We start from the raw sequence: 144179 nt of genomic DNA on the forward strand, positions 1-144179 counted from the left end.
TGATATTTCTGTACAAGAGAATACTTATCAAAAATAAAAAAAAGAAATAAATAGCAGTACACACAACAACATGAAGGAGTTTCAAAATAGTTATGCTGACTGAAAGAAGCTTGGTGTGGGCAGGAAATTTACTTACTCTTTGAATCCAGTTACTTCAAATTCCAGAAAATGCAAACCAATCTTTAGTGATACTGAAGAAGATTAGTAGTTGCCTGAGTGGTGAGGTGGTGGTAGAAAATTTGAGAAGGGATTAAAAAGAACATAAAGAGAAAGAGAAGAAATACTGAGGTGGGTAAGGAAAAACCAGATTTTTATATTTCTGTACAATATCACAGAAATCACAAGAGAATCTAAAGAAAGAAGTTGTGGCCAGCAGCATCAAATGCAATAGATAATTTAGTTAAAATAAAAACCAGAAAAGTTATTCACTGAATTTGACAATGATATGACTTGAAAGTGGAATTACAACATTCACAGTGTGGTGAGTCCAGGAACTGAGGAGTAAATGTGAGATGAGAAGTGGAGGAAAGCGGGTGGTTGCCACTTTAAATTACTGTATTCCCTTTTTTCAATGATTCAGAAAGATTATTGCTATCACTAGCCACATCACTATTAATCATTTTATAACATTTTATAGAATACAGATTTTTTCACATATTTTATTCATTGGTTCTCAAAGAAACTCTTCGAAATAGTGTTCTTATAATTGGCTTCCTTATGCCAAAATAAAATAAAGCCTGTATTCTTTTCTTCATCATCCAAAGTCGATCAAGAATCAACAGAAAAAAAAGCCTAGAATTTATACAGATTTCAGATATCAATGAAATCAAATCACATAGCCAAAATATCTGTAACTAAACGAGAAACTATTTTTTTGCCGAATTAAGGGATTTCTATTTCACTTGAATAAGAATTTTCAAACATAGGAGTACAGTGTTCCTCAGCTTAAAGATGGGATCCCAGTAAACCTCCCATAAAGTCAAAAATATTGTACAGTATTTGATCTCTATAACGGCCAGCAAAAAAAAAAAAAGTAAATCAAAAATGCATTTAACACCTCAGTTAAACCATCTTAAAGTAAAAAATGGTAATTCTAACCATTGTAACTGCAGCTGCTTTTTGACTTACAAGGGGGTAACAACCAATAAACCCATAGTAAAATGGTAAATCTAACCACGTTATTTTAAAATAACCATATCATTTTAAGATGTTAACTTAGAAATATCTTTTTAGCATCTTAAAGTGACACAATTCTCTTTTCTTTTTCCCTTCCTCTGCCATGCCCAAGCCTAAATAAGCAGCCCAAGCCTAGCAAGCTGAATGGTGTGTTAGACTGCTCAGATCACATCCAGAATGCATTAGCACAAATCAAATAGTTATGTGATAAATTAAAGTTCAGATGTATGTACTTTTCAGAATGAACTCACTGATATTAGTATTGAGAGGCCCAGATTAACATTAATATTGCTTGATACATTTAGGGGCTAGCCGGTTAGCTCAGTTGTTTAGAGTGCAGCCTTGTAACACCAAGGTCATGGGTTCAGATCCCCACACTGGCCAGCTTCAAGAAAATATATATTTATAAAGTCTGATATATTTAAAGGTGTCAGTTTTGACTGTCAATTTCTTTTGCAGTTTGGAGCTTGAGTGTAGGTAGGTACCACTGTTTTGGATTTGCAACTTAAAGAAACTTTATCCTGCTTCTTTAAATATTCCCACTGCATCAAGGAAATGACATTTAGGCAAATTGGAAAACAAAGGATAAATTATTTTAAAGTTGCCAAGTTAATTTTTTATTGATAGTAAATAAATGAAGCCTGAAATATTTGAATGTATGAACAATTTATACGAAGTTAAGAAACAGGCAAAGAAAAGTTCAAGCCATAGCACATAATCAAAATATCCCATATAGGTGCCACAGATATCAAGAACGTCACCAATGACAAAGCGTTCTAAAATTGTAATGAACCAAACACAGATTACCAGGACTTATATTCAGGCAGTAGCCTCCTAACTAGTTTCCCTATGTCCACATTTGCCCTACTAAAGCATTTCATGCATGGAATCAGAGTAATATTTTTAAAATATTAACCTGACCATATTACTTCCTGAGGGAGGGCACTATGAAATGGAATGTGAATTACAGAGTTAAAAAGAAAGGTTACCGAAGCAAAAGTAGATTGGTGGTTGCCAGGGGCTAGCTGGTGAGGGGAAAATGAGAGATGTTAGTGAAAGGGTACAAAGTTTCAGTTATTCTGGATAAATAAGTTCTGGAGATCTAAGGTACAGCATGGATACTATAGCTAATAATACTATATTGTATACTTGAAACTTGCTGAGAGAGTAGATCTTAAATGTTCTTACCACACTCCTAAGAAAAGTAACCACGTGAAGTGATGAATATGTTAATTAGCTTGATTATGGTAATCATTTCACAATGTATATGTATATCAAAGCATCACGTCGTAGATGGCAAATATACACAATTTTAATTTGTAAATTATACCTCAGTAAAGCTGTAAAAAATAAAATGAAACTAAAATAGTCAATTGAAACAATAAAAAGTTTACCTAGGAGAGTATAAGGGATACAATGGGTTATACAGGGATAGAAGCTGGAACTGAATATACTTCACTCTGCAAATGTAGCTTTAAGACCATGTTGATATTTTACATATTAATAAACAATTTTACATTTAAAAATCCCTCAAAATCAAATGAAAAAACAAGTTGTTGACTCCAATAACTCTTTGAGATTAATGGATTCTCTGCACAAGGGAGACTTATTCTAGTTGAATAATTGTTTAAGATACAGTTATTTGACTTTCTATTACTAGTGGGCTCTACACTATGAACAAAAGAACTCAGTAAAAATCTTGGACTATTTCAGTACTCATATTAGTGGTAGTGTTAATATGATTATTCTAAAATAATTGAATGTACATTCTAGAATCAGTAAAGTGAGGAACTGTGTTAGTGTTATTAAATGAGAGTCAATAATAGCTGTGTAGTGCTGAATTTGACTTGAAAGTATAAATATAAACTCAAGACATATTTTACATTAAAAATATTTCCTAGAGAAAGCAACAGAGCCAGTGCCCCACCCCCAGCCCTGCAACATCTTAATGTACTTATGGCTGTGTGTGTTTCTTTGTGGTGTGTGACTTATATGTTCATGTCTTTCACCAAATTTCTGCTTGGATTTTTCTAATTCATTTTTAAGAGTTCTTTTTGCATTAAGGATGTCAATCTTTGAGTGTTAAATTTATTCCTTATCAATTGACTTCAAGTTTAATTTGTGGTGTTTTCTTTCACTTCTATGTTGAGAAAATAATTTTCTATCTAAATATTAAATAAAAAAATATGTCAAAAAAATTTCCTAGAACCACCCAGTGGGAAGGCTTTGAAACAATGACTAATGCAATTGAAATGAGTAACTCATAGTGCTCAGAGTATGGTTTTTAAGTACCACTCCCTCTCAAAGTATCCAGTTCTCTCTGGAGAAATAGTTAATTTCAGATGTGAGTATGAAATATACAAGATGACTCTGAAAAATGGGATCATACCAGAAAGTTATAAAGATAAGAAAGACTATTAAATGATGGCAAAAAGGCTCAGAAGCCAACTCACTGACAAAGGGTGGGACCACTTAAACTTTCATGAAGATTATAATTACAATATATTATAAGATACATATAAATACATCAGTTCATAATGATATTCAGAACCACACTGGTTACTACTGGAATATGTTAGGAACCATACTAACTGACTGTTTTGGAAATTGTTAAGAGAAGGGAAGGAATAAAACATTCATCTTACTATTTCTGTACAAACTGTATCTTAGAATAAGAAAATACTTGAAGAGGTCATTTTATCTTTATAGAAATATTCCACCTCACATGTGAAGAAAGAATGATAAGATTAGAATATTACATTTTGCAGCCCTATTAAATTTATTAAATTAATGGATGCAGATAATATCATCAGTGGTTGATAACATCAAAAAAGAAGGGATCACCAGACATTATGTGATCCCTGGATCAATACGAGTACACAAGCTACGAAAAAGAAGACTAGAAGAAGAAACCTCAGCTGATCAAATCTCTAGATCTAAAACAATTTACAGATAATGAAAAGTTATCATTTAATGCATCCCATAAAAATATAATTAGCAAATTCTAGACTGTCACAATTTCCATAGAATTATGGTTTATTCATAAACAAAAAAAATTGAAGTCATGGTTAAGTCAATAACTTAAAAGCTCAAATCATTAAGCAATAGTAGCTCCTTAGTGCTAGTGCAGCCACAGCAAGGCTCAGGTAATTGATAATTAGGGCAAACAAAAATTATTTTCCTTGCAAGTCTTTACTTATATGAACCTAATAGTACCTTCATCAAGCTGTGCTCTTCCCATCTTTATTGCATTATCTATGGTATATTCAAAATACATTTCCAAGCAATACCTATGTTTTATTATTCATCCAATCAGAGTCAGATCAGAGAAGATGATGTATGGTATAGTGGAAAGCAAATAAAAGTTTTCTAATGGGAGAATCTGAAAAGTTGCTGGCAATGCAGCCAGGCAGTGTGTGAGCAAAAATGTTCAAGGAAATATTTTATTTTTATTTATGTTGGCTATGAAATAAATATTGCATAGTTGAATCAGTGGATTTTATGTGTCAGGCACTATTTCCTGCTGCACCCAATCACTGCAGAGCTGTCAAAAGCAAAGTGTGCATTTGAAGAGGCTACCCTCTCTGAACGGAAGGAGAAAAAAACCCAGGAGCATTGATAAAATGCATTTTGATGAGTGTCTCCCTCTCTTTTTAAAAGCTATTTGAGTTTATTCCTATTTTAGAAAATGTGAACTCTGAATGAAAAGTAGCTGAAGGCAATAGCTTCAAAAGTATGTAGAGAAGGAAGAGGGAAAATTTTTCTAAGCCGATGACATTACACAGATGTAATGTATGTCCAAAGAATATAAGATAGAATGGTTTCATTGTAGTTTGGACAGCCTCCTCCATTGACTCAACAGCAAAACAGAATGTGATGAGATAAGCATTTTATATTGTGTGTCGGGTCACCGACGTGCATGTTACACCCAAATCAGCGTAGATGAGCATCAGAAACAGGCAAACGAGAATGCCCAGGCAGCAGCAAATGTCAGGAGAGTACAGGCAGGGAAGCTACAATAATTCAGAACATGCCTCTGCATGGAATTTGATTGGAATTACATAGCAGAAGGACGGCTTATGAGAAGGCCAGGGAAGGCAAAGTACACACTCGTCAAATTTTGGCTCGGCTCTTAAAACTGCTGTCTTGGGCAGGTCTCTTTGTATTCTCAGTCTCCTCTGCCTCATTCCTGAGAGCCACAGCATTGGCTTTTGGCTGTTTATTAACTGCCATGTATGCTTGCTGCTATGTGTCTCAAGACCCATAAGGAATGAATAATTAAAATTTTGGCTCTCTATGGGCATAAACTATGATATAATAACAGTCCCTTCGGAGTAACCCTAAACACTGTATGGATACTGAAATTACACCCACCTTTCTCAGGCATGTACATGCACATACAAACATTCTAACTAATTTACTCGACTCATTCATTTCTGAATCATCTCAGCTGTTACTGAATGCTTTTAAAGAAATTATCACTTTGAGCTGGCTGGGCCTCAGGGCTGACACCCGCCCTCGGGAAAGGGACTACCTGGTGCTTAGGGGCCAGGCCACCAGCCCCAGGCCTGCCCTGCTGCATACCCCAGTGGCCCCGCCTGCTTCCACGTTGGGATGGTGAACCTATGACCATGGTGTGGCGCCTGCTTCTGCGGAAGAGGAGGAGAGGGCAGTGAGAGACCAAAATCTCCTCCAGGGTCAAGACCATAATCAGTCTATTCCGTGGAAAATGCAGTTTAATTTTGGCGATAGCAGTTGGCCAATCAGTGCCGTAATTCCGTTCAAGGGAAGCACCTCGTGAATGAAGTGGGATACCTTTGTGAAAGGATTTGGCTGCTGTAACGTCAGTGACCCCAGCAGAAAGCAGTACCGCTGCGATGGCTGCTTGTCCAACAGCTGCTGCAGCGGCTGCGAACGAATACCGTCTCCTGCGCCTGCAGCCCAACGAGCAACTTCTGGAGCGTTTCCTCGACATCGACCGGGCAGTCGTGGCGTTCCAGAACCTCTTCATGGCAGCTGAAGATCACTTTGAATTGTGCTTGGCTAAATGCGGGACCTCGTCGCAGGGCGTGCAGCACGAGAACACCTTACAGGGATCTCACAGCAAAGTATTGCTATGGAGAGAGCCCGCCCGCCCGAGCTTTTCGCCTGACGGCTGCGGCAGACCTGCTCAAGCACGGGTGGGGGCCCCTGCTGAAGAACTTGCCTTCTAGAGCCAGACCTCAGCGCTCAGGCTAGTCCATTCGAAGAAGACAAAGGCAATGCTAAGAAACCTTGGCTTTGACCACTTCACTCACCACTCAGGCTTACCAGATGGAACTCTTCTGTAAAGCAGCTTGGAACCTCCATCCAGAAAAAAACACAACCACAGGCCGGAGCCAGTGTGGTGCTGACATTCCCGGATGACTCACACTTGATCTTTGCATAGGAACCTGTGACTTGTGCTCCTCGGGGGCCAGGTGTTCGCTTCCAGCTTTGATCCGGGGACTTTCACTGTAGAATTATTTATTGGATTTCTTTGGAGTAGTGGGACAATTATGTTTTATGTAGGAAAATGCTTTGCCATTTTAGTTGAATATATTCAACGAAATCATTTTTGTTGTTCTTATGTTCTAGAGTTTCACGAGTTAAATCATCCCTTCTCGCTGATAAAATGTTTTGTCTTAAAATTTTTTCCCCTAATTTCTGTGTTCTAAAGAATCCCCTTTTGCACAGTAATGAAAGAGAAATATACTAAGTGATTAAATTTGCATTACTTTAGTGCCTTTGATAATGTCACAATAATGGATACGCTTTTTTGACCAGGTAAATGCTTTACTCTAAATGGGCTAAATAAACAATTTGGAGAGCTGAAACTTTTCACAAAGGGATTATGGTGTTTCCTTTTGTCCAGTGTTCAGCTGCATCAGAGACTCACAGGTCCCATGAAGTGTCTGTGTATTTGCTCTCTCCTGTGCCTCTGCTCACTCACGACTTCAGCTGGGCGAAAGGAGTAAATTTCTAATGGTGAAATTATAGGCATTTTGACAGGCCAATGCAGAGATATTTTGAGGGTAGGGAGCTTCCCAGCATCTCTCAAATGTAAATGACAACAAACAGTAGGGTTTAATTTCTTCAGTCCAGGTTTTAGCAGGATTCTTGTCAGTCAAAGACATTCACAGAACACCTGCCCTATATAAAATATTTCTCTTCACATACTAATTCCCTGTCTGACACTGACAGTTTTTATAAAGAAAGATGGGAAGCTGAGTATTTGCTCTGTAGGATGGAAATTTGATTCACAGGAATTTATTTAAAATGAAATTCCACAGTGACAAAACTGTTTATTTCTATGGCTTTCATTTTAAAGGAATTTTTCTTATAACTCAATTTGTGCCTATTTCTTAATTTTTCATAAAGGAGGAAGCTTGTTATTCAGTCTTTTAAGTGTATTTAAGGAGGCTTTTAATAGGAGTCTAAGAGTATATAGACTTTTGTTGAAACCAGCTGTAACTGATTCTAACCTTCTTTGTGCAGAAGAATGTGGAAGACGGGAAGCTAAACCTCCGTGATCACACCATTGACATTACTTTCAATCTGATTCTAGCAAAAATGTAAAGCTCATATCTCTCTTGTATCTCTTGAGGCCACTTTGAGGTGGGAATATTTTTTTTCCCAGTTAACTTCAGGTATTTTTTTTTTTTTTCTCTCTCATAGAATGGTTCTTACTACTTGGAAATCTGTGTACTGACTACATTCTCCTGAAGTAGATTTGAATCCCCAAGCTGCCACATCAGACATAGTACAACACAAAAAATTAGAGTAAGAACCCTTAGAATCATATGCTGCAACACTTTCACTGATTTAGGTCAGCATCTTATTGTATAAAATGAAGAAAGTAAATCTGACCCTAAATTTTAGATACTATAAAAATAATAAAAGTGAAACAATACTTTTAATTCTTGGAATAAAACATGGTAAAAAAAAAAAAAAGATCCTATATAATCCTATAAGCATCGATTTTTAACTGAGCTTCTATGCTTCAATTTTTATTGCTTGCAAAGATAAGATACTCGTTTGAGAGAGAAGACTACTTTCCATGTAACATAACCCTTTAAAAGAAAAGCAATGTTATTAAGGTATGATTGACATACAGTATTTAATGTGTATAATTTCATAGGTTGTGTCCATTACCATATTTCTTCTCCCCCACACCCCAGACATCAACTGATTTACTTTATGTCACTGTATTTTTGTGTACCTTTTCTAGATTCCACACTAGATGGAATCATTCAGTATGTATTTTTTTGAGGGAAGGGAAAAAGTTTTACTTCTTTGTACAGTAATTATTTAAATAATTTATTCGTGTTGTTCTAAGTATCAATAGTCACTTCCTTTTTTATTCCCGAAGTATTCCACTGTATAGATATACCATAATTTGTTCATCCACTCACTTGTTGATGGACATTGGAGTTGTTTCCAATTTTAGGCTGTCACAAATAAAGCTCCTATGGACATTTGTATGCAAGTATTTTACATGAACACGAGTTCTCCTTTTTCTTCAGTAAATACCTAATAGTAAAATAGGAATATCTATGATGTTTAAAAAAAACTAACTGCTATGAACTGAATGTTTGTGTCCCTCCAAATTCCATGTGTTGAAGCCTGAATCCCCAATGTGATGGTATTTGGAGGTGGGGCCTTTTGGAGGTAATTAGCACATTACAGTGGAATCTTCATGAATGGGATTAACGCCCTTATGAGGGATGAAGAGACCAGAGAGCTTTCCTTCCACGTGCGGATACAGTGAGAAGGTGGCTGTCTGCTACCCAGAAGAGGAGTTCCACCAGAACTCAGCCATGCTAGCAGGCTACTCTGATCTCAGACTTCCAACCTCTAGAAATATAATAAATAAATTTCTCTTGTTCATCAGCCACCCAGTCTGTGGTACTTCATTGTAGCAGCTGGAACTAAGACATTAACACACTGTTTTCCAAGGTGGTGGTACCATTTTACATTCCCATCAGAAAATTCAACAAATTCTAGTGGCTCCATATCCTCACCAACATTTTGTATGATCAGTCTTTTTCAAATTTTAGGTGCCCAGTTGCTGTGCAGCAGCATCTCATTGTGGTTTCAGTCTGTTGTTTTAATTCTGCTATGCTAACTTGTCTGGAAGCTGGACCTTGGGGTGATGAGTAACAAGAAAAAGAAAAATGTCTAGTTTTCAGGGCTTTCAATCACCATAGGGAACTCAGAGAAACTGGAAGAATTATTTATATTCTGTTTATTCTCTTGACAACTTACTTGAATTTATTTATACATTATTCACTATTATAATAATTTTATGCAGTATTTGAAAAACCTACATAAAAAGAATAAATATTTATAATTATTTCACCTTGTCATTTTTACTGTTCACATTTTTGTTTATTTCATTCAATTTTCTTAGTCATAATAAAATTGCTAACATTTATTAAAGTCCCGCAATGGCCCAGGCTTAAGGCATAAAGCCTTATCTCATACAAATTTTTTTAACAAAATATTATTTTTCCCATTATGTAAATTTTAGAAAACAGAGACTTAGAGAAGGCCCATACATAGACCTAACAACTAGCAGAGCCCAGACTTGATTCAATGTATTTCTGACCCCAAAGAGTGTGTTTTCAACTTCTTCGTTATAGCCTCTTAAGTTCTCAGATTTCTAAAATAGCCCAATCTAAAAATATATATATATATAACTGAGTTTTAATGGAATTGAAAGAAATTCTTTGCTACAAGTCAGGAAACCATCTTAAAAAGTATAATTATAAAGATGGGATAAACAGACTTGGGATGACCAGCATGGCATAGTGAACCAAGATTTCAGAGGCGCAGGTATTATGCCATGCTGTACAGTAGCTGTGAGATGTTGCTCCAAGTATTTAATTTCTCTGACTTCATTTACCATTTCTCACATCTCTCAGATGAGGCTGCGTTAGAAAAACTCTAAGACAAACTACACCTCTGAAATGTTTTACTCTGCTTAGGATGGAAAAGCAGTAAAATAGGTTGAATGACCTCCAAATTCTCAGGCTTTATATAGTGTCATTAGAAGCTGAGAAAGAAAAATGACAGGAAGACTTGAAGAAGAAGATTGTCTTTCTGGTCAAAATATGGCAGAAGTGCATTGGATCTGCAAGTGTCAGTTAACTAACACATAGAGAAAAGAAATAGTTCTGATGAACACAACCAAGATTCACCACACTGAAAAATCTTTGGTTTCTTTTTGTTCAGTGCAGCTATAGATGTTCTAGAAATAGCCAACCAAGAGGTTAGAGACTCTCTGTGAATTTCTATGAATGAAAATATTTAAAAATGTTATTTGATCTCAAAAAATAAAAGCTGATAGTTGCTGTATTTGAAGATTAAAATGAATTAAAAGTATAGATGAGGGAAAGAAAACTTGTTCATTAAACACTTAGATTCTAGAACAAAATGTTGATTATAGGACAAACAAAAACAATTTAATTTCTCTTCTATTATATATAACAATTTATGAGGTTTACTATCACCTTAGGTGGTATAGAGTAGATAGAACATATTAAATATGCTCAAGATGATTCTGGAGGAATAGTTGGACATTTTAGACTGTAATTGCATATTGGATGAATATAAGGATTTCTTAGCCAACATTTCCTCAGTGTTATGGTTGACCTTGAATAGCTTGGGTTTTCCTCAGAGTCATTGATGTCAGCAGTAAAAAAGCCTTTATAGTATTTTTAGTTTAATTTTCTCATTTTATACTTCTGAAGAAATCCAACTTCTGAAATGTGCATAAAGTTGATGAGATTGTGAAAGACAGCCAGCATTTCAACAAACTAGTCCTTAGGCCTACTATCGTGAACATAATAAGTTGTGTGATCTTTGACATGGTACCTAGATTCTCTGAGACTCAATTTTTTTATATGTAAACTGAAAATATTAATATGTATAACTATAATTTTACAGAATAATTTTAATAACATCATATTCCATCAAATCTAATACATTATTTATTCTAATAGCCAACTTTATTTTTATATCACTAAGAAAAAAAAAACTATAATTCTTCCTTTCACTTAGAATTTTTTGTTTTTTATGTGTGAAGAGACTTTTAAGACTTAGTGACATATTAAAATAACTATTTTAGATAAATGCATTGGTTTATGAGTTTCAAAAATTTACCATATTCAGAGCTTGACTATACCTTTGCCTTTTCTCTTTTGCTGAATACTTTTTAAATATTTATTTAAAATCAAATACCTGCATTTCTCTTCTTTGACTTTTATTTATTTTCTTTTTTTAATTAGATATTTATTGAAATATATTGATTTGTATGCATTTATGGGGTACAAAATTATATTTCAATACATGTGTGCAATGTGTGATGATCTAATCAGGGTAATTAGCATATTCATTATTATTTAAAGACATTTTAAAATTCAAATTGGTCAGTGTCCATATTGCTGCTCTTCTGTTTTTTGTTTTTCTAATTGTGGGATCACTCTGTGCAGCTCTAAGCATTGGTGTTGCAGTATTCCTTAGAGTGCTTTACTATTATCTCTGGGACTTTTTCCCACGTTGTTAACACTTACTCTATAAAGCAATTTACACTCATCTAAACACAAAATTTCATTTTTTTTTTCTCTCATTGTACCACAACTTCTGGAAATGTAAGTAACTCTTGTTGTTTTGCATAGTAAGATGGTAAGAGGTTATCTGTTTAAAAAAGAGTCTATTCCAACAGGTATTAAAATACAAAAACTGACTATCATAAAATTAATAAAATATGGTATATTAAACAAAACCTGTTTTATCAAAGTTCAATACATGGTAGCCTTTGTTTCTATTATTATTCTATTGTTAATATCATTGTCTAATGGGACATTTTGGCAGTCTTTGTTATTTTTCCAACAATGTAACAGCTTACTCCCAGAAAAAAGACATTACATACTTAATGGACATAGCTTCCTTGGGAAATTTAGGCATCCTGTCTCTTTTCTGCCTTAGATCTTAATTATTCCCATAATTGAACTTTCTCTTTATTTCTTATTACACACAATAATTTACTGCTCTCTTAGAGTATTTATAAAATCCAGAGCTTATATTATCCATTAACAGAATCATTTATAAACACATTTTTAAGATGAACAATATACTCATTTTTACCTGGTGATTGAAGAATTTTTTTATTTATTTGTGAGTTTTGAAATATTAATGAGAGTAAAGCTTCTTATTGTTTAATCAGTTTTAGGTCCTATGACTTTAAATGGTCTTCCGTGTTTTCAAATAGTTGAATAGTCAAACACGGTTTTAACACCCATATCTGATACAGTTACTTAACATGAATCCATTTTCCCTTCCTATTTCTTCTCTGGTAATTTCCATTTATTTCAGTAGGCCACCTATTATTGTAGAGTGCTGTATGTTAGATATGAGAAGCGCATAAATAACTGTGAAGTAGTTATTTATTTTATTGCCTTTGTAGACCAAAAGGGGAGAAAATGTGACTCAATTATTAGAGAGCATAGGCATTAACACTTTTTAATAATAAACCTACAAAGAAATAAGACTCTGCATAGAAAGACAAGGAAGTGGAATTTCTGTAAAAATAAGTAAATAAATATATAGATAAATGATTTTTAAATATTTGGATCATTAATACACTAAATTTACAGGTCATAGGTTTTCATTTTCTCAGTTGAAATAACTATGCTTGCTATCGTAATTCTTGTTTTGTCCATGTTGTACCATTGTTCTTCAATACTTTGTTCAAGATTTTCTTTTTCCAAATGAGCTTCACGTATTTTTGTTCACTTGCTGGCAATCTGTAAGTGGAAAAAGCATAGACTTTAGACTCAGCAATTTAAGAGGACTGATTTCTTTGTAAAAAGTTATTTAACCTTGAGGAAGTCACTAAACTTCCCAGAGCCTCTATTTGTTCACCTATAAATAGTATCTACCTTAAGGGGTTGTTGGAATGATTAGATGACGAATGTACATGAAAGAATCTGGAACACAATAAGTATTCCATAGTGTTTTATTTTATTTTATGTTTCAATTAATTTCAGTTTTTTAAATATTTGTATTCTTTACATTAAATTCCATTTTTGCTCAGTAGGCTATATAGTTGATCATATTATTAGCTTGAAGCCTTTACTCCTCTCTGAACCCATGCCCGTAACCATGTGACTTTTAAATTTCTCAGTTATGGTGATAGGATATATTTCCCTGCCCTTAAGTATGAGTTCAGCCATGTGAGTCTCTCAGAAATGAGCAAAAAATAAAAGTATGTCTTAAGAGGTCTTAAATATTTTCACTTGCTCTATTATTAGGATTGTCACATTTAGTTTACAAAATGCACGGAGGTGGAGGCCTGCCAAGTATTGGACGTATTTATACTACCTTGTTCATTACTTATCTGAAATTTATATTGAACTGGTGTTCTGTATTTTATTTAGTAATTTTATCTATTATGCCTCTGTCGTTTTCATAAGAATGCAAAAGATAGCACTCCGGTCCTAGGCAGAAGATGAGAAACAGGTGGAACACAGGTGCTCCAGCTGAAGTTCAGCATGAAATAGAGATGCCAAAACAAACAAACAAAAACACCTGTCATTTTCAATTATTCATGCACCGATAACATGACCATATACTAAGAAAATCAAAGAGAATCTACAAGCTCTTAGAATAAATAAGCCATTTTAGTCAAGTTGCTAGGTAAGATTAAATACATAAAGCAAATATATTTCCATAGACCAACCATAAACAAAAGAAATAAAAATGTAAAATATGATATCATTTACAATAAAAACAAAAAACACTAAATGCTTTGAAAAAATGTCAAAAATTTGTGTAACTCTATATAGAACACCACAAAACATTATTTAGAAAATGTAAAGAAGACTTAAATAAATTGAGAGATATACAATGTTTATGGATTAGAAGATTTTCTATGTTTAAGATGTCAGGCTATCCCAAATATTTAGATTCAACTTAATCCTGAAAAAAAATTACTGCAATTTCTTTTTTGTGTGGAAGTGGCAAATTTGTTCTAAAATTTATTTGAAAAACATAAAGACCCAAGAACTGCCAAGGCAATCTTGAAGAAAAAGAAAAAGTTAGAGTGCCTACAATACTAGATGAAAAGACTTGTTATAAAGGTATGGTAATTAAAGATATAAAAACTGATCAATGGACAGAACAGAGAGTCCAAAAAGAGCCCAAATTAATTGTCATCTTGTGTGCATAAAAGGCACCATTGCAATGTGATGGGGAAAAGCTGGTCATGTTAATAAATAAAGTTAGGTTGATTAGATTTTGGGGGGGGAAATATATCTTCACCCCTATATCACATCATAGCACAAAAACATAATTATCATGAATTGCAAATGTAAGTGTGAAAAGTAAAACAATAAAGATTTAAGAAAAAAATAGAAATGATCTCATGATCTGGGAGTAGAGAACGTTTCTTAAACAAGACATAAAAATGGTGAACTTAAAAGAAAACACAAGAAATTGGACTATAGTAAAATGTACAACTTCTGTTTATAAAAAGACATTGAAAAGTGAAAAGGCAACCCACAAGTTGGGAAAAGACATCTGTTATACATTCATCACACAAAGGTCTTATATTCATAGTATGTAAAGAAATCTTATAAACTACTTAAAGACAGACAACTTAATAGAAAATGGGCAAAATTCTAAATAAGACGCGTTGTAGAAGAAAATATCCAAATGATTTTCAAATGCATGAAGAGGTCTCAAACTCATCAGGGAAATACCAATTAAAACTACTACTATGGCACAACATAAGGAAAAGAATCACCAAGTAGTTTGAGGATATGGGGTAACCAGACTCTCGTGTATTACGTGCAGGTATGTAAATGTGTATGTCTACATTGTGAAACTGTTTGTGTTTACTAAATCTTAATATATACACACTCTATGAATCAGAAATTTTACTCCTAGTTCTTTACCCAACAGAAATTTGCAGATATGTTCACAAAATCACACTTACTATATATGTGTAGGCAAAACCAAGAAAGTGTCTGAATTCTTATCAACGGTAAAATAAATAAATTGTGGCAAATTCACAGAATAGAAAATAATGTGAAAATATGAATAAACAATCTATCACTACATGCAACTGTAGATAAACTCCAAAAATTAAATGTTGAGCAAAAGAATCTGACGAGAAAAGAAGGCATACTCTAAATTCACTTAAACTACAAAGACTGGCAAAACTAGTAGAAGGTGTGGAATTCTAGTAAAGGTTTGTTTATTGATCTGGATGCTGGTGTCTAAAATTTTTTGTTTATCAAAATTTATCAAGTTTTACGTGTGTGTGTGTGTGTGTGTGTGTGTTTTGTCTATTCACATTTAACACTTTAACAACAAATTTAAAAAGGAAGAGAGAGTAGTGTTATAGGTGCCAGAAAAGAGCACACACTGTTCCAGGGGAGCAGTAATGATTGCCCAAACCAAGTCATAAATTTAATTAAGTAAAGGTGATCTGAAAAAGTTCACTTGCTCTTTTGAAATGGGAAGAACCATTTGATATTCAAAAAAGGGTACACTGACTATTGTTACTCAAAATAAATTACATGAGATTTTTAAAAGTAAAAATTCATCACTTGATTTGCTTCCATTAATGGCCAGCTAGATAATTAAACCAACTTTCTTATCAAGGACAATTAAAAATACTGGAAGAAACTTTTAAATGTCTTTTCTTAAAAGAAATTTCTTAAAATAAATTACAATAAATACCAACATCAAAAAAGCAGGACCTCATATAAACTATGTAATGTTGCACTTCAAGGGACTAGAAAAAGAACAAACTGAGCCCAACTGTGTGTGAGTATAAAGAAGAAAAGAGTAATGATCAGAACCTGGAGGACATTACGTTAAATGAAATAAGCCAGACACAGAAAGATGAATATTGCATAATCTCACGTATATGTGGAATCTAAAAAAGTTTTACTCATAGAAGTAGAGAATACAAAAGTGGATACCAGGGGATGGGGGGAAGAGGGAGAGGTTGGGCAAATGTTAATCAAAGGAGACAAAATTTCAGTTAAATATAGAAATAAGTACAAGAGATCTATTGTAAAATATGGCGACTATAATTAAGAACAACGTATGTATTCTTGAAAATTTCTAGGAAAGCAGATTTTTAGGGTTTTTATCACAAAAAAATGATAAGTATGCGAGGTAATGAATATGTTACATAACTTGATTTAGCCATCCCACAATGTATGCATATTTCAGAACATCATGTTGTACATCATAAATACGTATATAATTTTGTCAATTAAAAATTAATTAATTGGGGCCGAGCCCGTGGCGCACTGGGGAGAGTGCGGCGCTGGGAGCGTGGCGACGCTCCCGTCGTGCGTTCGGATCCTATATAGGAATGGCTGGTGCACTCACTGGCTGAGTGCTGGTCACGAAAAAGACAAAAAAAAAAAAATTAATTAATTAATTGAAAAATGGTTAGAAATTGCATAGCTAGCATAATAGTGAACAGTTATCAGACCAAGATGCAGGAGGGAGTGTTAAATTAAGTGTGGTGAGCACTTATGCTCTTTTAATAACTTCTATGACTAAGGTAAAAATTCAGTCTGGAGGTCCATGAAGTGTGAAGGTCCTGGTGAACACACCCTACTTTGTGCTAGAAGCCTGAAGCAACTTTAGGTAGCAACTCTTGATTCTGCTGCCCCACTAACTGGGGCTTGTTATTTGTTATTTGCTTATTTATTCTTTAGTGACTGGCTCTATTGATTTAGTGAAGTCTATGCCCCCTTTCCAGTGTTAAACCTCTGATACTGTTCCTCAGATAGGTATAACCTTTGGTGTGCCTACAGTCTCCTTGGGATAACAGTGGTTTGGGCAGGACTCTCTTTGACTGTTTCTTTGACAGACCCATCTCTTAATCTCCACTAATTTCTGGCTGGTTGCTCTATAATTTTCAACAAAGTGCTGGGGCATAAATTGATCTACAGACTAATCCAATCATATCTGGCCATCTTTGAAGGAATAATTACCAGTCAGTGTTTGAGGTTTATTATGACCCCAAGCTGTCTTATTCTCTAGTTCTTTTTGGCAGTCCAGCCATACCAAGATACAGTCTAGGCTGTATCTTGATTAAATTTATGTGTCCTTCCAATTGTCTTTCACCACAACCTTTTCTATTCCTGAGAGTGGCCTTGGATTTGACTTCTCCATATACTCTTGCAAATGAAGTCAGGTGCTATGGAAAAAGATTAGGAGTTTTTCACTTTACAGCCTATTTCTCTCCCCAGGAAAAATCCTTTAGCAAGGACTCTGGAGCTGAGGGTGGGAACCATATCAAGGTGTACAGGAAGGGGAAGAGAAAGGAAAAGGCATTGAAAGCCCTTAATGAAAGCTTATAATGAAATAATAGCTGAAAACTTCCCAAATATTGGGAGAGAGAGGGTCTTACACATCCAAGAAGCTCAAAGATCCCCAAACAGAACCAACCCAAAAGGCACTCCCTGAGACACATTGTAGTCAAATTATCAAAAGTAAAAGACAAAGAAAGAATTCTTAAAACAGCAAGAGAAAAGCACCAAATGATCTATAAGGCTAACAGCAGACATCTCAACAGAAATCCTACAGGCCAGGAGAGAGTGGAATGATATATTCAAAGTACTAAAAGGAAAAAATTGCCAGTCAAGAGCACTGTGTGTAGCAAAGTTTTCCTTCAGAAATGAATGGGAAATAGTACCTTTCCTAGACAAATAAAAACATTCAGGAATTCATGACCACAAGACTGGCCCTTCAACAAATCCTCAACAGGGTCCTACACATATCTGGAATCAGAAGAAAGATATAGGTTACCATAAATACATGAGAAAGAATAAAAACCAGTAGTAGAAAATATATGCAAATAAAAAAGAGAAAGAAAATGTCTTTTCTTACTACAAAACAAAACAACAACAACAAGCAAGGATAAACAATAAAAGGGAAAGAAAGGAACATAAAAAATATAAAATAACCATAGAGAAATTAATAAAATGGCAGGAATAAGGCAATAACTTTCAATAACAACCCTGAATGTAAATGAACGAAATGCCCCACTTAAAAGATGGGCTGAATGGATTATGGATTAAAAACTGGACCCAACTATATGTTGCCTGCAAGAAACCACTTCACTGATAGACTAATAGTGAAGGGATGGAAAAAGACATTCTATATAAATGGAAACCAAAAATGAGCAGGAGTTGCCATACTTATATCAGATAAAATAGACTTCAAACCAAGAACTATAAAAAAAGACAGAGAAGGACATTATATAATGATAAAAGGATCAATGTAGCAAGAAAATATAATAATCATGAATATATATGCACTCAATAGCAGAGCATCCAGATACATGAAGCAACTGTTACTGGATCTAAGGGGAGAAATAGACCCCAACAAAGTAATAGCTAGAAACTTTAACATCCTTTTCTCAGCATTGGACAGATCATGTGGACAAGAATTATCAGAGAAATATTGGATTTAAACAGCACTTTAGATCAAATAGACTAGACAGACATATACCAAACAGTTCATCCAACAACAGCAGAATATACATTCTTCTCATCACCATATCGATCATTCTCCAGGTTAGGCCACATGTTAGGCCACAAATTAAGTCACAACATTTTTAAATATTGAAATCATATCCAGTATATTTTCAGGCCACAAAAGAATAAAATTAGAAATTAACAGCAAATAGAACATTGGAAACCATACAAATATATGGAAACTAAACAACATGCTCCTGAATGACCAATGAATCAAAGAAGAAACAAAGCAGGGAATAAAAAATCATTGAAGCTAATAAAAATAGAAGCACAATTTAGTAAAACCTATGAGATTCTACAAAAATAGTACTAAGAGGGAAGTTTATTGTAAAATAGAGACCAAAAAAAGATACAAAAGATAAATGAAACAAAAAGTTGTATTTTTAAGAAGATAAACTAAATGGACAAACCATTATCTAGGCTAGCCAAAAAAAAAAAAAAAAAAAGAATACAGAAGACCCAAATAACAAAAATCAGAAATGAAAAAGAAGACATCACAACCAATACCACTGAAATACAAAGAATCATTTAAAACTATTATGAACAACTATAGCCAACAAATTTGAAAACTTGGAGGAAATGGATAAATTTCTGGACACATACAAATTACCAAGACTTAACCAGGAAGAAATAGAATACCTGAACAGACCAATAAATTGCAAAGAGATTGAAGCTGTAATTAGCAGTCTCCCAACAAAGAAAAGCCCAAGACTGGATGGCTTCACTAACGAATTCTATCAAACTTTTAAAGAAGAATTAATACCAATCCTTTTCAAACTATTCCAAAAAACTGAAATAGAGGCCATTCTCCCAAACTCATTTTATGAGGCCAACATCACCCTAATACCTGAAACTATAAAACTCCTGGAAGAAAACTTGGGGAAGCACTTTAGGATGTAGTACTTGGTGAAAACTTTATAAATAAGACCTAAAAAGCACAGGCAACAAAATAAAAAAAATTTTAAAAATGGGGTTATATCAAACTAAAAAGATTCTGCACAGCAAAAGAAGACATTAACGGAGTGAAAAGACAACCTATAAAACAGGGGAAAATATTTGCAAACTATACATCTAATGAGGGATTAATATCCAGAATATACAAGGAACTCAAATAATTTAACAGTAAGAAAAAAGTGACCCAATTTTAAAAAGGCCAATGAACTGAATAGATATTTCTCAAAGTAATACATACAAATTGCAAACAAGTATATGAGACATGCTCAGCATCACTAATTATCAGGTAAATGTGAATCAAAACCACATTGAGACATCATTTATTCTGAGTTAGGCTGACTATTATTAAAAAGACAGAATAACCAGTGCTAGTGAGGATGTGGAGAAAGGGGAACCCTCCTACGCTGTTGGTGGGACTGTAAATTAGTGCAGCCATTATGGAAAACAGTAAGTTGCTCAAACAACTATAGATAGAGCTACCATATGATCCAGCAATCCCTATATAGGACTGGGTATATACCCAAAGGAATTGAAATCATTATGTTGAACAGATACCCACACTCCCTTGCACACCACATCAACAAAATCAAGGACAGAAAACAAGAGATTAACTCAACATGTGCAGAAAAAAAATTTGACAAAATTCAGCATCCTTTGTTGATAAAGACCTTCAACAGATTAGGTATAGAAGGAAAGTTTCTCAACACAGAAAAAGCTAGGTATGACAAATGCACTGCCAACATCATCCTGAATGGGGAAAAACTGGAAGCTTTTCTTTTAAGGACAGGAACAAGATAAGGATGCTCACTCTCACCACTCCTATTCCACATAGTATTGGAAGTATTAGCCAGAGCAATCAGACAAGAGAAAGAAATAAAGGCCAACCAAATCGGAAAAGATGAACTGAAATCATCACTTTTCACAAATGACATAATCCTATATATAGAAAAACCCATAACTTCTATCAAAAAGCTCCTAGAGCTCATATATGAATTCAGTAAAGTTGCAGGGTACAAAATCAATACACAAAAATCAGTAGCATTCTACTACACCAAGAACGAATCAGCAGAAAAAGAAATCAAAAAATCAAGTACATTTAAAATAGCTACCAAAAGAATCAAATATCTAGGAATAAATTTAAACAAGGAGGTGAAAGATCTCTACAATGAGAACTACAAAACACTGCTGAAAGAAATTAAAGAGGACACAAAAAGATGGGAAGATATTCCATGTTCATTGATTTCAAGAATTGGAAATGTCCATAACTGCCCAAGTCATTTACAGATTCAAGGCAATCCCATCAAAATACCAATGACATTCTTCACCAAAATAGAAAAAGTAGCCCTAAAATTCATATGTATCAACAAAAGACCACAAATAGCCAAAGCAATTCTTTGCATAATAATAACAATAATAATAATAATAATAATAATAATAATAATAAATAATAGTAAACTGGAGGCATTGCACTACCTGACTTCAAACTATACTACAAAGCTTTAGTAACCAGAACAGCATGTTACTGGCATAAAAACAGACATATAGACCAATAGAACAGAATAGAAAATCCAGTAATCAACCTACATATTTACAGCCAACGTATTTTTGATAAAGGCATCAAGAACATACATTGGGGAAAGGACAGCCTCTTCATTAAATGGTTCTGGGAATACTGGACATCCATAATAGAAGAATGAAACTAGACCCATACCTGTTGCCATATACCAAAATAAACTCAAAATGGATTAAAGACTAAAGTGTAAGACCTGAAACTATAAAATTCCTAGAGGAAAACAGAAAAACTTCAGGATGTAGGACTGGGCAAATACTTTATAAACAAGACCACAAAAGCACACGACATAAATGAAAAAAATGTAGGCTTATATCAAACTAAAAAGCTTCTGCACAGCAAATGAAACAATCAACAAAGTGAAAAGACAACCTACAGAATGGGAGAAAATACTTGCAAACTATGCATCTAACAAGGGATTAATGTCCAGAATATACAAGGAATTCAAACAACTTCACAGTAAAATATAACAAAAACAAAAACAAAACAAACAAAAAAATAAAATCCCAAATTATCCAATTAAAAAATGGGCAAAGGAGTTGAATAGACATTTTTCAAAGGAAGGTATACAAATGGTGAATATGTACATGAAAAAATCCTCAGCATCAAGGAAATGCAAATCAAAACCACACTGAGACATCATTCACCTCAGTTAGACTGGCTGTTATCAAGAAAACTGATAGGGATGTGAGGAAAGGGGAACTCTTCTACACTGTTGCTGGGACTGTAAATTAGTACAGCCATTACGGAAAACTGTATGGAGGTTTCCTCAAACAACTACAGATACAGCTACCATATGACTCAGCAATCCTACTACTTGTATATACTGAAAGGAATGGAAATCATCATGTTGAAGGGATACCTGTACTTCCATGGTCATTGCAGCTCTATTTACAATAGCCAAGATAAGGAACTAACCTAAATGACAATTGAAAGATGACTGGATAAGGAAAATGTGATATAAAAACAGAATGGAATACTACTCAGCCATAAAAAAGAATGAAATTCTGCCACTCGCAGTAACATGGTGAGCTTGGAGAAAATTACGTTACATGAAGTAAGCCAGGTATAGAAACACAAATACTGCATGTCCTCATGAGAGAGAGAGAGAGAGAGAGAAGGAAAGAAAAACAGAAGGAAGGAAGGAAGGGATGGAGGGAGGGAGGGAGGGAGGGAGAGAGGGAGGGAGGGAGGCTGGGATGGAGGAAGGAAAAAGGAAGAAGGAAAGAGTAAAAGAAGGAGAGAAGATAAGAAAGAAAGACCACAATAATACATGGAACTTTCAGAAGGAGAAAACAGACCTATGGATACTAGAGGTGGGAAAGGGGGAGGGAGGTTTAAGGAGAAATTGGGTAAGGGACACAAAGAATAATTACTATTTGTAATGATGAACATGCTAATAATATTGATCATCACGTACTGTACACAAATACTGATAGTCAACTCTGTGCCCCACAAATGTGTATAATCAATAATGTTTTGATTAGAAAATAAATTTTAAAAAACTAATGTAATATAAATACTCTTACTCAACTGCCTATTTACTTGGGGAACAATAAATTTGACTAGTAATAACCCCAAATATATTATTATTTAGAAAAAATTATTTCCAGTTAGATTTCCTTCTCTAACTGTGTCACACACAATATTCTAAATTACATTTATTATTATTATTTATTTTTTGGAGAATATTTGAAGTCATCGGTGGATAATTTTAATAACTAGTATGACTATATTTGTACAGATGGTGACAAATTTTTAAAGTAATAATCAACTTTTCTAGGTTATGACATTTGTGTAAGCATGGCAAATCATGAAATCTGGAGGGATATCTAACAAAGTTATTGTGTTAAGCTTGTCTAATTGATTATCTTCCTTCCTTCCTTTTCTTCTCCTTCAACTTTGTCTCTTCTCTTTCTATTTATCCTCCTTCTTCATTGTCTTTTTTTTTTCTTCTTTTGCATTTTATAGGTAAGAAATGTGTACTAGTATTTTCCTAAATAAAACAATCTTATGACATATATTTGTAGAAAATATTCTAATTAAAACATAAAAAAGCTCCCCAACGAACTTGTTTTTTCCAAAAGATTATATCACTATATCCAAAGAATTGTGTAGATAAGGCAATATAGAGAGCTTAATTCCTTTGATGTGATTAATTTTGAGTGATTAATTCAAGTCATGCCCATAACAAGCTAAAAGCAAATTTAAACAGAAATGAATCAAAGCTACTGAGGGAGTTTTGTGAAAACTTTGAATCTAATGAAATTTAATCTTTTGCGAAGTCAGTTTTGGAAAAGAAGATGAGGTCTGGGCTGGGCTTTAGTCTCTGTTTCTGTTGTTTGGAAGAGCCACACCCACTAACAGTGCTCTTGAAATTTTGCTCTGGGCTGGGCTTTATATTCATCAACCTTAGGTGGCATTAAAAATATACCTAAGAAAACTTAACTTTACTTAAATTTCTCCATAGGATCAAACATAGACAAATTGACATAACTGTGTTCTTAACATATGGTTACTTTTATCAGATTGAAGGTTTTACAGAATAAACATACATGTCCATGGATTTTGTTCACTTACTTAATATACACAGGTGTGCAAGATATTTTGTCCAGCAGTACACTTGAAGAGTTGAAATTATTAAGATGTAGACCTACCATCATGGAGATTAGGTGAGGTAGGACAGAGCTTGTACACAAATTACTACAGTAGAGAGAATTATTACAAATGCCATGGGACTAGTGGACAGAACTGAGGGAAGTCTGAGGAAGCTGGGACAAACAAGGCCATATTAAATAAAAGACAGCATTTGAACTGGATGCCAAAAACCAAGTAGAATTTCACTAGATGGCAGTAATAATAGTAGTTACAATTGTATGGTTTTAATATGTGCCATGCAGTATTCTATATTCTTCACATGTGTTAAATCATTTAATTTTCACTTACGTTTGTGTAATATGATATATGCTATGATTATACTCAATTTATAGATCAAAGAAATGAGACACAGAACAATTCTTCTCCCCGTTCAGAAAAGAAATGTGTGAACTTTTCCTAGAAGGGAGAAAATGAATGATGAAAAGATTGAAGTATATATATCTATATTCAGTTCAATGAATTGTGAAGTACTCATTTATACTCATTAAATAATATAAGTAATATAAAATGAAAAAATCACTTTTTAAGGTATAATTTCACTTTTTGAAAGTTTCATAACATGAATTTTCTGCTTGGTAATATTTAATATTAATTAAATAAATCATGATACATATTTATCTGTTGTTTTCAAATGTTGCATTCTAATTAATGGTGTAGGGATCAATAAATCTATCAAAAAGAGCTAGGAAAACAAACATGGACTCTTTAAAAACAGAAGATAGTTAACTACATGTTAGAGTAGATCCTTCTTCAGGGCTAGCACTTATGAGATGAAGAAAATGTTGAATTCCTTTTTTAATCATTCTAAAAATTTGCATGCATATAACATATCAAAAGTTATCACTGCTGTGAAGTCAACAGTATCTATTTCCCTATTATTTACTAGGAAATAAAACTTCCTCATGAAGAGATTAGGTGGCTTTTCTCATATCACTCACCAGAATGTTTGTTGCACTGAAACTAAAATTTAAGACTATTTACTCCCTGAAGCCAGCTCACAAGTGAGATTATGTTTAACCCTAGGGTTTCTGTCTTTTGCAAATTAGATGAGTATGAAATGCTCACTGATTTCAGAAACAGCTCCACAGCTGGAGCAACACCCTGAGTCATGAAATATGATGAGACACCTACCAGCACCTCATCCACAGAGGTGATTATTACACTGGCATTTATAAAGAAGTGGGTTCTTTTCTCCTTTGCAGAATTCTCATTTTTATCTCTGATGTTGATATCATGTCTTAAAATACTCTACATGAGACAATAAGTGAATAGCAATTTCAGGTTAAATGCATATTTGTAAAACCATATCATAGTGGATTACCATTCAAGAAATGCAAAAATAACATTGCAATGTCATATGCCTACAGCATTTTCCATGTGTGTGAGTGAGTGTGTGGCCAGTCACAGTTATCACAGTTCCCTGAATATTAAAAATGTCAGAAATCATTCACTTTGCACTGCTCTCTGAATTCATGTAGTTAGGTCCCCTAATGCTAATCTCTTTATTCTGTCTGAAATTAGAGGAGCTTCTGCTCACAGAAGGGGAGATATACACTAGACGTTCTGAAGATGCATCTTCAAAGAGGAGAATCTTTGTGACACTCAGGGCTGCTGTGGCAGAGGAACCTATCATGAAAAGAAGCTCACGTAAATGGAGAAGAAACAAAGTAAAACATAGAAGCTGTATACAGACTAAACATAATGATAAGAATTAACGTTGATCAAATGTCTAGTATGTGGCAGGTGCATCACATCTATTACCTTTAAAACATACAATAGTCCTACACTGTATGTGATGGTGTTTTCAATGTACAGAAGTGGAAAATGAGATTCAAAGAAGGTGAACATGCTCAGGAACTCAAAATAGCAGTGGCAGCTCCAGAATTTTGAATGGAAAAGTATTAAAAGTGTCAAGCTAGTTGGACACTTGAAACTGCTTTTTATATAACACTCTAGATAACATTAAAAAATGAGGAAAGGGTGAATGCAATTTTTCAAGGTGCCAAGCTAAAGCCACCTGTGCCGTCTTGAGGCTGCCATCGTGTCTAGCAGAGCAGCAATGGGACTCACTCCCATTTCTGTTGGACTCCAGTACAGTGTTTGTCGCTCACTGTGTCACACTACCTCCTAAATTACCAGACTCAAACATCACATTAAAGTTGAACTTGGGGTAATTTCTTAAGTTTTAAAAGCCTCTCCCTCTAAAAAAGAAAGAAGGATATCAAATCATTTCTTTAGTCTGAAAATTCTCTATTGTTCTTTCCAAAAGTGAAGGCTATCACCAGTCCTTTGCCTCCTCATGGTCTCCCAGATATGCCCTCATGCCTCTGAGTCGATGGTCACACCGTGCCCATAGTACTACAGGACGCACACATCCAGTGCAGCAGCTCTCTGGCCTGCTGTGGATATAACCCCACACTTCCCGTTGGTCTTATCCACTGGAATTTGCACAGCTGTAAGTCCAAAATCTCTTTTGTTAGCAAAGGGACAATAGTGTCATGATCTGCCTCACTCCCCACTTCAAAGAGATGTGATGACTAGCCTGAACAAACCACAAAAGGAAAAAAAAAATGTATGAACCACAACGATGCTTTTTGGGTTATCCCTATGTAGGCTTGCAAAATTAAACACAGGATGTCCAGTTAAATTTGAATTTTAGACAAGCAATTAATTTTTTTAGTATGAGTATAAATTAGTAAGTATTAGTATAATATATAGGTATATCCATGCAACATTTGGGATATACTTATGTTAAAAATTAGTATTATTTATTTGAACTTAAAATTTAACTGGACATACTGTGTATTTATTTTCTAAATCTGGCAACCCTATCTATGTGCCAAGCATAAAATCCAGTCCCTGGCCTCAAGGAGCTCAGTCTGGGAGAGTCAGATATACAAACCTCAATTAAAAAAGAAAAATGATAAGTTCTTCTTAAAGGTATTATGAAGTGCTTTGAAATCTCAGTCATGGAAGTGCCTAATTGAGAATGGAAGGAAGGGAGACACGGGCTTCATATCCATGTCTTTTGGGTTTACAACTGAAATCAATTCAGTAGTAAAATGGCTGTGTGCCAAGTTGAAAAACAGCAAAAATACAGGCAAAAGTAGCAAACCATGCAAGATAACAAGACAAGAAATACCATAACAGAACCTATAACTAGTGGCTAGTTTGTCCATTAGTATAAAAGCTAAGAGAACTTCATTTGTAGTTCCTCACACTACTCACTGATGGTAGATTTGATTCATATACTCAGAGAGGAGTCTCCCCACTCCTGGGTAGAATCAAGTGTTCGCTATGTCACCCAAAGCACTTTATACATACTCGTATTACAGTACTCCTTATATCTCTTATTAATATTTCTGTGTCCACTTTAGACTATAATGATACAGGCAGGGTTTTTGTATTATTTTCCTTATATTCTTTCTTATATGCTAAGCCCCTAATTAGCACATGATGCAGTATAGGTGCTCAGAACCATATTGAACTGACTCTGTTGGAATTAATGTAAAAAGAAAATACTCCTCCAAGGGAGTGCTGAAAGCTGAAGTGATGATTGGGCAAAGGATTTGGCTTGTGTGTGTGTGTGTATGTTTGTGTGCTCACATGCATGTTTTTTGCCAGTGTGTGCCAACCAACGACATACCACATAGGCCTGCAGCTATAAAGTTATATATTGTGTTGGCAATAGTGATGATGAAGAAAAAAAGGACATTTAAAAAATAGGAACAGAATTCACAAACCAAAAATACAATAACGGAGAAGATTTTCCACTTACGTTACACCACTGTTCTATAAGCTTTTACCAATCTCTCCCCCTTTAATCACCTTAAACATTTTATCTCTTCATATTCTCTAAATTACTGAATAAATTATCATTCTGTAATCCTGCTATTTTAAATTTCTTTTGTTCTTTCTACATTACTCGCGTTTTTCTAATACAAAATGAAATATTATATATGCATACACATACACACAAACCCCCATGGCAACTAGTGGAATTAATTTATATTAACTGATTATAGTTGTTTGAAGAGAAACAGGTTTCCTGTGCTCCTTTCTCTTGTACTTCCCAATTTAGCTACTTCACACTGTTAGTCTTCCTCAGTTCAAATTACCTACACTTTCTACCACATTTTTTGCTTTATCACATTAAGACAAAAATGTGCGTGTGTGTGTGTATTATGTAAACTAAGCATATAACATTGGTAATATTTTGTAAATGTATTTTTATATATACATACAAATATACATATATACATTAATATATATATTTAGGGATAAAATGTATAAAAATATGTACATGTATATAATAAATACATATATATAAAAGAGAAGCTTAAAAATGTAGTATGCAGTGATAGTTTAAATTAAAGTCTGTACATACACATAATTATGTGTGAAATCAAAGTTTGAAAGTATGAGGGGTAAATTTATCTGTGTTTTGCAGAATACTAGGCACACTGTGGGTGCTTAATAAATGTTAAATAATAGTAATTTTCTCCTATCCATTTATCCTCTAGCTGTAATTAAGCAATGGGTGCCAAATTATGTACCAAGCAGTTTTTTATTAGGTTATATTTCTAGGCAGCAGGTGGAGGATTTACAATGCTTTATGCATCACAGATCTTCCCCAGAGTGACTTGCCATGCTGTTTAAATAAATAAAATTTTGACCCACATCCTGCAGGGAGATTGTCAAGGCTAAAAGCAGCATTCAGCCTGTCTGCCTTTGCTTTCTTTCTCTCTTTCTCTACCTCAATCTCATCATTTTTTTTTTACATAAAAAAAGGCTTTTACATTTTGAGCAAATTATTCTTGCAGTTAAAACTAGTAATAATTCCCATGTCAATTTTAAGTTTTGGTATCAGTAACTCCTTGGTGAGTTTCTTTTCTTTTGTATGTGTTTTGGCTGTACTTCACTGATGCATTTTTTAAAAATTTGGACTCAAGTATACATTATGCTGTAATTGTCAACAATACGAGATACACCCTTTATAAAGCAAAGTGACAGAGAGAGTGTAATTATTTCTTTTGAAAGAGATGTGGCAGAATTATGAGGAACTGATACTTTGTCTCTGTCACGTAGTCCATGAAACCTGCTGAAACACACATTGATGAGAAAGTCACCTGCTCAGAAGTCAGCTCTTCTATTTTTATTTGTAAGCATGTCTGATTATCATAAAGCTATACTTTTCACTCACTGGTATTCTCTCTAGAACTACACACACACACACACACACACACACACACACACACACACACACACACACACACACAGCAGTCTAAAATCTTTCATAAGGTAGCTCATTCATTAAGATAGTTCTTGTGTCTTACCAGATCATATTTTAAGATAATCCTTGTGTCTGTTCACATCATGTTTTCTTAGTCACCAATGACTTTCACATTGTTAAATCCAATGACCAGTGTTTAGTTCTCATGTCACTTGACCTATCAACATCATTTGAAATAATTGATCACCCCTTTGTTCTTGGAATCTGTTTCATTTTTTTTGCCTGGGTTATCACACACTCCTGGTTTTCTTCTGACCTCATCAGCTACTCTTCCTCAGTCTCCTTTGCAAAGTCCTCCTCTTCTTTACGATTCTTTCATATAGTTGCACGTGATGTGTCATTCCATGGACTTCATTTCTAACTATGCTCACACCCTTGATATATATATATTTACATCTCATTGCTTTATAAATTTTATCAATAGCTGATGATCCCCAAATTCATACATCCAATCCCAACAATACACCTTAAATCCCGATTCTCCACTTAAATATCTAATAGAATTTCAGACATATCATACCCCAAACTGAGCTTTGTTTTTCTCCCTTCCTCCAAAACCTGCATCTCTTCTAGTGTTATACATTTAAGTAAATGATGTCACCACAATTAACCTGATGGCTCAGGCTGAAATCCTCAAATATTTTTAATCAGCTTTTGCTCATTTTATTTTTTTACCACTAAGCTCACTGATCAACAAGCCCTGTAGGCAGGTACTACCTTCAAAATCAGTTCCTACTCTAACCACTTCTTACTTACCTTCCCACTACCACCTTAGTCCAAGCTGTCATTAATTCTTGATTAGACTGTTGCAATAGTGTCCTACAGCAGACTAGTCTTCTGTGTTAAATGCTATGAGTTGTTTACAAAATATATATTCTCCCCTACATGATTACTGAGAGAACCTCACTCTTATTTATGGTGAAAAATGTGTCCAGATACAATTCTTATTTCTCCAGCATCCCTTGTGGCTACACAGAGCCATGTGATCCAGTTCTGGTCAATAAAATGTGAGTAGAAGTTGTGGAGTAATAGGATATTTTTGTAAAGGAGAACATTCATTACATACATTATTCTTTGGTTGATTGTCTTTAACCCTTTTTATATCATTTTCCTGCTTGGAAAAGAGATGTAAAGTTGAAGAAGTAGTAGCTGTCTTGTGACCATGAGGAGGAGTCTTCTTCTGTTTAGGCTGCTGTAACAAACTACCATACACTGGATGGCTTAAACAGCACTTTTTCTCACAGTTCTGGAGGATGGGAAGGCCAAGACTAAGGAGCTGGCAGGTTTAGTGTCTGGTGAGGGCATGCTGCCTGGGTTATAGATAGCCATCTTCTCTATGTGTCCTCATATGGCAGCAGGGACAAGAGCTCTTTGGGATCTTTTTTATAAGTGTACTAATTTCATTCATGAGGGCTTCACCCTCATGATCTAATCACCTCCCAAAGGTCCCACTTCTTAAAACCATCACATTGGGAGTTCAGATCTCAACATATAAGTTTTAGGGGACATAAATATTCAGTCCATAACAAAAGGCAGCCATGAAGATGAAAGCCACACATTAATGATGGCAGAGTGGAACGACAGAAGCTTGATACGCTGATGATAAATTTGCACTGCTACACCAGTCTTCAGTAGTGTAAGTTTGCATTTCATATTGCATAAGAAAAACAAACTCCTACTTTTTAAAGTCCTGGTTTTCATATTTCTGTTACAGCTAAGTGCAAGATCATTGCCATACAAATGCATTGCAAAATTGATCTCCCTACTTCTCGTTCTCTTATGATGATTCTTTTAAAATGTAAATAGGATTACATTAAATGCACACATGATAACCTAATAGTTTTTAATTATATTTAAAATAAAATCTGAATTTCTTTGCTTAGCGTAACTAAGTCTATATGGTCTGTGTTTTAAATGGTAGATTACTTCAGCCAGTTTTTCTTCTCTTGCCCACTCCAATTCAACCAAATTATCTTTCTTCCTATTTTCAGAACATTCCAAGAACACTTCCACTTCAGGACCTTTGCATTTAGAGTATTCTCTGCTTGGCACTCTCTTCCCACAATCATCTATATACATCATTCAGTCTCCTCCTTCATATCTCTACTCAAATGTGACCTCCCTAGAGGCACTCCCTGACTGCTATATTTAATTAGCCCTCCTTCCCCTTGCTTATTTTTCAGCTTCTTAATGACTCTTAGTATTATCTCATTTTAAACTTGGCATCTTATTTGTTTTTTCTCTCTATCCCCCTTGATAATTTTTTTAGATATTGACTGTTTCATTTTTGTATATCTGTTGCCTGGAACTGTTCTTGACACATAGTAAGAGCTCAGTGTACGTTTGTTGAATAAATGTGTGAACAAATGGTTTCTCAAATCCCTCATCATTTTGGTCACATTTATGCTATTAATTTCTGTTTTGTTAATGTTTTTCTTAAAGTATGGCATTTAAAACTCAGTACTGATCACCAGATATGGTTAAATAAAAGCCAGCCACTGTATTTCTCTCAGGATAGCAACTAACATTACAGAATTTTTGTTCTTTTTGTTATTCAGTTGTTTCATATTTATCAGGCAATCATAACCCATAATATTTTTTCCTGTCTCATGGGTTATTGTTAAACCAACTCTCCCCAATCCTATGTTTACACAGTACATCGTCATTATACAAATTTCAGGTCTTGCAAATAACTTGTATGCTTTTAGTCAATAAGTACTATAATATTTTACATCATTTGGCTTATTTGATTTGTCTGCTTGGGGGTTTTAAATAAACTACATATAATAAACAGACTCTGTAGAACAGTAATATACAATTTTATAAGATTTTTCTGCCTTACATTATTTTGTATGTTACCTTTCCCTCCTTTTCTGATATGTACATTTTTTATTGTGTGAATTCCTAAAATCACCTTTAAATTAATTTTTTGTAATATGTTATGGAAGAAACAAAGAAGGAAGGAAGGAAGGAAGGAAGGAAGGAAGGAAGGAAGGAAGGAAGACTAGATGGCAATAAAGACTGCTAACGAAGATTCTGAGAGTGCTGTCATCAGCCAGCCTTCTGCTGTTAGTGCCTTACGGGACTGTCTCAGCTGCAGAGAGCTGCTTTGCCCAAGGCCACATGGCCCCTGGGTTAGCCACATCCAATGCTTGAATTATGTTGGGATATAAAAGCCTGTCCGTCTCATCCAAACTGAGGATAATTCTAAAGGTCAATTCTAATTCTGGAGAACCCATGGGGTCAGCCAAGGCTGTCATTGGTCCTGTGTTATAGATTAGCTTCACCTTATTCCCAATCCTTCATCTCCATCCCTTCTACAGGTATTGATCCCAAGGTTATTTCATAATATACATCCTGCACTCTAACTTTCATCTCGGTATTTACTACCAGGGAACTCAAACTGCAATAGCTGGTACTAGGATTGGTGTGAGAAAAAGGGCTCTAAGATAAAGATTTTAAGATGGGTCACTCACTACCTAGCAGAAAATAAGAACAGTATCACTAATGATAGGTGGAGCACAAATATTCTCCAACACAAAGTCACTGTCCAATTGTTGAAACTTTTACCAGTGGTACATTTGAATGGTGTTTTGGTGGAAGGGAATACATTAATTGGTGTAATTAATCAGGCAATGGAATTGGGGGCTATTGCTAAGCTGGGTTGATATTGTAAATGTAACAAGAAGCTGAGAAAGATTAATAGTCAATAAAATCTACTTAGTAGCATACAAAGAGGCTTTAAATTCCTGTGGCAAAAGAACAGAGAGAGCTGAAGATAAAGACAAATATCTAGTCATCATAATAGCCAAGCACCAAAAAAAGCCACACAAAACTTTTTGGTATAAAACAACTAAAACTCACAAAAAAATATGACAAATATATGAAATGAATGATGATTTTCAAAACTCTAGACATCAGGCAATGACTTACACCCCTGAGAAATGGAAAAACATTGAAATTAGTAAACCAATTGTCCCATATTACTGATTTGAGAAACTTTCTAGGCTGTAAAACAAAGTAAGGGAGAACACAGGCAGAATCCAGTGGCTTAAATTATTTGAGGAAACAAAGCAATGGATTGCAGGGAGAATGAGGCTGCTAAAGTTTGCAAGATATAGGACAGGAGAAATGCAAAGAGAGAACTCCAGAGATCTTCAAAAGATATGTCTTGAATAGTTAATTGAGTAATATGTTTGAGGAAACTACCCAAGTTGGGGGAATGCTTAGAAATGATTAGAGGTGTCAGTGCCCAGCATTCACACAAGGGCACAAATAGTCCCTGTTCTCACCAGCCAGACTGGCATATTTACAGGATATTGGGTGGGTGTCATAACCTGTGAGTCCTGACTCAGTAGTAGAGCAATCTTGAAAAGTCTTAAAAGCAACAACTAAAATATCAAACTGACTTCAAGTAATTAAACTCTACTAGGAAACAAAAGCTCAAAATCATTTTTAGATATATAAAAATATCTAGCACCCAACGAGGTAAAATTCAGCGTGTCTAGCATCAATAAAAAATTACTAGGCATGAAAAGAAGCAGGAAAATATGACCCATATGTAGAAGAAAAACAATTAAAAAAAAAACCACAGAACTGATACAGATGTTAGAAATAACAGAAAAGGTCATTAGAACAGTTATTAAAACTGTATTCAATATGTTAGAATACGTAAGCATAGACATGGAAGGTATAAAAAAGATCCAACTTTAATTTCTAGAGATGATAATTACTTTGGAGATTAAAAAAATATTATTCATGGGATTAATGGCAGATTAGATATTGTAGAAGAAATTATAAGAGGTTAAATATATAGCAAGGAAAAAGATCCAAATAAAACATTGAGGAAAAAGAGAATTTTAAAAAAGGAATAGAGTATGAATGTGCTGTGTGACAATATCAAGAGGACTTATATATGTGTAGTTGAAGTCCCTAAAGGTGAGGGTGAGCAAAAAAATTATTTGAAGAAATTCTGACTACACCAAAAAAAATTGCTATAACTAATAAATGAATTCAGTAGAGTGGCAGGATACAAAATCAACACAGGAAAATCAATAGCACTCCTATATACCAACAATGACATAGCTGAAGAAGAAATCAAGAAAGTAATCACATTCACAATAGCTACCAAAAAAATAAAATATCTTGGGGTAAATCTAATGAAAGAGGTGGAAGATCTCTACAAAGAAAACTATAAAACATTGGTGAAAAAAATTGAAGAGGACACAAATAAATGGAAAGATATGTCATGTTCATGTGTCGGAAGAAACAACATCATCAAAATTTCCATAGTGTCCAAAGCATTCGACCCATTCAACACAATCCTTATCAAAATACCAATGACATTCTTTGCAGAAATAAGAAAAAAAAAAATCTTGAAATTTGTAAAGAACCACAAAAAATGCTATATAGCCAAAGCAATTTTGAACAAAAAGAGCCAAGTTGGAGGCATCACATTTCCTGGCTTCAAAATGTACTGTAAAGCTATATTAACCTAAACAGCATGGTGCTGGCATGAAAAACAAACAAATTGACCAATGGAACAGAATAGAAAGCCCAGAAATAAACCCACACACTTATAGCCAACTGATTTTTGACAAAGGTACCAAAAATATACAATGGGAAAAGGATAGCATTTTCAACAAATGGTGTTGGGAAAACTTGTTATCCACATGCAGAATATTGAAACTAAACCCCTCTCTCTTCCCATACACAAATATTAACTCAAAATGGATTAAAGACCTAAATTTGACTCAAAACTATGAAACTAGTGGAAGAGAACATAGGGGAAATACTGCACGAAATGGGAGTGGGCAGCACTTTTTTGAATTAGACTACAAAGGCGCAAGCAACTAAAGGAAAACACATAAATGGGACTACATCAAACTAAATATCTTCTTCACAGCAAGGGACACTGTCAACAAAGTGAAGAGACAATCTACAGAATGGGAGAAAAAGTTGAAAGAACTTACCACCAGCAGACCCACACTACAAGATATGCTACAGAATGCTCTTTGACGGAAGAAAAATGATACTACATGAAAATATAGGTGTACACAAAGAAATAAAGAACTCCTTTAGTGGTAGTTACATTAGTAAATATATATGACATTTTATTACTTAATCTCTTAAAAATAATTGACTGTTTAAACAAAAATAATAACAATTCACTGTGATATTAAAAACACATGTAAAATTAGAATTTTGACAAGAATAGCACAAACGTCAGAAGAGGAGAAAGAAGGTAAACTCTTTTAAGGTTCTTAAGTTGTAATTGAACTGATATAGTATCAGTCGAGGGTAGATTCTGATAAATTAAAAAGGCAAACTATAATCCTGAAAGTAACCACTAAATTAAATATATATATTTAGAAATAATAAGTCGGCAAAGGAGATAAAATGGTATCAGTAAAAAGAATACTCAATCCAGAAAATAAAGGGAGAAAAAGTGAAAAAGGGGAACTAAAGGGGAACGAAGAGATGGCACAAATAGAAAATATGTGGCAACAGACTTAAACCTAAACAGTCCAATGAATACATAAAAAGTAAATGGTTTAAATATCTCCAGTTAAAAAGGAGACATTTTCAAACTGAATTTGAAAGCATAACCCAACTTATGCATTCTATAAGAAATGAACTTCAAATGTGAAGAAATAAATAGGTTAAAAGAGAAATATGAAAACAGATATAAAATGCTAACACTAAACAAAAGGAAGATTGAGTGGCTATGTTAATACCCGTAAAGGTATATTACCAAGAAACTGATATTACTAGAGATAGAAAGGGCAATTTTATAATGATGATAAAGGGGTCATTTCAAAATGACAAATGGGTCAATGCTTCAAAGAGGATGTAAAAATAATAAACATTAAAAGAGCTTTAAAATACATGAAGCAAATTCTGATGAAAGTGAAAGAAGAAATAGAGAAATCACAAGTATAGTAGAATCATCGACATCATGGAGAGTAACACTTTGATCCACCATATTGACACCAGCATGCTAATGTGAATAGATGAACAAGAAGTGAGTAGCGAGTTGAAGACCTTGGTAAGACACAGGTGCACCAGAGGGTTGGAGATAAACCCAACAAAGTTTTAGGGACTTGTCATGTCAGTAAACTTATTACAGGTGCAATGACCAAGGGCATCCTGGGATATTCCATCTAAAGTAATGGAAAAATTATTGCATCTTGCCCCTCCCACCACAAAATGGGAAACACAACCCTTTGTAAACCTTGTCAGATTCTTGAAGCAGCACATTACACACCTAAGGATACTACCACTCCAAATCATATACTGTGAAACTGAGTGGAACCCAGAGCAAAAAAGGTCTTTGCAGTATATTCTGGCTGTGGTGCAAGCAATATCATTTAGCAAATCCTACAGCATTTAAGATATCAGTAGTGAGATAAGATGCTCTGCAGAGTCCATGGCCTCTTTGAAGAATTACAACACCTAGAAGCAAGATGATGCCATATGCAGTTTATTATTTAAAACATTTTAAAAGACAGCTCCTGGCTTGCTACTGGACACTGGCAGAGATGGTGTGCCTGACAATGGTAAAGCAAGTGACCATCATCAGTTGGATTCTGTCAAACATACCAAGTTAAAAGCTCAGTGGGCCCAGCAGCAACATATTTTAAGATAAAGGAGGTAAAAGTGGAAGCAAGCACAAACAGGACTAGAAGGTACATGAAAACTTTTTGAATAGGTAGCCCACACCCCCATATCATCTACCGTGATTACACTACTATGTAACCTTTTACTAACATCTATGGCCATATTGGGAATAATTTATGATCAGTTTACAAAAAAAGAAAACATTGTAGCTTGTTTCATGGCACCATTCTCTAAGGATAACATCAGTGGATCATTTGGTATAAAAATGTTTACCATATTATGCTTCTACCTCCCTAGAATGGCCAGCAATTTATTCAGACAAAAGTAGACCCTTTTCCAGGAACTGGTTTGCCGTTTTTAGGAAGTCCTTGATCTACTAGCCTGGGATCACATATACCAGTGTTTCCACCACTAAGCAAAAATGGAACAGAATTGGGCCCTTGATAGTAAGATCTACTCATAGTATCAATGCTGAAACAGCCAGAAGATTCAAACCTGATGTCTGGTTAATGGTCAGCTGAAGTACCAACTCAGAGGCAATACTGTGCAAAAATGGGAAAACCATCTTTCTGGATGCAATATATATTCTTAGTCAAAGATCTTTATATATATATTGTGTCCCTGATATGAAGACAATATAGATATGAGAATCTGGTAGCAGAAGCAATAGTAGCTCTGCTTACCATCACTCTCAGACACCACACTTGTATTTAAGACTTCCTGTCTTCTCCCTCTGTGCTATCCATGTCTAAAAATGCTGGTTCCCAAAGGGGAACACTACCATAAGGGGACATAGCAAAAGAGCCATTGAATTATAAGTTAAAACTGCCATCTAGGCACTTTGATGTCATCATGCTAAGAGAAGAGCAAGCAAAAAGATGGTAGTTGACCCTGTTCATCAGAATAAATTAGGTCTGCTGCTGCATGATGGGGACAAGGAGGAATATGTTTGGCATCCAGATGATCCACTCAGACACCACATGATACACACTTGCCCAATTATAGAGAAAATAGACAAGTGCACCAGGCCTAACTTGGAAAGGGCAGCATGACCAGGGACCCAGGCTCTTCAAGGATGAGGGTCAGGAAAGAAACTGAGACTAACAAGGTCTTAGATAAATGTTAAGGAAATTTAGAATGGATAGTAAAAGGAGAGCATTATGAGAGTCCTTGAGTCTCAGAGCTGCAGCAGTAGTGGCTACAGATCATCTCATTAACCCTCCTGGGTTAAATTTCCCCCCAGTTTCTAGAGAAACTTTTCCCATTACATATATGAAGAAATAAACCCAAATGGCATAAGGTGACTGCTGTGGATGCTATGATTTGCAATCCAGATCCATCTTCAGAGAAAGACTTGAACATGTACATGACAGTCTTCTGTTCATCCAACAAATGTTTATTGATCATCTATATGTAGCAGCCACTGTTCTACACATTGGAGATTTATTGGCAACAAAATCGAAATATCTTCATTTATTGAGCTTAGACTTCATTTGGCATAAAATCTAATAAGTCTATAGGGATATGCCCCATATACAAATAAATACAAGTTACAACTATAAATAAGAGCTGTCATGAAAAGAGCATAGGTAAGAAAAACTTTCATCTTAGAAAAACCAGAAAATATTTCACAAGGGGTTTAAAAGTTAATTGTTTGCAAAGAAATTGAATTAAATTTAATTTTATACAGTTATCTCTGTTTCAAGCTGAATATTTATTTAATGTCTACCAAACCCAGTAATTCAAACACCCATGAAGGGATGAACAGTAATCTTTCTCATTTTCTGCTTTAACCTCAGACTTTTTTTAGTGCTTAGCACCAAGTAGGCCCTCAATAAATATTTGTTAATTTAATCAATCCATCAATAAATTAATTAATGTCAATCCTAAATTCCAACAGAGGAGGCATTCATGAAACTCACCGTATCAGAATATCTGGCTAATCCTTTCACAGCATCACCCAGATTTGTTTTAGATTGAATAACCAAGAAAGGGGTACATATACTGCTTCAGAGTGGCTGCTGTTTCCTTTGTAGCCCACTCTAAGCTGAAACATACTAGAGACATCATACTCATGCATGATTGATTAAGTTCTCTGATTTACACTCTGAAAATCCAGTGAAAAACAAAAGTTGTGGGAATATCAAATGGCAAAAATTCAAGCTTTTAAACAAGATTCTTATACTTATTTTCAACCAAATTGCCCTCTGCAAACTTCAATGAAATTTGATTACAGGATTAAATGTTCTTGTCTGTGCTAAATTGTTTTTATCAGATTAGGATTTCTCCAAATAAAAATTCTTAATCGGGGAATTTGCAATTTAGCATGTATGATTCTAAAAGTTGTGCTCCTAACTACAGGGTTTTTTTTGTTTTTGTTTTTTTCCTTCTGGAGAACTCTATCCAATTGTAAAGGCTAATTATACCATTTCAGCAATTTGATTCAAGTTACAAATGGGCAGAATCTCACAGGTGGTTATGGGATCTTAATGAGGACATCATTCTTTTCTCCTGTGGCTTACTTCCATTACATTAGCAACTTTTAGCCATCTTCTTTTCACAAATTCCCTCACTTGCATTTGGACTGACCATTCGATCTACATCAGGTCTATATTGGATCTATGTTTCTATTTTAAAAGAAGAGATTTTTTTCACAACCCATAGCTTAATTCATTTATATGGCTATATTTCAGAATTTAAAAATTTGATCAGAGACCTGAATAAAGAGAATAAGCAAGCCATAGATAGAGTGATAATTCTCAAAAGATATCTGCATCTTAGGGGGCACTTTTGTTTGTCATCATTATTGAAGAGCAGCAAAATTGGCATCAAATGGGCAGGGGCCAGGCATTGTGGTCATTTTACAATGTGTGGACAGCCTGCACAATGAAGAATTGTGTTGCATTCCTTATGACTTTTAAATGCCCCATAGGACATACCTGTTATCTGAGCCTAGAAATTATAATCTGAGTCAGGAACTTAATGCCATTTTACACATAAACTCAAATTATCTTTGGCATAGATTTAATATTTATGTAATTTCATAGGAATGATGCTGCTTTATAAATCAAGGGATGTTGTATTTTATTTTTTGAATATCACTGATACTTGTTCACCATCTTGAAAAACTACATCACTATCAATAAGGCTCTTCCTCTTGTAAGTGTTTCCTGCACTGTTAAACTACCTACTCATAATCAGTATTTTATAAAAATCTCATTATCATAAAATAAAACTCCTAGGAAATATAACATACGTACACACATAATATTCAATTTCAGCATAGAGTCTTTGAGTATGGAACAAGTTTTATGCGTTTGAAATTTTTAAATAGCCAGCATGGCTGAATAATAGGAGCGAGAGAAAGAAATTATTTTGAAAAACTAAGCAGATACTAGATCATTTTTAGGGCCTTCTGCACCATAGTTAGCAGTTTGTGGATTTTATTTTTAGGGTAATGTAAAGCTGTTGGAAGGTAATAAGCAGTAAAGTACCAACATTCATTTAGTCAAAAAACATTAAATGACAACCTTGTGCCATACTTCGATTTAGTAGTGTGAAAAAAATCCCTTGTTCATGAAGTTGACATTTTAGCAGAGAAAGACAGACAGTAAATAATAATCATGCCTGTCTCTACTAAAATGGAAGCTTTATAAGGGAAGGCACTTTTTTCGTAAGAACATGCATTTGTAATAGGCGATTTCTTGCACTGTTCAGATCTATTCATATTATACATTAAACCCACTTTGCCGCTGACACTTCAAGGTAATGGCTACTCCAAATCTCTAAGGAAATTAAAAACAAAAACCAAACCAAACAATAAAAAAAAACTATGACAGGAAGGGTAGCAGGTAAAGTTATAGTGTCTATTGTGGCAACTGGTTCTGAGCTCATAATTGATACTTATTACCCACGTCCTCCACCACACAATCAGATTTCCCAAACACTCAGCCAGCGCTTCAGCTGGCCCAGGTTGCTTATATGTGTGGTAAGCCAAGTCTTCATCCCTGAAGGTCTGAGCCCTTGGTTGCATTGCCCTTTTGAGTCCATGGTTGCTATAATTGCCCCTGTTGTGTTAATCACTGGGCACAAAAGCAACAAGAAAGGCTCCAGTGAATCCCCACTTTCCAGACACACTCCTCTGTGTGATCATTACATAGCAGCAACCCTAGCTACCTGAGATAATGAGGATTCATCACTTGTGCTGAGAAATCCAAAATGACCACACAATATGTAAAACTTTAGGTTCAGGAACTAGCAGAGCCTTGAGAAAAAATTATCCCTATTACTAAATCGATTATTATAAAATATATTTTGATCTTAGCCTCTAGGTCCTTTATGAAAAAGTTAACTTTAATTCTCATGAACTATCCAAATTAGTTCTTATGAACTGTCCAAATTATATGATTGTACTAATACTTTATTGCATCCCATGTTAAGTATTGCTTCATAAATACAAGCTGTTAACTGTAGCTCTATTGAAATGTTCTTTCTATGAGTATATTATGGTATTTTTAATGTATCTTTAAAGATATTAATATATGAAGGTCTATTAAAATCTATTTGAATGGGCAATTATTGTTATCAACATTGATCTAAACTTCTAATTAGTTTTTGTTAACAGTAGTGTTCTCAAATACTATAAAATTAAAAATTGTCTAGTTTTACATTGATTAGAATAGCACTATACATATTAGAATCATAAGCGTAATCATTTATTTATTTAAAAAAGATGTATATTCAGCATACACTGTATCAGTTATGGAATCAGGTACTTCTAATATAACCACAAATTAGACATAATTAAAATATGATGAAGATACTCTTTTCTAAATTTCCGATGACATAATATATAAAATTTAGAGGGGGTTGTTTTTTTTAAATCAGGAGATAAATGATCTGTCAAAATAGACATCTTGCAGTATGAAATGAGCAAAAGATTGGAACCATGCAACATTTTGGTAATGATAGCTGAAACCTACCTCGTTTCCATTTTTATTAGAAATCTGAATTTAGCTTATGCTCGCTTAGAAGTTCATTACCTTTCCAGACAAATCTAATCAATATTTTTAGGTTATTATCTACCCTTTCCAATCATTCTCACTAAGATCTAATGAAATATTGGCTCCAGAAAATGCTATTTTCTCATTCTCACACAATTAACATTCCTGATTGAGCACATAGGTTATGGGATTAAAAGCTTTAAAATAGATAGAAGATGATGTTGGGTAGATGCCTTGAGTCTCCATTGATGCGAGTGCATGAGATTTATTTGGTTTTTTGGCAGCTGGCTGGTGTGGTGATCCAAACCCATGACCCTGGCTTTATAAGACTGCATTCTAACCAACTGAGTTAACCAGCAGGCCCTTGAGTGTATGAGATGTAAAGTTTAGAGGAAATATGCATCTGTAACATTTAAAACTTTTTCAGAGACAAAACCAGAAAAAAAAGAAAAGAGAGAGAGGACACAAAAACATCTAGTTAATTCATCAGTTCAACAGAGGTACATAGTGGGGACTCTTCTTTTAAGGAGTTCACAGTTGAGAGTTTGTAACAACATATTGTACATAATTTTCACTATTCATACTTGAAAAATATTGAAAAGATTTAGTTGACAATTACAAACTTTGAAACCCTTCACATTGACCCTAACAGCACTTTAAGTTTCATACAATGCCATGAAACCCCAAGCCCCATGCCCTAGTGTTTGACTAGTTGCAGTACCTTAACAAAACAAGAATTTACAGACGTCTTCTCCTGAACTTCCTATTATCTACCTGAAAAACCTCCGCTTAATCTACACTTTAAGGCCAATTTCAATTTTCATCTTCCCAAGCAGAACAATATTTTAAATCTTAATGTAACATAGATATTTCCCCAAATTATTATGTTGTAAAGAGGAAATCATCTGATGCTAATATCCTTACAAAGCCCTTAGTATTACAGGGTACTCTCTTATTTACTTTATTTTGAAAATAATCTATACTGAATACAACATAGCTGGAAAGTTGTTCAATGACAGTGTCAGATGCCTATAGAGCTGTCTCTAATGGAATAAACTAAACAAACAAACAAACAAACAAAAAACAGAAAAATAAAAGAGGCAAAAAATTTGATGTGAGTTTATTTTTTATTCCTCTTATTCTTGACATGTGATCTAAAATTACAAGAATTGGATATCCTTTTTAAAAAGGTGAAATAAGTGATGCAATAAGTGGTCGAGTTGCATAAATCACAAAAACACACCTACAGGACAAATGAGAAGCCATCTTCCCTAAAACAATGACAATGGATACCTTTTGGCTAAAACAACATTTCCAGCCGTAAAAGTACAGACAAATTCAAGATTATTTAAGAACATTAGAAGCAAAGGTAAAGTGCTCTGCGTAATATACTGGATATGATGACTTTGGTAATTGCTATAGTTTGAATCTTTTTGTCCCCTCCACAAATTCAGATTAAAACTTAATCCCCAATGCAACAGTGTTGGGGTGTGGGGCCTTTTGGGAGATGTTTAGGTCATTTGGGAGGAAGGAATTGATGCCACAATAAAAGGGTTTGCCAGAGTGAGTTTGTTCCCTTTTGCCCTTCTGCTTTCTACTACGAGAGGACACAGCATTCCTCCCTCCAGAGGACTCGGCTTTCAAAATGGCATCTTAGGAGCAGAGAACAGGCCCTCACCAGGCACTAAACCCATCAGCACCTTGGTCTTGGAACTCCCCGACTCTAGAACTATGAAAAAATAAATTTCGGCATTTTACAAATTACCCAGTCCCAGATATTATTTTGTGTTATAGCAACACAAAATGAACTAAGATAGTGATAAAAAAAAAAAAGATACTAATATTAAACATATTTATGAAGGGAAGAATAACTCTTTTATAAAATGTAAAAGAGGGAAAAAGTAATACTTCTATTTGTAAAGATTTATTAATAAAGATATAATTACAGTAATTTAGGAATCTTTAAATATCTTTCTATGTAAATAGTCCTATAAGCTGATAAAACTCAAGTTATCCCTTAAAAAATTGTGTTTGAACTTTCTTTTTAAAAAAAATTTTTTTTTATTGAATCATAATTGATTATACATATTTTTGGGGTTCAACACTGAGATATGTTGATCAAATTAATATTACTAGCATATATATTGTTACAAATCATAATTATTCTTATGCCCCTTGTCCAATCTTTCCCCGTCCCCCCTCTTTCCTCCCCTCCCCTCTGATAACCCTAGATTTCTTCTCTCCTTCTGAAAGAATAATGGTTACTATGTTGATTTGTTGCCTAGGTGATCTGTCCAATGCTGACAGGTGTGATCAGGTCCCCCAATATTATCATAGAGCAGATACTTCTTCTGTCACTCTAAAATGGGCTTTGTGGAGAGAGACATCCTCTTCTTTATCTCTGCTGGTAACTCTCCTTGTGTCAATGAACTCCAGTGGTTTTGGGCCATCTGTGTGGTAGTTGTAGTGTCTAGCTACTTTCACTGAAACCATGACTATTGTGGTGGCTGTGGTGGGCCACCCACATGGAGGTGACATTTTTGGCATGCTCCTTGGTGCTGGCAATGTGTCTGGTTGTGGGGTGTTTCTGGTCCCTGGCTCAATGCCTCAGGTCACTGGGTGGACAACAAGGCACTGGCGTCGTGTGCCTGGTTGTAGGAGGGCTGTCCAGTCCTTGGCTCCATACCTCAGGTCACCAGGTGGGCCCTGAGGTGCTGGTACAATGTGCCTGATTGTGGGAGGGGGGTCTAGTACCCTTCTCCATAACTCAGGTCCCCAGCTGGGCCCTGAGGCACTGGTGTGGTGTGCCTGGTTGTGGGGGGGGGGGTCCGGTCCCTTTCTCCATGCCTCAGGTCCCCGGAAGGGTCCGGTGGCCCTGGCACAGTGTGTCTGGTAGTGGCAGAGGGGTCCAGTCCTCTTCTCAATGCCTTGGGTCCCTGGGCAGGCCCTGAGGTGCTGGTGCAGCATGCTGGGTTGTGGGATGGGATTCCGGTCCCCTTCTCTATGCCTCGGGTCCCTGGACAGCCCCGAGGTGCTGGCATGGTGTGCCTGGTTGTGGAAGGGGCATCCAGTCCCCTTCTCCATGCCTCGGGTCCCTCAGCGAGCCCCGAGGAGCAGGTGCAGTGTGCCTTTTTGTGGGATGGGGTCTGGTCCCTGGCTCCATACCCTGGGCCTCTGGGCTGGGCCTTGAGGTGCTGGCAGTGTGCCTGGATGTGGGAGTGGGGTCCGGTCCCATTCTCAATGCCTTGGGTCCCCAAGTGGGCCCCAAGGTGCTGGCGCAGTGTGCCTAGTTGTGGGAGGGGGTCCGTCCCCTTTCTCTATGCTTCAGGTCCCCAGGCAGGCCCTGAGGTGCTGGCTCTGTATGCCTGATTGTGGGAGGGGAGGCCAGTCCTAGTCTCCATGCCTCACATCCCTGGGTGGGCCCCAAGGTGCTGGTATGGTGTGCCTGGATGTGGGAGTAGGATCTGGTCCCTGGCTCCAAGCCTCCAGTTCCCAGGCAGGCCCCAAGGTGCTGGTGGTATGCTTGGGCCTGAACAAACGTTTTGTCCTTTGCTTACTTCTAAAATGAGGGAACTTCCTGTCAGATCCAGTACTTGAGCTGTGTGGTTGAGTTAAATTGCTGCTATGCTGCTGTTTCCCGAGGGAAGGCTTTTTGTGCAGCTCAAGGTTTAATAGGTACTTCCAGCTCTTCAGAGACCCTGTGGATCTGGATTGTGTTGAAACTCTGATCTGGGCCTGAGTTTTTTCATCAAACTGTACCCCATGCAGTTCTGCATTCCCCACCAGTCTCCTCTGAGTGGTCCTGCACTGATGGGGGGTAGATTGGCTGCCTTAAAGTGGCTGCAGCACGAAACCCTCAGAGCAGGTTTTTCTTTCTCTCATCATGGTTTCTCCTGCTTTCATGAACTCCATAGGTCTCTCCTCTTCCCCTGAGCTACAGCCGCCCCAACTTGGCTGATGTTCCTTTTTTTAGTTGTAAATTGGTTGATTTGTGGGAGAGAGTGATGCTGGGGACCGTCTACTATGCCATCTTGACCAGAACTCCTGTTTTAACTTTCTCAAGTGGTCAATTGGTTGGGGATCATCTAAGTGTGCCTCTGAGATAGCAAGCACTACTATTTGTATGCATGCTAATAATTGACTGACATTTGTGCCTATCCATAATAAATATTATTATTTTTGTTTAAATTAACAATATACAAACACTATTATTCATGGTAACAAATGCTTAATATTTGTCCCTATTGTCAACAAATGCTGTCTCATCAGGTACTATGTCCTATGTGTGGTGTTATTTATGTACCAGGAAATTTGCTGGGTACTGGGGACTTAGTGGTAAACTGCCCTGTTGAAGTTCAAATTTGTTGTTCTATTTTAAATCCTTATACACAATTCTCTCTTTTTTTACTTCTAATGCATATTAATAGAATTATATTACAGTTGACTACATATTCGTAGGTTTCCAGCTTCCTCCTACCGCAAGATTGTGATCTTGAAAACAGAGACCATGTCTAGTATTTCACATATAACATCGTTCCTGCCATCTATGTTCCTGGCACATAAAAAAGTTCCTTAAATTAAAGAACAGTAATATTCAAACTATTTCAAAAAAATATATAATTCAAATAAGTCATATCCCCCAAATGTGTCATTTAAGGACTTAGAATTTGGGGCAATGAATTTTAAACTTGGAAAAGAAAGATAATAATCTACTTTACAAAATTTGAACATGGCATGTTCTTCTCGCTAAAGAGAGCCCTGGAACAATATTAAATAAAAATCTGGAACCTCGATTTTAAATGGCATCATTATGACTTTCAGGTCCTGAAAGTATGTCTTTACTGATGCCTTCCAGTAACTATCTGTCATCATACTGCTCAGTGATAATAAAACATTCTGATTAAAGATTATGCAATCTTTGACCTGCTAAATTAGAAAAGGTTCACAATGATATTATGCAATCCTGGCAATGGTACTCTCTATGACTGGAACTTTCATCCTTACTAGTAGCTGTGCAAATTTCAGAATTTGAGGAAAGCAATTTGGCAGTATATGCTAACTTTTAAAATCTTCATCTATTTTGACTACAAATTCAAACTCTAGGAAAAACATACTGAATTACTGTTTAGAGATACAGTACAAAATGGTTATATACTTATATTATTCCTATTAATTACAAAACTGGATTTCACATCACATAGAGGAGAATATGTAAGAACATTTTGGTAAATCCATTTGAATATTGTACATATATTGAAAACATATCTTAGAAAATAATTCAACATACAAAATTTTCATTGCATTGTGTTAAGTGAAAATGACCGTCATTTTCATAATGGTATGAATACATAAATATTTTACTATGAACACTAGTCCAGAAAAGAGCATAAGAACAATTAAATAGTTTGATGATGTCACTTTTGCCAGATATGGTTCTAATTTTCAAGATACAGTTCATAATTTTTATTCATCCTGGCCCTTAAATGCAATGTCAGCAGGCCACAATTTTAACTCATGTAGCTGCTCAGATATTTACAGAAAATATAACTGTTTTATTTGTTGTCAGTAACTAATCTGGCTTTTCTTCCATCCCGTGCATATCATTGGTTAGCCTGGGAGAGAACTAAACTGAATATCTAGTCTGCAGCTGATGATTTAAACAGTCCTTTAAATGGCATCTCAGATGAATGTTTTTGCATACTTCTCACCCTAAAGGATATCTAGGTGATTGGATGGAGAGAAACACTCATATGGGTTTGTGGCATGGTGCTGAAGTGTTCCATTCCCAAGGTTCTCATGACCTTCCTGGGTGCCTTGGGTTGAATGTCCCCCCCAAACTTAATCCACACTATAACTTAATGGTGGGAAATCCTATTATGGTAATTGAAAGGTTGGGCCTTCAAGAGGTGATTAGATTATATGACCAAGCCATAGTTAAAAGACCAAAAATAGTGGTCATGGGCATGGTTTGGAGGGCTTTAAATGGAGAGAATGAAAAGGTTAGTCTCTTTCTCTCTACTTCCACCATCTTGCAATGTTGCCACCACCAGATGAGTTCCTTTGACTTTCAATTTCCCAGCCTCAGTAACTGTAAGCAATAAATTGTTTTCTTTATAAAATACCCAGTTTCAAGTATTTTGTTATAACAACAGAAATAAACTAATACACTGGGGTATATGTTGGCAGGAAACTATGATCCCCACTCACTGGGGACAGTCTGCTCTTCTGCCATTTGTGATTAATGTCTGTGCCTCTATAACTTGTGTTTTGGTTTTTCTTGGCTTGAGCGGTGCTTTCTCTGGTTCTCCTTATCTTTGCTTTGGCTCCAGGTAGCACTGTAGATCCCCTTCTGGTCAAGCATCACTCTCATTTTTCCCTTGACTTTGGGAGTCCTTTCATGTAAATATACTCTTTTCCATTATTCTACATTTGGCAAGCCAGCCAGATTCAGAGCTATCTCTGGGTCCTATATGAGTACGACATGTGGTCACACACTGTAGTCAATTATAAGAGCTAGCTTTAGTGCTTTCTTCTCCTTGGCCTCACTCTTAACACCAGATTTGTTTTAATGTGCACAGTCCAGGTTGGTATTGCCCCTGCATGAAAGGAGGTGTTCAGTTTTCCTGGATTTAGGTTTTGGGACACACATCTGGGTTTCAAGCCACTCCCCAAGGTCTCAGGCCCCTCTCTTAAGCTCTCCCCTAGAAGAAAGTTACTGTTGTTCGTTAGACCAATTTTTGGCACCAGCACTGGGAAATTGAGACCACAAGGGGCTGGCTTTTGCAAATCAAGTAGCTGGGCATGCTCAGTAGAAGAATGGTATATAACCCTGGTAGCCATGCATGCTCACTGGGAGTTTATCCTTTCAATGACCTACCACTATAGCTGCTAAAGAGCACAGAATATTTTTGAATATGTCTGGTACATGTGATAGGACTTGACCAATGAATATACTTCAAACTGAAACCAACTGATCACATGCAAGACTATGTTACATAACAGGGAACCACCCCCTTAATGGAATATTCATTACTTAGCATGGATATGTATTAGATAGCAAAGTTATAAAACATGAGTCCCAGCAGAAAGTAGGGTGTTGATGCTCACTTTCCTAGGGCCAACCTGCACTTTGCTGGCTGAGGTGTGTATGTTCTACTTTTGCATTAAGCTTACCTTTAGCAAGTGGCTGTTCACTCTCTTAAGCCAGCCTGTACTGTGTATGAAACTTTAAGTATGTGTTCCTTACTTTTGTATTAAATTTGGTGTGGGCTCTGCCTTGCCTGTGGAACTAGGCCACACTCTCTCTGAGGAACCTGTATTTCTTATGTGTTATATTAAACCTGTTCTCACTTTCTACTGTAACTCTGCTCTTGAGTTCTTTCATGTGGTGAAGTCAAGAACCTGGTAAGATGACAGGGTGAGTTGAGGCTGGCTATCAGGTCCCTAGACCCTACCTCTGGCATCACCTGGACTATCAAAAAGTAGGTGGATTTTCTTTTGCTTCTTCTATACCTTATCTTTTTTTTATTTTTGACTCAGTCTTGACTTAATGGCCTACAAGGATACCTTCAAATTTATGAGGAAAAATTATAATCAATGAATCCACTAAAATTGTTGTGGGTATGCTGATGAGAGATATTAAAAGGAAAGTTAAATCTTTTGTGATAAAAATAAGAACAACAGTTGCTTCTGGTGGAGAAGGAGGTATGACTGGAGAGTTGCAGAAAAAAAATTGATAAATTATATAATATGAATATTATGTATTTTAATGAGAGTAATGGTTACAGGGTATACATGTCTGTCAAAATTTATCAGACTGTGCACTCAAAATGTTATATCACAATAAAGTTATGTACAAGAAAAAGAGAACTTAAAATCCTCTCTATAGAAAGGATCAGCTATCCTTATGGTATTTCTTGCTGAATAATTCTATACTGCATGTCACAGGCCAAACAATTTAATGGTATTAATTATATTCACAGTGTTGTATAACTATCACCACTATTTACAAAACTTTTTCACTACTTCAAACAGAAACTATGTACCCATTAATCAATAACTTCTCTTTTTCATTTTTCCCTTAGTCCCTGGTAACCTCTAATCTACTCTCTGTCTCTATGAATTTGGCTATTCTAGATATTTTACTTAAATGGAATTATACAATATTTATCCTTTTCTGTTTGTTTTTATTTTCACTTAGTATAATGTTTTCAAGGTTTATCCATGTTGTAGCATGTATCACAATTTCATTCCTTTTTTAAAAATAGACTTTATTTTTTTAAAGCAGTTCTACATTGATAGGAAAATTGAGCAGAGGTATGGAGATTTTTCATATACCTCCCACTATCAACACCTTACATCAGAGTGGTGAATTTGTTCCAATCAATAAACCTGCATTAACATTATCACTATCACCCAAAGTCCACAGTTCATATTAGGGTTCACTCTTGATGTGATATATTCCATTGGGTTGAACAAATGTATAATGACATGTTTCCACCATTGTGGTATCATATAGAATAGTTTCAGTGACCAAAAAAAAAAAAAAAAACAAAAATACTCTGTGTTCCACCTATTTATCCCTCCCTTCTGCCTAACCTCTGGCAACCACTGGTCCTTCTACTCTCTCCATAGTTTTGACTTTTCCAGAATACTCTATATTTGAAAAAATGTACTATGTAGCCTTTTCAGATTGGCTTCTTTTACATAGTAATAGGCATTTAATGTTCCTCCATGTCTTTCCATGGCTTGATACCACCTTTCTTTTTATCACTAAATAATATTGCATTTCATGGATGTACCACAGTTTGCCTACTATTTACAAAACTACTATTTGCCTACATTTGCCTACTGAAAAACATCTTGGTTGCTTCCAAGTTTGGGAAATTTAAAATAAAGCTGCTATAAACCTCTGTGTGTAGGTTTTAGTATGGACATAGTTTTCAACTTACTTGGGGACATACCATGAAACTTGATGGCTGGATCATATAGTAAGACTATGATGAGTTTTATAAGAAATTGCCAAAACAGCTTCCAAAGTAGCTGTGCCATTTTAAATTCTCACCAGCAGTAAATAAGAATTTCTGTTGTTCCACATTCTCACCAGGATTTGGTGTCAGATTTTTTGGATTTTGGCCATTCTGATAGGTGTGTAGTGGTATTTTACTGTTTTAATTTGTTATTCCCTAATGATATATGATGTTGAACATCTTTTCATTTGCTTGTTTACAATCTGTATATCTTTCTTGGTGAGGTGTCTTTTAGGTCCTTGCCCATTTTTAAATCAGGTTATGTATATTGTTGAAGTTCAAGAGTTCTTTCAATGTTTTGGATAATCATCTCTCTTCAGATATGACTTTTGCAAGTGTTTTCCCCCAGTCTGTACTGAATACATGTGGGAAAAGAGGTGGATTAAAATATTGAGAATGGCAGTCATTGCTGATGGAATTAGAAGTGATTCTTATTTCCCTGTCTTTTTCACTCTAAAAATTTCTAAAGTGAGCCCGCATTGCTTACATAATGAGGAAAAATAAAAATAATAACCATTAACTCATGTCAAATGCAATATCTGTTAATTTTAACCAAAAATGACAATACGGCAAGGATGTTTTTAAAAAGATTAAAGACCGTACAACCTGGGAAACTAGGAACTAGAAATGACAGTCAACCTATTGTCAGAAGCTGGGAGAAATTTTCTTCCCAGTAAATGAAATTAGAATAAAAATTGACTCTTTCGTATATAGAGCCAATACCAGAATAAAATGTAACTTAAATTTTTCCTGCCTTCACATGACCTCATATTATCAATAGTAACTCAAACAGTGTAGGTTCTTGTGTCTACATACTCGGAGCTGTTCTGATCTTTCCAAAGTACTTCCACATTATGAACTGAGTATTCAGACATCTATTCTGGATTAATTCCATGCACTGTGACATAATTACTATTTTTACTGAGTGTTATAACTTGTGCCAGATGCTGCTCCTACTTTCTGCGATGCCACATCACTTCATCTCAGGCATTGTCTGGCACTGCACTTGAGGTTGCTGGTACACCACGAGTTCATGTCTCCAACAAATACTAATCCTTTCCCATACTTTGATATCCAGCTGCCACAACACTTTGGGATAGCAGTGGGGGATGCTGTTACTCAACACCACCGATCCAGAAGAAATGACCCTTACAGTGTGGAAGCTGAGTGGTATTCCATGGCAAAGCAAAAGGACTGGTATGTTTGCCTTCTAAATTTATTAATTTAAACAATTTATTCAACTAATTTTGATTGAGCCTCTGAGAGAAACAGTAAAGGCAATATAGAAGAGAAAAATCTTAGTCCCAATTCATCCATCCATGGAACTTAACATGTTTTAGAAGAGAAATAAAAGAGGCAAGGGACATTGATAGCAGAGCAAATAATCTAAACGGAGAGATTAGAGAAACCTTTTCTGAAAAACACCTTTTAAACAGAGGTCCATAGAATACATAGCCATAGGTTAAAAACAAACAAACAAACAAACAACAACATCTAGGAGAGTCTTAGTCTCCAAGATGGAACAGTCTATATGTAATGGTCCCAAGACAAGAGAAATGTATTTATTCTCTAGTCTGGAACTAAATGAGGGCCAATGTAGTCAGACTGGTGAATACAAAAAGCAAACAAGTTCTGGATTACAAATGGTCTTGTAAATCATGGTATTTGTATCTTTATTCTAATTAGGTTAAATGCCATTGAGAGGCTGGAGCAATGTTGTGTGGGAGGGATCTTTTTTGATACAATATGGAGAATAAATTGGCAGGGGGTCAAGATTGGACAGAAGAAAAGTAGTTAGGAGGCTACTACAAACAAAAAGAAGATCCTGAGACAGATGATAGAAGCTAGAAGCTTTCATTGGGCAAAAAAGTATGTATAGAAGGAAACAAGTGTTCAGAAAAAAATTAGGTGAAATATTTAACAGGATATGGCGGCTGAATATGATAGAAGAGTGGAGAATCAAGGCTGACTCATATTTTGGCTGAATTCTAGTAAAGGAATAAAAAAAAACAGAACTAGTGTCATCAACAGCTTTCTCAGCGTTTCAGGGAAACTACTCTTTCAATTTTTATTTGTAGTCCTTACTTCAGATTATAGACAATTTTTCTCAGAGGCTAGGGAAATTGATTCAAGTAACAGGTACCATGCTGTACTTGGAATATTTCCTCTCCTGCTCTTTTTCTCTTAGGAAAAGCCCTTTCATGACAAAGGGGAGTTTGCTAGGGTAGTCTGTTTGGTTATACTAACAGTACCTCAGTTATTTTCAGGAGTAGAAAAAGTTTGTATTATTTCCAATATCTTTCTTAGTTCCCATAAAAGTAGATTTCTTTATTTTCAATACTCTTTAAATAATCACCAACTTAAAAAAGTAAACAAACACAAAACTCGTAAATATAGTGCAATGGGCTTTTTTTCCACCCAAAACAGTTTGAGAATAAGTTGCTAACATGATGCCAAATCACCCAAAATTTCTTAAAGGTTTATTTTTCATAAATTAGAGTACTCTCCTACATAATCAAATAAGTACATCAATGTCAGGAAGTTTCTCTTACTTCCCAACACAATGAAATGTTCTAGGCTTTTCTATTTTTCTGTCCAAGTCCTGAAATTAGCTATTTCTAAGTATCCTTGATTCCTTTTAAACAAGAACAATATTTTGAAGCCAATATCTGGGAAACACGTATGCTCCTAAGCCCTCTTAGTAGACAGAAATTAGGAAATAAATGTGAATGTGTATGTACACACATTAATACACATACATTTGCATCTATTTTATCTGTGGTTATCTATCAATTCATATATCTTCTATATATCCATCCACAGCTTGACTGAGCTAAGGGATGGCCAGAGAGCTGGTAAACATTATTTCTGAGTATGTATGTGTAGGTATTTCTGGAAGAAATTAGCATTTGCATCAATACCCTAACCAATGTGGATGAACATCAACTAATCTGTTGAAGGCCTGGATTGAAAAAAAAAAAAAAAAGGCAGAGCAGTGGTAAATTTTCTCTCTCCGTGAGCTGAGACATCTATCTTCTCCTGCTCTTGATCCTGGTTCTTGGGCCTTCAAACTCCAGCAGTCACACCATCAGCTTTCCTGGCTCTCAGGCCTTCAGACTCAGACTGAATTACACCACTGGCTTTCCTGGTGCTCCAACTGGCAGACAACGTGTCATGGAATTTCTCACCCTCCATAATTGCATGAGTAAATCCTATAATAAATCTCATTTTTAATATATATATATATATATATATATATACATATATATGCATGCACGTGCATTCACACAAACACACACACGTATTCTATTGGTCTGTTTCTCTGAAAAATCCTAATACCGCACTTGTTCTCCCTGCTCCTCCACACTGACAAAGAGGTGTCTATTCATTAGAAGGTAACACTCTCAACACTGAGAAAAGAAAAATACACATAGTTTAAGGAGCTCCAATAAAAATATCTATTCCATGAAGGCATCTTTCTACTTGAACTTCTACAGTATTTGCAATTTCACTGTTGAATATTATTTACTGAAGGTAAAGCATAGCTTTTTGAGAAGCCCCCAATAAAAGCAGATAACTGTAGAGAGGTATAAAAAAAAATCCAGAACCAGAAAATTTTATCTGAATAAGAGTATATTCATTTCAGTTACGTAGAAAAGCTTCCAATATCCTTAATTTTTTAATTTACTTAAGTTGCTTGGATTCTTCCAATTTCTGGCACTCTATTTATGTTTTGTTCATTGTGGCTATATGATAGAATCCCCTTTATCTACCAACCTGTCCCAAGATCACTTTTCTTTTCTTTACCTTCATCCTAAAAATTTGGATACAGGTCTAGAGGGTATTTTCAGTGAGAATTCACACTTCACATTGGACTAACTTATGAATAACTCAAAAAATCAGACTTTTTTATGGTTTTATTATTGCTTTCATTTACAAGAAAAATTACATTTCCATTGACTATCCTATGGCATTTTTAATTCACTTTTTAAGTCACAAGAACTGTAGGGGGTACAAAATGAGAAAAACATGTCTTATTTACTTGAAAGACAATGCATACTAAAGGCAGACTACCCCTTCAAGAACATTAACTATATCTACATTTTATAACTGAGAAAACAAAGCAGGAAAAAATTATTCTTGGAAAATGTATGATCTCATTGTTCTTAAGATTTTCTTTTACTTAAAGAGCAGATAGAAAAAGCAACAGCGTAAAAGAAGAAAGGCAATCACATAAAAAGAACAAATGAGTTTTTAAAAATGATACTTGGAGAAAAAAAGAATTAGCAAGGGCATCCAGAGAACATATAAAACAGCCAAGCTATAACAGATTAGCATCAGCAAAAGATAAAATTGGAAGTGTGTAAGAAATTAGAAGTGATTATAAAGTCAAAGCATGCAGTGGGAAGGGTGGGCTCACTAGTTTTTAGGGACAGGAGAAAAAGCAGGATCCAGCAAGGTGAGAGTGGAAGTTCTTAATGGCTACTTTACCTGAGTCATTGACAGCAATTACAGGAGCAGGATGCTCAGGGTAATAAGAGTTAATGAGAAAAACATGTAACTGGGCAAAATTTGAACCATGGTTTCTTTTTAAAATATTTAAGTACCTTGAAATGTATTTAAATCAGTAGAGTATATGATATTCACTGTAAAATACAAATTTTTAAAAGGTAAAGCTAGCAATAAAACCATAGCAACACATTTTTTAAAACTATAGTTAATTTTCAAACTATTTTTCCCTTTTAAATTGCAAAACTTTTACATGAGCCTTATAAAAATATAGTAAAAAATAAAAACTCTCCTTTATTATCCAACTTTCTTTAAATCTTTACACCCCCTGAAAAATCCCACTGTCTACCCCTCAGGTAACCATTATTGACAATATGGTGAGTATACTTCTGGAACTTTTTAGAAGTCTCAACACACACCACAAATATACACACATATCAGATATAAATCTCTATCACAAATTCAGGTGTAAAAGAGAAGTAACTTTCATTTTCAATAAAAAGAGTAAAATTTTATAAGGTGCCTCAATTAAAAATATAATCTCCATTTGTTTCAGGTTCCTTATCTCTTTCTTTGGGGTTGTGTTATAGATCCAGAGGACTTGTGTAGTATCAGGATATCAGGAATGAACCTGAGTATTGTCATCTAAGCATGCCTGCATCCAAATAAAGAGACCCAAATTTCCATCCAGTCTTTGACCTTCTGAGATGTCTTCATTTCCAATTATTCTCTGTGTCATATTCCTGCTGGTTTGGAGTATATATCTCACCTGAATAAATGCAATAATCTCTTAGCCATTCTCCTGTGCTTCTTCCATTTCCTGTATAGTTTATTTCACACATCAGTCAGAGTGATCTTAATACATGGGCCAAATCATACCAATACTCTTTTTAAATATGAGGATTTCTGCCTCACCTAAGAACAGCTTAAGTTCTTACAATGACCTACAATGCCCTTGTGATCTGGCTTCCTTACCTATATGACTCATCCTCTGCTACTCTCCACCTGCTTACTCCACTCCCCCCTGTTCTGTGAACCCACCAGGCATGCTCCCACCTTAAGACCATTCTACTGTCTCTTTGTTCCATCTGCCTACAATGATCTTCACACAGATATATTTCAGGTGTTTATTCAAAAGTTGCTTTCTAGCAAGTGTGGGCAGTCTTCACCTGACATACGGCAGGACCTCAAGAGAGAAGGACAGTCCGCACCACTGATGCAGACACTGCTGCCGTATGGGAGGTTTGCCACAGCCACTGCTGCCACAAAGGTGGCTCATCACCACAGCACTAGCCAAAACTGCTGTAGCAGCCAGCCACTGCCACCATGCAGGCAGCCCACTGACCACTCAACTATATTGACAGAAGATTCACCAGTGGAGCCTGAGGAATGAGGTGAGGTGAGTTTATTCCACAAAGGAATAAACAGTAGATAGAACGTCTCATGGGACCAGAGGGAAAAAATGCAGGCATAAAAGATGAAAATTAGGAAACCGATTCCAGCTATTGTTTAGGTTTATCTAACACATTGACTATAGTCAGAAGCTTAGCAGGCAAGGTAAGTAAGGTGCCAATTCAAACACCTGTGAAAACCACACTGGATTATTTGCTTTTTTTACAGGTAATAACTAAAGTTTACAGTTCTTCACCACTGTATACTGTTCCAGTGATTTTGGCCTTTACAAATCTAATGAGAAGTTTTCAGTTATTTCAATCACTGTTTAACTGTATATAAATGTGCTGTTATTTTTCTTCTAGTTTCCTTCAAGTATGCCTATTATTTTTGGTTTTCAATAGTTTGATATGATGTGCCTAAATTATGTTTAATTTGAGTTTATACTGTTTGGTATTCACTAAGGTTCTTGAATTTTCAAATCTTAGTCTGTCACCCAATTTGGGAAGCTTTTTTTTTTTTTTTTGGTCATTAATTCTTTAAATATTAATTCTGCTCTATTCTCTCCTTCTGTGGATCCACTTAACCCTTATGTAACTTTTTCATAAGGTAGTTTCTCCATACCTGAGGTTATCTTAATTTAAAAAAAATTTTTTGTCCCTTCTTCATATTGGATAATGTATTTTAATATATCATCAATTTCATGGACTTCTTGTAATTTTCATTCCTCTATTAGTTTTATCATGTGAATTTGTTTTATTTCAGATATAGTATCTCTTGGGTCTAAGATCTACATTTAAAACCTTTTTATTTCTCAGCTGACTCATCCTATCTTTCATTCATTATTGGTATATATAATTTTTTCATTTCATTGAGCACAATTACATGAACTATTTTAAAGTAATGTAATCATAATTCCAATATTTGGATTATTTTTGGATTAGCACCTGTTGATTGTCTTTCCTTGAAGAAAGGTTCATATTTTCCTGACTCTTTCCCTGTTGGATAATTTTGAATTGACTTATGAATATTATGTTGTACAGACTGGATTTTGTACCATTCTTCCAATGAGTGTTGATATTTTTATTTTAGCAGGAAGCTAGTTTGTCTAGATTCAAATTGCAAATTCTGTTGTTTGCTTTTGGTGGTGGCTCATAACTCAGTTAAGAATGTTGTCAGTCTGCTCCACTCATGCATGTTCCAAGAGTCAGTGAGAGACATGAGAATTGTTTATACAAAGAATTTAGGCTTCCCCATCATGGCTTTCTACTTTTCAGTATTCCACTCACCATCTGGTAAGTTTCCCCTAAATCTTCTGCCTGGAAATATGTTGAACTTTCTATTGGAATTTTAGCTTCGCTCTGCCACCACCACTATTATTACAGCTACTGTATGGAAAGGGCCACAAAAATGAATAACCCACTATGTACGTTTTATCTAATCCATTTTTCAACTCTTTTCCAAAGTCTACATGCTTTCGTAACTTTCCAGAGCCCTCCAGTAATTGATTTGTATTTGCCAGAGGTTATAGTTATTACCCATGGAAAGGACAGTGTTTAAGAAAATCATTGCCCCAAGACAGAAGGAGAACTACTTTCCTCTCCTATTGCATCTATTTCTTTTCTGTAATTCCTTATATAGTTTAACATTTTGTCCAATTTTCACTGGATCCTTTAACATACTTTTTTTTATATGTTAAAGTATCTGACCATTTATTCCAATATCTGGGATTTATTTCTATTAACTATTTCTTCTCTCTTAATTAGAGATCATATATCCTTGTTTGTTTGTGGTTTTTTTGCATGTATCATAATTTTATATTATGCTAGACAGAGTGTGTTAAAAGGTAGAGAGTAAAGAAACTAATATCTATCCCAGAAAAGAATATGGTCCTTTTCCTGACAGGTTGCTAGTAACAGGAGCTGAGTCAATCTAAGCTGCTTTTGAGCAGGGTCTGAGCTTTGATACAGCTTTAGTTAAATTCAATTCACCACATTCTCAAATATTTTGAGGGCAGGGTCAGAATTCTATTTTCAATAGAGGTTTGAGTCTCAGCACTTGTGAAATGTTGGATACTTCTTTATATCTTACAGATCAGCTGCCAACGTTAAAACTTGTAAGAAACCTTTCTCGGCCACACAGCCTAGCCACCAGCTTTTCTGTTCTACTGGAGAATTATCTTTGCTTTTCAGACCTTCCTGGGATTTAATTTTTTTTTTTTTTTCTTTAGGAAAACTCTCTTCAACCTGCTGCCCTGTCCCTAGGCTTTGGAGATCCATTTCTGTGTTTTTCGCGAAGGCTCAGTGGCCCCAAAGGGGTTTCTCTCAGTTTTCCTGAGGAGTCTCCAGCCTTACAGGTAGGTTACATTTTACTCAGCACCATGCACCCTGGAGAAATTTCCTTCATCTTTTGACCTGACCCATGTGTGTACTTGGGGAAATACACCAGAGAAAAGGGTTTTATTTTGACTTGCCTGCCTTCTACTAGGCTTAAATGCACTATCCTTTGTTCATCCAATGAAGGTCTGTGGGAAATAGTTGATGGGTCGATGCAGACTTACCATGTTACCCTGGAGGGCTTTGTCAGAAGCGAATTCTTCAAGGCAGGCTACAGGTTGACATTAAATATTGCTAACAGTGTGGCTAGTTTTTCCTTACCCCATCTGTAGAAAATCCCTCCTCTTCATGCTTGAAAGCAGTCATTGGTTTTTTCTCTCTCAGAAAAGACATAACTTTCTGCATCTTCTGGAATGTAGTTATTTTAGTGTCTTTGCTTATTCTGCTCAGTTATGGTAAAACAAAACAAAACAAAAAGCCAAATAATTTTTAGCTTATCCAGCTTGCTGTCATTGTTAAGATAGAAACAATAGTTCTATGTTATTTTTTTACATACTAACTGGAAGCAGAATTGTGTCCATGGGTTTTTAGTTTTCCTATGTAGTTGATTTGTGTGGTTTTATGAGAATATACAGAGAGATTAAAAATCTAATCTTGTACCACCATCATGCTCCCTAAATTCTTGCTTGTTTTCTATTCTTAATTAATTGTAATAATTTTTTTATGTATTGAGAAAACTGTTACTTTTTCATATTTATTGCACATTTTTAAGCATGCATCAAAACTCCAAATTGTAAACAAAATAAATGACAACTATATTCCCAACATTATATATGGAAAATTGGTTTCTTAATTTTTATATTATTATGAGTTTTTAGGAAAATTATATTAAAGATTAATTTTAAAATACCTGATATTCACTTAGATTTAATTTGACATAATTTATTATATGTTAACCCTTTCATATTTAAGAAAACATTTTAGAACTGATAGGAAATCAAAACCTGCAACCAGGAAAGAAAGCAAGAGAAAGTACATAAACTAAAGCTAGAAGCAAGGCAAATATAAAACAATACATGCTAATCCCCAAACAAAATACTTGATAAATAATATTAGTATTAAATATATTGGCTGTATATATTAATATGTAACATAGCTTAGGTAAAATTTTCTAAGATTTCTACTTTTCATTAGTCTGTTGTATTTTTAATATCTTAAGAAATGGGCAGCAGGAAGTGACAGATTGGAACAGTATGGCATTTATTTGAATAGTGTCTCAGTTATTAATCTTTTTTTCTCTACTCCAAATTCACTCTTCATTGTCTTGCTTGTGATACTGGAACATTTCTCCCTCACCAGCTGGCATGATGGTCAGTTTCATCGTTAGTAGGCAATCTAATATGTTGTTTTCTTGGCAGGCTTCCAAACCTTTCTGTGGAGAGCTTCTCTGAACACCTCAGAGAGTAGTTTCCTGGTGAGTACCACTCCTTCTGTTACCTCCCCGTGGATGGCTTCTCTCAACATTCCCTTGGGTGGCTTCACAATGAATTCTAAGATGTGACACTTTCTGCTGGGTAGCTTTCCAGTGAGTACTAGTGATGTAATAGTGCAGTAACTTCTCCACCATTGAGGAGGCCACAGCTGCACCCTCTGCAAGGAGGTCTGGATCTCAGCCCTGGATGTCATGTGTTTTCTACACATGTTCCTTACTTGAGTGCTCTGCATCAGCCCTAGGGGAAGTGACTGCTCCATATATCCACTATTCCTGTATTCTCTGAATATGCTTAGTAGCTAGTCTATCTACTTCAATCTTCTGTTCAAGTCAATGGGTAATTTCCATCTCTTGATAGGATCCTGAATAATACAGATGGAAGCACTATCAAAGAAGTAGGACAGGCTCTAGGGACAAGATTGTCCATTCTGGTTTACTCAACCCAGAAAGAAGAATAATATTGTTAATTAACAATATTATTAGAATGTTGTAGAAATCTAGAATGGTAGTATTACAAGGAATTGTAAGAATTAAGAAAAATATAACAAACTTAATCTGGAGATGGAGAATCCCAAAGCAGTTTATACTCAGAGATATGGGCAGGCAATTTCAAAGAAGTATTTCATTGGGGAATAGGGATCAAAGAACTAGACAAAATGCAGTCAGTCCCAGTCACTAAGAATAGGCAATACCTCATTCTTAACATGTCTGGAACATTAGTCTAGTTATCAAGACATATTAAAACACAAGTGACAAGTTCTGGGCACGATTGTTAGAATTACAGGCAATTTTTACTTTATATGTATACATTTATGTGAGAGGTCTTCAAAAGTTTATGGAAAGATGACTATTATCTTTTAATTCAATTTTTTCCATGAACATTTTGAAATACACAAATATATATTTTTTATATTTTATGTAATTAATATATATATAATGAATATAATCAGAAAAAATAAATTTAAGGACATTTTTAAACAAATAGCATGGGTGTAAAAAATCAGATTATGTCTCAAAACAAAGCAAAAGTCCTATAATTAGGACTGTAATTCACAGATTTATGGTACAACAAGCAAGAATTCTTTAATTCTGACAGTAGTGTTGATTTAAGTTACTAATATATTTTCCACCAAATTTAAGGGTGGGACAAAATTGAACTTTAATGGATGAAGTATCAAGTGTTCTGGAGTTGTAGTGGAGGGAGTACACTGTAGAGACTGAAAAACAACTAGGTATTTCACCTGAAAGATTTTCTTTGTCATTAATTCTAATAACAATTTCATCTGGATAATGAGAATAAAAGATATATTTGCCAAAATAGATTCTTTATATCAGTATATCAGTGATGAATCCAAAAATATGAATGAAGTTTTCTTATAGTACCTAGTACTAAAGAAAAACAAGCAAAACAGACATCGTGCAGTTTCCTGCCAACTGCATTTGGTTCTTTCCAACTTCTTCAATATTGTCCATGACATTCTGGATCTACTTTACATTAGCTTTTTTCTCCTAGATATTTTGGACGTACCATGTTAAAAACAGAACAATAAATATTTTCTACAGCAAGCCTGAACCTTTCAATTGACAAGAAGAATGAGACACGAGATAGTGATGTAATTACTAATCCATTCAACAACCATCTATTTTGTATTTCTGCATGTATTGGGACCTAGACTACTATTAAGCAAGAAGGACAACACTGACTACTCCTCAGGAATGGATGTTCTTTTGGAGATTACCTTCAAACATGAAATTCAGCCCAGACTTAAAACTATCCAAAGGTGGTGTACAATTACTGAAGTATGTACTTTTACTTCATAGAATTTGATTATGTTTTGAAAACTGTTTTTTGATTATTAATATAAGAAATTATCTAACAGAACTCATGATATAAACAATAGGTTAGAATTTTCTTCCTATAGTTTAACTCCTTAGCTCTTTTGCAAATGCTTCTATACACCAATGACTGGGTATGTGAGAAAATTGCCAGGATTCTATCTGTCTTCAAAACTAAAGCCTCTAATCTTTGTAAAGCAAAAAACTGTCTCATTAAAATTCCAATGATTCTCCCATAATTAAAAGATATTCTCTAAGGTAACTTCAAGTCTTCTTCAAACCATTTTTAAATAGCAATTTCTATTACTCAATCTAAAATAAATCTCTGACTCAATAGTTATCCTACCATTATATATGATGAATAGTGGATGACTGAGAAGAAATCAGGAATTTAAGGATATGTTTTTAGGAGAACTCAATCCAGTCCTTACATGAATATCTTGATCCAGAGAACAGCACATTCTGTTCAAAGAGTCTACTGAATGGATGATAATCTAATTAAATCAACTTGTAAATTTAGGAAAAAGCCTTGGAAATTGAGCAAAACAGCACATTATATTGATCCACTTTGTGACCCTTCTGAGTGGTTTGTTGACTGAATTGACCAAATTGACTGACTGTTTTGTTTTTCATCTTGTAACTTTATCCAAAATGACAGATGGCATAGAATCATGAAGTAATTTTTACATGGACAAAACCAATAAAATTAGAAGTGACAAAGACAAGAATTATGAGACTCATCTAATTTAGAAATTAACACATTTAAATGAATATAAATCAATAAATAACCTCCAAATAGGATATATAAAAATGATCCTAATGATGTCTTGAAAAAGTCAATCATCAAATCAGCCAATTTCTGCTATGGCTGTATTATTGTGCTTGGATAAGGAAAGGATATTGGGCTATTTTAATTTTCTCTTAAGACAGATGTAGAAAAACCACGTTTTATTCATATTCTTTATTTAGCCACATTTTGAAGACATATATTAAGCAGGAAAGGATACTATGTGACTACCTTTGAATGCCCTGTGAAAGCTTTGTAAGTATTTTTTTTTCTTATTCCATACTTATTAAAAAAATAAATAAAACTTTATAAAGAAGGATATAACTACTGAGCATAAATTACAGAGAACATGTTGGACAATGGAGACATGCGCTAAACCAATTGGTTCTAAAAGCACTGCCCTGAATCTGTAGGAAGACTGAATTACGTTTCCCCAAAGGTGTTTCGTCTTTTGATTGTACTGGAAGTACATAATCATTGACAGCTCCTGAAGTCCTACTACTATTTTCAACTGATTCTCTTAAAATACAGCTGAGGGAATCTTTATTTATAAGTTGAGCATTGGCAATCTAATCAATCCTCTAACATTTTAAAAAGAACGGACTGTCATGGAAAAAGTGAGAGGTAGGCTTTTGTAACAAAATAATTGTGAGAGTCAGGAGACACGGATTCTAGTCCTGGAACTTCAACTAACTAGCTGTTACAGGGTAAGACATACCTCACATTTGATTTTATATTTCTTATGCTAAGATCCTTCACTGGCACTTAATAGGCATATAGTTACATTTTTGTAAAATAAATTAATTAAATAAGGAATCAATGTTGAGTCAATCTTAAGCAATTCATTTTATCTTTCTGGGTTTTAAGTTTTATTAAATGTTTACTAAAAGGATTATTTTTAAGTCCACTTCCAGATATAGTATTCTAGGATTCTGTGAGTTCTGCTATTATTTTGTACAGTGCCATTTGGGGAAAGATGATCATTATATTAAATTAAATTAAATCTACACCTAAGTAATACATAAATAGCCAACTGGAAAGGGTAAACTTAAAACTATTTTGCCTTTTAAAAAATGATAAGGTGATTCCGCCCCCTCCATTTCCTTGTATAGTCTCTCTTTTGGTTCTTTGATCATGTGTAGACAAAAACAGAACTAATAAATAGGCTAAAAATGAATGGCAATTAAGAAATTTAATTTATCGAGCATTTTATTTTGTTGTTGTTTGTTTGTTGTTGATGTTGGGTGTGGAGGGTAGCTGGGCATTGAAAAAAATCCAAGTTCGGAGAATCTCAAGGATGCCTCAACTGTGAAACAATACTACTGCCATCAGTGACTTCTTTAAGGAATGATACAAGCCAATCCTAATATATTTGCCACTACCTTAGCTTATGCAATTAGCAGGACCTTGATGAGACTCTACTTACATACATTCAATTTCTGCTAGTTCTACTAAATGGCAGTAAAGTAATTAATATGTTAAGTGTCATTCAGAACATCAGAAACTATTTATCTCCTCTTATCCCTGTGGTTTTGGCCTCCAGTGAAATGCTGCATTTAGGTTGTAGCATCACATTCCAAAAGAGACACAGACAAAATAGAGAGAGTTCAGAGGAGAGCCACAAAGATGATAAAGGGCTTGGAAAATAAGGCCTATGTGGAAAGGTTAAGGCAAGTGTGCATGTTCTGTCTGGAGAAAAGAAGACTGGGGGGAGACGTAACTGTCTGCAAATTCGTTAAGGGATGTTATAAAGACGAGAGGGACCAATTTTCATTAGTCAATGAGGACAGAACAAGAAGTAATAGGCTTCAATTCCAGAAGGGAAAATTTAGATTAAATACAAGGACTAACTTTATAACAATATGAATAGTTGGGAATGGCACCAACTGCCAGGGGAGGCTGTGGAATCACCGTCACTGGAGAGATTCAGGGCTGAATCCCCATACCCATCGATCAGGAATGACTTAGTAATAATAAAATCAATCCTGCTGTGATTCACGAGGATAGATTAGTGCCCCAGCATAGGTCCTTCCAACCCAAATGATTGTATGGTTAAGATACCAGCACCCAAGGGGAATTGATCTGTGTATTAGGGAAGGATGAGAAACTCTTTACAAGCCACAGCTGTAAATCTGAAAATTAAGTAATCCAGAATGTTTAGCTAAGGGAGAAACTGAATCTGCTCAGGAGATATATAGGGAGACCAAATTAAAGAGCATAGCTTCTATTCTAAAATATTAATTTAACTTTTGACAAGGTTTTAAAAAAAAATTGAGGACTATAGCATTATGAATTTTCCTGCTTGGTATTCAGCTGCATGCTGTAAAAATACTTTAATTTATCAATAAAAAAAATCAGGACTTAGAATATTCTCATGATCTGCAAAATAAAAACTAAAAAGAAGATAATTTTTAGAAAGATAGTTTTGCCACCTCTGATTCAGGATCTTTTCTTTCATTTAAAAATGTGTTTAAATGACATTTTTGCTTTGTGTGTACATACCCGAGGGTTTTACTTGATGGGCATATGGCTCTAATTAAGATCTGAGATTCACGTAATTCAATCACAGTGTGGGTCAAAAATTACCAATTCAATTTTTTAATCTTAAAATTGATTTTTACATCTGTGATGCCCAGAGTGAATTTCAGCATTATCTAGAGGATTCTATTTCTCCATGCTCTCGGCCTTATCACACTGGCCCTTGCCAACACTGCAGTAGGTATTTTGAATCTCTGAAAAGACAGTATTTAATTTTTTAGTTCACATTTCCCCTCTCTACCTTTTCAGTTTACCTTTAAGAAAAAAAACATACTGCCTTTTTTCCCCCTGAGTAGGCTGTGTTATTACTGCCGTCCACATCATCAGGGTTACAGCACTTGCAGTAGTAGATCATCCCTGCGCTGTCATGGTGATGATATATGATGGAAAAAGCCATCCATCTGAAGATGCAAGGCACAAAGGCTGGAGCCGTAATGAGGGAGCCCAGCACAAGCCCAGCATATGCAGCAGTGGGCATTTCTGCCCCAAATAAAAGTGGACTACTCTGTAAACTGAGAATCTTAGATGGGAAGGAAAAGTCCTGGAAGACAGGATTTTTTTTCATTTTTTTAAAAATTTTATTTTTGCTTAGAGACCTTTTATGTCTCCCCAAACATTAAAAAGTGATGAGTTCCTGAATTAAAAACCTTTCAAAGCTTCTCACTTCCATTTTTTTTATTTCTTGCCTGTCTCTTGTATATACTGTTCTCATCCTATTCTCATTGCAGCCACCTAACACTCAGACTCTGTGTATCATCCACGTGTGTTGTTGAAGTAAGTGATCTTGATCTCGTCACTCTCTCTATTCTCTTTCTGCTCTAACACACTTTTCATACATGGCTAGACTAATCCTAGCAAATACTACATTTATCATATCACTCTTCTAATCAGAGTTTTTAATTTCCTCCATGGTCTAGCAAATATAGTTCAATTCCCTAGCTTGGCATTCAAAGCCCTCTAAGATTCAGCTTCGGCTTATTTTTCCAGCTATGGGTTGCACTGTTTTCTTATCTGTACTCTACATTGTCAAATAGGACTCCTGGTCTTTCAGAATATGCTTTGAACTCATCTTCAGTCTTTGCTGGATCCTCTGCCTGAGATGCAAAATAAACAATGGGCAAGCTTTATTGTAAGACATACCTGAATTCAAATTTACTAGCTCTACAACTGAGGACAAAATGCTTTATCTCTCTGATTTTCAATTTCTTCATTAGTAAAATGGGCATAACAATGCCATTTCAAAAAATTTGTATGAGAAATAAATTAAAAGATGTATGTAAAACACTTAGCACAGAGCCAGGCACAAACTCAGCTCCTCTCATATTGTTTCGACATTATTATTAATACATCAGTGCATTCTCTAATGGTGACTCAAATGCCACTTTCTTTGTGAGCCTTCTCTATCTCATTTTCCATTTCAATTGAACTTTCCTTCTGATCTAGTGTAGCATTTTTATATTGTATTTGTTATATCCTGCCATCTTTTGTATTTTATTTACAGGATATGTAAGTTTTCTCTCAAAATGTTTTGGGAGTAGAAACTGTGTTTTCTATCTCAAACCACATAGAAATGATCAACACATAATAGGTACTCAACATATTTTTTAATAAATTAGTGTTATTATATGTTTCTTTTTTTGCCCCGTGCCAAACCTAAAAAAGTTTTGGATTTACTTGGAACAGTACCTAACTATGATGGAATAAAATCTCAAGCACATTTTGGTTGCCAGGACAGATTATAACGCAATTGGCTGTTATATTCCCAGGATGAAAGTAAAGTTAAAGCTAGCTTTGTGGTAAGATTCATTTTCTACCTTCATCACTTAAATGTTTTTCAATTTTAAAAAATGACACTAAAACCTTAAAGCCTAATGGTACATCCTAATTTAAATAAATATATGAGTATTTTTTCAAGCTCCTCTTTACCTAGTAGTACTATTTATAAACCCCAGCAACTGGCATGCTGGTAAGCCTGTCCTAATTTCAGAAGATTTTAGCCCTCTAATTTTAATCCCTTTTGTTATAAGAAATATGTCTACAACTTTATCTCATGAAAAGCACATCATTTTTAAGTTTCCTTCAAGTACTTTACATAAATTGACTGCTACAAAACACAATATTGTTAGCATCTGAATTTCCTTTTTCTGCTCCAAGCTCAACACGGGCTTGACCAACAGTAAGATGGAAGTGGGGTCTAGGAAGAGAATAATTTTTTTTCTTACAATCAATTTATTAATAATATAGTACTTTTGCTTTAGGATTACTGCTGATGGTAGGGGCCTTTAAGTAAAAAATTAACCACTTCCTACTTTTAGATTACTGATAACTCTAAGCAACTATTGCATGGCACTACCTGTCCACCAGTCTCCTCCCTCACCACTTTCTCCCCTGCTTTGTACGCTCCAGCCTTGTGACCTCTGTGGGTTCCTGACAGCCTTCCTAACCTTTGCACACACTCTTTCCTTAGACCTTGACTGCTCCTCCCCCTTTCTGAACTTACTTACCCTTCATAGTTTTACATTAAATATTCAGTTCTCAGAAAAGCCTTGCCTGACATACTGTGTCCCCAATCTCCACCCCACTGATCAGTCTAGATTAGTCTCCACTGTCAGAAACATGCTGGACTTCTCCATTATGATATGTACCAACATTAATAAAAATAACCATTTTGTGTACATAGTTGCTTAAAATGTATTTCCATGGTTATAATGTAAGCTCAGTGAGTAAAGATAATATGTTGAGCCCACTCATATCTGTATCTCTAAGACCTATTATATAAAAGGTCCTCAGTAAAAATCTCTTGAGCGAATGGAAAAAGCATATCCCTGAACTGGTCATTTCCCAATGAAAAATCAGGTAGTGGGACATTTATTCTTTCCGTCCCCATTTGATTAAAACACACACACACACACACACACACACACAATTCTTCTTTCTGAAAAGGCAACCTCAAATCCTGCTGAGACTTTTAATCACTATGCTAAAAATAAACATGATAAATAGAAAGGAAAAATATCTCCCCCCCAAAAAAGAAACAAAATAAAATTTTTAAAAAACCTCACTTGCAGAGATTCAAAATGGAGGAATGAGACATTACTTAAGTGGCCCTAAATACTTTGTAGGTAATTAGATATAATTTTGAACCAGGAAACACAGTGAAACCATTACTTTTTTTTAACTTATGGAGGACATTTGTATCTGTCAAGGTCTTCCTGATTGGTAGGTTTTTAATACCTTGATCTTCCTAGGAAAATAATGTAAGGTTATCTAACCTTTCAACCAATTTGAGCCATTTAGTAGTTGTAAATTTCATCCTCTAAATAAGGGCTTTCATAATTTTTGGACACCAGAAAAATGCTGATCTGATCTGTGATCTTCACATACCTGAGTCACATCACCTTGCTACGTGGCTCTAATTGTGTGAATCTGCTCTTCTTTCTCATATGTTAGGAAGGCTGGGGGCTGGAGACCAAATAACCAGTGGAGTTGTACCTCTCTGTGTGGGCTGTATTTCAGTGGCCAAATGATAAAATTTTCTACCTGGAATTTTTGAAGTACAATTTTTAGTGTAGGCTCAACTTTGGACATGCAATAAAGAATATTTGCTTGAGACTAAAATCATTAAATTTACTATGTAGAAAGCATTATCAGTAACCAAATTCTATATGGCTTTATTGTTATATCTCCTGGCACCCTCACAGAGAGAGACTTTCACTGTTTTGAAAAAGGATGGCTATTAGTGAATAATGACAAGTAGGAGTTGACAAATATTCCTTAGTTAGAGATGGTCTTACTGTCTTGATTAGTCTTATACTTTTCTCCTCTGTGTCCTCCTCTTTCTGTGTGTTTGATGCAGTTCATGCCTCCTGGTCATGAACATATTGGAGTCAGACTGCCAAGGTTCGATTGTGGAGCTACCTCCTTAGAAGGTGTTTGGCACTGGGCAGATTTCCACTGTGTGCTTTTTTTCCCTTACTTGATCACTAATAGTACCTGCTTCCTAGAACTAATCTATTTAGAGTTCTTAGCACAGTGCCTTGCACATATTAAGTGCTAAAGATTAGCTATGATCACTGCACACGCTATGGATTCTGGCTTTGTATTCTTGTAGCCAAGTACTCATACAGTTACTCTCTGTTTTCCTGACATTATTTTATATACATATGTACTTTTAAAAAAAAATTCTGAGTCTTTTAATTTTTATTTTCAATTAATTAATTAATTAATTAATTATTGGATCATAATTGATTATACATATTTTGATGGTTCATGTTGATGTATGCTGATCAAATCAATATTATTAGCATATATATTATTACAAAATGTACTTATTCTTCATGTCCCTTTTCCAATATCTCCCAACTCCCCTCTTCCTCCTCCTCCCCACCTCTGATAACCCTAGATTTCTTCTCTCCTTCTGAAAGAGTAATGGTTGCTCTGTTGATTTGTTGCCTAGATGATCTCTCCAGTGCTGAGAGAGGTGTGTTCAGATGCCCCACTATTATTGTAGAGCAGATGCTTCTTCTATGACTCTGGAATGGGTTTTGTGGAGAGAGACATCCTCTTCTTTTCTTTGGTCTCTGCTGGTGACTCTCTTTGTTTCAATGCACTCCAGTGGCTGGTGGTCCATCTGCAAAGTACTTGTGGCGTCTAGCCACTTTTGCAGCAGCCATGGTTATTGCGGTGGCTGTTGTGGGCCACCAACATGTAAGTGGTATTCTTGGTATGCTCCTTGCCTGGTTGCAGGAGGGGGTCAGTCCCCAGATCCGTATCTCAGGACCCTGGGTGGGCCCCGTGGCAGTGATGGCATGCCTGGTTGCTGGAGGAGGAGTTGGTCCTGGCTCCATCTGTGTTTACATTCTAAGTTGTTGTTGCAGAGCAGTTGGGTGGGAGGGGGGACAAGGGGGAGGGGTATGGTTGAGGACTGTGGCAGCCCCCTCATTCCTGCAGGAGAGACTGCTGGTTTTCCAGTGGTGGCTTGGTCATTGCTGGGCTGAATGCAGATGTCGGGGGTGTGGCTGAAGCTCTCAGCCCCGCACTGCCCTGGCTTGGGAGACTAGGAGGCTACCAGTGGTGGTTTACTGGTCATTGCTGGGGTGGTTGCAGATGTTGGGGGCCCTTGGCCTCCTACTTCCCTGGCTTGGGAGCCTGGGGTGTTTCCTGCAGTGGTCATTGCTGGGCTGGTTGTGGGTGTCAGGGGGCGTGATGGAGGCCTCTAGCCCTCTCCCCTCCCTGGTTGGGGGCCCAAGGGGCTTCTGATCCTTCTAGGTTTTATAGGTGTTTTTTGGTGGTGTTAGACCTTTACTAGTTAATATCAGACTTTGTCTCTGATCTGTGGGTTTTTTGCTTTTTTTCCCCAGTTCTGTGCTGGATTATTTGCTGTTCCTACCACTTAAACTCTGCACGGGAACTAATTTGTTGTCCTTTGCTTACTTCTAAAATGGGGGAACTTCCTGCGGGGACCAGTACTTGAGATCTGTGGTTGAGCTAAATTGCTGCTGATTCCCTGGGGAAGGCTTTTAGTGCAGCTCAGGTTTCAATGGTTGACTTTGTAGGTACTTTCAGGTCTCCTGAGATCCGGTACACCTGGACTGTGTATAAACTCTGGTCTGGACCTGAGTCTTTTCAGCAAACTCCTCCCCCTGCAGTTCTATATTCCTAACCAGTCTACACAGAGTGGTCCTGTGCTGACTAGGGGGCAGATCAGCTGTCCATGCTGTGCCCCAATTTTCCATTGGTGGGCTCGTCTCCCCCACCACCTGCACTCTGAACACTTTCCATGGGATGAGCCATGTGCCAGTCCCTTGCAATGACTCCCTGGCCTCAGAGTGGCTCTTTTTTTCAGTTGTTGTGGCTTCTCTCTCCCATGTGGGCCCACGGGAACCCTGTTAGTGGTCCTGCTGGCCTGAGGACTAACAAGGCCCTCTTCTCTCCTGCAGTCTCCAAGCAACTTCATAGGAAGGGCACAGCTGCGGCTTTTGCCATTCTTGCTCCATGTGCTCACCAGCTCCAGCCTGGAAGCAGCCTGGGTTCGAAATGGTAAGAGTGGTCTTTTCTTTTTCTCATTGTGGCTTCTCCTGCCTTCATGATCTCCATAGGTCTCTCCCCATTTTTCCCCTGAGTTCAATGGCTACAGCTTGGCTGTAGCTGCTTTTTAATAGTTGTCAATTGGTTGATTTGTGGGAGAGAGTAGTACCTACAACCGTCTATTCCAGTATCTTGACCAGATACCTATATATGTACTTTTAAAAGTTCATAGGAAAATAGAATCAAAATATAATATAAATCTGTACATTAACTTTTTGAAGTACTCTCCTATTTTAAATTTTTGCTAAAATTTATCTCTGCAGCTGTTACCCTCATTTAAGCCAGTCCAGGTGCTGCTGCTGCTGCTTTGTTTTCCCACACAAACTGCCTCTTAGCTTCTCTCATTTTATCAGATTTATTCATTACAATGTCATGGATAGGTTCACTGGGCTCATCATGACTCCCCCCCTCTACTGCCATTTCTGGTCCAAGGCTGTGTGTTCAACAGTCACCTATGGCCCTTCAACAGCCCATCTTCCAAAGGCTTTTATCTTGTCTCTGCTGGGTTCCTCCATCTAAATTTACCATCCTTTAATCTTTCTCTCTTTCTCTTGTTCTCTTCCACAGTGGGAGGAACTATTTATTTCTTACAGAAAATCCCACAGTTCTGATGTGCTGGAGGAAAGGTAATCACTCCCTGAAAAGTGCATATATGTACATGTATTAGTAAAAGCATTCCACCATATAAAATTACTTGACCTTGAAGAATTTACTTCTTAAATTCTGCTTTTTAAGCATTCCAACTTATGTTGAAATAAGATGTTTGACTCTATGAGGCAGAATCAAAGAAAATGTTTCTCGTTTTATCCTTGCTGCTATTTGAGAGACCAGAAGAGGTTATTTTTATTTTTTAATTTTGTATTTTCCACTGCATGTTTGTTAAATATGCAATATTCATATATCTACAGTCTACCTATTCTATCAATTATTTATGTATATTTTAGGACCTATATCATATAGGTTCTATAACGATTAAGTGAGTTAACATATGAACAGTAATCATCACAGTGCCTGGAACATAACAATCCGTCAGAGTGCCTTATTATTATCATTAGTAGTGAGTGGTTCTGTTGTTGGTGGTCATAGTGATGGTAATGGTGATGGATTTGTTGTTATTAAAATGAGAAAATCAAGGAAACATTTTACAAATAGAGATTCATTAGAAAAGTATACACGGTTGACTTATAACCCCAATACCAACTCATTCAATCTAGGCACCATTGTGAAATTTTTAAGAAAAGAAAAGAAAAAAACCCAGTTAGATGATATTTACCCATTAATTAATAAACATATCTTCCCAAGAGCTATTTTCACACTAACTTCGAGATTTTGGGGTCTTGTGAGAATTTTTAAATGTCTCTGGAATGAACATGACCTTAACAATCCTCCTCGAATGTTGCTTACCAACCACGGTTTTATTGTGGAAAGTAGAAGTAGTCTAAGGAATGTCAAGGTCAAAGAAGTGCAAGTAAGATTTGAGTATAACCCACCATTTCCCAATTGATTTTCATTTTTATTTTCTTTTCATTGTGTTCTTGGTCAGCAGATTCTGTTTACTCATATTGGCATGTTACATTTTACCTTGTTTATTAACAGCACTTCCTGAAGTGTTATTCATTGACAGAAAAGTTTCTGATGGCATGGAGAGGGAATATTCCTTTCTTCAAAATCTATACTCAACATTAGTATGTAAGTTTAATGAAACTGACTTTTGTTTCATGAAAAAAAGATCAAGTCTGATAAAACATATAGTTCAGATTTTCAAGTAATTATTTTCCCCCCTAGATTATCAGGAAACTAGGAATTGGATTCTTGAATAGATATATATCAGATATAGTTTCAACCAAGCTGATTCATATCTTCACCACACTACCAATAGTACCTCCTGGCACCTCTCTGGGAGAAAATATTTGCAAAAGATATATCTGACGAAGGGCTTTTCTCTAAAATATAAAAGAATTCTTAAAACTCAACAGTAAGAAAATGAAAAACCTGATTTAAAAAGAGGCAGTCAATCTGAACAAACATCTCACCAAAGAAGATATGCAGATGGCAAATAAGCATATGAAAAGATACTCAGCATCATATGTCATTAGGGAACTGCAAATTAAAGCAACAATGAGGTACCACTACACACTTATTAGAAGGGCCAAAATCCAAAACACTGACAACACCAAATGCTGGTGAGGATGCGGAGTAACCGCATTCACTCTCATTTGCCGCTGATGGGAATACAATGGTACAACCACATTAGAAGACAGTGTGGCAGTTTCTTACAAAACTAAACACACTATTATCATGCGATCCAGCCATTGTACTCCTTCATGTTTATTCAAATGAATTGAAATTTTATGTCCATGCCAAAACTTGCACATAGACATTTATAGCACCTTTATTTATAATTGCCAAAGCTCGGAACCGACCACAGTGTCCTTCAGTAGATGAACAGATAAATAAACTGTAGTACATCATCACAATTGAATACTATTCACTGATAAAAAGAAATGAGCTATCAAGCCATGAAAAGACATGGAGGAAACTTAAATACATATTAAGTAAAAGAAGTCAAACTAAAAGGCTACATAGTTTATGATTCTGGCTATATGACATCTGAAAAAGGCAAAACTATGGAGACAAAAAAAAAATATTGGTGGTTGCCAGGGGTTATAGGAGTGGGAAGGATAAATAGGTAGAGCAAAGAAGATTTTTTGAAGTAAAACTATTCTGTGTGATATTATAATGGTGGAAACATATCATTATGTATTTGTCAAAATCCACGGAATATGCAGCAACAAGAATGAACCCTAATGTAAACTACAGACTTTGGTGTGAGAATGATGTCTCAGTGTAGGTTTATTAATTGGAACACATGTACTATTCTGTTGTGCGATATAGATAGAGAGAGAGGCTGTGCATGTTTGGAGGAAAGGGTTGTAGAGGAAACCTGTATTTTTGCTCAATTTTGCTGAGAACTTAAAACTGCTCTTAAAAAGAACATATACGCTTGTGTGTGTATATATGTATACATGTGTGTGTGTGTGTGTGTGTGTATATATATATATATATATATATATTCAGCTGATAGTATAGCCTGCCTATAAAATTCAGAAGAAACATCTAAAAGTTTTTTAGATTTCAATAACTCATGAAAGGAGATTATTTAAAGATGGACTAAAATCAAGAATTTCTCTCTATATATCACCAATATCCAATTAGAAAATACAGTAAAAATATATTTTATTCACAGTACTGCAAAAATACAAATCATCTAGTCATAAACATAAAAAATGTGCAGAAACAATATGACACAGCTACAAAATACTAAATAGTATAAAATAAAATAAAATGAATGGAGAGCTATCTTACTGTATGTAGTCAAAAGTTAACAAGATGAAGTACCAGGAGAAATTAAAATAGAATTTTTGTATTTATTAACTCATTCTTTAAAATACATATAATGACTTAAAATTTCATTAAGAAACAAGTAAATTTCATTGATCTAAGCATTTTGAGAAAAATGATAATTAGAAGATATTTTTTCTCTCAAATATTTAAATACAATATAAAATTAAATTATATGAATTTAAAATGCAGGAATAAATATGAAAACAATAGAAACGTCAGAAGTTGGTTTACTTATTGATATTAGTTGGATACACAGTCAAGATATTAGTTTTAATCAGTGGGGAGAGAAAAAGGTACTTTATTAACCTGGGAATATTCATTATTAAAGAAAAAAAGCAGGTAAAGATTACTCCATTTTACCTAATACTGGAAGAAAGTATAAGTAAATACTATCAGAATGAGAATAAACTCATGTGCAGAGATGGTAAATAAAAATTGATGGATACGAGTATAAAAACTATAAAATTTCTAAATGTACAATATGTCATAAATGAAATCAGAAGTAAGCAATAAATGGGAAATACACACAGGCAAATGATTAATAGCCTTAATAAAAACATGATATTCATATAGAAGAGAAAAAGTTAAACACCCAAAATTTTAAAATAGTGAAACAATGTTAACTGGCAATTCACAAAAAAAGAAAAAAATACAATCACCAATAAACTTATTAAAAAGTGTTCAAACTGCAAGTAATCAAAGATACAAAAATGTAATTATTAATGAGATTCTCCTCTCTCCTTTTGCTCTACCAAATATACTAGTAAAGATTAAAAATATATGTATTATCCATCGATATTGTGAAGAAATTATACCCTCATAAACTGCTGGTCAGTGTGTAAAATGATATATTATTTGTAAAAAATAATTTGGCAATATGAGTCAAAAATCTTAAAAATAAAATGCATTCACTTTGAACCAACAAAAATTCACAAATGTCTTTACAGTTATGATAGTGAGAAACTACAGCCAACCTAAATATCTAAAGAGGAACTTTATAAAATATATTATAGTATATACATATGATATATAGCCTTCAAGAATATGTTATTTCATAGAAAATAGTTCATGATGAATTGTTATTAAAAGAATGTTGTAGAATAGTATATATAGCATGTTCCCAACTTTGTATATCCTGGCTAGCAAAAAATATATAAATGTTTGTGTAAGTGTTCACATGTATAATTGTATGCATACCGTAATAGTTATGCTGGATTTTAAGATCACTGGTAGTTCGATATTTTACTATTTTTTGCTGTCAAAATTTTCTACATTAGACAAAAATTGATTCAAAAAGTAAAATTTGAATTTTGACATCAATTATAATAAAAAATACTAGAGATAAGACATAGCATAATCCAATTAGTAGTGTTTCTAAAGTGGAACACAGTTTAAAACTCAATGACATGTTTTTAAAAATTTGACTTATTTAGAATGAAGCGTTAAAAGGATGATAACTTCACTAATACCACTTTACATAGTAGCATCCCAAAAAAATGGAGCTAAAAATGGCAGAAAAAATGTGTATAGTTAGGTACATTTTTTTTACATCTCCCCCAAATTTAAGGATTGCTAACTTTCAAACTGTTTTGGTTTGGTAAATTCAGGAATTATGAGAACGATATTCAAAAGCTCCCACCAATAGTATAACCATTGATAATCTTGATTATCATTTTGCAACATACTATTTCCCAAACCAGAGTTTTCCCTGCTCCTATTACAGTGGCTGCTACTTCAGATGAAGGTGAAAGAACACACAGGCATCTATAAACTTCAGCATAAAAGTGCTGAATAACAACACCAGTGTCCACCACTGTACCTCCCTGAAGGTGGGCATTTATGAGAAATGTCCAGAGGACAAAAATAACGTGTAAAATTGGACAACCTCCCATGGGTAACTTACATCCTGAAACGAGATTTGATTACACTTATCATTATCTGCTTGCTGAGCAGAGTTTCCAAAGCTATTAGTGGTCATAAAATTACCCAGCTGTTTTTTAAATTCAGCCATAGTATTTGACTCGGTGACCTCTTCGGTCAATGAATTTCACAGGTTGACTATATACATTCATAAGGCATTATTTACCTCAATTTGTTCTGAATTTACTGCCCCTTATTTTTATCAAGTATCTCCTTGTCCTCATCTTATTAGGGGACAAGGCTAAAAAAAATATGTCCTTTGTAATTTTGAATGCTTCAATCAAGGACTTTTCTAGAATACACCAGATTTTAAAATCTTTTCTTAGGAACATGAAAAGTCTAGCTTTATTCCATCCAGTCTCTATTAATATTTTATTCTCACTATGATTTCTTAATACTTGGCTGCAAATTCAATTCTTGTATTACTTCATCTTTCTACTTCTGTTATATTGTTAATGGCACAAAAATGACAATAATGAATATAAAATTTTTTCCAATAAAGATAATTCAAGTTTGTAATCATGTGAAAGATTAAACTCTTAGTGATACTGTGATTTTCTCTTAACTGAAGTATCTGTCTCGGTAAACCCAATGCATTCAAAATACTTAAATTTCAAGGTAACTGAACCAGAGTAGAGTAGTATACTGTTCAAGGAGGGCATTTGGGGCATGTGAAGGTAACTTCCAGGTGTCAACCTGATTAGATGAAGGAATGCCAAGAAACCTGGTCAAGCTATGAAACCTGGTAAAGCTATCTTTTTAGGTGTGTCCACGAGGGTGTTTCCAAGAAATTAGTATGAGAGCCTGAGTGGACTGGGTGGAAAGACCTGCCTTCAGTGTGGGTAGAAACCATTCAATCTGCTGGGGCCCTGGAGAGAACAAAAAACAGAGAAAAAAGTGAATCTCTCTATCCGCTGGAGCTGGGATACACTCTTTTCTCTTGTCCATGAACATCAGAGCTTGAGACTTCAGCTTTTGGGTTCCAGGAATACACCAAGGACACCATCAGCTTCTGTATACCCAATGTCTGTTCCACCATTGTATCTTGGCAGTAGATAAATTTGTTTTGTTTTTCAGGTTCACAGCTGGAAGGACTTTTGCTTTTGGTCTCAGATGAGACTTTGGACTTTTAAGTTGGTGCTGGAGCAAGCTAAGACTTTGGGGATTGTTGGGATAGAATGATTATATTTTGTATGTGAGAGTGACATGAGTTTTGGGGGGCAACAGGCGGAATGATGGAGTTTGGATGTGTTGTCCCCTCCAAAACTCATGTGGAAATTTGATCTCCAATGTGGCAGTGTTGGAAACTGATTGAGTCATGGGGGCGGATCCCTCATGAATGGATTAATGCTCTCCCTGGGGGAAGGGGGATTAATGAGTGAGTTCTCACTCTATTAGTTCCCGCAAGAGCTTGTTGCTTAAAAAGACCCTGGCACCTTCTCTCTCTCTCTTGCTTCCTCTCTCGCCATGTGATCTGCCTGTACCCACTGGCTCCCTGCCACTTTCCGCCATGAGTAGAAGCAGTCTGAGGCCCATGCCAGATGCAGCTGTCCCAGAATCATAAGCCAAATAAACCTCTCTTCTTTATAAATTACCCAGTCTCAGGTAATTCTGTCATAGCAACACAAAACGGAATAAAACAGCTTCCCTAATTTTGAGGCCTTCAGACTTGGACTGAGCTGCGCTACTGGCATCCAGTTTGCAGATGGCTTATCCTGGGACTTTTCTTCACAATTGTGTGAGCTAATTCCCTAATAAATCCTCTCTCACATATGTAAAACATATTGTATTTGTTCTGTCTCTCTGGAAAACCCTGACTAATAAAGACATTATCTTTAAGAGCAGATTCTTTTTGCTAGATTGTTCTAGAGTGACTTGAAGCCACCAAAATCAGAGGAATGGATAAGTTGAGTATCCAGTCATATGATCCTACTGTAATTTATCTGAATAAACGATCTGTGTTTTGCCACAAAGTTGCTCTTCATAAACTGGGCTCATGTTTCTCACCACAATATTTCAGAGATACATTCAGTACTCAGAGAGATAATATCAACATATGGAATTTATGTGTTTTTGCAGTATTATTTTTGCAGTTATAAATGATTATGCCAACCTAAAGTTAGCAATTTTTGAGTGCATAGTTAGGCACATTTTTTTTTTTTACACAGTGCATTTTTTTCATAGCTGAAAATACTTACGACCCCTGCTGTGTTTTATCATGTACATTCAACACTTTCTCATTCGTGTATTAAAGATGTATGAAGCTACTTGAGAAATAAAGTGAGATATGAAGCATGTATATAAGCAATTGAAACACAAGGCAACAAAAGAGTAGCACCTTCTTGTTATTTAGCCTCTCTTAGGATGTAGTCCTGACAGCACCTGCTTGATAAGAAACACAGTTTCTTGATTTCACTCCCAACCTACTAAATCAAATTCTCTGTGGGAGGAACTCAGGAGCCAGACTTTTAAACCAACTCCTTATCTGCATGCATGACAATTCTCTTTAGGCCTCTTCTCAGTTTTCACTCTCCCCCTGAGAGAGCTGTCCCATACCTGTAGCTTCAACTATATACCAACTCCTCTTGAAGTACCTCCAGCGTGAAGCTCACTCTTGAGCACCAGATTTTACCTTCTGGTTTGTGTCAGAGATATTTCACACTCAAACTGAAGTAATAACTACCCCCCCAAAACTTTAATTCATCAGATTTCATCTAGTTTCTTTACAATGAATGTATACACCACTTAAGTGCCCAAATCAAAAACTGGCGGTCATGTTTTCCTCTTCCCTCCCTTTTTTAAATTTTTAAGTAGTAAAATTTACTGTGTATCCCCGTATTGGATTTCTCATGCATTTTATATTTAGAAAATATACTCATCCCTGAGATCAGATAAACCATGCTTCTTATTAAATGATGAATTATGATCGCTAATTTGTGGGTCACAGTTGGGGATCTAGCATGATATTAAGATGGTGAGAGTACATGCATCATTTGCTCCCATCTAGGAAAAAAAGGCTTTATTTTCAGCAGCAAGAATTACATAATTAAAATTATAATTAATATAAGCAGAAGTTTAACTGAGCACTTATTGAATAAAAGGATTAGAAGACACTGAAAAGGAATCTATTCTGAAAAACTGTAGGAGTCTATATATGAAAAATAAGAAAGTTAAAAATATTTAGAAGACTGTGGTGCCCAGTCTTCTTATAATGCTTTAAGCTTAGTAGTGATCACAGTTTTCAGTTTATAGAAAATTGGATTAATGTCTTTAGAATAAAACAATATTTACATTTATCTTTTTCTTACAGTTGAATTAGAATTAAGTTGTTTTCAGACATATTTTTGGAGAAAATAATTGCAATATCTTAGAGACCAAAACATACCATTTTGAAAGCTCTCATTCACTGTGCTCTTCCAAAATGGAGCTACTGAAAAAGCATGTCCTGAGCAGCTGCAGGCAGCCACCAGCACAACTGACAGATGGCAGGAAGCACGCGAGGGGACCTCAGCAGCTGCAGGTAGCCCCCGCCATTGCTACACACACTGCTGCCATGCAGGTGGTCCACCACGGCCACTGCACAGCCGCTTCTCTAAAGGGAAGCTCATGGCTCACGGCCAGCATCATCCTGATACCAAAATCAGGCAAAGATACAACCAAAAAGAAAACTACACACAGACGAAAAAACTCTCAACAAAATATTAGCAAACAGAATACAGCAATACGTCAAAAAACTTATACACCATAATAAAGTAGGACTCATCCCAGGGATGCAAAGGTAGTTCAATATGCACATGCTAATAAATATGTTGCACCACAGTGATAAAATCAAGGACAAAATCCATATAATTATCTCGATAGATGCAGAAAAAGCATTTGACAAAATTCAGCATCCCTTCATGATAAAGACTCTCAGCAAATTAGGTATAGAAGGAAAGTATCTCAACACAATAAAAGCCATATATGATGAACCTACTACCAATATCATCCTGCATGGGGAATAACAGGAACAAGACAAGGATACCCACTCTCACCAGTCCTGTTTAACACAGTAGTGGAAGTACTAGCCAGAGCAATCAGGCAAGAGAAAGAAATAAAGGGCATCCACAATGGAAATCAAAGTCATATTGTCCCTGTTTGCAGATTACACAATCTATACACAGAAGAACCTAAAGACTCTACCAAAAAAAAAAAAAAAACAACAAAAACCAAAAACTCTTAGAGCTGATAAAGTATTTCAGTAAACTTGTAGGATACGAAGTCAACATGCAGAAATCAATAGCAATTTTATATTCTAATAAAAAACTAGCAGAAAAAGAAATCAAGAAAGCAAGCTCATTTACAATAGTCACCAAAAAAGTAAAATACTTAGGAATAAAGTTAGCCAAGGAGATGAAAGATCTCTACAATGAGAACTACAAATCACTGCTGAAAATAAGTAAAGAGGACACAAAAAGATGGAAACACATACCATGCTCTTGGATTGGAAGAATTAACATTGTGAAAATGTCCGTACTACCCAAAGCGATCTACAGATCCAATGCAATCTCCATCAAAATGTCAATGACAATCTTCACAGAAATAGAAACAATTCTAACATTCATATGGAACAACAAAAGACTCTGAATAGCCAAAGCAATCCCGAGCAAAAAATAGAGAGCCGAAGGGATTACACTGCCTGAATTCTAATTATACTACATAGCTATAGTAACCCAAACAAGGTGGTACTGGCATAAAAACAGACACTTAGACCAATGGAACAGAATAGAGAACCCAGAAATAAACTCATATACTTAAAGCCAGCTAATCTTTGACAAATGCAACAAGATCATACATTGGGAAAAAGACTGCTTCTTTAATAAATGGTGCTGGGAAAACTGTACATCCATATGTACAAAAATGAAACTAGAACTGTACCTCTCACCATATACCAAAATCAATTCAAAATGGATTAAAGACTTAACTATGAGACCTAAAACTGTAAAACTCTTAAAAGGAAACATAGAGGAAACACTTCAGAAAGCAGGGCTGATCAAAGACTTTATGAATAAGAAGACCCCAAAAGCACAGGCAAGAAAACAAAAACCTAAACAAATGGGATTATATGATACTAAAAACCTTCTGTACAGCAAAAGAAATAATTAACAGAACAAAAAGACAACCTACAGATTGGGAGAAAATATTTGCAAACTATGCATCTGACAAGAGAATAATATCCAAAATAAACAAGAAACTCAAATAATTTAAAAGTAAAAAAAATAAGTAACCCAATTTAAAAATGGGCAAAGGAGCTGAATAGCCATTTATCAAACGAAGACCTACAAATGGCCTCAGGGTACATGAAAAAATGCTCAACATCATTAGTCATCAGGGAAATGCAAATTATTTATTTATTTATTTATTTTAATTTTATTTTGTCGATATACATTGTGGCTGATTATTGCTCCCCATCACCAAAACCTCCCTCCCTTCTCCCTCCCCCCCCCAACAATGTCCTTTCTGTTTGCTTGTCGTATGAACTTCAAATAATTGTGGTTGTGGGCTGAGCCCGTGGCGCACTCGGTAGCGTGCTGCGCTAGCAGTGCGGCGACGCTCCGCCGCCGGTTGGGATCCTACATAGGAATGACCAGTACACTCCCTGGCTGAGCGCCGGTCACGAAAAAAAAAAAAAAAAAAAATTGTGGTTGTTATATCTTCTTACCCCCCCCCCCCCGGTGTGTGTGTGTGTGTGTGAATTTATATATTAATTTTTTTTTTTTTTTTTTTTGTCATTTTTTCGTGACCGGCACTCAGCCAGTGAGTGCACCAGTCATTCTTATATAGGATCCTAACCCGCGGCGGGAGCGTTGCCGCGCTCCCAGCGCAGCACTCTACCAAGTGCGCCACTGGCTCGGCCCTTATATATTAATTTTTAGCTCCCACCAATAAGTGAGAACATGTGGTATTTCTCTTTCTGTGCCTGACTTGTTTCACTTGATATAATTCTCTCAAGGTCCATCCATGTTGTTGCAAATGGCAGTATTTCATTCGTTTTTATAGCTGAGTAGTATTCCATTGTGTAGAAGTACCACATTTTCCGTATTCACTCATCTGATGATGGACATTTGGGCTGGTTCCAACTCTTGGCTATTGTAAAGAGTGCTGCGATGAACATTGGGGAACAGGTATACCTTCGACTTGATGATTTCCATTCCTCTGGGTATATTCCCAACAGTGGGATAGCTGGGTCGTATGGTAGATCTATCTGCAATTGTTTGAGGAACCTCCATACCATTTTCCATAGAGGCTGCACCATTTTGCAGTCCCACCAACAATGTATGAGAGTTCCTTTTTCTCCGCAGCCTCGCCAGCATTTATCGTACATAGTCTTTTGGATTTTAGCCATCCTAACTGGGGTTAGATGGTATCTCAATATGGTTTTGATTTGCAAGGGAAATGCAAATTAAAACTACATTGAGATACCACCTCACCCTACTTAGACTGGCTATAATTAAAAAGACGATGAATAACAAATGCTGGTATGGGTGTGGAGAGAAGGGAACACTCCTACACTGTTAGTGGGACTGTAAATTAGTACAACCACTATGGAAAACAGTCTGGAGGTTTCTCAAACAACTACAGATAAAACTGCCATATGATCCAGCAGTTCCACTGCTGGGTATAAACCTAAAAGAATGGAAATCATCATGTTAAAGAGATACCTGCACTCCCATGTTTATCACAGCTCTATTTACAATAGCCAAGAGTTGGAACCAAAATAAATGTCCATCCAAGGATGACTGGATAAGGAAAATGTACACATACACAATGGAATATTACTGTGTCGTAAAAAGAATGAAATACTTCCATTCACAGCAACATGGGAACTTAGGGAACATTGTGTTAAGTGAAATAAGCCAGGCACAGAATGAGAAATGCCACATGTCCTCACTCATAAGTGGGAGCTAAAAACAAAAACAAAAACAAAAAAACCACAATGAAAAAAGAAAGATACAACAATCACAACAATTTTTTGAATTTTTGAAAGGAGAGAACAGAATGGAGACCACCCGAGGTGAGAAAGGGGGAAGGAGGGGTGTTTAGCAAAAAATTGGTAAAGGTCCATAAAAAATGATTATATTTTATTATTTTGAGCATACTAATTATCCTGATTTGAGCATCATGTAATGCACACAGGTATTGATACTCTAGGCTGTACCCCAAAGATATGTACAATAAATTATGTTTCAATTAAGAAAAAGCATATCCCATTTAAAAATATCACAAAGATTCATTTCTTCCACTTTCTCAAGCTAAGTTCTCATATCAATTTGATAGTACTAATTACCAAGACATTTGCTTCAGAAGAAAATATTAAAGGTAATAACATATTGTGTCATTATCTTGATATAAATTTGAAATCTTTTTATTTTTACTTGCAGATGAAATTTCCTTCTCAAAACAATACAGAAAGGCAGTTATTTTTATCACAAATTCAGAATGAAAGAAACATAGTACGAATGTGTTTTTAATAGTTACAAATAGTTGTGTGTGTGTATAATAGTTACAAATTTATTCTATTCCAGTTCCCTTTATTTTCGCTCTGTGTACAAATTTGCAGAATGTTCTGTAATGCTTTAATTATGTAACATTTAATAACCACTTAAGTTGGTTTAGAGCATAATAAAAAGGATGCTGAGGAGCCCACCAATCTGCTTATGAAACAGACCATCATTTATAGTGTGGCCTCAATGGGTAGGTGTCTCCTCAGTCCCATTCTTCTGTCTTTCCAACATAGGTAACACCCTTGTGAAGTTTGTAGTCATCATTTATTTAATTTTAAAAGGTAGTCTGATGACATATCACTCAGCAAGTTTTCCCAAATTCATTCATGTGATATGAAGCTAAAGTTCGTTAAATTTCACTGTGATCTACATTTCATTGTGTTTGAGTTGTTTTAAGTTATTGCCCTTAAAAGCAGCAGTGCTATGAATATTCTTCTACAGGTCATGTGGTACATATGTGTAAAAGTTCTCTACGGTACACACCTAGAAGTGAAAATGCTAGGTTGCAGAGAATGAGAATGTTCATACTTAAAAGATAATGCCAAATTATTTTCCAAATAGTTTTACTTATTTACAGCCCTGATAGCATCATGAAAATTCTCATTAATACATATTTTTGTCAAAATTTGTATTATCATTCATAATTTTTGTCAATCTGGTGGGCTTAAATAACAATGTAGACTATTGTAGTATTAATTACTAATTCTCTAATTACTAAGGAGGGTGAACATTATTTATGTATTTATTTACTATTCAGGTTTTAAAATACCAACTATTTATATTTTTCCCCTTTTTTATATTGGGAACTTTACCTTTTTCTTATTAATTAGTAAAAGTTATTTTTGTATTCTGTGTAATTATTTTTCTCATTTGCATGTGTTTCAAATATTTTCTCCAGTTTATAGCTAGTTTACTTGTCATATAGTGCTTTTTGATAAATAGAATTTCTTAATTTTAATATGTTCAAATGTTTCAATTTTTAAGCTTAGAATGATTTTTACCTTCTTTAAACATTCCTTAATGTTGTGTCTATATTTTCCCATATTTTAAAATATAAAATTGTAACTTTTTCAATTTTAATATCCAATGCATCTTGAAAATTAATATCTATATATAGTTGATAAGGAGCTCATTACACAAAAGTAACCAGTCATCCCAAAATAATTCCTGGAAAAAATACAACTTTCTCCTAGTTGTCAGCAGTGCTACATGTGTCAGGGATCCTGCAAAATTTATTCCACAATTATTTATTGGGCACTATGTGTCAAGCACACTTTCAGGTGCTAGAAATAGAGCAGTGAGTAGTGAGAGAAAAATTTCTGTGTTCATAATTGTGTTGGTTTTGGGTCTCTCTAGTCTGCTGCATTTGTCAATATTTTTAACCCTGAATCAATTCCACAATGCCTTGTGTATTATATCTGAATAGCCAGTTTTAATATCTCATAGGAAAAGTTCTGCTTCTGGACTGTTTTGGCTAATAATCCCTTGCTCTTCGACTCTTTCATAAAAATGTTAAAATTAGCTTTGCAAGTTACACACACACACAGTCTGTAAGGTTGATAAAACTGCATCAAATAAATAGATGAATTAGGAGAGAATAAATATTTAATAGTATTACCTCCTATCCATGAGCATGATATATCTCTCCTATTATTTAGATCTTTTAAAAATGTCTTTCAATAAGGTTTTATAAAAGTTTTCATAGTTTTGTTCAAATCTTTTTGATTTTATATCTGGGTTTTATACCCCAGGTGCCATAGGGTATAAAACCCTGAAGGGCATCTTGTTTCTGGGGGGAAAAGAACAGAGCCTGGGATGTTTCAGCCAACTTCTCCTTATTTTAGGATGTTGTCTTCCCCACACTTTCTACAGTCATTTTTGAGATCTACAGCGAGAAAGAGGGAATAACTGGATGGGCCCAAGGACCCCCGGAGAACTGTCCTGCAGAACTGTTCAGGCTGTCACTTTCATCTTCATTCAGATTTGGTAAGTTAGATTTAAGTAAGAACATGTGATGAAGTAAATTTCATTCAATTTGTCATTTTTGTTGCTTCCCAAAGTCGGATATGTGTTTTAATTGTTTCTAAGTTCTACTTATTTTTAATTTTGGATATGATTTCTTTTTATGTCAAACATCATTTAAGAGTAACCTTTTTTAATCTACCAATTTAGAGATTTTTAATTTAGCTTTTTCTTAATAACTTCTAGCTTCATTTCAGAGGGCTAGACAATACAGTCTGTAGCGTACCAATTCTTTGAAATTTATTGAGACTTTATATTTTCAAATTGTAGGACTCAGAGTAATATATGTGCTTATTAAATATGTTGTTCCAATTTTTACATCCATTCTTTCTTAACCTAACATTAATGGAAAAGATTACATGTAAATTTCCCATCTAATCATTTTGTACAGTTCTCTCTGTAGTTATATTATTACATATGATGAGCCAATTTTATTGGTGCACACAAGATTAGAATATATATGTATGCATACATGATGATTTGAATCTTATTATCAATATGTGAAAATGATTTACACTTTAATTATATTTACTCTATCCCTATTTTCCTTTTATTAAAATTTGCCCCAATCCAAGTTTCCCCAAATTTTTCACTTTCAATAATCCATGTCCTGAAGTTTTAGGTATGTAGGTATTTCAATATTATAAAAAAGAGGAGAGTCGGAATTTTTAAGTCAAATATGATTTATTTTACAGCTATGTTAATTGTGTTTATGGTTACTTTGATTTGTGTTATATTTGGACTTAATCATATCATGTTTGCTGTCAATTTATCCTGCTTTTGTTATGCATTTTTTTCTTGCTTTCTTTTGGATTAATTGACATTTTTGATTTGTATTTCATATGATTCCATTTTTCTCTATTGTTTTTAAAAATAAAAAAATATTTGTATTTTAGTCTATAGTTTTAAAATTTTTTAAAGGTTTAAATTATTTAAACTTTGCAAATTATTTTTCATGTTTAACCTTGAAATTATCTTAATCTATATCTCTTCCTGAATAATTCAAGGACCCTTACCACTGACATTACTGTAATAATTTCAATTTGAACTTATATGTTATTAGTATACAAAATTTTAATTGCCTCTTTTTAAAAAACTCGTTATTACACTTATTCATTTACTCACAGCATTTTTGTTTGACAGCCTATTTATAAATGGATTTGCTCTCCATTTCTTTTTGCCTCTCAGACATTCCTCTAGAATTCTTGATTCATTCTGTATACATTCTTGTATAAAATGCTGTGCTGATAAACTCTCACTTTTTTAATGTTTTTATTTCTTTCTACTTATTGAAATATCATTTTTTGGATATGCAATTCTAAGTTGAAGGTTTTTTCTGTCTGACGCACAATGATATTATATCATTCTTTTCTGGTTTCTATTGTTGCTATGAGTAGTCAGTCCTCAGCCTAGTTTTCTTTCCTTTGTGATATGATCTTTAAAAATTTTGAATGCTATTTTAATCTTCTTATTGTACTTGCTGCTCTGAAGTTTCAATTCAGGATGCCTAAAGGTGAAGTTAATTAATTAGGTTTTTAAAAATTTTTTTATTTTCACTTCTCAATATACATGTAGTCAATTTTTATGACCCTTTACCCATTCCTCTTCCCCCTGCCTTTCTCCCCTCCTCCCCTACATCATATCTGTTCACTTGTCCTAAAAAGTTCAAGGAATTGTTGTGATTGTTCTGTCTTCTCCCCCGCTTTATTTGTTTGTGTGTTTATTTATTTTTAGCTCCCACAAATAAGTGAGAACATGTGGTATTTCACTTTCTGTGCTTGTCTTGTTTCACTTAATATAGTTTTCTCTCAGTCCATCCATGTTGTTGAAAATGGTAGTATTTCATTCTTCTTTATAGCAGAGTAGTATTCCATTGTGAAATATACCACACTTTCCTTATCCACTCATCTGATGATGGACATTTGGACTGGTTCCAACTCTTGGCTATTGTACATAGAGCTGCAATTAACATTGGAGTGCAGGTATCTCTTCAGCATGATGATTTCCATTCCTCTGGTTATATTCCCAGCAGTGGAAGAGCTGGGTCATGTGGTAAATCTATCTGTAATTGTTTGAGGAACCTCCATACTATTTTCCATAAAGTCTGCACAATTTTGCAGTCCCATCAACAGTGTATGAGAGTTCCTTTTTCTCCACAACCTCTCCAGCACTTATCATTCTCGGTCTTTTGGATGTTAGCCATCCTTACTGAAGTGAGATGGTAATTCAGTGTGGTTTTGATTTGCATTTCCCAGATGCTTAGTGATATTGAGCACTTTTTCATGTGTCTATTGGCCATTCATATATCTTCCTTTGAGAAATGCCTATTCAGCTCCTTTGCCCATTTTTTAGTTGGGTTATTTGGTTTTTTGCTGTAGAGTTGTTTGAGTTCCTTGTATATTCTGGATATTAGTCCTTTGTCAGATGTATATTTTGCAAATATTTTCTCCCACTTGGTTGGTTGTCTTTTCACTCTGATAATTGTTTCTTTGGCTGTGCAGAAGCTTTTTAGTTTGATTTAATCCCATTTGTTTATTTTTCCTTTAGTTACCTGTGCTTTTGGGGTCCTGTTCACAAAGTCTGTACCCATACCTACTTCCTGGAGTGTTTCCCCTGTGTTTTCCTTAAGGTGTTTTATTGTTCCAGAATGTATATTTAATTCTTTAATCCATTTTGAGTTGATTTTGGTATATGGTGAGAGGTATGGGTCTATTTTCATTCTCCTACATATGAATATCTGGTTTTCCCAGCACCATTTGTTAAAGAGGCAGTCTCTTCCCCAGTGTGTGGACTTCCTGCCTTTGTCAAAGATCAGATAGTTGTAGGTGTATGGGTTGTTTTCTGGGTTCTCTATTCTATTCCATTGATCTGTGTGTCTGTTTTTATGCCAGTACTATGCTGTTTTGGTTATTATAGCTTGTAATATAGTTTAAAGTCAGGTTGTTGTGCCTCTAGCTTTATTTTTTTTGCTCAGGTTTGCTTTGGCTATGCATGGTCTTTTGTTATTCCATATAAATATATGGAGAGTTTTTTTCCATTCCTTAGGAAAATGTCATTGGAATTTTTGATGGGAATTGCATTGAATCTGTAGATCACTTTAGATAATATGGACATTTTCACAATGTTAATTCTTCTGATCCAAGAGCATGGGATATCTTTCCATCTTCTTGTGTCCTCTTCTATTTCTCTCAACAGTCGTTTCTAGTTCTCTTCATAGAGATTTTTCACATCCTTGGTTAACTTTATTCCTAAATATTTTTTTTTGTTGGCTATTGTAAATGGGCAAGCTTTCTTGATTTCTTTTTCTGCATGTTCACGCTTGGTGTATAGAAATGCTACTGACTTTTTTGTGTTGATTTTGTATCCTGCAACTCTGCTGAAATCATTTATTGACTCCAGGAGCTTTTTTGTAGAGGCTTTAGTCTGTTCAATATATAGGATCATATCATCCCTAAACAGGGACAGTTTGACTTCATCTTTTCCAATCCAGATGCCCTTTATTTCCTTCTCTTCTATGATTGCTCTGGCTAGTACTTCCAACACTATGTTGAGTAGGAGTTTTGAGAGTGGGCATCCTTGCCTAGTTCCTGTTCTTAAGGGAAAGGCTCCCAACAAAGAAAAGCCCCCCAAAAAATAAAAAATAAAAAAAACAAAGAAAAGCCCAGGACCAGTTGGGTTTGCTGAAGAGTTCTACCAGACTTTCAGAGAGGAACTGATACCAATTCTCTACAAACTCTTCCAAAAGATTGAAACAGAAGCCATCCTCCCAAACTCATTCTATAAGGCAAACATCACCCTGATACCAAAACCAGACAAAGATACATCAAAAATAGAAAACTACAGACCAATATCCTTGATGAATATAGATTCAAAAATCCTCAACAAAATACTAGCAAACAATACAGCAACACATATGCAAAATTATACACCATGATCAAGTGGGATTCATCCCAGGGATGCAAGTTGGTTCAACATATGCAAATCAATAAACATGATACTCCACATCAATAAAAGCAAGGAGAAAAGCCATATGATCATCTCTATAGATGCTGAAAAAGCATTTGACAAAATTCAACATTCTTTCATGATAAAGATTCCCTACAATTTAGGTATAGATGGAAAGTACCTCAACACAATTAAAGCCATATATGATAAGCCCACTGCTAGTTAATTAGTTTTTGATATTCTAATTCATATATGTTGTGCTGCCTCTGTCTATTGATGGCTCTGTCTATTGATGGTACATTCTCAACTAAAACCTAATATTGTTTCTCTTCTATTTCTTCTTTTATCTCCTTCTTGAATTCCAACCAGATATATTTTAAACATCCCCATTGTATACTAAGTATGCCTTAACATTTCTTTTATATATTCATAATTTGTATCTGTTTCATTCCAGGTAATTTCTCTATATTTATCTTCTAGTTCACAAATTACCTCTTCAGTTGTCTCTACTATTTAGAATAAACAATCCAATGAGTTTACAATTCAATGATTATGTTTTTAATTCTAAAATTTTATTTTTTCTTAATATACCTTTATAAAATTACTTTTTGTAGTTATGTTTTCCTTTCTGATTTTGTAATTTCACCTTTATATTCATTTTGCCATTTCACACTTTTTTGATTTATGTTGTTTATTATCTAATAATTCCAGTGTCTGAATTCCTTGGGTTTTAGTGTCTTGTTTGCTTCTATGTGTGTTTGTGATCTTTGCTTGTAAGTTTATATTCATTGGCCATAATCGATAAGAATCTTAAGGGCAGAATCACAGACAGTATAACCTGCTTGCCCCAGGTCAGGTACGCAGCAAGTAGTGGGGCTGAAGAGTTCACTGAAGAGTCCCGGGTGCCCACTGACTTTATCATCCCACTGATGAGAATCCTCCTGGCCAGGGGACAGCCAGGACTGCCTAGCTTTCTGTGAAGCCTTTAGTCTCCACCAGAAGAAATCTAGTTAAACCCTCCAAGGCTTCTGCCATGAAGCTATGGTAATGTCTTCTTTTACAGCTCAAAACATCCTCTAATCCACTGGGGTCTCAATGCACTCTGGATATTTAAATTTCAGAACAAGAAGTATTTGCCAAGGGGTGTGGAAAGTTGAGAATAGGAAATATGTTATTGGCTTTTAATGGATACAGAAAAGACAAGCTAAGCCATTTGGCTTTAAATTGTTAAAATTACAGTTAGAAAAATTGAGCACAAACCCTTCCTTTCATGGTGAGACCTAGAACAGAGCACTCTGCCTTTGTCCCCGGGAAATGTTAAAATGACAACATGTACAAAGGCTTCAGAAAACACTGAGTTGTTTAAGTGTTTTCAAGAAGAAATGTGTAAAAATGTAGGAAAAAGTCAGAAGGGAAGAAGAGGAAAAGAGAGAGAGAGAAACAGAGAATATCATAGGTCTTATAGAATGCTTAAAAATTAATCCAAACTAGTATTTCCAAAATAATAGGAAAATGACAGAAGACCTTTCACTTTTTTAAAAGTATCAAATAAGCTCCACTTTGAGAGGAAGAAGGAGCAGGAAGAGGAAAACGGGGCGGGGGGAGAGAAGGAGGGTCAGAAAATGAAAGAAAGGATATAAATCCAAACTTAGGAGGGCAAAAGAAACTGAAATGTTAATTTGTAAATCTTTTTAAATAATACATAATGTATTTAAACTTTATACTATATTAGGTAAGCATACCAACGTGGTATGGAAGATGTTTCTGAGGTATTAATATTTATATATATGGTTGGTTATATTAATTTTGTTTGAGAAATAAGAGGCAATTTTTTCATAGTTAGTTAATAGTTCTATTTTTTAAAAAAGAGATGGTGCTTGATTGGGCACATACCAGTCACCAAAAAATAGTGGGATTTTTTCCATTAATCCTAGGGATGTCTTCTCTGGCTAGCAGGTAGTGTACAGGGTTATTTCCTAAAGAATTGCATAGACTAAAGGAATTATTCACTATTTGCTTATCATGTCTTAGGCATCATTTTAAGTGCTTTGAAAATTTTAATTCATTTTATACTCATAACAACTCTAAGCCATAGCTAGTGTAATTATATGAGACACTGATTAACTAATTAATCTGCCCAAATCACCCAGCTAAGGGCAAACCCAGCTTCCAACTACCTGACTCCGATTCCAGGGTCTTCTGAGCTCTAAATTACTACACTAAGCCATATAGAGAGAAAAATGAAAGGAGAACCTATATTTGCTTTAAAATGTTTATTTCAGTTTTTTATGAATGGAAAAACGATCATTAAAAAATAAAGCAAAAGAACAAAATGCATTAGGTTATAATAGGTAGCAGTGCATGACAAATAATCTAGCAGACGACCTTGTAGTGATTAGCCAGGTTTGAGGGACCTAAACTTTACACAGACACTCCAAAACAAGCATAATCTAAGATAGTGCTGAATTCTTTAAAACTAGAGCTGAAACATTCAGACTATAAATAGGCAAAAAGTCCCCAATGTTATTCCATGAAAAGTAATCTGAGAGGATTAAATTCATTTTCTGTTACTAGCTTTGTTATATTTTGATGTATCAAAAAAGATGGCTTTTTAAAAAGAGAGATGAATTTAATTCAGATCTGTTCATTTCTAACTTGGCCATGGAATTAGCTTACTCCACTTGAAAACAAATACAGGGAAAGGACAGCATTCTATAAAGTTTTTCAAACCACTCAGATTGGATGAAATTAAAGGCCCTGTGAGGAAGAAGAGTAGGAACCCAGTATCTTCCATTTTATGACCTACAATTATATCAGCTACTCCTCTTACAACTTAATGCCCAATCTTTTTATTTATCTATTTATCTATCTATTTATTTATTTATTTCAACTTCTCAATATGCACTGTAGTTGATTTTCATGACCCTTTACCTGTTGCTCTTCCCCCTCCCTCTCTCTCCTCCTCCCCCACATCATATCTGTTCACTTGTCTTAACAATTCAAGCACAGAAAGAGAAATACCACATGTTCTCACCTATTTGTGGGAGCTAAAAATAAATGAATAAATAAACACACAAACAAATAAGGGGGGGAGACACAACAATCACAACAATTCTTTGAACTTGTTAATGCCCAATCTTTTAATCACGTTCAAGACTCTTCTATTTATATTCCCAAGCATCCCTCTTAATATTTGCAAGTGGAAGCCACATTACTTCCTTAGCAGAAGCCTCTTTTGATTTCCTATTTGAACTATGGTAAAACATCTACTCTTTCAGTAAAAGTTTTCTATAAATAACTTCTTACATCTTTTTTATTCTGAATGTTTGCTACAACCCACCTTTTATGTCTGTTTTACTAATACACTTTTAATGTATTTTTGCAGTTTGTTTAGTCTTAGCTTTTTCACATATTGATCATTTTTATTCTATAAGATTGGCCTGAAAAATTTCATAATTTATTTGCAAGCAATACTTTTTTAGTAAAACTACCGAAAATTAAAAATGAAAATTCATAAAATCAATGAAGATAAGCCAATCTCTCTTTTTCCCTCTCCCTTTGTCTCTCTCTCTCAGACACACACACACAAATAAACACAAACATTATTTAGCTAGCTTACTTTGAAATTTTTAGATAATTTGCTAAGTTTTGGTTATGTGTTTTTAGTTACCATGTTTCATTAGATTTGTATGTAAAAGTTAGTCTAATGCATAGCATAATAATCTGTTTTCTTTCACTCATTAATTCAACAAATTTCTGTTGAGAGCCTGTGGTATGATAGACATTGATTTAGACACTGTAGAGTGGAAAACAAAATTAATTTTATTTGGGAAAAGTGGTATTCAAGTAAGAAAAAAAGTAGCAGTGGATCCTTCCTATAGTTCTCATGACAAAAAAAATTGAAACTGATCAAAATTTTAATTGTAACAATAAAAGCATAGAAGTGCTGAAAGAAAGGATATTTGAGTTGAAAATGTAATATATGGGAGGAAAGATCTTTAACAAAGAAAAAAATTGAAAAATATGTGGCAGATAAAATTACAATGCCTGTAATATGCAGATATATTAATATCATATAAGAACAAGTCAATTCAACTCAGAAGATTCAAAGAATTACAAAAGCAAAGACAAGTTTTAAAATGTTTATTGAAAATATACAAAAGGAAACAAAACCTCAAAAATGTACTATCAGTTTAAATTTAGCAATACATAAAAAAGATTATACATCATGATCAATTGGGACTTATGCCAGGAATGCAAGATTGATTTAACATCTGAAAATCAACTAAAATATTACACCATATCAGTAGAATAAAGAACACCATTGTACACAATTATTTCAATAGATGCATAAAAAATATTTTAAAAAATACAACAACCTGTCATGATAAAAGGATTCAGCAAAATAGGACTAGAAGGAAACTTCTCAATTTGATAAATGGCACCTACAAAAAACAAAAACAAAATAACCAGCAGTTAGTACACTTAATGGTGAAAAACTGAATGCTGTCACCCTAAGGTCAGGAATAAGACAAGGATGGCCACTCCTACCAATTCTATTCAACACTGGAGGTTCTAGCCAGGGCAATTAGACAGAAAAAAGAAATAAAGAAAAAGAAACTGAGAAAAAAGAAAAGAAGAAAATGAAATAAAAGGCATTCATTTACGGAAGCAGTAAAACTATATTTTCAGACGACATGATCTTACATATAGAAAGCTCTAAGGAATCTTCAAAAAAAAAAAAAAAACCTGTAAGAACTAATAAGCAAGTACAACAATATTTCAGGGTATAAGATCAATATACAAAAAGCAATTATATTTCCATACACCAGCAGTTAAGACCCTTAAAATAAAATTTAAAAAACAATTTCACTTATAATAGCATAAAAATGTAAAACTTAAGAATAAGTTTAACAAAAGAAATGCAAGACTTGTACTCTCAAAACTGCAAAACATTGTCGAAAGGAGTTGAAAATGACATAAATGAATGGAAAGATACACAGGTTCACAGGTCAGAAGACTTCCCATTCTTAAAATGGCAATATTCCCCAAACTTATTACAGATTAAATGTAATCACTTTCAAATTCCCAGATAGCTTTTTTACAGAAATTGACATTCTGATCTTAAAATGTATACAGATATACTACAACATCCCAAATAGCTAAAACAGTCTGGAAAACATTGAAGGACCCACACTACCAAATTTCAAAACTTATTACAAAGTTAATAAGGACTGTGCTATGTCCTTATGCTAGCATAAGAACAGGCAAATAGAGCAATGGAATAGAATTGAAAGCTGAGAAATAAACCCTTACATTTATGGTCAAATTATTTAAAGTGAGGGTGCCAAAATGATTCAGTGGGTAAGAATGGCCTTTCCAACAAATGGTACAGGAAAACTGGATAACCACATGCAAAATAATGAATTTGAATCTCTTCTATACAACTTATATAAAAATTTGTTCAAAATGGATGACAGGCCTAAGTGTTAGAGCTAAAACTATAAAATTTATATCAAAAAAAAAGGGAGTAAATCTCAACTTTGGGTTAGGCAACCCTTTTTATATACATAAAACACCAAAAGTACAAGCAATGAAAAAATAGGTAAATTGGACTTCATCAAAATTAAAAACTATTGTGCTTAAGAGACATTATCAACAAAGTAAAAAGAGAACCTATTGAATGGAAGAAAGTATGTGAAAATTATATAAATTGTATCTAAAGTATGTAAAGAACTCTTACAACTCAATAATAAAAAGACAAACAACCTAATCCAAAAATGGGCCAAAATTTTAGACATTCTCCAAAGAAGATACTCAAATGATTCAAAAGTGCAAGAAATGTCATCGGTCATTATGAAGCTCCAAATCAAAAGTACAGTGAAATATAATTTGCATTTGCCAAATGGCTGTATTAAAAAAAATAGATAATAACTAGTTTTACAAAGATTTGGAGAAATTTGACCCCTCTTACATTGCTGGTGGGAATGTAAACTGATGCAGCTGCTTTGGACAACAGTTTGGGAGTTCCTCAAAATGTTAAATATAGACCCAGACATTCTATTCCTAGATATCTACTCAAGAGAAATAAAAACATAGGTCAACACAGAAAAAAAATTCTACACAAATGTTCTTAGTAGTGTTTTTTGTAATGGCCAATAACTGAAAACAACTTAGATGTCTGCCAACTGATGAATGGATAAATAAATGTAATACATTCATACAATGGAGTATTCAGCCATAAAAATAAATCATGCTACAACACAGATGAACCTTGAAAACATCACTCTAAATGAAATAAGTCAAAAAGGCCATATACTTGTATTGTACTATTCAATTTATATCAAATGTCCAGATTAGTCAAATCTGTAGAGAAAGACAATACCTTAGTGTTTTCTTCGGCTCTGGGGTTTGGGAATGAATGGATAGTGACTGTGAGTAGGAATGGGGTATTCTTTTGATGTGATGAAAACGTTCTGAAATTGATTGTGGTGATTGATTGCACAAGTCTATGAATATATATGAATTAAATTGCATACTGTAAATGGGTGAATTGTAGGTTATGTAATTATATCTTCATAAATCTGTTTTTAAAAAAGAAATAAGATTTATTCTTTACATATCTGATTGGAAAAGATGAATTAGTTTTAGAAAAATGTTACAGGCTGTGGTGAAATAAGCAATACTCAAAAAACTCTTGAGATAAATTAGAAAAAAACATTTTCTAATATTAAAATAAATAAGTATTTTTTTCTTTTTTATTGAAGTATAAATGGTTATACATATTTGTGGGGTACAGAGTTGATATCAATAGTGGTATACAATATGTGATGGTCAAATCAGGACAGTTAGCTTATTCCTCATTACAATACATAATCATTCTCTGTGTTTGTTAACCAATTTCTCATTAATTTCTCATAAACCCCCCTCCCTCTGCATTCCTCCTTCTCCTTTCCATTTCTCGTAACCACGGTTCTGTTCTTCCCTTAAAAAGTTCAACGCATTATTGTGATTGTTGTTTCTGTCTTTCTCTCTTTTTCTTTCTTTCATTATTCGTTATTTGTTTATTTGTTCATCTCCCACTTATGAGTGAGGACATGTGCTATTTCTCTTTCCACGCCTGGGTTGTTTCATTTAACATATTTCCTCCAAGCTCATCTATGATGCTTAAAATGGCAGAATTCCATTCTTTTTTAAGGCTGAAAGCGCTCAACCTCACTAATCATCAGGGAAATGCAAATCATAATCACTTTGAGGTACCATCTCACCCATTAGACTGCTTATTATCGAAAAAACAGAGAATAACAAATACTGGTGAGGGTGTGGAGAAAGGGGAACACTTCTGCACTGTTAGTAGGATTGTAAATTAGTACAGCCATTATGGAGAACAGTATGGAAGTTCCTTAAACAACTACGGATAGGGATAAAACTACCATATGATCCAGCAATCCCACTACTGGGTATATCCCCAAGGGAATGGAAATCATTATGTCGAAGGGATACATGCACTCCCATGTTTATCACAGCTCCGTTTGCTTTAGAACTAACCTAAATATCCATCAGTTGATGGCTGGATAAGGAAAATGTGATGTGTATATTCAAAGAAATATATTTTGAATGAGCAATTTACTCTGCTTGTTTTCAATCAGGTGATTGCTACATAAGTTGTTATATATTTATACAATGTATTCTATGCATCCATTAATAGAGAGGTTTTTGAGACTAGTCTGTCATCATACAACACCTCAAATTACCCCATTTTGTAGCAGACAGTTACACACTTTAAGTTAGTCCCATGTACTTCTCGAATATCCTAACAGAGTAATTTCTCTCTCCCTCTCCTCCCCTCCCACTACTTTCTTTCTTCCCTTTGTTTCTCTCTCCAATACTTCTCCTATCTGATAATTTAAATATTCACAGTGATGTTTCCTTCTGTAGCCCTTTTCATTTTTTTCTCATCGACTTTAGCCTTCCATTTTCAATAACCTCACACCCCTTTGTAGTCGCAATTTCAAGCTTCCTCCATGCAAATTTCCTGATCAATTCTTGAATCCTACAACGTCAAAAAAAATTTTCACATCACTGGGATCCCCTTCCATTAACTTGCTATCTTGTTCTGTCCTTTAACTCTTTCAGCTGCTTCTTCCCATAATTTTCCAGCTTAGATTTCATGATCTATTATTAGAATTAATCCTTTGTTTTCACCCTCTACTCCCTTGACATACTTTCTTCCCAGTATGCATATCTGGACAAACCTCAAATCTAGATACATTTCCATTCCCTGTTCACTCAGCATCTGCAGTCTGCAATGTGACGGAAGCAGAATTCAAAACGATACTAATTCGCCGTACTTTATATTCATTATCACAAACTTCAGGCGGTCTTCGAGTGCTATCAGGTAAATCTTTGTGTATTTTCTTTTCCACGCTCCCAGCAACTATATGTACTCTCTCCTCACTCTTCAAAATCCCAACGCCCCTTCCTCTTCTCTTATTCTTAGATGATACCCTTGTTTCTTATTTTGCTTGTAAAAGTGACAACCCCCCCATAATCACGCATGCGTGCACGCGCGCACACACGCACACGCACACGCACACACACATCCACAAACCTACCAGTCCCTGTACCATTTTACTCCTTCTCCCTGGACTTTGCTCATTTCTTATGCCAAAATCTTCCTTTATACAGCGGATTACATTGTCTTCGGTTACAAAAAGATGACTGTCCTCCTTTTTGTTTCTTGAATCATCAATTTTTTTCCACTTAAACCAAATCATTTTTATTAGGCTAAATTATATTAAATCTCAAAAAGAAAAAATCACCCAGGAACTTCATTGCTCTGCAACATCTTTCCTTTTTATTTTCCAATAGAAAAACATCCTGAAAGAATACATCCGTACTTTGTGCCTCCACTTCTCATTGCTTTCTCTCCTGAATTCATTCAGACTTGTCTTTACCTTTTCACTAAAACTGCTCAGGGCAGGATCACCTGTGAGCGTTATGTTGTCCAATCCAACGGTCACTTCTCAGTCTGGATCTCACTCTTACTCAACTTATCAGTGACATTTGACACTTTTGCTTACTCCTTTTTCTTGAAACACTTGCTTCATTTATTTTGCAGGGTTACTACCCCATCCAAATGGTTACTCCTTCTCTGCCTCCTTTTATCAACCTCTAATATTGAGGTTTCCCTGAATTCAGTTTTCAGACAACTTTATTCTATCTCTGCTTATTGCCTAGGGGATCTCATCTTACAATTATTAAATTGATTTCTTCAGTCCAAATCCCCTATACACCAGACTCATATATTCTTAACATCGCAAAATTAATATTTCTAGAAATGACTTTTTGATTTCCAACCACTGTCTGCATAATCCTGCTGTTCTCCCCCCCCCCACCCTCCCCAACCCCCACCATCTTATCCTTCTCCATAAATGTCAACTCCATTCTTGTAATTCATGGATCATTATCTTGGAAGTCAGGCTTCTCTCTTTTTCTCTTAATCTCCATTCAATCCATCAGAAAACCTTCTCAAAACATGCCTAAAATTATATACAGAATTCAACTTCCTCTCAACACAGCCACCATCACCCTTGCCTTGTCTACTGCAATAACTTCCTAATTGATTTTCATATTGCATGTGGTTCTCCTTCAGTCTATTTTCATTACAGATGATGCCTGACCTTTCTTTTTAGTCCTCTGAACTTCATTTCAGTCCTCTGCTCAAAACACACCTGGGGCTTCCTGTAACCCACAAAGACTTCTGCAACTCTGTGAGCTCAACTTATCACTTTCTGTAATAGGTCAGCTTTACTCCAGTATTCTAAGCACTGGCTATTCCAAATACCAGATCCCTGTAGCTGGATCCTTCAATTCTGGACCACCCAAAAACAGCATTTCTGTAGGTCTGATTGTAATCTAAGTTCTTTGAGGGGAATGGCTTTTTCTATTTTTTTTCACTACAGTAAACCCACTTTGGCTGGTATTGCATGAAATAAATTATAGAATATATAAATAAACAAATCTAATGGACAAATTATTTCCTATTAAGTGAAAATTAAGTTGCACCACAACAATCAGTATGTAATGTGTGGTATATCTAGATAGGTATGGATGGAAATTTTCTGAAACAATACATAAGGAAATGCTATAACAACTTACCAGTTAGGAGTATGGCTATAAGTAAATTAATTAGATGTAATTTTGAATGACAGTTAAAAAAAATCCAAACCAATCTAAATTAAATAAAAAGAGGAGTATATCCCCCATTAATGTACAAATCTATCAGTAGAAAGGTCGAGTGTGGTACTAGCCCCAGGAATGTCTAAGATCAGAGACTCAAATGAACCCAGAATTCCTTCCTTCTGTTTTTAAAAAAAATCTTGTTCTTTCTCATAGATTAGCATAATTATATCAAATCAACTTTACGCACAAGGCAGGGTAACATTATCACCTGAAGATCTAGATTTACTTTCTTATAGCCTCATGACCACTGGGTAAAGTCATACAAAATGTAAAGTTTGGGACCATGTGCTCAGCCCTTGAAATAGTCACTGTGACCAGGGAAACTAAAGTACTGCATTTGACTTTAGTTGGATCATATGCCTACAAATATGGCCATGGAGGACAGATCTGTAAACAGAAGATGGAGAAACAGACATTGAGTGGATGAAAATAATATATTTATAATATAAATATAGCTAGAAGAAAGAAAACATAAGTCTTTATGTACTATTTTAGAATTTTCCATATGCCTATCTACTTCCCCCATTAAAAATAAAAATAAAAACAGCATGTAAGTGGTTGGTCCAAAGGCAGTGAGTTATCTCAATTGATTATTCACAGTCAGTTACGGATCTAACTCCTTCTTTTAATCCCCCCCCCCCTTTCTCACTACTACACTTGACTAGTCTTAAAAATAAATAAATAAAAATTTAAAAAGAGATATATAAGAGATAGAAATAGATAAATATTTGTCATGCTAAATGGGCAGGATATGGACCCCACTCCCTTGTTACTCTTGCTTACTTAAAATTCTGTATGAAATGGCAAAAAGTGAATGATTTCCTTTTGTAATAAAATTCAGTATGAAATGGAGAGAGGTGAATGACCTCCTTGGGTACCACTGCCAGCGACATATTTACTGGTGTCACACAAAGGGGTGACACTGCCACTTGCCTCCCGGTGTCCATTCTCCACTTCCTTAGGAAGCAAATCAAGGGAAGCTTATCCGCATGGCCCTTTCCACCAGGTCCAAAGGTGTTTCCTGTTGGTGTTGTACCTTATGAACTAAAAATACAAGTTATGCACTCTAACAAACATATTCAAAATAAAAAAGATAAATCAAGAACACAACTACAATAAAACTTTTATTTAGAAACCAAGATAATGGGAAATATACAGCAAGCACTGTGAAGGCTCCTAACCAGGGAATGGGAAAGATTCTTTTTTATTATTACTCCATAATTCTGCCTTCTGGTAGAAGCTCTTAAGTTCATAGTTTTCCTTAGTTCCTAGGTTCTTCTCATGGAAGTTTCTTCCCTTTCCATTATCTGTTTTGAGTATGTTAAAAGTGGGAGTTAGTGAATAATGTGCTTCTTGGGGGGTGTGCAGCTTTCTAAGTCCAATGTCAGCTTCAGAAAAATCAAAGGCCCAAGGGTTATTTTAGGTCGTAAATACTCAAAGGCATCTTATCAATACATTGTCTTCAAATCTTAGGTTTCTAATCTATTTTTCTTCCAGTCAATTCAATGTGTCAGTAAGTATACCCAAAGTTTGTTTTGAGATGTCTGCTTCAAATCTCCTTTATTTCTTTGCTTTCTTTTGTTTTCTCACCCATATGCCACCCACTTCCTTGATGATGGCTAACTTGAGGTTATCAGGCTTGAAAGAAAAGACCTCATCTTTAATTGGATCCTTATTCTTCATCAACTGTGAAAACCTATTGGGTTTTATTACTCAAACACAGTCTTATTCATTTCTAGAGATATTTTTCAATTGTCAAGCCTAAATTTGAGGGATGCTCTTTCTTCCTACTTCTTCTTACAACTTGGCTAACTCTTTCCTAATGATGTTTTCTCCTTTTTGATACTTTGCCAAGCACAGCAACAGAAGTCAATACACAAGGCAGTCTGCTTCCCATATTACATTGGGAAAAAATATTAGTTTTGCCTGGGCATAATATGTAATATGGATTGCCATCTTTTGAGCTTCTCATTGGTTTTTCCATTGCTTTTGTCAATCGCTATATCAATGCCACATTTATATATGTGTGTGTGTATATATATATGTTAAAGTGAGGCAGCGCCATTTCAAATTAACAGGGATAGGATGAGGTATTCTTCAGTAACAAAGAAACCTTAAAATATTAATACTTAACTTAAAAAAAAGACTTTTTCTCTCTCTCACCTCATGGTCTAATGTGAGTCAGAAGGTCTCCTTCATCTTATGGTTATGCAATCTGAAATATGGGGGCTCCAAGGTCACCACAGCAGATATAAGACAAGCAAAACACAGCAAGATAAATAAGGTGCATTAGTTTTTCACTTCCTGTGTATAGAATTGACATTCTTCACTTTTACTCACATTTTCTTTGCCAGAACTAGTCAAATGGCCCTTATAAAGAAACATAAGGGTATTTGGTGATTAAAATAATTTCTTTCATATCTCTATAATAATAACTTTTCTAGAAAAGTTCTGTTCTGTTTTTCCCCATATATTTCCATATTCTTACTTTTAAATTTTACTGAATCAATTCTACTCTCAGTGTTCCAATAAAACAGCATCCCATGTCTAATCATAAGCTCACACTCAGTGGTTTCTTTCTATATTGATGCCAGGAACATAGAAATCAAACAATAAATTGCAAGTGACTTTCCATTCTGTACCATCCACATTGTTCTCTAGAGACAGCAGTTATGACTAAAGCAGTCCTCTCTGGAATCTTGACTCTTCCTATTTCATTCCTATTCATTTCTGTGCTGCTCTCAGAAAATCTTCAAGGAATCATCTGTGATGTCAGGAAAGACCAACAGACTTAATCTGAGAAGAGTCCTAAATATGTAGCTAATTTGATCAGTTAATACTGGACAAGTCATTCAATTTTTCTAAGTCTTAAAATCTTCCTTAAAAATGGGAATAATTATTTCAGTAATAATGTTATTATAGCTTTAAGAAAAATAATGTGTATAGTGCTATGCATTCTGTAAAACACTGTGTAAAAGACATATTTTAAGATCAATGATAGTATTAAATGGGATAGTTTATTTGGCTAATTAAAGACAAAATTAAAATCATTCCCTGGACCTAATTTGCCACCCTGATTCTTTATAACAGTTTTATTGAGATATAATTTACATGCCATAAAATCCAGCCTTTTTAGGTGTATAATTCAGTTGTTTTGCTTTTGGTATATCCATAGAGTTGTGCAGCCATCACCATTATCTAATCTTAGAATATTTTCATCCCCCTGAAAAGAAATCTCATATTCATTAGCAGTCATTCCTCATTTGCCCCAGCAACTGCTAATCTACTTTCTGTTTCTACAGTTCTGCCTATTTTGGGCAGTTTATGTAAATGGAATCATACAGTATTTGCTCTTTTGTGACTTACTTCTTTCACTTGGCACTATGTTCTCAAGGCTTATCTGTGTTGGCCCATGTATAACTCTTAACTACAAGCAGGAGGTACCAGAAGCTAGAGCAGATCAGTCCATGAGTCAGAGAAGTAAAATGTCTCTTTAGGCTACCCAGCTTGTGCTATGTCTTCAAAATTATCCTACTTATCGTATTTCTTCCATAAAATTATAGGTTCTTAAATTGTTCTTCATGTGAAACTGGGAATGGGCCAACTGCTAATTGCTATATAATCACCAGCAGGGTAGAAGGAAGGCAGCTAACACATTCTGACATCTCCCAGTCTGGACTAAAAATAATAATAATAATAATAAAGTTCAATTTATATTTTTTATTCTAAGATATACAATTTTTGATCTTTTTTTGAAATTATTTGTTATGATTTTAGTAGATTTGAGAGGAAAACAAATATTTTTCAATTTATAAATCAAGACAATTAAAAAAATAGTTACACAAATAGGACATTGACAATGTATAAAGAGTTTAAATAAATTTATGACTTTCTAATGCTTAAAAAAGAAAATAAAGCTGTCATTTTTTTTCCTGACATCTGGCTAACAGTGTCTATTAACCTTCTCATAAAGCAGATGAGTTTTCCTTTGCTGATTCTATTTTATTTAAAACCAAGAGACAGTGCCCATGGGGTTCAGGCTAAAAACATATTGCCTAGTTGCTATGAAATGCTTCTTCTTTGTAATAAATTGCTTCTTCTTTCAAAGAGTATTTGGAAATTCTAGATGGATTTCAAGTTAATTTCTCTCTTTTCTTCTGTGACTCACATTATTTAACTTGTCTTTTACCACTCTCTTGTCTGACTCTCTGCTTTTTGTTAATTTAATATATAACATGGAAGATAATTTAATATACAATGTGCTCTTAAAGGATTTAAAAATCTGAAATATAACAGTTTATTAGGGTTCCGAATTATGTCACAGTATGCTAAGAAAATTTTAATTTCATAAAAAGGACATGAACACTGATTTGGAAACTTTGCTAAATGCTAAAATGAAGAAATGTTTCTCATTTGACTTAATGTTACTTTTTGTACATTTGGATTAATATTCTCCTCCCCCCAAAAACCATGAAGTTATGAAATCAGTTTCATATAAAATAAAATAATACACAGGGCAAGGGTATCTTTGAATCATTTTCTTTTTGTAATTATTGAAAAACTAGTTTATTTCATGTAAAAAAGAGTTTCATACTTGAACTGGAGGTAACCTTTCAAAGAGTTGGAGAGTTTTTTTCCCATCACTATATAAAGTTATAGCCATGTGTCTTTGTTTCAGTAAGAGACACAATGGGGAATAATTTGAGACACATGAGTAAGGCAGTTTCTGAGATATTTATAATTTAAACCCTAGCCTGGAAGTACTGTAACTCCTATGGGAAGTCTGATCTTTCACAATTTTCTCCAAAATGAAACTCAGAATTATGTCAATTTGAATCATTTTTTTTAGAAGCCATGTAGTTTTTTCTCCTTACTTTCAAGAGTAATTTTTACATTTCAATGCCTAAAATAATTAATTGGTGATAAAAGACTGTGCTGATGAAGTATTCATTTATTTAACATAAATTCTCAAATGTTAAGTTCAGCATTCAGGATTGGTAATGTCATTTGACCACAATGAGATTAAAAGAAGGTTTGAGAGGCCCTATCTGAATTTATTCTATTTCTCCTATCTACTGAATACCAAAGGGAAGCAGGTAGCATTCACTGAATAACACATCAATAATGAATGCCTTAGAGAATTTGTAGGATCTTGTTTCATTAAGTTAGATTTGGAGGGATTTGTTTGTATGCAGCCACTAGTAAATACAGCAGCTAGAATATAGGCCAAATCAATAACTTCAGTATGTTGAGGGTTCAGTTTTGTGTTACTTTCCCCTAATTATTCCACGAAGCACCGCAGAGTATGTATTTAACATATATTCATCAAGAGTTACTAGTTTAAGTACTCTGGAAGGATACTTTCAAGAGCATAGTGAAAACTAGCCATAATCTCTTTCCCACAAGGCAAAGTGAGCAATGTAGTAATTCTTTTTTTTTTTTTTTTTTTGTCTTTTTCGCGACGGGCACTCAGCCAGTGAGTGCACCGGCCATCCCTATACAGGATCCGAACACGCGGCGGGAGCATCGCCACGCTCCCAGTACCGCACTCTCCCAAGTGCGCCATGGGCTCGGCCTGTAATTCTATACACTCAGTACATTCAGGAACTGATACAAACATTCAAAGCAAAAAGAGATGCTTTCTGGCTGGATATTTGATTTTTCAGAAGACTTCTGGAACGTATAAAATATTGAATAAGGCCTTAAAATTTTTCTGTGGGTAGAATTGCCACAAAAAGTGTTTTTAAAACAAAGCCAGAAATTTGAGAAGTAAAAATACAAAGTATGTGTTAAAGAATGGCATGACGTCCGTTGATTAAAAGTAAATAGTTTTAAAGAATACAGACAATTTTGAATAGAGCTATGAACAGTTCATGGCAATAGTCTGGGAAAATTAATATATATCTTTTAAACATAAAGAATTATAGTGTAAGGGAAATTCCTAACATAATACTTAGATGCCAAATGTGATACATATATATATATATTTTTTAAATAGAAAAAAATCAATTAAACCAAGAGTTGGTTCTTCGAAAAAAATAAACAAAATTGAGAAACTGTTAACTAGACTAAGAAAAAAGAGACAAGACTCAAATGAATAAAATCTGAAATGAAAATGGATACAACAGATGCCTTATAAATAAAAAGGATCATAACAGACTTATGAACAAGTATATGCTAACAAATTGGATAACCTAGAGAAAATGAATAAATTTCTAGAAAAACAAAACCTGTCAAGATGGAATTATGAAGAAATAGAAAACTTAAACAGACCAATAACAAATAAAGAGATTGAACAAGTAATTAAAAACCTTCCACCAAAGAAAAGCTCAGGAACAGATAGCTTCACAGCTAAATTCTACCTAATATTCAAAGAGAAATTATTAATCTAATACTTCTCAAACTCTTGCAAAAAATAGAGCTAGAGGGAATACTTTTATATACATTTTTACAAGGCCAGAATCACCTTGATTCCTAAGACAGACAAAAACACCACCAGAAAAGAAATCTACAGGCCACTACTCTGATGAACATCCATGCAAAAATCCTCAATAAAATATTAACAAACCAAACTCAATGACACATCAAAAAGTTTGTATATCATGACCAAATGAGATTTATCCCTGGCATGCAAGGCTGGTTTACCATACACAAATCAATCAGTGTGATACAACACATTAACACAATGAAAGATAAAAACCAACCATTTTAATTGATGCAGAAAAACTATTTGACAAAGTTTAGCATCCTTTTTTGCTAAAAACAGTTTAAGAATAGAAGAAAATTTCTCAACATAATAAAGGCCATTTATAAAAACCCGCAGCTAACATCATAATCAGTGGGGAAAAACTGAAAGCTTTTCTATTAAGATCTGGTACAAGACAATGATGCCCACTCTGGACACTTTTATTTATTTATTTGTTTTTAATTGACAGATAATATTTGTGTATATTTATGGGGTTCAATGTGATGTTTTTCCCCTATGTACACATTGTAGAATAATTCAATCGAGCTAATTAACATATCCATCACTTCACTAACTTAGCATTTTTTTTTGTGGTGAGAATGTTAAAATCTATTCTTTTAGCAATTTTGCAATATACAATATGTTGTTATTAATTGTGGACACCATTCAGTGCAATAGATTTGTGAAATTTATTCCTCCTGTCTAACTAAAACTTTGTACCCTTTGATCAATATCTTCCTTTTTCCTATAACTTCTCCTCACTGCCTTCCTCCACACATACTCAGCCTCTGGTAACCACCTTTCTACTCTCTGATTTCTTTACTTTTTCTTTATTTTTCCATTATTTTCTGTACTTTTTCATGTTTTCATGAAAACTCATGTTGCTTCCATATTTTTGGCTATTATGAATAATGCTGATAATAATAATGGTAGTGCAGATATTTCTTCAACATATGAATTTCAATTCCTTTGGGTATATACCCAGAAGTGGGATTGCTAGGTCATATGGTAATTCTATTTTTGGTTTTTTGAGGAAACTCTATACTATGTTCCAAAATGGCTGTACTATTCTACTGCCTACCAACAGTGTACAAATGTTCCCTTTCCCCCACATTCTCACCAACACTTGCTATCATTCATGTTTTTGATAACTGCCATTCTGACAGATGTGAGACAATATCTCATTGTGGTTTTAATTTTCATTTCCATGATGATTAGAGATGTTGAGCATTTTTTCATATATATGTTGGTCATTTGTATTGCTCCTATTGAGAAACATTTGTTTATATGCTTTGCCAATTTTTTTTTTTACAAAAAGGTTTCTTTTATTAATGAAAACTTACAATAATAAAAGACCCAATTTATTTTATGTTTTATTAGCATATTCATTGTTACAAAGTACACTTATTTTTTATGCCTCTTATCCAATCTCCCCCTTCCGGTTCCCCCTCCCACCTCTAATAACCATACATTTGTTCTCTCCATCTGATAGATCAACTGTTCCTCTGTTGGTTTGTTGCCTCAACGATCTGTCCAGTACTGAGACAGGTGTGATCAAGTCCTCCCCTACTATCATAAATCAGATGCTTCTTCTATTACTCTGGAGTGAGCTTTGGGGAGAGAGAGGACCTCTTCTTATTTTTTTGGTCTCTGCTGGTGCCTCTACTTGTGTCAATGCAGTTGAGAGTCTAGTGTGCCATCTGCACAGTGGTATGACTGCTGCTATAGAGATTAGACACTTTTGAGGCAGCCGTGGTAATTGTGGTGGCCATGGTAAGTGGTCTACCCACGTGAAAATGGTGTTTTTGGTGTGCTCTTTACCTGGTTGTGGCTGGATTCAGCTTCCCCTGGTTCCATGCCTCTGGATCCCAGCGAGGCCCCAGAGCAGTGGTGGCAGCCTGCCTAGTTGTGGCTGCGATCATCTTCTCCCAGCTCCATACTCAGGATCCTGGCAGGGCTCCAGGGTGGTGGCAGCAGCTTGACTCATTGCAGCTGGATTCATCTTCCCCCAGCTCTGTGCCTCAGGATGCTGGCTAGGCCCTGGGGTGGTGGCAGCAGCTTGCCTAGTTGCAGCTAGGTTCAGCTTCTCCTGGCTCCATGCCTCAGGTCCAGAACCAGTTTGTTTATGAAAGCAAGGTCCCTTAAGAACACTCCACTTAATAAAGCATGTAATAAAGAGCAGAAGTAAATTATTTGCTTTCTTGATATTAAGTTGTTTGATTCCTTAAATATTTTGGATACTAGACCCTTACCAGATGTATGGTCTGCAAATACTTTTTCTTAATCTGCACTTCACTTTGTTAATTGTTTCCTTTGCTGTGCAGAAGCTTTTTAGTTTGGTGCAATCCCGTTGTCTGATTTCTGCTTTTGTTGCCTGTGCTTTTGCATCCTATCCAAGAAATCATTGCTCAGATAAACGTCATGGAGATTTCCTCCCTAAGTCTTTTCAAACTTATTTTACACAGCCAGCATGGCTCTGATACCAAAGCCAGATAAGGACACTACAAGAAAAGGAAACTACAGCCAGTATCTCTGATAAACACAGATTTATCAAACAGATTTAGCAAACATTCTCATCAAAATACTAGCAAACCAAGTTCAACATTGCATTAAAAAGATCATTCACCATGACCAAGTGAGTTTGATTGCAGGAATGCAAGGATGACTCAACATGTGCCACCAATAAATGTGATATGCCACATCAACAAAATCAAGGACAAAAACCATATGATTATCTCAATAGACAGAGAAAAAGCATTTGACAAAATTCAACATCCCTACATTATAAAGGCTCTAAACAAATTAGGTATAGAAGGAAAGTGTCTCAGCACAATAAAATCCATATATGACAAACACACTGCCAATAACATTCTGAATGGGAAAAGCTTAAAGCTTTTCCTTTAAGAATAAGAACAAGTCAAGGATGCCCACTATTACCACTCCTATTTAACATAGTATAGGAAGTACTAGCCCAAGCAACCAGGCAAGAAAAAGAAATAAAGGACATCCAAAATGGAAAGAAAGAAGTCAATTTATCCCCGTTTACAAATGATATGATCCTATACCTAGAAAAACCTAGACTCTACCAAAAAACTATTAGAGCTGATAAACAAGTTCAGTAAATTTTCAGGACCCAAAAATAATATACAAAAATCAGTCGCATTTTCATATGCCATCAATTAACTATCAGAAAAAGAAAGCAGAAAGCAAGACCATTTACAATAGCTACTAAAAAAATAAAATACCTAGGAATAAATCTAACCAAAGAGGGGAAAGATCTCTATAATGAGAACTCCAAATTACTGTTCAAAGAAACAAAGAGGACACAAAAAGATGGAAAGACATTCCATGCTCACAGATTTAAAGAATTAACTTTGTGAAGATGTCCATACTCTCTGAAATGATCTATGGATTCAATGCAATCTTTGTCAAAAAATCAATGACATTCTTCACAGAAATAGAAAAAAATGATCCTAAACTTCATGTGAATCAACAAAAGACCCGAAATAGCCAAAGAAGTCCTGAGCAAATAGATAGATAGATAGATAGATAGATAGATAGATAGATAGATAGATAGATAGATAGATAAAGCAAGCCAGAGGTTTGCAGCATGGTATTGGCATAAAAACAGACACATGGACCAAGGAACATAATAGAGAACCTAGAAATCAGTCTAAGTACTTAAAGCCAACCAACTTCAACCAAGGCACTAACAACTTACATGGGGGGAAAGACTGCCTCTTTAATAAATGGTTAAGGGAAAACTGGACATCCATATGTAGAAGAATGAAAGTAGACCCATACCTCTAGCCATATACCAAAATCACATCAAAATGGATTAAAGACCTAAACATAAGAGCTGCAACTATAAAATTCCTAGAAGAAAACATAGGGCAAAGACTTAAGGAGGTAGGAATGGGCAAACAGTTTATGAATAAGACCCCAAAAGCAAAGGCAACAACAACAAAAATAAACAAATGGGATTGTATAAAACTAAAACACTTCTGCACAGCAAAGGTAACAACAGAGTGTAAAGACAACCTATAGAATGTTTTTAAATATTTGCAAACCATTCATCCAACAAGGGATTAGTATCCAGAATATACAAGTAACTCAAACAATTTAACAGTAAAAAAAATGAAATAATCTGATTAAACAATAGAGCTGAAAAGAAGCTGAATAGATGTTTCTCAAAGGAAGAACTACAAATGGCCAATAGGTACATGAAAAAATGTTCAACATCACTAAGCATCAGGGAAATGCAAATCAAAGCCACATTGTAATAATATCTCACCCCTACGGGCTATTATCAAAGAGACAGGAATAACAAATGCTGATGAAGGTGCAGAGAAAGGGGAACTTTTCTACACTGTTGGTGAAACTATAAATTAGTGCAGCCGTTATGGAAAACAGTATGAGGTTCCACAAACAACTACAGATTGAACTACCATAAGATGCAGCAATCCCACTATTGGGTATATATCTAAAGGAATGGAAATAATCACGCAGTGAGATAGCTGCCCTCTCATGTTATCCGCAGGTCTATTTATAACTGCCAAGATATGTAACCAACCTAAACATCCATCAATGGATGATTGGATGATAAGGAAAAGGTGGTATATATACACAATGGAATACTACTCAGCCATAAAAAAGAATTAAATTCTGCCATTTACAGCAATATGGATGAGCTTGGAGAAAATTATGTGAAGTGAAATAAGCCAGGCACAGAAAGAGAATACTGCATGTCCTCACTAATAAGTGGGAGATAAAAAATTAATAAGAAAGAAAGACAATCATCATAATACATTGAACTTTCAAAAGGAGACAACAGAATGGTGGTTACTATAGGTGGAAGAGGGGGAGGGAGAGGGGGGTTAGGGAAAACTTGGTTAAGGGCCACAGAATATGATTAAATTGTGTAATGTTGAATATACTAATTATCCTGATTTGAGCATTAAATATTGCACACAGGTATTGATATTGAACACTGTACACCACAGATATGTACAATTAATTATGTTTTAATAAAAAAAAAGAAATTGGGTAAGGGCCACAAAGAATAATTACTGTTTGTATGATGAATATGCTAATTATCCTGATTTGATCATCACATGTTTTACGTAGGTATTGATATTCAACTCTGTTCTAAACAAATACATATAATCAACTATGTTTCTTTTTTTTTCTTTTTTCTTTCTTTTTTTTTTTTTTTTGTGACCGGTAAGGGGATCATAACCCTTGGCTTGGTGTTGTCCGCACCGTGCTCAGCCAGTGAGTGCATGGGCCATCCCTATATAGAATCTGAACCTGTGGCCTCGGCGCTCCCAGTGCCACACTCTCCCAAGTGAGCCACGGGTTCGGCCCTCAACTATGTTTCAATAAATAAATAATTATTCTCTGTTGGTGACTGAATCCAGACCCATGACTTTTAAAAGCATCTCTATACTGATGATTCCCAAATTTAAATCTACATATCTAATCTCTTCCCAGTGTGGAGTGTACTAACATTAAGAAAGCAAATGTATTTCATAGGGCCTAGCTTCCAAAGCTCTGTAGTTTCAGGTATAACCTAACATTTTAAAATTACATATAGAAATGTTAAGCTTGCAAAAGACAGGAAACTTTCCCCAGGCTAAATTCTTTGTTGTAGATAAAGAATTGTAACACAGCAAAATTGCTGGCTCAAGGACAGATGTCCTTGGTTAACCTACTGATTGATATGTTAAGAAAGTTGTTTGATTGTTGTGTAAAAGCACTAAGGAAATTGCGGTACAAAAAGACAGTATTTGCTAAGAACAAGCTTTTGTTGGTGGATCGACTTAACTTTTTACAAATTGCATTATGGAATGTCACTTTATTTCACTGATGTTACTAGTTTCCATTTGTTAAAGGTATACTTAGCCATAATTCTGCCCATATCCTTGTGTTTTTGTAATGATTAAATCAACTGAATTTTCTTGTGAAACTTCCTTGTCTTTACAATAAAAGGGAGAGGCTAACTTTGCATTGCTGCTGCCACATTCAGCATTCTCCTCCTAATGGGGAAATTACTGAAGTGCAGCCCTTCCAGGCCTCTCAATGCATTCATAGTGCTTTGAGTAATCACGTAATTCTTTTTTTCATCTCCATTACATAGGGGTAAGTGTAACATCCCAGAAATTCATTTTTGTGTATCCAACTGATTTCTTAACACAACCATAGGATAGAAAATAGCATTATGGTCTCAGAACTCCAAAACTCCAGAACTCCTTATGCATCTCCCAAACTTGATTTCACACTTTCTTCTCCAGGTCTATTAAGTCGTATAACAATACAGAAAGCTAAAATTTATGCATAAAATTTATGCTACTTTTACTTCACTCCCCAAATCCAATCAATGAGCAAATTTTTTCAATTCCAATTCCAAAACATAACCCAAACCCATCCACTTCTCTTTATATATCTACTCTGAATATTCTTTTCCAACTTGTGTGTCATTCACTTAAATTACTGTAGCCAACTCATAACTGGCCTCCTTGCTTTTCTTGTTCTTGTACTGCAATCAACTGTTCATATAGTAACCAGAAAAAAGAATTTTTAAATCACATATAGATATTGCAATCCCTTGCTTACCAGCTTCCAATTTCTCTAATATTACCTTTTAATTGATGCTGTAACATATTACCACAAATTTAGTAGACTAAAACAACAAAAATTTATTATCTTACAGTTCCGGATGAAAAGTCTAACACAGATCTCCCTGAACACAAATCAAGAAAGCAAGCAGCAGAGCTTTGTTCTTTTCTGGAGGCTGTAAAGGAGATCCCTATATTCTTGCCTTTTCTAGCTTCTAGAAACTGCCCACAGTCCTTGGTTCATTGCCCCTTCTTCCATCTTGAAAGCCAGCAAAACAGCACTGTGTCTGTCTGTGCCTTTCTTTCATGGTCATATCTCCCATTGACTCTCTCCTTCTTCCTCCTTCTTCCACTTTTAGAGATGATTGTGATTACATTGGGCCCACCCAGATAATCCAGGCTAATCCCCTTGTCTTGAGGTCAGCTGACTAGTAACTTTAGTTCCTATTTGTCATGTAATGTAACACATTCTCAGTTTACAGAGATTAGGATGTATACTTTTGGGGGAGGCATTTTTCTGCCTTACACAGATTCCAGTTTGAATAAAATATGAACTGTTTACCCTGGCTTCTAAAACCCTACGTGAGCTAGGCTTTTCCTACTATCTTCAAGTTCATCTCTTATCACCCCTTTCATACCTACTATCTCCCAGCCACGTTGTCTTTATCTCTAGTCTACAGGCAGGGCAAACTAATCCACCACAGTCCCTCTGTACCAGCTGTCTCTCTGGCTATATGCCTACTCTGTATCTTCAAATAGCTGGCTCTTTCTTGTCATTTAAATCTTATCTTAAATTCTGCTTTTTCAGACGCTGAGTACTAAGCCAGCACATTGAAAGGCTCACCCATAGATTATCACATCATCAAATATAAGTTTTCTATGAATCTCTATTTTTCTGATTTATACATTTATTACATTTTTAAATTAACTTTCTCTCTCTCATTCTCTCTCACACACACACACACACACATTCTCTTCTATGCTTTAATACAGGTATCAGCAAACTTCTTCATATATTCAAATTTCCTTAATGACACTCCATTGCCTAAGAATAGATTTCCAGCTGGCATACAGGAATGATTTGTCCCCTGCCTGGCTTTCCAACATGCTTTTTCTTTTCTTTTATCTAAATTTCAGAAACACTCAATCTCTTGTAATTTCTTACATCTACCCTTCTTACAATTACCTTCTCACAATTTCTTACCCTTTATGATGTTGTTCATCCACTCTTCTTAAAATAGCCTCTGTCTTTACCCTCCCCTTTTGCCTGGATAGCATGAACGTAACTGTAAAACTTAGCTTAGAGCTCACCTCCAACTAAGACTCTCTCCTTGCCCAAACTTAGGGTAGGCTCCTCTAAGCCCTCTAGGTCTCAGCCCTGGTGTCTGGCCTTGTTGGGCCTGAATCACCCAGTTTTAGCAAGAAACCTGCTAAGTCAGTTTAGAGAGAGTCCCCCACTCTTGATATCTGATCACCCCCATATTTGACCTGATGTTTTCTCTTAGCAATTTTCCATGCACTGATACCCTCTTTCCCCCACTTCTTGGATATGAATCCCCACTTGTTCATGCTGCATACATATTTGAACTCATTCTCTATTAGAGTTTCTTTTTTTTTCCTCCAATAGTTTTTGTTATTGTTTGTTTAATAAAATTTATCTTCACAGCTTTAAGTTCTTTCCAGGTATGGTTTTCTTTAACACTTCTTTCATGAAGTCCTCTCTGACTCTCCTAGACTTTAAGGTATCCTTTCCTCTTTATTCTATACACTTTTTGTATTCTAGTCATTACTTTTACATTTCATTAGAATTTTCTGATTATAGGTTTAACTCATATAAGAGTCTGCAAACATATTAAGATCATGAATGGTACCTTATTTCTTTTTGTGTCTCTAGCACCTGGCCTGTTCCTAGCACATAGAAGATACTGAATAAATGTCTGTTGGATGACTATGGACTTTCTCTGTGCCGTGTTTTTATTGTTCTTCTCCAGTGAAAATTTGTCATGTATTAGTTTCATGAGGAAGAAAGGCTGTGTAGACCACTCTTTCTAGCTCCTCATTTGCTTTTCAAGTTGTTCTCTTTCAACCCACATGTACAAATATGTACTGTTTAACCCTCCTCATAAAGTCATGTTCTAACTAAAGCAGAATCCTAAGATAAAAATTTGAGGGAAGAGTAACAATTTAGACAAGGAAGAGAATGGTACCAGCAAAGTGTGTGTTCTCAAGCAAACTGCCTCAGAAGACTGAAACAATTCTGCTGGAGATATTCTGCAGGCCAAGGCAAATCACACCTCAGCAGGATTCCACTCAAGGATTGAGAGAGCTGGTTAAGAGCATAGGGAGAAGAGAGTGCACAAATCTCCCAGCACTTTCATCTTACATACAGGTAGCAAAGCAGGCTCCAGAAGCTAGGGAAAACCCTCAAACAAACAAACAAAATAATGCACAGGGTGGTAGTTAAAAGTAAAACTGGTAATTAGTATTGATGAGGGGATAGGACAGGACACTGCAGTGTCTGCTATGTAGATAGCAATTACGACACACTCATCCCACATTCTTGATGCCATGAGTTCTAAACTTTACCTGAATTCTACATCTGTCACCAATAATTGTAGCTATAATTTGGTCCTGTCATTGCCCAGATCTTTTTTCTTTTTAGGTAAAAATTCTAGCATCTCATTTCTAAACATAATTTCTTATCTTTCTGGTATGCTCACTTATTTCCATGAGATCTATCCCAGCCTTCATAGTGATCGGCAGTATTGATGTCCACTTTAACCAGCTCCCTTGTAGCTTTGTTTCCATCACTGTGACACTGGCAACTTATGGGCCATTATTTCAGCTACTATTTATTGGCAATACCCTCCTTCCTTTTACTTCATTGCTCTTTGGCTTCACATATTTTCCAAAAGCCCAATCATGGATAATTTTAAACATTTAATTTTTCAACACCTATTCCTTGCTGTTGAATATTGCAAAAGAAAATCTAACAGAGCAGATTTGTGTCATTAGAGATATATGCTTACTCATAGCTATGCTCTCTATACTATTCTGCAATCCTATTACATATGCTTATCAGCAACTCCCATTTCCCTCCAAAACTATTTGAAAGTTGCATTTCTTTAAGCTCTACATTCTTCCTTTCTGTCTCTTTCTCAGCCATTGGACTTACTTTTGTTTCACATGGAAAAACAAGACTATTTTCTTTGACTCTTTCAGCTTCTGATTTACTCCAACATATTTCTCTTTACTTCTATCCTTATCTTCTTCTGATAGTTTCAGACTGAGATGTATTTCTGCTCCTTTCTTAGGCCAAATCTGTTCTAGTTATTTTCCCCATTCTCTATTTTGAGAACTTCATCTGTCATTTGCCCTTAATTTCTGTTGAATCTTCAATTTCTTCTTCTGTACTGACTTCTAATCATTTAGACATGCACAACGCTTTTTTTTTTATTTTAAAGAAACTCATCAATAAGCAAGAAAAATCATGAAACAAATTCTTCCATGAGATGACATGCCGCAATAGCTCTACAGTGTTCTTTTCTTTTTTGTTTTAAAGTCACTACACCCTCACCACTTCCACTTCCTTGCCTCTTATCCACTATTGAACCTATCACCATTGGGCTTTTCTCTTCACTGCTCTAAATTGACAAGGTGCTTCATGACTTTTTAATTCTAAATTCATGAGTACTTTTCAGCTAACTTAATTGAGTATCTGGGTGGCACCACTGTTGCTGACTTCTTTACTCTTCAAACTCTTTTCAGTCTTGGCATTTATTAATGTATCGTCTTCACCATTGTTTCTTTCATTTGAGGCTATCCCTCAGACTGCTCTGTGTAGACTCTACTTTCATTATTAGCTCTTTAGAAGTGGGTATTCGCCTTATTTGTGTCCTTGATTCTCTATGCCTTTGATTTTTTACTCACTTCGCTCCTCCATGTCTATGATTGCTATGCTAATAACTCCAAAATTTACATCTCCACCCTAGAACCTACCGAACACTCTAGCTACTTATGGAGAACTTTAATGATGTACAGCATGAAGATTATATCTTTTTCTTTCCTGTGCAGTTTCTTTCGGATTGAATGATTAAATCAATATCCCAGTTTATACCTAAGGCTTTTAGCGCAGATGTTTGACTTTTGCTTACCCACTATCTATTCTTTTTTTTTTAATCATTAACTTATTTTCGAATAAAGTTTTACTTAGCTCCTACTATATGATGACTACCTTCTAGATGCTGATGGCATAAATGAGAATAAAGGTTCTATTCTCTAAGAATAGGGATTGGCTACTACAGCCTATCAGCCAAACCTGGCTCACAGCCAGTGTTTCTAATAAAAGTGTATTGACATATAGCCACAAATTTCTTTATACATTGTCTATGTCTATTTTTGCACTACAACAGTAGAGTTTAGTAGTTGTGACAGAAACCATATGACCCAAAGCCTAAATTCTGTCCCTTTACAGAAAAGGATACAATGAGGTTGGATGCAGATGTATCATTTTGTGGAAGATGTATTGAAGACTTCTCTGAGATTATTTAAAGGAGAAAAGTTAAGAGGCTGTCACTGGAAGCCAGACTGAAATAGGGAAAGCCTGAATTACTGCAGTGAGAGTAAGGATAAAAAACACAAATTCCATAAATATTTTATGGCTAAAATTAACAGGCTTTGATATTAATTAGTTATAGTGGTGACATTGGGAGAGGTACAAATTAAGTATAGTTCTCAGGTTTCTTATTTTGGTTTCAGATGGAAATTGTTGCCCACAACAAGGAAAGCAAACACAGCAAATATAGTCAGGTTTAGAAGGAATGAAAATCTGTATAGGGAGGAACTATTGCAGACTTATTTATCCAAGTTCTAGACTTAAGGACACTAAGCAAAGCTCTTCCTAAAGGCACTAATAAAGTTTTTGAGTATAAAAGGGTGTCTAGCTTTTAAATTAATGAAAACTTTTAGTCACTAAATATATCAATCATACTCATTCACTGCATCATTTTGTATTTTTGTATATGTCAGATTTCAACTAACCCTGTGTGATTGATCGAAATTCACTGTATAATTATAATCATGACGAATAATGAAGAAACACTGGAGCACTGTGGGAAAGGAAGGAAAATAGCTTGAAGTAATAATACGTGGAGTTCATATTAGACTCTGCTACACACTTGGTATATGCCCTCTGGCAGGACACTGGGTCTTGGTCTCCTCACATGAAAAGAGGAATTATAACAATAATACCAGTGGAGGTGAGAACCAGATGAAATGCCATATGGAAAGTGCTTTGAAAATCATACATTGCTATATTAATGTGAATTATCATTACTATAATCAATTTAATTTACATAGAGTATTTCTGAAAAATATCAAAATTGTTGACTTTGATAACCCATTTGCACATATATATGAAAATCCACATATGTATACGTGCATAACTTGAAGTAGATCATAATTTTCCATCCTTGTGCATAAATTTTAACTTCTACTATATTTACGTGTTTTTTAAAAGTTTCTCCATTTGTTCATTTATTCAACAAATACACTAGTTCATTTATTCAACAAATATTTATTAAACATCTATAAGCACACTATATTTGGTGCTATGTATACAGCAGTAAACAGAACATTTTTTAGAATTCCCTCCCATTGTAGAGCTTATGCTCTCCTTCAGGAAGAAAGATATTGAACTAAATAAAATATGTGTTATTTATATGGTTAAATATAAAGAAAAATGTTCAATTAAAACTTTCAAATTAAATTTTAACTAAGAATTTACTTAAACATTTTTGGCGCCAAGGAGCCCTGACAACTCCAAGTAGTGTAAAGAGGGCAATCCTAAAACAGAAAGCAAAGAGATGGTGGCGTTTGAGCACTGAAAGCAGCAATCCAGATGGATAACAGAAGCACAAAATGTTTGAGGGGGAAGAATGATTAGAATATTTCAGGAACACCAACAGAGCCAGTGTGGCTGCATTGTAATGAGCAAGATGAAAGTAATAGGATACGAGGTCTTAGGGGTCTCATAAGCTATCTTAGGAACCATGGATATTAGTCTGAATGAGATAAGGGTCTTGAGCAGAGGAGCAACATGATCTGACGTACATTTAACAGGCGAACTCTGGCTTCTGTGCAGAGGAGGAGGTAGGAAGGGAAAAGCGAGAAAGTAAGAAGAGCTAGTGGAAAAAGCCAGATAAATATTGATGGTGTTTTGAAACTGGGATGACAGTGGTGGTCTTAGGAATCGTGGTTCTGGGTACATATTTAAGGAAGGAACAAAATGATTTCTTAATGGATCGGATATGGAATATGAGAAAAAGCAGTTAAATATGACTCCAGGCTTTTTGTTTGTTTTTGTTTTTTATTTTGTTTTTTGTTTTGTTTGTTTGTTTTTTAAGAGGAAGAGCAGGAGTTTATTTGGGGGGATGTTAAATTTAAGATGATAGTTAGACATCCAAATAATATATTGGGTGAGTTTGGGATAAAAAATATAATAAATTTGGAAATTTTTATTAAATGAGTGGGAACACCAAAAAATAGATAAAGATAAAAGATAGGTCTGGACTAATTCTTTCACAGTTAGGAGGTTGGGGGTGGGAGGATATTGAGGAATAAGAAAAGAGAATAAAAAGGGATGGACAAATGTGGCATAAAGAAAATCAAAAAAGTGTGATGTCCTGGAAGCCAGATTATAGAAGTATTTCTAGGAAGAGCAAGAGATCAATTCTATCAAATAATAGTAATTAAAACAATTCAAGAGATGACAATTGTACAAGGTAGAAGTCTTTGTTCACTTCGACAAGAACACTTTCAGGTTAATGGTGGAAACAAAAACCTGGTGGTAGTGGATTATGAGAGAATGACAGAAGACTTTATGACAAAAGAGCAATAACACTTTATTTTTGAGTTTTGTGGTAAAGAGAAGTAGAGAAACAAAAAGAGACAGAGAAGAAGGTAGAATCAAGAAATGGTTTTTATTTTTTTGAATTTAAGATGGGAGAAACAACATCTGATTGAATTCATGCTAATGATAATATTTTGGAAGAAACAGAAAAAGTGGTAAGTGATTAGAATGCTGTGGAGGAAAGTTTGTGGAAATTCTCTTCATATTGCAGCAACTAAAAATAAAAAGAAGACAAGGAAGCTTTGAGGGGTAAGAGTAGGGAAAAAAGCATGAAGTAATTGTCGAGAACAACAGAGAGTAAATGTACTGAGGAAAATACAGTGGGTAGCACTAGACCCACATGAGGCTATTAGTGAATACAAAGTGGGAAAAGGTAAAAAAAAGTTACACGTCAATTTAGAAACACGTTCAGTTGAACAGTTCCTATGTAGAGTAGGCAGAGTTGTATTTAAGCAGAATTGAGTTTGACCAAATGCGTATAAAATGGTGGATATAAGGTATTCATGGTGTATGTTTTAGGGTAATAATAATGGTTGTCTTATATGGAATTGAAGCTGTATAGGAAGAAAAGTGGGGATGTGCAGGGGTAAAGGTGAGAATAAAGGTGGTAGGGGTAAATGATTGTAGATCTAAAAAAGGCATGTGGAACTTCCAGTTTCAACTCTAATATGTAAAAAGACTGGAAATCATCATTCCTGTCTTTACATGAGAAAACACTGGAAAACTTCAAATCAATGACTTTTTTTGGATTTATCAAAGAACTGACATAGCAGGGAAAACTGCCATCTGAAAATCTGTACAGACAAGTATATACATAGAGTCACCGAAGAGATTTGTCTCTGTAGAGCAGAAGCAGCTGGAGACATAAACTGATTCTGGCACCCAGGAGGAAAAAAAAAATGATAAGATATGTCAAAAGGCAAGAAAAATACAGTGAGAAGAGACAAAGCAATCACCAAACAGAACTCAGATATGACACAGATGTTAGACTTATCAAATAGATAATTAAAAATAACTTGATAACTATGTTAAAGGATCTAATTGAAGGGTAGACAACATGTAAAAAATAGATGAATAATGCAAGCAGAGACACGGAAAGTCTAAGAGTCAAAAGGAAATGCTGGGGAAAACAAAACAGAAAACAAAGACACTGTAACAGAAATGAAGAATGCCTTCAATGAATTAATCAATAAATTGGGCATGGCTAAGGATAGACTCAGTGAGCATGAAGATTGTCAATAGAAACAATCTAACTGAAAGGTAAAGAGGAAAAAAGAAGGAAAACAAAAACAAAAACAAACACATACTCAGAACAGAAGACCAAGGAATTGTGAGACAATTTCAAAAAATGTAAAGTGTGTGTAATTGCATACAAGGAGAAGAAATAGAGAATGAAGAAGAAATATTTGAAGCAGTAATGAGAGCCTACTGCCCAGCAGCAGGCAGGAGCATGCACAGGGTCTGTAGTGGATTAAATTATGTCCCCCCAGAACTCATTGAAGCTTGAATAATGTCCCCTTAGTTTCATATATTAGAAGCTTAATCCACACTGTAACTGTAGAGGGTGGAAATCCTATTATGGTAATTGAAAGGTTGAGCCTTGAAGACGTTATTAGACTGTAGGACCATGCTGTAATGAATGGATTAACAATGGTGGTCAGGGGCTTTAAAAGTGAATGAAAAGGTTGGTCTCTCTGTCTCTGCTCCACCATTTTTGTAATGTGATACTCTGCCATCCCTGTCACCACCACAAAGGATCTCACTAGATGTGTTCCCTGGACTTTGGTTCCAAGCCTCAGAAACCATAGCAATAAATTTCACTTTTTTAAAAATAAATTACCCAGTTCCATGTATTTTATTATAAGCAACAGAAATCGACTAATACAGGGTACTAGGCAGGAGCTGTGGGAAGCTCCCACGCATGGCAGCAAGCAGGAGAACATATGGGGTCCTAGGTAAGAGCCATGGGCAGCACCTCCTGCCTGGCAGCAGGCAGGAACACACCAAAAACACCTCTCCCACATGGGTGGCCCAACACAGTCACCACCACAGCTATAGCTGCTGCAAGAGTAGCTCACTGCCAAGGTAGTAGCCACAACAACCATGCAGGCGGCCCAACAGACACTTGACTGCATTGACATAAGGGTAGAAACCAGCAGAGACTGGAAAAGGACAGGAAGTCTCTCTCCTAGAAGCACACTGCAGAGTAATAGAAGAAGCACCTGCTCTACTGGAAGACCAGACAGCAATGTAGTGATACTAAAAATGTGAAAGTCCAAGACAATATGACACCACCAAAAGAATAACAGTAATTCTCAAATACCAGACTCTATAGAGCAGGAGCCCCTTGAAGTGACTGAAAAGAATTCTGAGTAACAATCTTAAAGAAACTCACTGAGATACAAGAAGATTCAGTTAGGCAACATAATGAAACAAGAAAAAATAATGCAGGATATGGAGGAAAAAATTTATGAAGAGATTAATACCTTAAAAAGGAATGTACCAGAATTCATGGAACTGGAAGTTTCATTCAACAAAATAAGAAACACAAGCGAGAGCTTAAGTAGCAGACTAGAGAAAGCAGAAGAAAGGATTTCTGATCTTGAAGACAGTCTTTTCAAAATAACCTAGGCAGGGCCGAGCCCGTGGCGCACTCAGGAGAGTGTGGCACTGGGAGCGCAGTGTCTCTCCCGCCGCGGGTTCGGATCCTATATAGGAATGGCCGGTGCACTCACTGGCTGAGTACCTGTCACGAAAAAGACAAAAAATAATAATAATAATAACAACCCAGTGAGACAAAAAAAGGAAAAAAATAATTTTTTAAAAATATGAAGAAAATCTTTGTTATATTATTTGAAATTGGATGGTGTTAAGCTTCCACCTTTATTTATTTATTTTTGCTCAGGATTGCTTTAGCTATTTGGGGTCTTTTGTTCTTCCATATAAATGTTAGGATTGTTTCTTCTATTACTATGAAAAATGTCATGGATATTTTGATGGGATCGCATTGAATCTGTTCAAGCTAGTGTAACCAAAACAGCATGGTACTGTCATAAAAAAAGACACTCAGATCAATAGAACAGAATAGGAAACCTGGGAATCAACACACATAATTACAGCCAGATGATTTTTGACAAAGACAACCAGAACATACATTGGGGAAAAGGCTGCCTCTTCAATAAATGGTGCTGGAATAATTGGACATCTGTATACTGAAGAATGAAACTATACCTGTACCTCTCACCATATACCCAAATCAACTCAAAGTGGATTAAAGACTTAAATATAAGACCCAAAATAATAAAATTACTAAAGGAAAACATAGGGGAAACACTCCAGATAGTAGTACTGGGCAAAGTCTTTATGAATAAGACTCCAAGAGCAAAAGCAACAAAATAAAAAGTAAACAAATGAGATTATATCAAATTAAAAAGCTTCTGCACAGCAAAGGAAACAATCAACAGAGCAGAAATACAACTTATGGATTAGGATAAAATGTTTACTAACTATACATCCAACAAGGGATTAATATCCAGAATATATAAATAACTCAAATAACATCACAGTTATAAAATAAATAATCCAATTAAGAAATGGGCAAAGGAGACGAATAGACATGTTTCAAAAGAAGACATACACATGGCCAAAAGGTACATGAAATCATCAGAGAAGTGCAAATCAAAACCACATTGACATACCATCTGACCCCAGTTAGACTGGTCATTGTTAAAAAGACCAAGACTAATAAATGCTGGTGAAAATGCAGGGAAAGGGGAACTCTTCTACACAGTTGGTGGGACTGTAAATTAGCACAGCCATTATAGAAAACAGTATGGAGATTCTGCAAACAACTACAGATAGAACTACCATATGATCCAGCAATCCCACTACTGGGTACATATTGAAAGGAATGGCAATCAACATATTGAAGGGATACCTGCACTCCCATGCTCATGAGAAGGAAAGGAAAGAAAGGAAAAAAAAATATTTAAAATATCCAAATAAAAACCGATAAAATGTCAGCAATTAGACAATACCTTTCAATAACAACCCTAAATATAATCAGTTTAAACTTTTCCCTCAAAAGACATAGACTGACTAATTGTATTAAAAAGCTAGACACAACTATATGCTGTCTGCAAGAGACCCACTTCACCTGTAGAGAGACACACAGACTAATAGTAAAGGGATGGAAAAACATATGCCATGGAAATGGAAACCAAAAATGAGCAAGAGTAGATATTCTTATATTGGATAATATAGACTTTAAACCAAAAACCATAAAAGGAGACAAAGAAGGCCATTATATTACAGTAAACAGATCTATAAAACAAGAAGACATAAAAATCATAAATATATATGCATCCAACACTGGAGCACCCAGACATATAAAGCAAACAATGTTAGGCCTAAGAGAAAGAGATAGACCCCAGTACGATAATAGTTGGGGACCTATCTTATCAGCACTGGACAGATCATCTAGGCAACAAATCAAAGAGAAACATGGGCTTTAAACTATACTTTGGACCAATGGACTTGGCAGATGTCTACAGAACACTTTATTCAACAACTAGAGAATATACATTATTCTCATTAGCACATAAAACATTCTTCAGGATAGACTATATTTAGGTCACAAATCAAGTCTCAACAAATTTTAAAAAATTGAAATCATTTCAACTATCACTTCAGATCCCAATAGGTTGAAACTAGACATAAATAACAAGTGAAACTCAGGAAACAACACAAACACATGGAAATTAAATGTATGTTCCTGGACAACCTATGCATCCAAGAAAAAAATAAACAGAAAATAGAAACTTTCTTGAAACTAATAAAAATAACGACACATCCTAATAACACCTGTGGGATGTTGCAAAAGCAATACTAAGAGGGAATTTTGCTGCAATAAATGCTTGATGCAAAAAGAGTAGAAAGATTTCAAGTAAAAAAAAATAATGCTACACCTGAAGGAACTAAAAAAACAAGAACAATCCCAAGATCAGTAGGTAGAAAGAAATAATTAAAATCAGAGCAGAACTAAATGAAATAGAGACCCCCAAAATAATACATAACATCAATAAAACAAAAAGTTGGATTATTCAGAAGATGAAAAAAATAGACAAACTATTAGTTAGGCTAACTAAGAAAAGAAGATATATCAAATAGATATAACAAATATCAGAAGTAAAAGAGGAGACAATACTGCCAATACCACAGAAATACAAACAATCATTAGAGACTATTATGAACAACTATACACCAACAAGTTTGAAAACCTGGAGGAAATGGATAAAGTTGTGGGCACATACAAACTACCTAGACTGAACCAAAAATAAATAAAAAACCTGATCAGACCAATAAAAAGCAATGAGATCACAGCAGTAATTAGCAGTTTCCTAATAATAACAAAAAAATCTCAGGACCTGATGGCTTTACTGCTGAATTCTACCAGACATTTAAAGAAGAATTATACCAGTTCTTTTCAAACTATTCAAAAATGTTTAAACAGGCCATTCTCTTAAACTCATTTTCTGTGAGGCCAGGTTCATCCTGATAACAAAACCAGAAAAAAGATACAACAAAAAAGAAACCTATACACCAATACATCTGATGAACATAGACGCAAAAATCCTCAAAAAAAAAAAAATAGCAATAAGAATACAGCAGCACATCAAAAAAATAATACACCATGATCAAGAGGGATTCATCCCAGGGATGCAAGGATGGTTCAACATATGCAAGTCAACAAAATGACGACCACATCAATAAATTCAAGGAACTCAAACAACTTAGTAAAAAGACAAGTAACCCAATTAAAAAATGGGTAAAGAGCTGAATAGGCATTTCTCAAAGGAAGGTATACAAATGGCCAGCAGATAAGCAGCAGGGAAACACAAATCAAAACCACCTTGAGATATCATCTCACCCCAGCTAGACTGGCTATTGTCATAAAGACTGAGAATAACAGATGCTGGAAGGGATGCACAGAAAGGGGAACACTCCTACACTCCTGGTGGGACTGTAAATTAGTGCAGCTATTATGGAAAACGGTATGGAGTTTCCTCAAATAGCTACACATAGAATTGCCATATGACCCAGCAATCCCACTCCTGGAGTATATAACCAAAGGAGTGGAAATCATCACCTGCACTCCCATGTTTATTGCAGCTGTATTTACAATAGCTGATATTTGGGACCAATCTAAATGCCCATTGACAGACGACTAGGTAAGGAAAATGTGGTATATTACACAATTGAATACTACTCTGCCATAAAGAAAATGAAATTCTGCCATTTGCAGCAATATGAATGAACTTAGAGAAAACTATGTTAAGTGAAATAAGTCAGGCACAGAAAGAGAAATACTGCATGTCCTCACTCATAAGTGGGAGCTGGAAAAAAAAGAAAAAGAAATCTACCACAATCACAATAATTCCTTGAACTTTCAAAAGGAGTTAACGGAAGTGAGGACACCAGAGGTGGGAAAGCTGAAGGGGGAGGGGGAGTAAAGGAGAATTTGGTAAAGGCCACAAAAAATGTTTACATTGTGTAATGATAAAATAAAAAATAAAAATTAAAAATTAAAAATTATTAAAAAGATAATAATTACCAAGAGAGAATGAAGAAGAAATATTTGAAGCAATAATATCTTCTTTAAAAAAAAAAAAAAGACATATCAAAAACACACATCCAGAATGTAAGAGATTACCAAGCAGGATAAAGTCAAAAAATATACAAACAAGAAAACAAACCCCTCCCCCCCCACACACACCTGACGTAGCAAATTCAACCTGCAGAAACCCAAAGACAAAATGAAAATGTTGAAAGAAGTCAGAGAAAAAAATGAAACCATTCATATGTGGAAATAAGGATAAAATTTATAGCACAGTTGTCAGAAAATACGCAAAAATATTTTAAAAAGTGGAGCCACTCATACAACTTATTGACAAAAACACAAATAACTCAATTTTAAAATGTGCAAAAAACTTGAATAGACATTTTTTCCAAGGAAGACATACAAATGACCAATCAGTATATGAAAAGTGCTCAACATCATGAATCATTTGGAAATATCAATCCAAAACACATGCGATGTCACACAAGTTAGGGATGCTATCATCAGAAGGCCAAATAAGTGGTTGGGGAGATGTAGAGAAAAGGGAACATTTATACTTTTTTGGTAGAAATGTAAATTGATACAGCCAATGTGACAGTATAAAGTTTCCTTAAAAAATTAAAAATAGAACTATTATGTAATTCAGTAATCCCACTTCGGGTATGTATCCAAAGGGAATATAATCACTATCTCAAAGGGATACCTTTATTCCCATGTTCACTGCAGCATTATTCACAATATCCAAGATACAAAGGTACTTCAAAAAGGTCATAAAGAGACTCATATTAACTTTTAATTCTATTTTTCCATAAACTTTTTGAAGTACCTTTGTATAGAAATAACCTAAGTGTCTGCCAACAGATGAATGGATAAAGAAATGTGGTATGTATGTATAATGAAATAATATTTAGCCTTTACAAAAGAATAAAATCCTGACAATCGTGACATGAGTGAACCTGTAGGACATTATGCTAAGTTAAATAAACCAATCACAGAAATGCAAACACTGCATGATCTCACATGTGTAATCTAAAAAAAGTCAAACTCATAGAAATGGAGAGTAGAAGTGTGATTGTCAGCAGTCAGAGATGGAGGAAATGTGGAGATGTTGGTCAAATGGTACAAACTTACAGTTATATGATGAATAAGTTTTGGAGTCCTAACATATAGCATGGTGACTATAATTTATAATAATGTGCATTTGAAATTTGCTATGAGAGTAGATCTTAAATATTCTCACCACAAATAAAAAAGGTAACCGTGAGATGATGGATGTGTTAATTAGCTTTACTGTGGTGATCATTTCATATTATATACATATATCAAAACATCACATCGTACACCTTGAATATACACAATTTTATTTGTCAACTGTACTTCAATAAAGCTGACAAAAAAAAAGTTACCTTCTGAAGAATCCCTATGAGCTTGAGATAAAAGAGTGGAGTGAAATATGCAGTGTTAAAAGGGAAAACCAACCAAACTAGAATTCTATATTCAGTAAAATTATCCTTCGAAAGTGAAAGAGAAATTAAAACTTTCTCAGACAAACAAAAACAGGGAATTTATCATCAGCAGACATGCTCTGGGAAGAATGTTAAAATATTTTCTTAAGGAATAAAATAATACATATGGGCCAAAAACTTGTATTTACAGAAAGAATGTAGAAGTATTAGAGACTGAATAAATGAAGAAAAAACAAAATATTTTATTTTTCTTATTCTTAATCAATGTAAAAGAAAATTATATAAAACAGTAGTAATAAAAACAATTAGGTGAATATAACATAAATTTGTACAATAATTGACAGTAATGTCACAACAGATGGGATGTAGGAGCTGAGAAATAAACCATATATGAATCAGATTAGTGCTATTTAAATATAGACTTACTTAAGTTAAAAAAAATGGTATAAATTCTGTTGCAACCATTGAAATATTTATAAATGAAGTATAATTGATAAGCTAAAAATAAGATACAGTGGAATCATATAAAACGCTTAATTAAAACCAGAGAAAGCACAAAAGTAGATAAACAAAAGCCTCTGGCAATGAATAGGAAGCACATACAAGCACAGTTAATATTATTCTAAATATATCAATAATCATTTTACATGTGAATGGTCGAATTATACCAATTAAATGACAGAGATTATCATGGTGGGTAAAAAAACAAAACCCAACTATATGTTGTCCACCACAATCCTGCTTTTAACATACAAAAACAGACAGGCTAAAAGTAAAGAAACTGAGAAAGACATAGCAAGTTGACACTAGTCAACAGAAAGCTTGAGTAGCTATATTAATTTTAGGTAAATAGACTTTAGAACAAGAAACATTATCAAAGATAAAATGTTGAACTTTTAGAAGGAGAGAACAGACTTATAGTTACTACAGGTGGGAGAGGGGAGAAGGAGGGGGGATAGGGAGTAATTGGGTATGGGACACAAAAAGTAATTGTGATTTGTATTGGTAAACATGCTAATAATGTTAATTTGATAATCACATACTGTACACAAATACTTATAGTCAACTTTGTACCCCATAAATATGTATAAATGTGGATCAATTCTTTAAAAGACACAACTACCAAAAGTAACATAAGGAAAAACATAAAACCTAGAGAGTACAGTTTCTATGTACTGAAGAAATTGTCAGTAATTAACAACCTTTCAAAAAAGAAAGTACCAAGCCCAGATGGTTTTATATGATTAATTCTATCAAGCATTTAAGAAAGATATTATACCAAATGATACAAAAAATAAAACAAGAAACACTTCCTAAGTCATTAAATGAGGTTAGCATTACCTTAATACAAAAAACAGATAAAGAAATTAAAAGAAGGGAATACTATGGACCAATATTTCTTATAAACATAGATGAAAAATTCTCAACAAAAGATTAGCAAACAGGATCCATCTATGAGTAAAAATAATTATATACGACAATACACACTGAATTGGGATTTATTTCAGTTATGCAAGGCTTGTCCACTACTAGAAGATCAAACAGTGTAACCCAGCAAATCAACAGAGTAAAGAAGAAAAATTATGATTGTATCAATTGTATCAATTTTTAAGCAAAAATTTTGACAAAATCCAGCACCCCTTTATGATAAAAACTCTTGGTAAACTAGGAATAAAGGGAAACTTCCTCAACTTGATCAATAATATCTACAAAATATCCATGTCTGGCATCATATTTAGTGGTGGAAAACTGGACACTTTCCCACAAAAGTTGGGAACAAGACAAAAATGTCCTCTTGCCATTTTTGCTTAACATTATACTGTCAATCCTAGCTAAAGCAGTAAGACAAGAAAAATATAGATACAGATGGCAATAAAGAAATAAAACTGTCTGTATTCACAGGTTATTTAATTTTCTATGGAGAAAATTCCAAAGAATCAAAAAAAAAAATATCTCATGGAGCTGAGAAGCAAGTATAGCAAAGCTGTGGGATAAAGAATAATAAACAAAATGAATTGCTGTCCTATACACCAGCAATAACATTAGGCACTTGAAAAAAGTTTTAAATATAATTTATAATAATGTCTAAAATAAAGAAATACCTGGGTGTGTCTACAAAATACGTAAAGAATCTATATGCAGAAAACTACCAACTTCTATTAAAAGAAATCAAAGATTCTAAATAAAGAAAGAAATACTGTTTATAGACTGAAAGACTTAATATTATTAAGATGTCGATTCTTCCTAAATAGAAAAATAGGTTCAACACAATCCCATCAAAAATGCTAGCAAGCTATTTTATAGATATCGACATCTTTATTCTAAATTTAATAGGGAAAGGCAAAGGACCTAGAGTAGCCAATATAATATGGAAGAAAAAGAAAAAAGTTGGAAGGTCTCATGAAACACAATTTTAAGACTTACTATAAGATTACAAAAATCAAGACAGCATGATATTGGTGAGTGAGTAAACAGATAGATTAGTGGCATAGAAGAGAATAATCAGAAATTGATCTACACAAGTATAATCAACTGCTGTGTGACAATTTAACAGTGGAATTGGGTTTCAATGGAAAAAGGATAGTTTTTTTAAGAAATGATGTTGGAACAAGTGGGTGTACATATTCAGAAGAGAGAGAGAGAGAGAGAACCTGGACACAAACCTTACACCTTACACTAAATGTATTATTTTAATTCAAATGTATTATAGCACTGTATTTATAATGCAAAACTAAAAATTCATGAAGAAAACATAGAAGAAAAGTCTAAGCAACCTTGAGTTTGTTGATAAGTTTTTAAGTACAGCTCCAATAGCATAAGTTATGAAAAAAATGATGTTAGACTTTATTAAAATTAAAAAGTTTTTCTCTGAAAAAGATGCTGCTAATAAAAAGAAAAGACACAGACTGGGAGAAAATACTTGCAAAACACATATATGATAAAGAAGTAGTATACAAAATATACAAAGAACTCATAAAATTCAACAATAAGAAATTAAATGATCCAAGTTAAAATCCTGCTTACAAATATTTAGAGTAGCTTTATTTATATCACATAAAACTAGAAGCAATCAAGATGTCCTTCAGTAGGTGAATGGATAAACAACCTGTGGTACATTCAGGCAGTGAAATATTGTTAAATGACAAAAAAGAAACGAACTATCAAGCAACATAAAAACATGAATTATTCTTATATTTAAATATAATTAAGTAGGGCCGAGCCCGTGGCGCACTTGGTAGAGTGCTGCGCTGGGAGCGCAGCGACTCTCCCGCCGCGGGTTCGGATCCCATATAGGAATGACCAGTGCGCTCACTGGCTGAGTGCTGGTCACGAAAAAGACAAAAAAAAAAAATTAAATAAATAAAATAAATAAATAAATATAATTAAGTATATATTATATTTAAGTATCCTTCAATGTGCTTTTAGCAGATGCTAAATGTTCTGTGATTCCAGTAATGTGACATTCTGGAAAGGGCAAAACTGTAGAGATGTTGAAAATGGTTGGTTGACAGTTTAGGGGAAAAGGAAAGGGTTGAATAGGTGAAGTACAGGGGATTTTTTTAGAGCCATAAAACTATTCTCTATTACATTATAACGGTAAATACAAGACATCACTCATTTGCCAAATCCTGTAGAAATTTACAGCATAAGGATATGCCTTAGTATTTGCAAATTAAAAAAAAAAAATCATTTAGGATATCAGGAAAACCCAGGTTGGATGTAGAATGTGACAAGAAAATCTAGATGTACTACACCCGCACTGAAGTGGGTGGGGGAATCAGGTTTTGACCTAAGTAACTTTGGAAATAAGTATAGTCTGCAAAATTAAAGTCAAAAGGAACTGTACATAAGAATTGTACTCTAGCTGATAAAGTGGTTTCTCATGAGGGTGTGAGCTAACAACTCTGAAACCACAGTAAATGTTTACTGGAGTTGGATGATTTAGAAAATGTATGAAAGATGGTGGGAGCCAGGTTTCTCACTGTTGGCATTGAAGGTTCTAGATAAGCAAGGAGAGCAGTCTAGAATGATTTAGATGGTAGCGAACTGTGGTCAGATGCATCAAGATAAACTCATTTTTAGTTTAATGCAGATGGACTTCTACAGAGTACAATATGGAAAGGAAAAAAAGGAATATGATGGAAAAAACTCACAAATGCTAACTCAAGCTAGATGATCAAAGTTAATATCAACAGTGATATGTTATGTTTACACTATACACCCCTGATATGATATGAAGATACTGACACTTTAAGTTTGTGGTCTTCCTTCCAAAACCACACAACCGCCATATAATCATAGGAAGAACATCAGAAAAATCCCAGCTGAGAGACATTCTACAAAATAACTGTCCAGTACTCCTCAAAACTGTCAAGTCATCAAAAACAAGGAAAGAGTGAAAAACTCACAAACAAAAAATCTAAGACGTAACAACTAAATGCAATGTGGTATCTTGGATGGGATCCTGAAACAGAAAAGGACACTAAGTCGAAACTATAGAATTCCAAATAAAATATAAATGTCAGTTAATAATAGTGCATCAATATTGGTTCATTAGTTTTGAAAAATATACCATACTAATATTAGGTGTTAACAGTAGGTAAAATTAGTTGTAGAATGTATGGATATTCTCTGTACTACCTTTGCATTTTTTTCTGTAAATCTAAAACTATTCTAAAATTAAAAATTTATTTTTAAAGATGACAAATTTTTGGAGTTTGGGGTATTAACAGGAGTTTTCTGGAAAAATCAGGAATTGCTCTGTGTTAAAAGAGGAAAAAAGTGTTACAGAACATGTAAGGAGAAGAGCTAAGCTATGAGACATGACATGTATGAAATTATTTTAATTCAGTTATAGTCATGTTACTGCATGTAAATTTAAAATAGAATATAATTCTTGGCATTCAATTAACTACTGGATAAGGGAAAGTCACAAGATTGTGTATTCATCATGAAATAGTCATCAGCTAAAACAGTACATCCTATTGACAATCATAGTAGTCATTTATGAGTTCTCACTCTCTACCAGGCAGTATTCTAGGGTGTGTGTGTGTGTGTGTGTGTGTGTGTCTATTTGAGGAAACTTTAAAAAGTTCATGGAAAGATTTGTATTATCTCTTAATTCTATTTTTCTACGAACTTTTTGATGTATCCTTATAATGAGTTTTTGTGTGTATGTGTATATACACACACATACAGTTGTGTGTATGTGTATACCTATAAAGTCACGATTGTTATTCACATTTTACACATAAGAAAACAAAGAGAAATTATGTAACCTGCTAAAAATCAAACAGCCAACTAGTGGTGAAACATAATATAAACCCAAACAGTTTGGCTCCAGAGTGCAAATTCATGATCCTATCTGGTATAGTTTTGGCACTCAGTGTATATATTGGATCTTCACTTAGTACATATGTTTGTTACTTAATCTTCTCCCGTTATTTTATTGCATGAGTTAATATGTAATAAAATAATTATATATTAATTACTACTTTTTTTGTTGTTGTTATGGCATGGGTTGGCCAAGTAAAAAACACCTTAATTCAATGGCAGTTGCAGTTTAAAGCATCTGTCTTTTCAACTTTTGATTAGGGTTAGGGTTAGGGTAATTTTTGATTTGGGGTTCTCATGCTTTCTATCCTAAAATATTTCTTTTTTTCTTCTTTCCTTTTTTTCTCTTTCTTTCCTCTTCGCCCCTCCCTCCCTCCCTCCCTCCCTCCCTTTTCCTTCCTTCTTCCTTCCTTCCGTCCGTCTGTCCGTCTTAATTTAATCTTTCTCCTAGAAGGCAATAATATGGTCTTCTTTGGTATCTGGATTTTGCCTGCTCTGGGGTAAACCAGCTTATTGTTTTGAGGTATCTCCCAGGTCTCTCCAAAGCAAGTTTTACATGTACTACATCTTCTGTATTTTAAGTTAGGCCCAAAGGTTGACAAACATTTTCAGCAAAGAGACAGACAGTAAACATACTTGGCTTTATAAGCCATATAATTTCTGTCACAACTATTCAACTCTGCTGTTATAGTACATGGCTGTATTCCAATACAGCTTTATTAACCAAAACATGTGATCTCCTGACAGTATGGCATAGTTTGCTGACCTCTGCATTAGATTATCACAGTGAGATCTTTTAATTTGGTAAAAATCCACTCTGGTCCTTGCCATGGAATATAGAGACAGAATGAGACAAATAGAAATAATTTAAAAATTTTAGCCAATATTCAGTGGTTGTAAGCTATATTAATTATATATCTCTGGAAAAAGTCCTATTACTCCTATTTAAAAATCCCAATTCATCTATACATTCACCAAGAATTTTTTGAGAAGCTACCAGGTGCCAAATACTCTACTATATACTGAGCATGCAGCTGTGAACAGGCCAGAGGAACCCATGCTTTCAAAGAGCATACTATCCAATAAGGCAAATACAATGTAAATCTTAACTCTTTATTTTAGAATGTCTAGCAGTGGAATTATTATGTTAATCTTTAAAGTATCCTGTCTTACTGTGTTTACATGACTGTACAATTTTATTTTCATGCTTGAAAACTATATCTCCCATTACAATATTAGCTTTTCATACTGATTTCTTTAAAAACTCTTTTACAGATGTTATAGAGAAAGTATAATTAGTAAATAATAGATTCTGATTCAGTCAATGGAACACAACATTGTAAATTCTCTCAATAATAAATAGTAACTGACATTCAATTCTTTATGTATCCATATTTAAAACTTCTCGATCTTACATAACTGTGTTAAGTACCCCTATTGTTAGATTCAGAAACCTTAAGTGTATCTTTAATTTCTTTCCAAGTTATCAGAGGTTCCAACACACTGCAATACTAGAAGGTGGTATGTGATCTTCCAGACTTTCTGCCTTGTCCCAGTTATCTAGCCTTCTACATGAACATGTGAGTAAAAAAAATGGAGTGCTATATTCTGCTGATATATTTCAATAAAATATACAAAACATTACACAGTAAAATGTTTTTTAATTCTTTCTATTTTAGACTACTTATTTATAATGATTATTTCAATACTTCACAAACGAATACAAAGCACAGAAAGAAACTGATGCTGAGGCTGAAATAAACTTACCACTGTCACCCATCAAGCTTCTATTTCAAATGTTTGCATTCAAAACAGCTCTATTTTTTTCATCAATTGCCTCAAGGATGAGAAAATGATATAAATATGTACTTTAAAAATGAAACTACACCAACAAATTGATTCTCTTATTTTTTTATATAATGAGCTTTATTATAGATTTTATTTGGAGAAAAATGGAAATTTCACCATGAACTTTGAAATCTATAACTTCTGAAAAAGTTAAATCTTTTGTAATGGCCAGTTACTTACCAGGGGTTGAGAGAACACATAAATGAAATGACTTCATTGTACCCACAATCACTGAAGAATTTTGGAATAAACTTATAAAGAATGAATACAGGTAATTCCCCCTGACTTTCAGAGAGGGAAGGAAGGTAAATAACATAAAGAATAGAACTCATTTACTAGCCTAGGAAATTTTTATTAGAACATTAAATATTATTTGTAGGAAGTTAGGAAAATAATTGATAATGGCCAGAGCAAGGAATATAAGCAAGGGTATAAAAAGTACAGGTTAACACAAGCTAAATTCATTTTTTTTCAGGTTTTGAAAGATTTAGCCTTTGAATTTAACTATTGTTTCATGTTATATTGCCTGGGAATCAGAATCTGAGACTAAGATGCTGTGTGTGGAAATTATTGAGAAGTAAACAATATCTGTGAAGTGATGAGCAAAGCTCACCAATCTTACAAGAATTTGAAGGGTAGTAGTTTTCAGAGTGGTCCTGAATTTTCAGATGTCCTGGCAAGAAGTCAGACCCCTGTCACTCCTTACTGAATAATTATTAGATACGAGCTGCCCCTAGAAAAGTATGATTTGGGGAATGACCTGTCCCTTCAACTGAGGGAAATCCCAGGGGAGGAACTTAGCTTTGACCCATCTGCAGCTAACACTGCAGCTAGGAAATAAGTTCCACAGTTCTGATGGGAGAAGTCATGTAACAAACCACAGATCAATACAAATACAACACACGTATTTAAAATACATAAATCAGACATTGACAAAAATGGCAAATGAAAGAGGTCCAAGGACCTATCTTGCCAAAGAAAGATGGACTTAATCAAACACTATTCAAATAAACTTTATCAGAACTCCAAAAAATAGTCAAAAGTTTATAGCAACATAGGGCGTGTTTAATCAAAAACATTAGGAAGTCTTTGTGTCATTTTTCTTATGCATGCCCAACCCCTGTCTGACACTGTGACAGTCATGAAGAGGGCAGCTCATGTTCCCAGTTTGGGATTCTGGTACCTGATTCCAAAAGGAATGGAGCAGACTTTATTCTTAAAAAATTGTGTTTGTCTTATCTAACCTGTCAGCACTACCTGAAAGGCTGCTCCAAGAGCTTATCTTTGTTTTGCTTTGCCTAAATCAGAATTCTTTAAGAGCAGAAAAATGGTGGGCATTCCTCAAAAACAATGTAAGACAAAGAAACATCCAACACCTGCCTAGGGCAAAAGATTACAATTGTGGCAGACAATAGAGTGATGAAATCCTGGAAGGAAAATGTAGGCAGAAAATTTATTTGGGAAATTAGGATATTCAAAAGTGCCTGCATATATTGAAGAAGTCAGAAAACAATGCACATGCCCAGGGCAAAATGAATGTCCAGAAAAGGCCTGAGAAGACTTTAAGCTTTCACTCTGACTTATCTCTAGGATCAACACAAATGGGAAGTGAAGGCTAAGGCTGAGTGGTAAGTGATCTGGCTAAACATTAAAGGAGTGAACCAGCACAGAGCCAATCTGCAAAGATTTGGAGAGTTTTCTTCCCTCCCCCTCCCCCACCCCACAGCTTTCTCTTTCTCTCTCTGTCTGTCTCTCTCTCTTACCCTCTCTCTCTCATCTTTATGTCTATGTCTATGCCTATGTCTATCTCTGTCTCTGGGTGGGAGGGCTTCTGGAGGCTAAGTAGATTTCTGTTAAAACATTACAGTACAGAGACTTCAGAGATCATACATAAAAAACAATAATAGCTTTATAAAAGTAGTTTAGAAAAGACACTAAACAAATAGCTACAGCACATAGCAAGCAACAAAAATACCGTGGGGAGGGAGAAAAATCTGATTCCAGAGTTTCCCCATTGTATACTCAAAATGTCTAGTCTTAAAAAAATTAATTATGAAGCATTCAAGTTAAAAATAAAGTATTAACTATTCACAGATGACCATCCCTAAAATACAGACATTGGATTTAATAGACAAAAACCAAAACCAGTGGTATTAAATATGCTCAAAAAGTAAAGGAAACCACAGGTAAAGTAAAAGAGGAGAATGATATATAAACAAATATAGAATATTAGTACAGTCAATAAAATTATAAAAATAAATTAAATGAACAATCTGGTACTGAACAGTACAATAACTGAAATTAAGAACTTACTAGAAGTTTTAAATAGCAAATTTGAACAGGTAGAAAAACAGACAAGAAAAATTGAAGATAGATCAATTGATATTATCCACTCTGAGGATCAGAAAGATAAAAGAGTAAAGAAAGGTGAACAGAAACTACAAGAACTGTGGGACAAACCATCAAGCATGCCAACAAATGCATAATGGAAGAGAGGAAAGAAAGGGGTAAAAAGAATATTTGAAGAAATGACAAAACCTTTGCAAATTTGATTAAAGACACAGATCTACACATCCAGGGAGCTCAACAAATGCCAAAAATGATAAACACTGTTTGAAATGGAGGCATATTACTAACAAACTGTTGAAGGCTGAAGGCAAAGAATTTTGGAGGCAACAAGAGAGAAAAAAATTATCATATACAATGTATTCTCAATAAGAAAACAACATATTTCTCATTATAAACAATGAAGACCAGAAGGGAGTGGGGTAATATGTTTAAAGTGCTGAAAAGAAAAAAAAACTGTTTATCAGTATTTCTATATTTGGCAAAATTACCTTTAAAAATGAGGGAGAAACTAAGACATTCCCAGATAAATAAAAGCTGAAGGAGTTTGTTGCTTATAAATCTGCCTGACAAAACATGCTAAAGTGAGTTCTTATGGTTGAAATGTTCTTCAGGCAGTAACTCGAAGCCACATGAAGAAATAGAGAACTTCAGTAAGGCAACAACAATGTAAATATAAAAGCAAGAATTATTGTATTTTTGGCTTGCATTTCCTCTTTTTCTTTCCTATAATTAAAAAATGCAAAGAAAGAATAATCATAAGTCTATGTTAATCAAAAAACAACATATAAAGATGTAATTTATGATGATAACACAGAGGAGGCAAAGAAACTGTACAGGAGAAAGTTTTTGTATGATATTTTAGCTAAGTTGCATCAATTTAAACTAGTTTATAAATAAATTTAGGATGTGAATTGTAATTAATATATTAACCAATAATAAAATATCTAAAATATATATATAAGAGGAAATAAGAAGGGAAGCAAAATAAATTATATATATAAGTGCTGCTATGAGCATGGGCATACTAATTGATTTCTCTCTTGTGGCCTCCAAAATTATTTTGCCTCTCTTCTTATTTCCTCTTATATATATAATGTATAAAATTATACACAAGAAGAAATAAGAAGGGAATCAAAATGGTACACTACAAAAAAAAATTCAGTTATTATGCCCAAGCTCATAGCAGCATTACTCATGATACCCAAGAAGTGGAAGCAATTCAAATGTTCATTAATGGATGAATGGATAAACAAAATGTGGTATATGTATACAATGAAATATTATTTGTCCTTTAAAAAGAATAAAATCTTGTCACATGCTACAAAATGGGTAATCTTTGAGGACTTTAAGCTAAATTAAATAAGCCAGTCAGCAAAAGGCAAAGTATGACTTCACTTTATATGAGGCATCTAACATAGTCCAATTCTTAAAAACAAAAAGTAGAATGGTGATTACCATGGAGTGGAGGAGGGAGAAAAGATAATTTGTTGTTTAATGCATATAGAATTTCAGATCTGCAAAATAAAAATGTTCTGGAGATCTATTTTACTACAATATAAATATAATTAACACTACTAAGCAGTACAATAAAAAATGGTTAAGATGATGAATTTTATATTATGTGTTTTTTATTACAATAAAAATTTAATTAAACACAAAATAAGGCATTAATGGAGAAAATGAGGAACAAAAACCAGATAAGACATAGAAGAAACAAACAGCAAAAATGGCAGAAGTAAATACATCCTTATCAGTAATTACCTTAAATGTAAATGAATTAAACCCTCCAAACGAAAGGCAGAGGTTGGTAAAATGAGGGGGGAGCATGATCTAGTTATATGTTTTCTACATTAGACTCAGATCAGAAAGGATGGAAAAGATAAACAATGCCAATAGTAACTAAAAAAAAAGCTGTGTTGGCTATTCTAATATCAGACAAAATATGTTTTAAATCACAAAGTTTTAGAAGAGACAAAGAAGGTCATTATATATTGAAAAAAGTTCAATTCATTAAGAAGATATAACAATTATAAACATATGTGCACAAAGAGCATAGTCGCCAAATTACAAAACAAACACTTATAGAATTCAAGAAAGAAACAGACAAATCTACAGTAATTATTATAGACTTCTATACACATTTTTTAATGATAAGAAGAACATCTAGAGAGAAAACCAATGAGCAAGCATAGTACTGGATCAACACTATAAACCAAATAGACCTAAAAGACATAAATAGAACACTCCACTCAGCAACAGCACCATACACGTTTATCTCAAGTACACATTGCATATTTTCCAAGATAGGCCATATGCTAGGCCGCAAAACAAGTCTCAATAAATTTAAAAATATCAAAATAATACAAAGTGTCTTCTCTGACCACAGTGGAATAAAACTAGAAACCAATAACAGAACTGAAACTGGAAAATTCACAAATTTGTGGAAATTGAGCAATTACTCTAAACAACCAATGGTTCAGAGAAGAAATCACAATAGGACTTAGAAAATACCTTAGGGCAAATGAAAATGAAAACACAGCATACTGAAACTCATGAGTTGCAAAAAACTCAGTCCCTAGAGTAAATTCACGTATATGAATGCTTACATTGAAAAAAAAAAATCAATAATGTTAATGTTCACCTTATGGAACTAGAAAAAGAAGAGCACATTAACACAAAGCTAGCCAAAAGAAGGGAATAATAAGAATTTTAGCTTAGATAAACAAAACAAAGAATAGAAAAATAATAAAAAGAATTAACATAACTAAAAGTTGATTCTTTGAAAAGATGAAAAAAACTGACAAACCTATAGCCAAAATGACTAAGAGAAAAAGAGAGATGCAAAACAAAACAAAAACAAAAGGAGGAACATTATTACTGACCTCATAGAAATAAAAAAATTTCAAGAAAGTACTTGACCTACTGTACACCAACAAATTAGATAACTTAGATAAAATGAACTAGTTACTAGAAACATGCAAATTACCAAATTGACTGCAGAATAAATAGAAAATCTGAACAATCCTTTAACAAATAAAGAGATCGAATCAATAATCAAAAAGCTCTCAACAAAGAAAAGTCTAGGATCAGATAATTTTATTGGTAAATTTTACCAAGAAATTAGCACCAATTCTTCTCAAACTTTTTCAAAAAATAGAAGAGGAGGGAGCATTTCCTGACTTGCAGGCCAGCATTACTTTGATACCAAATCTAGAAAAAGACACCACAAGTAAAGAAAATACAAATCGGTATCCTTTATTAATATAGATACAAAATTCCTCAACAAAATATTAGCAAAACTGAATCCAAAATAAGTGTGCACTATCACCAATTAGAATCTATCTCAGAAATGCAAGAATGTTCCTTTTTTTATGAGCATTCACCCATTTTATTTTTTTTTCAGTTGTATTTATACTTTATTTTTTAAACTTACATATCATATGCTGAGATATGCATAAAATAGAATACTAGAATAACTTGTACTATTTCTAGGCTATCGCAAGTAGGATGGAAACTTGCATTGTTTGACATTTAGATTTACATTACAATCAAAATGTTTTCATGCTTTAATCACACTGCTTATATCCGAAAATACATTGGTATAAGACCAAATTTACCTTAGACAGAGAGTAAAAGGTAAATAGGTAGCAGCAGCAGGATCAGCGACACAGATTGTATAATCACACGTGAAAAAATTCTTGAATTTTGTCTGTGCTTAGTTGAAGTAATGATTTATCCACAACAATGAGAAGAAATCAATGTAACACACAACATTAATATTTTAAAAAGTGATGGAAATTGAATGATCATCTCAATTGGCACAGAAAATGCAACACACACACACACACACACACACACACACACACACACACACACACACAGGCCTAATTTGTGTTTTCTTCAAAATGGTAACTTTGGTACATTATGAATTTGTCTTTTCTTTTAACCTTTACATATGGATATTTTAGGAAGGAGAAAAACAACAAAAGTAATTTGAAATCAAGTTTGGTGAATAAAGAAAGATAATTGAGTTGGGTAACACGAATTTTTGGTTAAAACCTAGATGTAATATAAAGAAACTAATGATATTCTGTAACCCAATGTGTTATTCTGAGGGCAGCTCTATGTAAGGACCTTTCCAGAATACTGAGCAATTTTAGCATAATTTGATGACTAGAAGGCAGATACTCATTTAAATACATTATTTCAATTAGCAACAATAGAAACTTCTTCAATATGCCTGATAAAATGCAACTAATCTTCATACAAATGAAGACATTTACCTCTCCTCAAAAACTGAAGCCACAAAATCCCAACAATCACTCTGTGATGTTAATACTAGTTTTAGTTTAATCATAATCCAACCCTAATATTATATGGTAGGGAAACTGAATTCTAAAGTTGTATATCACTAAAAAAAAAAAAGAAAGAAAGAAAAAAAAGAAAAGAAAAAGTGATGCAATAATGGTTAATAATGATTAACAATACATGTAATACAATAATACAAAAAGAAAATATACACTACTGCTACTATTGTCATTTCTGTCATTCTGGAGCTAGGTATGAGGTCAGAATTGGTCTTTAAAAATCTTTGCTTCCACCATCAGTTCCATATTTTCTTTGCCTTCTGTCACTATCCTCTCAGAGACAGAGACTCAAGAATTACTCAGAACCCAAATACTTGAAAGCAATGGGAGGCCCAGAGGGACTATACCAAGCTAACTCCCACAAGAACGGAGAAAGTAGGTGCAGTTCCAAGCTCAGGCATGTCTCATCTTTTATTGTAATATCAACACCTTGACTATGTAACAAACTAAGTATAGTGTCAAAAGAAGTGCAGAAAGGAGTGTGTGAACAGGACAAAAAATGATCTCAGCATTCCCTACTAAAGAATCACAATATCTTTACTGTTTTCAGCATACACTGTTTTCAGCACATAATGTCCTAGTTCTGTGCACTTAAGGCTTTTTCCCTTTGTGCGATACCTTTTCTAATCAGGACCCTGTGTTCCCACAGCCTTCAGCCAAGGCTGGAGCTGAATGGCATTCTTCACCTGCTAGGGAATCTCCAAAATTTACATCCTTTGGAGATCTACCAGTAAATGATTAATTGTATGTTGAAAATCCAAGAGTTGCTTAGAGAAACTCCTGGATTCTAGACAGATTCCTCTGTATCTATCAGGTAGCAGCAATCAAATTTGTCCTTGGTAATTAGGAAAACTTGCCCCAACATGGGCAACATCCCTTTTCTCTGCTTGATGATTCAATAGTACTCCCAAAGGCCAATTTTCAGTCTCAACTTCAAATTAAATGGGACCGCTGTCTATAAAGTTTACTTTTTAAAAAATGTATATTATTAAAGTCTTAGAAAATGAAAGTAGTATGTATAATTAAAGTATAAGTATAAAACACCTTAGTCAAACAATTTGGGGCAAAATATTATTATGCATGTAAATCACAAAAATGAGTAAAATACCTACAGCTTTGTCAATTGGGAATGTATGCTGTAATAAACCAAGTGTAGAAAATATTTAAATGATAAATATGTTTCTAAAAAACACCATCTACTCTATATCAACAAATGCATGTCCGAGATGGAACTTATGCCAAAAATGA

Source organism: Cynocephalus volans, chromosome 9 (genome assembly GCF_027409185.1).
Source record: "Cynocephalus volans isolate mCynVol1 chromosome 9, mCynVol1.pri, whole genome shotgun sequence".
Taxonomy (NCBI): domain Eukaryota; kingdom Metazoa; phylum Chordata; class Mammalia; order Dermoptera; family Cynocephalidae; genus Cynocephalus; species Cynocephalus volans.